Here is a 144,179-nt window from a genome sequence, read left to right on the forward strand (position 1 = left end):
AAATGCTTGCATGCAGTCCTTTCTCTATATAATGATGTGTGATTGTATTTTGTCCAGCTATAGACAATACTTTTTTTTTTTTTTTTTTTTTTTAAGGGGAAACTTTGAGTGCTGGTTTATGGGAAGCACTTCAGACTTCAGATAACTTTTCCTCTGAATGCTGTTGTGACAGATTTATACTTCTGCTGTTCCAGATATGCAGTCAAATTACCTATTTTACCCAAATGGTTTACGGCTATCATATATGGCCCAAAGTAGGAGCTGAATCCCTTTACAGCAGTTGAGAATATGTCCAATAAATCCTGACTGAAGTCGGGTACTCCCATATAGTTCCTTCCTGGTATTTGTCGGTCCTGCAGCCCTGGTAGGGGTGGAAGCAATTTCTTGTGGCTCACGACAGGGGCCTGTGAAGTGTGGGGACAGCTGGCGCCTGGGCCTGGGCCTGGGCCTGTTCTGTCATGCTGCTGCTGTTAGCTGGCAGAGCTTGAAACGATCCCTGCTTCATAATAGATTGGCTTTTCTGCCCCTTTTCCAGAATCTTTGTGGTAATTTAAAAAGTCTTCTTCCACTTCCGCTTCTTTCTCCTTGGTGTCAGAAAAGGAAAAACCTGGTGTTGAGCTGCCTCCCCCAGACTCTGTCCCTTCTACATGAATGTATACAACACAGATTGGCAGTAAAATTTTGCTCTTTTCTACCTTCTATGCATTATATCAATTTTATGTTTTTCTAAAAGGCAGGCAGTCCTCAGCACTGCCCAGGCTCTAGTAATTCTGTGGTTAGTACGTAAACAATATTTATAGCTTTATCCATGAATATGGTTATTTTTAATTGGTGTAGATGTTCTGCTGACTAACCCTTGATCTGAGTTAGAAACCTTTTGAAGTAGTTGGAGGGAATTTATTGCAATGGTATCAGTTGCTGTATCAGTGCAATGGTTACTTTCCATATCAGAACTATTAAAATTCCCTGCCAGAGTGGCCTTACATGGCTCCAGTTTCAAAATGATTTACTTCACATCGTTACAACACAGTCATTACCGTTTGAGGAAATATGCATTTCTGCCATGCCAGATGGTAATGGGTATTGACGACTTTTTCAGTGAAAAAGACAGGAAGCTTCTAAGTTCCTTTTTTTTACACAAGTCATGCCTTCCCACTCAACTTTTTCCCACCTGCCAGCGAAGAAAGATTTTTCAGAAGTTTCCCCCTATCTTTCACCAAAAGAAGTAGCCATATTTTAGTGAAAGTTTAGTATAATGGAAACTTCACCTTCCTTTTGTGTCTGAAGATTTAAAAATCTCTCTGAACATTCTTTGGAAAAAAGCCTTGGATTTTTGTTTTTATCACGAGCCCAGAGCTGGCAGCCAGCTGGTGCCTGTGGGCAGCCAGCAGGAGCGACTGTACCAGTGCAGGCTTCTGCACCAGCTGCAGCGTGGCAGAGCTATGCTGTAAGCTGTGGCTTGCTCACTGTTATGTGCAGCAGAGGAAATCGCAGGCTCTACATGCTTGGCTAGTATGTAGTAAGATTTTACAATTTACACTAGAGCTTGCTGCTGTTTCTGTAATTAAGGCAAATCCTCAGTGGGGAGAATGCCCTAGATTTGCACATACTAACTGAAGAGAATGCTCTCTCTTAGAATGTCTCTGTTAACCTTACTGCATCTTTTTCCTATTCAGTCTTTAACTTTCAGTTTTGACTATGAAATCTTACCCAAAGTGAATTAGAGGCCTGTTTTTCAGGATAGTGATGCTGTTAGTGCTGTTTATTAAACTAGATTAAAGGAAGCCTAACCATCTTTGGTGTCTAGATCAATTAATGTAATTTACAACTACAAGCACATTTCACCTATGTACCAATCAAATAGAATATTCGATTTATTATCACATGTAACTGTTGTTTAATATGAACATCTGTAGGGACTAATTTACTTTTGAAAGAGCTTAGCTGTACTACTCTTACAAATGAGTTTCAAGTGTAAAGCAGCAACAGGAGAGTTTCTACAGTATAGTTTTTATTTTGAGAGAACATAGACTTGTGTTTGCTCCCAGAAAGCACTGGATAGGAAAATGCTGCCTATTTGAGCAATAAATGATGGTGCTATATAGTGTAAGTGCTCAAAAATCCAGATATATTTGGAAAAGTGGCTATAATGCTGAAATAAGAATTCTAGGGGCTGACTGGGGTCTTCAAGCAACTTTTGAGTTCAGTGATGTACATTATCTACTTGATTTTCTTTAAAGAACAAATGTAGTCATGCTTTAGGTCTTACAGAATGTGTCAAAATCTCCTCCTTAAGGGAAATCTTACAATTGGCAGCAGAAAATAATAAATATTTTGGGTTTTACTAGAATAACCCGATGTGTTACAGTACAAAAGAGGTTTTTGTTTGTTTGTTTGGTTGGTTGGTTTGTTTAAAATTTGATTGAAAACAAAATCACTGAAAACAATTCTTGATCAGATTTTAAATAAGTTTGGAAACATATCTTATTATGTAAAGTAATCTGGAAAAAAGTCAGATGGTAAGAAAGGATCTTGAGCAAAAAGAAAACAAAAATATTTCTACCAGCCTAAGTGATCGTCAGAAATTGAAGTAATGATGACAAGTGGTATTTATTTCATATTTTAGTACTTTTCCAAAATATTCTGTATTTCCATCCTCTCATAGAAACTGAACCCTCATTCTATTGTTTTTTGTTTGTTTGTTTTATTTTGTTTTGTTTTGACAGTATAACTCAGCTGACTGACTAAGCTTCCAGTAGTTTTTTCCCCATTCTTATGAGCTGTGGTAACTCCAGAGAAATCAAAAGATCTGATTCATTTACGAGTGTAATGCTTCTAAGTTCTGTGGAGAAAGATTGATGCAAGATTGGTATCATTGGAGAGGCGAATGAGGCTATGAAAGTTAAACCACTAGGTTAATCTATTTAAAGTAAACTTTTCTAGCATGGGAAACTTTCACACTAAAACCAAACAAAATTGCCATCTCATTTGCTAGGTTCTAGCTTTTGTTTGTGAATCAATGGTCTTAACTCCTTCAATCCAGTAATCTTACAGTTGTTCATGTCAGTGTTTATCCTTTCATATCCTTCTCTACACATACAATGCAGAGGCTAAAGTATCTGTGGCACACTGTAAGAGTGGCTTTGCAGGTAATGCTTTATCTAAAGTACCTATTCGCAGTAACCACATTTGATAAACAATCAATAATGCTTGCTCTTGTACGTTATGATTATTCCATTTATTTCTGTCTATTAATTGTTCATAAGTACTTTAAATAATGTTGTCAGTGAGAGAAAGCTAAAACTTTAATGGGAATTCTCTTGTCATTATGTTATCAGTCTGGGTTATTGTTGCCATTATGTGAGACAAACATGCTTTTAAGATAGCTCTTAAACAAGGATATCACTAGCATAGTAATGCCTGCAGAAAATAGATTCTACTTCTATACTAGGGTTATATGATACTGCTAATGAGATTTATCAGGTATTGTTTGTCATGGAAAGCAGAGCAAGGTTCTTGTGTGGAGTGACTGTAAGAGCGGTGTCCTATTCATTGTGTGTATGGGCATGGGGGTTCTGCTGTTATCTGCGAGATTCATTGCAGTCTCTTGTTCAATCTCTGAACTTTCTGACCATTTCTTCATGCAAATTGACTGCAGTGATCAGTCCTCCCATAGGAACAGGAAAAAAAAAAAAAAAAAGGTTGTTTTGTAACAGCCTTCATGGTGAGGAAATTATATCTAAAGGGTTATTGAAAAGAAGAAACGAAGCTCCTAGAACTGGTGATTTTAATTTTCCACTTGTATTTCTTGTATGTTCTGATAGTATAAGGTTCTATTTCTTGTAGGAATTGAATTTTAATGTCCCAAGGGATAAAAGCTGTCAACATTCTTTAGTCCTTGAGTTAGGAAATTATGAAACCAGCAGTTGTACAACTGAATGGGCATATGACAACGTGGGTGGATCTCTGAACATACAAAGGAGCCTCACCAAAGTTAGGTGTAGGAACAGAACAATGTAATGAATGTGATCATTCCCTTTCTTAAAAGTAGCTTCTTAAAATTGTTGTGTAGTATTTTCTTTCTGCATCCTTCAATGGTATTTCAAAAATAATTAATTCTGTCTTGTTTTGTTTTGTTTTAAATAAAAATTAAGGAATCAAAGTGATTGGAATTGATTCTTGTTGTGTAAAGAGGTTTAAGTCAAATGATACTGCATCAGAAATTGCTTCAGTGTGTATTCCTTACTCACTGCTAACAGATGGCCAGCAATTTAGAATTTCCTCTTAATGAATCCTTAACCAGTTCACTCATACCGATGTATTTGCTATCAGAAGTATTTCCTACTATGTTTGAGCATTTTCTGAGTACACTGAATTTTTATCTCTTTCCATCCCTAAAAAATGGAATTAAATGATCCATTGAATTCAGCCAGCTGTTAGCCAGCCTCCTTTGAAGCCTAAATGGCATGAACTAATTCTTCTCTACTAATTGTTGAAGTTTGTGAGCCCACAAATCTCTTAACTGAACAGGAATCCCAGCAGGCAATATTTTAAGAAGTAACCAGCATGAATGCCAGCTGTGTTTCTTTTCCTGTCATTAGGAACTAGCACTGCTGCAGTTGGCATTACAGTAGAGCATCCACAAAACTGTTTGATTCTTTAGAAACATTTGCAGCTTTAACATATTTAATTAAATTCTTCACTCTCCCCAAAGAAGATCCCTAATTAGCCAATATGTGGGGAGACCTCCCCATAGCAATCCCTGAGAGAACTGTGTCTTGTGATTAAGTGCTGCAATAAAGGTTTTCAAATGGCTTGCAGAAACAAAGAGATGCTTGGCCTCCATTTAAACTGGATGGAAGATCTTGGTTATTTGTGTTGTGCATTTGTTGAAATAACCTTATTTACCTTTGAATATGATCAACAATACTGCAGTGACCATGATTAGAATAAAAGATTCAGTAGGCTTTAAATTTGAGAAGCCTCCTCACCTTAGTGGGAGAAATGTTTGTGAAACATGAGCAAGGATCTTCTCAACTTCACTTCTGCCTTCATTGTATTCTGACTGTAGTAAGCTAATTTTGTTTTGACCATATTCTTCTCTACTTGTCTGTAGGTTCCTGATATGTATTACACTTGTATTTATTCCACATTTTCCCTTTTTCTGCCTCTGCCCTGTACCATTAAATTCCCTCTACTTCTGCTAAATCTAATCCAGAGAAGTGGTTGCTTGCTTTATTTTCCTATTATTCATCCCTGTGATGTTTCAACTATTAGAGCTTTTCAACTTGGTTGCAAGAAAAATATGTTTTACCTAACCTAAGTTTGTCTCTCTGCTCCTATCCTAAAATGGCTTTTACCACTTACATTGAGGTAGTTAAGAATGTTAGGATCCCTCTGATTACAACCACAGAGATACTTCTGTGGTTGTTCTCAGGGTCTGCTCAGTTCTTTGTCATCTTGAATCCCAAGGCTTTGGCCAGAGATTACGGTGTGTTCATACAGATCTGAGTATGAGCAGAATTCTTCTCTGTGGATGAATAAGGTCTTATTTTTTTCTTAAAACAAGCTTTATAACTTCATTACTTCTTAGAACAACTCCATTTCTGCATTATCATTTTTTTTTTCTATCTTCAAGTGTAGTAAAATTAATTTATTTCTTTATCATCCGTTTTTATTATCTTTCTCATGTATTGAAATGGTCAAGAATTCCAGGACACTTTATCATGTAAATGATCATATCGGTGGTGATAAACTTGACTGAAAGAAGTTTTTTCCATTTAAGTTCTGGTATGATGGCCTTCACTATGGTACAGATTGTACCAAAGTTTGTTAGAGTTATGCTTCTAATTGCTAAGCTTCAAATGAAGCCTTCAGAAGGGTACTGAGGGAACTGGCAGAGGAGCTGGCCAAGCCGCTTTCCATCATTTATCAACAGTCCTGGCTATCAGGGGAGGTTCCAATCGACTGGCGGCTAGCAAACGTGACGCCCATCTACAAGAAGGGCCGGAGGGCAGACCCGGGAAACTACAGGCCTGTCAGTTTGACCTCAGTGCCAGGAAAGCTCATGGAGCAGATCCTCCTGAGAGTCATCATGCAGCAATTGCAGGGGAAGCAGGCGATCAGGCCCAGTCAGCATGGCTTTATGAAAGGCAGGTCATGCCTGACGAACCTGATCTCCTTCTATGACAGAGTGACGCGCTGGGTGGATGAGGGAAAGGCTGTGGATGTGGTCTACCTTGACTTCAGCAAGGCTTTTGACACCGTCTCCCACAGCATTCTCCTCAAGAAACTGTCTGCTCTTGGCTTGGACTGGCGCACGCTTCGCTGGGTTAGAAACTGGCTGGATAGCCGGGCCCAAAGAGTCGTGGTGAATGGAGCCAAGTCCAGTTGGAGGCCAGTCACTAGTGGCGTCCCCCAGGGCTCGGTGCTGGGGCCGGTCCTCTTTAATATCTTCATCGATGATCTGGACGAGGGCATCGAGTGCACCCTCAGTAAGTTCGCAGATGACACCAAGTTAGGTGCGTGTGTCGATCTGCTCGAGGGTAGGAAAGCCCTGCAGGAGGATCTGGATAGGCTGCACCGATGGGCTGAGGTCAACTGCATGAAGTTCAACAAGGCCAAGTGCCGGGTCCTGCACCTGGGGCGCAATAACCCCAAGCAGAGCTACAGACTGGGAGAGGAATGGTTGGAGAGCTGCCAGGCAGAGAAGGACCTGGGAGTGATGGTGGATAGTCAGCTGAATATGAGCCAGCAGTGTGCTCAGGTGGCCAAGAAGGCCAACGGCATCCTGGCTTGTATCAGGAACAGCGTGACCAGCAGGGCGAGGGAGGTGATCGTCCCCCTGTACTCAGCTCTGGTGAGGCCGCACCTCGAGTACTGTGTTCAGTTTTGGGCCCCTCGCTACAAGAAGGACATCGAGGTGCTTGAGCGGGTGCAGAGAAGGGCGACGAAGCTGGTGAGGGGCCTGGAGAACAAGTCCTACGAGGAGCGGCTGAGGGAGCTGGGCTTGTTCAGCCTGGAGAAGAGGAGGCTCAGGGGTGACCTTATCGCTCTTTTTAGGTACCTCAAGGGAGGCTGTAGCGAGGTGGGGGTTGGCCTGTTCTCCCACGTGCCTGGTGACAGGACGAGGGGGAATGGGCTTAAGTTGAGCCAGGGGAGTTTTAGGTTAGATGTTAGGAAGAATTTCTTCACTGAAAGGGTTGTTGGACACTGGAACAGGCTGCCCAGGGAAGTGGTGGAGTCACCATCCCTGGAAGTCTTCAAAAGACGTTTAGATGTAGAGCTTAGGGATATGGTTTAGTGGAGGGCTGTTAGCGTTAGGTTGGAGGTTGGACTCGATGACCTTGAGGTCTCTTCCAACCTAGAAATTCTGTGATTCTGTGATTCTGTGATTCTGTGAGATGGCTCAGTGAGCCTAAGGCAGCTGGAAAAAACTGAAGACCTCAAACACTGAAGAAGATCTGACATGCAATATTAGTAAGATATATTAATCTCTGGAAATGAAAAAATAACTGCAATCTTCTACAGTAAAAACAGTTTCAAGGGAAATTCAGAACAATAGAGCACTTTTTTTTAAAAAAAAAAAAAAATGGAAGAAAATTGCTTTTTGCTAAGAATATCCACTTCCAAACATGTAATAAAGCAGGATACTGTTGAGTTAAAAATGTGAAAATATGGAAATCTATCATGTTTAGATCATAGTCGTATTTTATGAGAAATGATTTTAAGCCTCCAAATTAATAACTTATTCAGTAATTGAAGGCAAATTAAATGCAAATGAAACTCCTCAAATGAACACGTAATGCTTACTACATTGAGGTTTCAGAACACATTTCTGATGCTGAGTAGAAAAAAATCAAACATGCACTGAAGGCACAGTGCATTTGCAAATGTCATCATCCATTTCTTTTTATGCTTTTCTGGTTTGTATTCTTTGTTTTGCAAATATGGTAATTGAAATGCAATTGTATTAAAATTGGAAGAAGTCATCAAAATTCAACCAGCAAGCACACACTTCTTCCAAAGTTATTTGGCTCAAAAATGTACAAGGGATTTGAAATTTTAAGCTGCTGGTTTTAAAGCTTTATTGTGTTGCTTTTATATGTTCTACTGTGGCATGAATTAAATCAGAAATATTGACACATTTGTATGGGACTGAAAAAAATGCATGTAGCTAAGTATTTTAAAGCAGGTCACCTGCTAACTTCTGTTGGTAAAACAAATGGTTTGCTGCATATACTGAGGCCTTAAACTTTGGTGAATAGTGCCCTGTTTACACATATTAATTCTTTTTCCTTTCAGTCTTCTAGTTTCAAGAGTCCTTCTCCAATATTAAGTTTGTCCCACAGACCAGCACACCTAGCTAAGCGTTTTAATGCAATGTTAGTCATGACTTAGAAATGTGAGTAATCTATGCCACCATGGTTTTTGAGTAAAGAAAATGCAAATATCACCCTGTGACTGAGAGGCTGATTAGATATTACAAGTCTACACGCAAGACACATCTTCAGTAATGTGCCATTTGATGAGTGAGGAACTGCAAAGAAAGGCCTCCTGCAGTTGCCGTGTTGCTGTATTTGTCATCAGAGCATGTGAGTAAAAGGAGATGGACTTCTTGCTGTACACTGGTACCTGAGGAAAGAAAGTTTTGTGACCAGCACAAGCTACATCGGAGGGCCTGGAATTTCTCTGAAAGAAAACAAAAAATGATGAATTTATAGGAGTTTCTGCCATTATTGTAGAGGATTTTGGAATTTCTGCTATTCTTGGCTGGATGGAGAAAGGAAGAGCAAGGTACTTCTGTGTGTATGTGTATGAGCTGGTGTTAAAATTTCAGTGCATTTCTGTGTGTATGTGTATGAGCTAGTGTTAAAATTTCAGTGCCCAGTATAAAAAGAACTATAGCATTACACTCCCCTATAATGTTTTAGTTGTATACTCTGATCTATTAGAAATTTACTCAAATGACTGACAATCTCAAATGCTAAATCTTTGTTCATCATGTGCTTTCTTCAAAAGAATCCTTATCTCAGATGACATAGGAACACAAATGCTATTGAATTTCCATGAAATTGCATGATCTCATGGATACTGGGGAGTGTATATTTTATATAAAATGTCTATGTAGTAGAAATATTGATTGCCATAATTGTTGTACTTAATCATACTTGACTATAAAGTAAAATGCCAGCAGATGTGGTCAGCCTCTCAGCTGATACAGTTGAGGAAATACTGTGAATCAGTAGAGCTGTATTGTTTTGCCCAGGAGAACTTGTCAGAAAGAACTGTAGAAGTTGATGCGATTTTTAATCTGTATTTACCAATCTGTTCAAAAGGTGGATTTTTTTTTGCTGTGTGATGTGGGTTTCAGCAGGCACCAGTGTTTTGTAAATGAGATGGTTGTTAGACACCCAATAGTACTTTAAGACTTAAAATATTTTTCATAACAAATTCCTCCATTAAGTGTGCCATCTAAATCAACATTAACCATTAAAGCTTTGTCAGGCAAACCAGGTGTCAACCACAAACCAGGAAAAAGTTCGATGCTGTGCATGCTACATGCAGGAGGAGATAAACCCTCTGCATTGGCACGTACAGTGCTTGCACAACCACAGGCTGATGGGTTTCAAGAATTTGAGTCCCTGGCTTACTGGTTGCTTTTGTTAGTGTCTTCACTTTTTTGACTGTAGTCTTTAGAGTTCGCTTTATGTACATGTACATTTATGTACATTCTTAATAAGTCTGTGTGTATGAGGCTTTTAAAAATAGCCTCTATTGCTGTGAAATTATGGAAACTAAATCCAGCTGGCCTTTCAGTTTCCATGGGTGAAAATCACTAAAATACCTAAAGGTTGCAGGTCACAGTTCTGCAGCAGGTAAAGGTTTTTCTGAGTCACCGTGGGTAAATCAGTTTTCCAGCATGGTGGGTCACAGTCTATCCATGATTCTTCTGTCTTTGGAGGTGCTCTCATTCAACTGAGATGTAAATGTGATGGGAGTTTAGTGAAATGCATGGTTATCCTTCCATTCCCTCTTCCCCCCCTTTTAATGCATATATAACAAGGCTAGAGCTGTTAATAAATACATTTATTAACATTCATGAGACTTGTTCTATCAACTTATCAACTATTAACTGGAGAAGTTGAATGCTTTCACCTATGCCTATTCTTAATATTACAGTTTTGTTTCAAAATATGTTTTAAGGGGTAAATGATATAAAATGGTCTAAATTGGGTCTGTAGATGCAATTCATTTCAGCAAAATTCCATTTCAGGTCTAGTTGAATCCATAACTTTTCCTTGTCATTGCCAGGTTAATCAATAAATTATTCATTTTTCAGCACTGAAGCCAAAGTTCAAACCAGTAGCATTTAAGATCCCCTAAATAGTCAAAAGTGTGCACCTGGCTTTATTTTTGACATTTCAAGTCCTGTTTTGCTGGTATGCTGATATTCATGAAACTGTCAAACTTTGATCAAACTGGTTAATCCAATTTAAAGATTTTAATATTCTTGTCTAACCTTCAGCTTGAGATAACCACTGGTGATGGTTTCAGAGAGAAGGAGTGATAGCATATTTGGGAGAAATGCCATATGTGAGAATTTGCAGCTATTACCATTTAAATAGCCTCTGTCAACCTAAACAATACACAAGGGTTTGGATGACAATTTTTGATTCCAAGGAACCTTATGCTGTGATAAGTACATGATCCAAACAGACATATTATGGAGATATTCTGAACTGGGGGCAAACAGGTCTAAAGCAAAGAATGATGAGCAAAACTGCATCCAACACAGAAGGAGCAAGAAATAGCAAATAACTGGAAAGCACTTAAAACTCTGTCCTTTGATATGTACAACATTGTATTGTGACATTCATCGGAGAAATCTTATCATACCAAACTTCTTCCAATTTTCTGCAGTCTATCTGAAGAGGTCCACTTCTATTAGGACAAAATATAATTGTCAAGTAACATTTTTGTTCTAGCTGCACTAGTACAAATCAAAGAATATCTGTACAGGTCCTGCACTCTAGGTTCCTTGTTCTGTAAATATCATACATTTGCTTACAGCTACATGCCAGAATAACTCATGAAGGTTGATGGTTCAAATACAATTAGTAAAGAATTTTCCAGATTGAGAATTTGAGAACATTGGATTTTTTTTTTTTCTATATTGCCAGAGCAATAAAGCCTCTCATAAAAATTCTCAGTAGAATTTTATGAGAATATCCAGAGATATACATGTACATGTTATGAATAAACCAAAATCTAGAAAAATAAAGCCCATGGAATCTCAGAGTTATAAACTCAAATTTAGGACCTTGGGCAGGAATGAAGAACACTTCCTTGCTCCTGCAGTGCTGAGGTGTGGGGAGCTGGAAGCACAGGGCTAGGGGACTGATAATTCCTAGAGAGCTGGGCAGAGGCAAACCAAGACAGAAAACACAACTTTTCCTGCCAGAATCTGCTTTCTAAGTTGATGTGATAATACTGAGTGTGTGTTAAATTATAGCTTAACTCTTTGTTGTGTAAGTGTTATGCTTCCATAATAAACACAGGCTGCCTTGGATCATTTGAAAACAGACTTACATATTTGGTGCAGTTTGTTCATGGGGACATTTTTTATATCATCTGCTGAGTGGGTTTGCTCCTCCCCCCCTTTTTTTTTTTCTTTTCCAAATCTAGCTTTGAGTACTTGTGAGGAAAAAGGAAAATAGACATCTAGAGGAACTGAAATTGTGGGAAATGTGCCTACAAAATTTGTCTTAAAACTTTGAATACTTATTTTTTTGTAACAAAATAGATCAAGGAGCATATTTTTCTAATTGTATTCCTTATCTGCTAAGCACTTTAGATTCTCTATTGCTTAAAAACATTTGTTCTCTTTTAATAAATGGACTAGAAGGGTTTGGTCAATACTAACATTTAAGATGCAGTGTCTGCAAGCTGCAAGTTTTACTTAATGTTCCAGTCACATGCAAGGTGATGCATGAAGCAGAGCAGTACAGCCAGTCATAACATTGACCTTGCCTTCAGAACGCCATAGGACAAATGATGTGAATGATAACATTGTTATGTTATTATTATGATTTTCTTTCGATATACTCTAAAATGATCTGAGAATTCCCCTCATGTAATATGTTGCCAGTTCCTTATGTAAAAAGGAACTATATACTACCTTATATACACATATGCTATGTATATACTACCAAACCACTATGTTACCTATTTAATTTTTATCTGTATACCTGTCACTCCATTATCTGTCGTTTGAAGTACTGTCAGAAAAAAGACTCCTTACCTTTACTGTTATTTTCCCATTTAATATTACTTAAGGAGGGATGATACAAGCAGAAACTTGTGTGTGTGCATACACATGGCGCATGGGCATCTCTGTGGGCCATTACAACTAGACATGGTTGTTCACACTTCAACTGCTTCCTATAAACTGACTACAACTTTAAAAACTTATTATAATATAAAATGTGCTTATGATCTTCCAACTGAAAGGTCTGACGTATGCTGATATCTTGCTAATAGATGGTGTATGGCACGTGTTCATACAAAAAAAAGTGCTGTTTAAAAAATGGCAACACACACTACTGACAATGTTAAATGATGCAACCCCATCAGTTTTGAATCAAGTTAGACTTTATCATCATTTATAATTCATCTGAATTCCTCTTAAACTCTGCTTCAAGCATCACCTAGCTGTTTTTATACTGCAGAAAGATAAAATGCATAGATGTATGTTGCTGCCTAATAAATCTCTTTCATGTTTTTCACTTGCAGAAGCAGAGTACCCTGACCTTGGGAAAAGGCTATAATCTAGTGTCTTTATAGAGATGAGGAAGCAGCTTTGACAAGTAGAAGTTAAACCCTAAATGGTCCGGGACTATCTAGCCATTGCTTAATCTTCTTAATATGGTAAGACAAATCCCATTCTTCATTTTTATATTAACATATTTCAATTTTATTACAGTTTTTAACTCTTAAGCAGAGCTGTAGGAGCTTAGATAGAAAAGCCAGGTGAGCACTCACATTAGTTAAACAGAGGAACTACTCAGCTTGGCAAGCTCACATGTTTCAAAAAGCTTGCTTTAAATGTCTGTGAGTAAGGAAAAATTAGGGCATTCAGCAAGCCCACGTAACTACTATAATAAGACAATATAATAAGGAGTATAAGATGAGAATTAATTGGTATTAAAAGTAAAGTACATTTATTCTGGGTAGGACTTGCTGTCAAGAGAGGATTCCTAAATGGGCACAGGCTTAGAAACATCCACTTCTGATTGTTACCTGCATTATCAGCAAACGTTGTATTTTTGGGAGCAGAATATGATTATACCCAGTTGTTTCAGGAAGGGAACATACAATGTCAACTCAAATCTTTGTGAGGTGACGGTATGTTATTAGTCTGTTACAGTGCACAGAGACTGACCAGAGGGATTTCATTTTTAAAACCGTTTCTGGAACTGCAGCTCTCTTTTTTCCCCCTATCTCTTTTTCCACTCCCCTCCTCTCTCTCTCTCTGAAAATTTTTATTATAGGTATTATTCTAAATTTGAAAAAATTCTCTGCCAGTTCTTGTTACATGTGCTGATAAACCTGTCAGTTAGTTTAGTCTTGGTTGAAGTTGGCCAAATTAGTTAATATAAATAAAATACAATTTATATTTTTTATAACCCATATCTTTATTGTTCAAAGAATAGTTATATGCTTAACTTCAGAATGTTGTAACTCCTTTTGCAAACATAGGGACAGAGAGCCTATGGTATCTGCTTAGTGTATATTTTAGATGTCTAAAATCTGTGATTTGAGCTCTATAGTTGTCCCTGCATTTCATCTTTTGTGATTGCTGCCATTAGGATGTGTGAGGTTTTCAAGGATGTTTGTTAACTTCTGAGTTCTTTTCTTCTGTAAAACAAAGAAAAACTGCTCAATGTACAAAATTTAACATTTGCAAAACTTTTGTGTGAAAATTCACACAATGAATAATATTCCATCAGCAGTTCAAGTTCTGCTTCAGCGAACTTGAACCAGTTTTGGAAAGATTTCCTGTGCTTCACTAGCTCTCAAGTTTAAATTCCAATGTAGAATGATGTAAGAGACCTGCAATACAGGTTGAATCATCCCAAATTGAGATTTGTATCTTCACTGTAAGGGTGTCACTGAAACTTTGGGAACCTGAAATTCAAATTAAGGGTTTTCAATCTGGTTGCTTGTATACAGATCCTATTCAGCATGCTTGTAAAGAACTTTGGAAGGTGATGATTAATCATGAGATACAGACTGCTGATTGATTAAATGTATTTAAATAGTCAAAAGTAAAGTCGAGTCTAAAGAGGTAAAACATAGTTTTGTAAAACTAAAAATGAAATGACAGATGAAATTCAATTTTGGTAAATGCAAGGGAACGCATGTAATTAAAGATGCATTTTAACCTAGTAGTTACCATTCAAGAAGGAGATTTTATGGTAGTCGTGATTAGTCCAATAAAACTGTTGTCTCAACACTAGTTGAAGAGGAAAACAGTTTTACAAAACTGTCAAGTCAAAACTGTTGAGTACCCTTCTGAAATCTAGGTGACACTGTTACCTTAAATATTAAAGGCAAGACTGGTAAAAGTCCCCAAAGTAACTAGAGCTACAAAGAGCAAGAATAATAACGAAAGAATAATAACTAAGAATAATAAATAATAACTAAGAATAATAACTAAAGACATGGAAGAATTTCTTGTTGAGGGCTAATTAAATGGTTGTATACCATCTCCTTAGAAAAGAGAGGACTACGGTTGTGGTCAAGGTCTAATAAATGATAAATGCTGTAGACAAGGCAGCATTTTTTATTTGTTAATGTAAAGCAAGGATGAAGGTATACTAAATAAAATAATCAGGCAGCAGGTTTAAAATCCAACAGAAGAAATATCTATTTCATAAATGCATAATGAAATTTTGGAATTCCCTGTCTGATGGTATGATGGAGATCTGAAATGTGAATAGGCTCAAATGGTTTTTCATTGGTTTGTGCTGTAATGAATATGCCTGTTTGTGCATTTTAAAGAACATGCAATCTTCAACTACTATAATCTCTGCCTCGGGAATTCTCTAAGCTTCTATCTGAAAGGATATACTGTTCTCATTTTTCTCATTTCTGTAGCATTTCTTAACAGTAGACCTTTGTTCAAACAATACATGGCAGTTCTTATGATCTTCAGACATTTGCAAACAGGATTAATTTTTTCACTATAAATTGTTTCTCTATGGAGTGTGATACTAAATTCTTGCATATGGTTGTACTCTGATCTTGTGAAGTGCATCTGCAAAATATCCATGCTAAAATGTGTTGTGTTTGAAAACAGCAAGTTGATGGTCTATGTCTTTCTCAGTGAGTTCATGCATATGAGCTTTGCTGCACGCAGTATTTTTGGCAGTCATGGGTGATTGTAAGGACAAAACTGCAGGTGTAATTTTATAGCCTGGGCTCTCTGCTGTTTGCTTCACTGCTGTTGTTTCTGTTCAAAAAAAATTGTTTCTGAAAATATAGTTACATCAGTGGTCATCTCGAACAACTAACTTTGGACCAGTAATTTTATGTTGATTGCTATTAAAAAAAAATCAGCCCGGTCAGAAAGAGCTGAAATTTGCCTTCTTATGTGCACGGAGGTTTTTCTTTTCCTGTAAAGAAGCAACCAAAGTTGTTTTGAAATACCTGTTCTGCTAGTGATTTTGGGGGTGTATCGTAGTCTGTGTTTCACTCTATGTACCTATTAATTTTAGGGCCAAATCATTATTTTCAGGTTGTGATTTCTTGTTTGCTTTTATTATTCATAATAGGCATTGTGTTGCTTTAGGAGTAATGCTACAAGTTTGTGGAAGTATGTCAGGTCTTTCAGTTTATAGTACTGGTTTTCCTGTTAAAAGGAGTCCCAATGAATGGAGGGAAAAAAAATAAAGGGGGGGGGGGGAGAAGAAAATAAATTCTCTGGAATTTTGAAATTGTCTTAAAAATATATTGTGAGCAAATTATACAAAGTTTTTTTTGTTTTGGTACAGAATGAGGAAGAAACATGTTTAAGAAATTCATGACTCACTTGCAGAACCATTCTTGTTCCTTAAAGTCTCTCCTTTCTCCTTTGGCCTAAATTTGACATGGCTGCCATGTCTTCCTCACAGCAAAGAGCCTGGAAAGCCAAGAGTGGTGCAGCTGGTCCCTAGCTTGCTCATTGCTGGGGGAAATCTTAATTAAAGCCTTCTTCATTATGTATTACTATGTCCTCAGAAATGATCAGATGCTACAATGAATATTCAGCAGTGGAGGAAGCTTCAGCAAACACTGGGTAGGAAATGCAAGTTCTTTGGCAAATGGGCTGTTTTTAGGGTAGATAATGGTAGTCAGAAGTAGAGTTTTGGAAAATTTGGCCTTTGCTTTGCATTTGTAATGGTCTGGGCACTCTGCCTGTCACTACACTCAGGTCCTGGAATTTCTGCCAGTCATCTGCTATTTGATGCAATGACATCCAGACACACTTCTCACCAAGTCCCACCGGCCTCCTTGTTGCTCTATGCACCAAGATTTAAACCAGATTAAAAAGCAACCATGAGAACCACATCACGAACAGAATACTTAATATCTGAGAAGCACACGCAGGGCTCTCACAAATCACAGCACATTTCATCATGATGCAAGTGATGGAAGAACCAGTGGATATCAGCTGAGAATGAGCAGATGATGCAAACATAGGACAGCTTCCCTGGAACACTGTACCTGCACTGATAGATGAAGTGAAATGTTGCATTGAGTTAAGAAGAGTATTTTGCAATATTACAATTGTGTTATTTCAATCTGTGAAAAATCTGCTTAACATTAATTTATAATTTAGATTTTTCCCAATGGGAACATGGAAAGTATTGATAAAGCTGTTCCCTAACACAGAGTACTAAAAATGCACATCTTAGTATTGTCTTAATAGAGAAATTCTTCCATGCTCAACATGGTAGCTGGTAGGTTGAGATTTTTATTTTTATTTTTATTTTTATTTTTATTTTTATTTTTATTTTTATTTTTATTTTTATTTTTATTTTTATTTTTATTTTTATTTTTATTTTTATTTTTATTTTTTTTTAAAAAGGCTCTTCATTAAAACAAAGATTTTTTCCCTCTGCATGTGCCTTGTAGGCTTCTCACTCTGAGGGCAAAGAGCTTCCAATAAAATGTTTTGTAATTTATGGGAGGAGTGGTATTGGGTTTACGTGGCAAGGGTTTTGTAGCAGGGGCCTGCAGGGATGACCACTTTGAGCAGAGCTGCCCCATGTCAGAGTGGAGCAGATTCTCGATGGCTCCAAAGGGTCCCGTTGCTGGCCAGAGCTGAGCCATGAGTGACACTGGTTGGGCCTCTGGGAGAGCAGGTGCTGTTGTGACACTGAGCTATGGATCAGCAAACTCAAGGGGGTTGGAGGGAGAAAATAGTCATATTTTTGATCTACTCAGTCCTGAATTCTCAAAGTTATGCTTTCAGTTTGGCAGTGCATTAAAATATACTTTTTCCTTTTCTTCTTGAAACTGTTTGCACTTTTTGAAAATGTATGTCTGCCCAGATCTTGCTTATTCTCAATATTTCCAAGGTCAAGCTAACAGCAACATTCAAGGACTCAAGAATCAGGTTCTGATTCAAGCCTCAGTGGTGTAAAACTATGCCATTTCAGTGGTGTCACTTCGAATGTGTTTTTGAGAACAAGACATACTTTTATTATTACACTGAATACATTTTAGTATGTTTAAGAAAAAATAGAAAAAAAGAAAAAGGGAAAAAAAAAAAGGCTCAACCTACTTTAGACCCATCATTTAAGCCAAAAATCATTAAAAAGAAAATCTGCAGAAGAAATCCTGTTGGCATTTCAGGCACAGAATGTAATTGAAAAATGCTTTTATATACAGATTCATACCACCATTTCTGTCCAGCAGGTGACTTTCTACATTAAAAGGTTTGTAGAAGTAGAGATTGTAAGAGGATGAACAACCTTGATAAAACGCTTTGATTCTTATCTTTGAAAATTTTCCCTATTACATTTGCCTTAGCTGCTGCTGCTGCAGTTAAGGGGATGTCAATGCTCCCATTGTAAACTCCTTTCACAGCGTTTTATGACTTCGTGGTAAAAAATAGCTTTTGTCTGAAATACAGCAGTGTTTTTTTTGTTGTTGTTGTTTTTGTTTTTTTAAAATAACTCTTTGTTCAGTTAAATAGGGAATGCTAACTTGAAAAAACATTTATTGTAAATGAAAGAGCAATCTTCAACTAAGTAATATCACCTCAGATTAATAAAAATGACAGTATTTAAAAAATCCAATTTTGTTTTCACAGTTAAGGTTGTTTGTTTGATTACCCTTTTTGCATTGCACTTTGCTTAGACAGGGAAAATCGATGAAGTTAGTTTCAGTGTGCTGGTAATCATTTTCACTCTCAGGTTGTTAGTACCACTATATTTAAGATGCAATAGCTGCAAGGTAGGTTTGATGAAAAACAACTGCATGTATTGGAATTTTCTGAAGAGTTCTAATGTTTTATCTGTCTCTCTCTCTCTTTTCTCTCTTTTTATTTTATTTTTATTTTTTTTTTGGTTGCGTCAGTGTGTCAGAACCCAGCAGCGTTCACCTGCTCGGTTCTGATTTCTACCCTCCTGTGAGTCTTGCTGCAGAGCCTAACCTTCGAAGATGCTATCTGCAGTTGTTTGCTTTGTCCTGGTTCTGAGGGGCTGTTTTCACAAACCAGAGCTGGAAGATAAATGACCAGGGAATTCAGAAGTGTGAGCTCCTTTCCCTGCCCTCTTTGTCTCCTTTCTTTGCAAGCCTGGCCTTTGCCCTTTCTTGTTGTGGGTTTACATGACAGCGCACCTGGCTTGTTTGTGGAGTTGTGGGTTTGGGGTTTATGTTCTAAGCAGTGGCTTTGCCTTCATGTAGGTTGGAATGGAAATGTCAGTCACTTCTGTCACAGCAGCCTCAGTGCTGTAACAAATAACCTTCTGGGCAGAGGTATGAGTTCAATGTTAACTGGTTTTATCTGGGATACTTACAAGAGACTGGTGATGCTTCCTTTTAATTCTTGAGGCTTTGAAAGAACCATGGGTGTAAGGCTAACTGAGGTATCAGGTTGTACAAGCTATTTCTCTTTTATCTGTGCTGTAAGAATTTAGGACTCAGGAAAAGACCCCAAATGAGGGGAGCAGAGGCAGTTTGGGGCAACCTGATACAGCTGTGTTTTGGAACAGGTGAGCACACAGAGGGTTTGGTCTTGCACTTAATGTGGAGAAAGTGATACTTTTTTCCTCTCCTTGGTCAAAGTACAGAAGAAGGAAGGAGCAGGTTTACTCTTTCTTTAGTAAGTACACTGTAGCTCAGGTCTTCAATTTCTTGTGCCAATGTTGGTTACCTACTTCTGTGTCCCAGTTTATGCAAGGTATATGCTGTGAAATACAAGAATAAGTGCTTAGTAATTTGTTACTAATTATTTTGTTCTTGGCTGTGTTGTTTTCCCATTGCTTACCAAACAGAAATAATGACTATTGTGCAATTCTGTGAAGATGGTTACACTGAAGTTATTGAGTACCATTCTCTTTGGAGAAGGCCCTATCGAAGGGTAACAGTGGTAGTGTAAGGAATAGCCTGCAGATACTTGCAAAGAAAGGATCTAATATAGCATGAAAATTGTGTCACTGCTGTTGTTTGCAAACAGGAACCAATAGATCTCATTGTGAAGTGTCTTTAAATGTGCAAATCCTTTAAGAAGAGATTTTCAAAATGCTTATCAGTTTATTGTAACCTACCTTCATTTGAAACATGTAGGCTGAATATATTGCTTTTGTAATTCAAAACACTAGGCAAAATTGTTTTATTTTGTATTAGGAATTATTGCATTAATTTCAGAACCATACAAAAATGATATGAAAGCTTTAACTAGAAAAGGTTTAGATTTGTGATGCAAATGAATTCATGGAAATGATCCACTCACAGCAGATGAATAATGGAGCTAAGTTATTGGAAAGTAAAGATAATAACAGTATCTCTGGGATCTCATTCTTCAAGAATTGCCTATAAATATGGTGCATTATTTTTCAAGCATTGCCAGGTCATCTCCATATTGCTCAAATTTATGTGAAAGGCTTTTCAATATCTGTGGAGAAAGCCAGCTCCTCAAAACTCTATTTTGACTTTTGATTGTCCATGTTTGCCACGTACAATGCAGATTGAAAGAAATCAGAGTTTCATTGCTAGAGTTGAGTGGCATGGTTATCTAAAACTGAGTTTGAAACTGTAGTTCTTTGTTCTTTACACTGTTCATTCCCTTCAAATGTATCATAAATAATCAGCAAATTTAATTCAACTGTGAAATGGAGTAAGAGAAAGAGAAGCCTCCTTTGTACCTAGCCTCAGCAATCCCCAACACCCTGCTGACCTCTTGGTATTACTTATGTGAAAAATCATTTACAAACCCTGCTCTGTCCCCTGTGTTTTTAAAGCAAAGGTTCAAGAGTCTATTTGGTCCTATTAAGTACAATCAGGAGGGACCGTGATAGTAGCCAGTAGTGGGAGTCTCAAAATATAAGGGTTGTCTCTCCTTGCACTCCCTCTGAAGAGGAACAGCTGGGGCACTGTCCAATGAGTGCTTTATGAAAAATATGTTATAGGAGAGGTTGAGATGATTATATGCACAGATAAATGCCCTGACCACTTTCCCTTCTTGTAGTCCATATGCTCTAAATTTCTCTTTGTTGAACAGTGGTATGACTGCAATACAGTTATTTCCAGCCAGGGCAGGATATTAGTAGGAAGCCACAACTTTTTCCTCGTAAGAGATGCAGGAGTAAATCCTTTAGCTGAGAAAAGCAAGCAAACAAAGAAAAAGAAAAAAAAAAAAAACCTTTTATTTTTCCACACTCATCTATTTGATCATTTTAACTATACAGGTATTCACCATCAGTGTGCTTGATAAATGTTTTTCTCCTCATCTGGCTGTGCTTTTAAAGAAAAACATAAGTTTGCTTAGTTTTTCAGAGATAGGCTGCCTTCACGGAGGGACTTCAGGCTGTAAGCTGTAAATGAAGCCTCTCCTCAGACATCAGTAAAGCGCAGTTGAGGACCCACATGATCGTAGCCTCTTCCTTTTGCCAGGTTTCTCATGTCAACTGCAGGCAGTGCTCTGTTCATTGTGCTGCACTGGGTGCTTTTGTGCTTGGCATAGGCCATTGTAACAAACTAGGTTTAGATTTAATGACAGGAGATGGCGCTTAGTAGTTAGTAGTTGCAGAATTCATTTTTATGGTATTCTGTTCTTTTTTAGTATCACACTGTATTGCAAGGACATTTATTCTTTCCACATATGATTAGGTGACTTCTCCATCTTTTTTTCTTTTTTTTTGAGGCTGAGACTGCAGATATTTTGGGCTGTATATGTGAGTCAGTATTCTTTAGGGAATAAAGTATAAAGGTCTGCAGAAACTCCAGCTAATGAGCGGTAAATTTATATGACAAGTTATTGTCCTTTTCCCTTGGTTTATTCTTAAGCTACAAAACTGAGTTTAGAATACGAAAGAACAGACTCCCTTGATTCTTTTGCACCCTCTGCATACCTGTGGTGCGGAAGACTTAGCACTGAAAACACTTGTCTCTGTTTCAAAATAAAATTGGCCAGTTTGTCAGCAAATCATAGATTGTGTTGAGAGTTTCTGTTGCAAATTTTGCTTTAATTCATGTCTGTGTGAGAACAAGGTTTTAAATACAGGCTGGTATTCTCCAGCTCCTGAAGACTTATTGATATCAGCCATTATTAAAATCAGTGCTTATTCAGTCTCTATTAATGCGTTAAATTCTTGTCTTGTTTCTGGGTTTTCAGGAACTTAATTGCCCTGAAACAATTTGAAGAGGCTGAAGGGGATGGATATTTTCTTTTACAAACAGCCAGAAAATAAACAATCTATTAGAGTGAAAGAGTGCCTTGGTTCACGTGAAAATATTACAGTCATGTGGATGATATGCAATAGAAAGTGAATGTATCATCATCTTACTGCTTGATTAGCTGTGCCTGACTCCCTCTAAAAGACTCTATTTTAATTGTTCATCTCCTTCACTCTTCCCTTTACCATCAAATCTGTTTCAGCAATTATTTAGAAATATTTCAGTGTTCCTGCAAAGTGTTGAATTGATTATAGTGAAAAATGAAGTATTTATCTGTAGAAGAAGTATTAAAATCACTTGAGCAGATGTTGTATGGAAAAAGTTCTGGTTTCTCAATCCATTCTGGTTTTGGCTTCCTTTTTCAGACAATTTGCCAGTTTTTTTTTTTTTTTTCTTTTAATAATGGTGCAGGCTTTATTTATTTATTTATTTTTAACATAATTGCACATATTCTGTGATATTCTGTGTTATCACACTGCATGTCATGACTCAGAGGCCATCTGATGATATTTGATTTTTAAGAGCTTAAGCATGGTTTCAAGTGGGCATCCTGAAAAACAAACATCAACTCCCAAAGTTTATGAATTCTGTCTATAAGTACTTTTTTCTCATGAAAAATCACTCACATCCCAACTATATATTACTTTTTTTTTTTTCAAGTGTGTTTTTATGAAGAGGGAGCAAAATACATTGTTTAGATGTAAATCTCTTTCTGATCATGCTTCTTCAAATCAGCAATTCTCTTCTTAAGTAGAAATATCATTTTAGCAGTCTGTGTTTCTCTAAATTATGATCACAAATGAGTAGTGGGGCTCTAGTAACCCACCAGAATACTGTAGAGTTTAATTCAAAAAGAAATCAGAAACCAAATTCTGCAAGTGCTGAATTGTTTCGCTTTATTGTTCATCCTTCCACCTCTTCATCTTAGCCTTACCACGAAGAGCTTTGTTTTGTATTTCCACATTTCCAGAGTTTAAGGCATATCAAAACTGGAATGTGAAAGGGTACGTTTAGAACCTGTGTGCTGAAATGCCTGTCTTACAGTTTTTGAGACCTGACTGAGGTGCTGTATCTATTCCAATGTCTCAGATTCATTTTTTCTCTCAACATTATAGAATATGAAATGGCCAGGACTGGTAGGTTATACCATGAACCTGATCATTCACTGGACACTGGGAAATTTAAGCGGTTTGTGTTTTGTCCCACGTTTTTACTATACATAACTAAAAATTTAATTCTGTTAAAATTCTGTAAATATCCATATTCTTAGGTATTATTAAACAGTTTAAAAATAATATAAACAGTTTAAAAATCAATGCTCTGTCATATGCTATTTAGAATAATTTGTCTCATTGAGTTGTTTACTTTTTTTTTTTTTTTTTCTATCAGTGATACAATTTGAACCTGTGTATGATAGCTCTGATTTGTGTTTTAGTGACACTGTTAATATATAGACCACAGCTGCTTACATCTTAATTCCTGCTTCTCTCTACTTACTGGGCTACTGTGTAATTAGATGTTAATGTGTCCCACACAGGTCTGGTTTATACTGTGTTTATTAAAACATTCAAGGTAGAATAAACCAGCATATAATAAACTGCATTAGCCATCTCCTTGGAATATTCAGAAAAAGCAGATAAATGACACATTATCTAGATGCATATGTAGAGAAGAAATAATTTGAAAAGTTTTTGTCACCAGTTGTGAAAGGAGAAAAATACTTTATAGTACTTTAGATAATGCAGTTCTGAAACAGACCTTGCTGCCCCACTTCAAACCTAATCCATGTAATGACTATATTGCAGTGAGGATAAGATCATCTTATAAGTACCATAAAAGTGCAATCTGCCATGATTTTGAAGTTTTTTTTTTCCTTTTCCTGTTCCTTTTTAAAGTCAGACTTAAATAGACTACCAGTAGTAGTTTATCTGTGATGCATCTGAAGATAGTTATTTTGGTTTACTGAGAACAAAATGTCTTATAGGTAGTAACTGCTGTACTCTCATGAATGGTTAACAAAGACCATCCTTTCCCCCAAAACAAACAAAAAATAACAACAACAACAAGAGGTTATTTCCAGGCAGCCCTTGCAAACAAAAATCATATTGAACTGTATGCATTTCAATGGAAAAAAATACTAGCATATATAATAAGGCATTTACTTAAATGATGAGATTAGGTAAAAAGTTAGGGGAAAAAAGACAAACCACTATTGTTGACAATGAAAGTTTTAGAAAGCTAATAATGTTCTATTTTAATATCAGTTGGGTCTTTTATTAATATTTTAGAAGCCATGGACCATGCAAGTAAAAATAGACTGCTAAAAGAAAGCAGTAGCTTACCAAATTCTTTCTAAATATAGTTGTGTTGGTTAGCTATGTATGCCCTGGCTGTGCCATTTGTTTGAAATGTACACCATGTATTTGATAGCAGTGTGTCCAGTTGCATTTAAATATATGTTAATGTAGGAAAAGTGCTTTTCAAAGAGGAGAGCTATGTATATGAGGAAGAGATCTGAAACTTTCCTGCATTTGTTCCTTAACAAAACGATTCTGAATAGTGTATCTAGAACTTTCTGTAGCTCTATGTCATATTGGTAAATTAGGGCATTGCTCCATTCCATATTTTCTAGCTGTGTTCCCTTCTGCCCCCAATTTTTGCAGAAACTTGTAGGTGGGTAATACTGGTTGTAGTTGTGTCTTAAGGATCACCAGGTTTTCTATAATTTAGGCCAGAAGGAAAGTTACTAATGGAAACTTATTTACTGTTATTGTTGTCCATAACAAGTGGTAGAGACAAGGTAAAAAGGGAGTGGGAGGCTTTGAGAGGGATGTAGGAGTGGGATTTTTTTTCCATCATGCTCTGCCAACCCAGCCAAACATGTCTTTTTCGGTGAGAAACCTAGTGTCTTTCTGCAGCCATTCCTACCTGTTCGTAGGAATCATAATCACTGTATTAGTACTTATTCTGCCTGTAAAGTGTTAAGATTTCACAAATGTAACTTTTTGTTCCAGACAGTAAAAATATAACATCAATAGAATGGAAGGAACCCAGTCATGATCCATCTTCACAAGAAGATGCATGACAAGGTGAATCCACATTTCATCCCATGGATTCCCACAATACTTTGCAAAACTCCACAAGCCAAACATATCATTACTGCAACTCTTTTGCGTATACCATTATCTACAGCCTTGAAATGCTCATGAAAACTTATTTCAAATGTGGACAGGAGACACAAAACCATAAAATAGCAGGAGGTCTTTTCAAAAAGAAAATATTACATCATAAGCTTTGGAATCAAATTGAAATTCATTTAGTTTGGATGAAAGATGTGCAGTAAACAGTACATCCTTCAGTTATTACAAGACATAACGGACAGCAAAAGACAACCAATTTCAGAGGCAACTTGCTGAAGAGCAAGTTGATGCTCCAAGTAGAAGTAACATTTTTATTTGTTATACGTGTTTTTTCTTACCTATTTGTTAGCTTGCATCAAGAAAATGTGACTTTCACACTACCTGGACCTGTACTGACTTGAAGGCACTTTTAGAGGCATTTGAGTGCATGTTAGATTTCTACACAAAATCCAAATGGAGTAAAACAGGTTAGGTTTCTAATTTTCTTTGTAAGCTCCTGGAGGACCTTCGGCATACCTGTCATCTTTCAATGTCATTTTGAGAATGTACCTACAAGGGTAAAGAAACAAGTCTAAGTAACTTCTCAACTTTCCTCACCAGGTAACAGTGGCTAGAGTTCAAATGAAGCTTACGTTGGTTGTTTTGTCTTTTCAAGTAGTGGGTTTTGGTTTTGTTTAATAAATAATAATAATAAAACAAAACAAAAACAAACAAACAAACAACAACAACAAAAAAAACACAGATGCACATGTCTCAGCTTTGTTTTGACCAGACTGATGTGAGTTATTTACAGGTGGATTGTTTGGTTAGGCATCCCTTTGTATGCATGGCTCATTTTTCTAGAAGTTCCTTCAGAACACTGATACAGTGTGACCTTAAAGAATATTCAAGATCCCAAAGCATGCCCTGAATGTGTGTGTGCTGCTTCTACAGTAAGGCAGTGTGCAGTAATGCTCGACTACATCTTGAAGGCAATGTGAAGTACTGGCAGCAGCCCAGGCTTGAGCCTAACTCCTCAGCTCTGCTGTTGGCTGGTTGTTCCTCTGTCAGCTGATAAGGTGTCAGTTGAACCAGGAATGAGTTAAGGACCCTACCAAAATTTCATAACAGACTCTCCAGCTTCATACTGGACACAAAACTCTTCATATTCATTTTCTTTTTGCATCAATAGTCAAGTGGGCAAAACAAAACAAAAAATCAGTTTACTTCTGGTTCAATTTTTACAGGAAGTGCAATTTGCTTCAGATTTCTGTCATGAAACTAAGTTCTAGTTTCTCACTGTTAACTTAAGCATTTGCCCTTAATGTACAGATTAAACATTGCCTAGCTATTATCTTCATACCCAGATATTTAACTTCTCCATTGTTCTTGTCAAAATTTTATTCGGTCATTTTATTTCCGTTACTGTGTCTTTTTCCAGCAGTCGCTAAGAGGTGGGATGTTGGATATGCTGTTTTGGTCAGGATCTGAATTCTGGCCAAAGGCTCAATATAACAAAATAATCTACTCCAAATCAGCCTGGACCAGTGACTCTGAGAGATATAGTTCCCCATCTGTGATACCATTTCTATTTCTTGTTCTCTTCCAGCTATAATGTCTCCTGAGGAAACAAATCAAAGAGGAGCTGTTACCCATTATAGACCCTAATCATCTGCCCTTTTGTGTGCTCAGTACCAAATCTCTCCTCTGGTTTGTAAAATCAAGCAAAAGGGCTTTGAATATAAATTGTTTGACATGTTAATATAGCAATGGGCCTTATTGTTTTGGCAGTTCTAAACTTCCAGTCTTTCTAATTTGATTCTCCAAATAGGAGGGCCCCTTTAAATGACAGACAAAGAGTGAGTGGGTTCCTGGCCTTGTTTCCGTCTTATAACTGTGCCTGGACAATATTTATTTTTTCTAAAGCAAGCCCTAAAGAAAGCATTTGTTGTCTTCTTTGTTTAATTCCATTTTAATCTTTTTTTCTTGGTTAGTATTATGTTCCTTTGTGGAGCTCTGTACCCCTAATGTATTTCTGTTTGCAAAGGTGAATTGAACTTATAGCTGAACACAGCTCAGCACCCATCACCCCCTGCCTTGCTAACCTGGCGTTTGACCCCAGTTCAGGCACTATGGAAAGCTACTTTCACTCCCTCTGCTCTCAAACAAATATGCAGACATTCTTTGCCCTAGACCAGTTACCTTGCAAAAGCATATTGATTTTAGTTTCTTGAAAGGCAATGTGAGCATTCCATGATCCTGAGAAGTAACAATTTTAACTATGGGAAAGATAAACCCGTTGGTGCCTGAGGCAATACAAGTAAGAACTTACCAAACTGAAATTTTTATACTTTGGGGAGTATACCATAAATACCATAATGGCATAAGATGATTCAGTTACCCCTTGGCTTATCTATAAAACGTTAAAAAATGTTAAACACAATTAGTATAAGCATCCTAATCTCTCTAGAGGCACATTGCTCATAGTATTGCTTGAAGCCTACGGAAAACAGTCTGAAACATATTGTGTTTGCTTTTATTTTTTTGAGATTAAATGGGGAAAAAAAAAAAACAACAACAAAAATACAGTATTTTCTTTCTTATTGAAGGCTACCGTACTCTGCTGGTGAAGCTGTAATAGGCTGGTTTCATTGTGGAGTGTCAGGATCCAAGCTGGGAGTCTGTAGTGTTCACTAGTAGCAATCAAGTCCTGAATAATCTTAACAATTCAAGGAAGTATTTCTCACTGCTTTTATCCAGAGTTTCTGTAACTTAGGGTGATCTGTGTGAAGAACATACTCTTGTCCTCAACAAAAAACATGTTTATCTGCGTGCTAAGAGTATGTGTGAACACAAAAGCATACAGATCCAGTAAAGAGCACAGCCATAGACCTGAAGGAAGGTTTTATCTGAGCAATTATCTCTCATAATTATTTATGTATGGTACCATTTTTTGCTGAAAAAGATTTTTGCTTCTGGGCTTCATGGAGAAAGCTTTTTTTTTTTTTAAAAAAAAAAAAAAAAAAAAAAAACAAGGAAAAAGAAGAAATTGGGGAAAATGGCAGCTGGAGAAATAAAATAAGAACTGAGATTAGTTCATTTTTCAGCTTCTCCTTAATATAGTTTTGGTACCAGTCTTTTCAGCCTAATACCTTCCAAAAGGGAAAAAGACGTAAAGATTTCTTCTGATCACGTTGAAGGGAGATAACATCTTTTTATTGAGGATGCAAGATGTGTAATATGTTGCTACACAAAACATGAAGAAATATAGTTTGATCTATCTTTGAGTTATAACGCTCCCAAAAAGTAGCAATTTGACTCTGTTGCCACTGATTTCAATAGCAATGATCATCCTTTTAGTTTGCTATTGCTAACATCTAAAATTTCTTCCACTTGTTTAGCTTAGGATTCTGCTGCTGTGCTTTATCTTCTAGCTTTTATCCTCAGATCTGCAACAAAAACATGCATCTTAAACAAGAATTTATATGAAATGACTCTGCTGATAACAACAACTAGATTGTAAATGAGATGTGACAAGGCAAAGGGTGGATATTCTGGTTTAATAACTTCAATTAATCAATCAATCAATCACTCCCTATCCCCAGGGGAAATGGTACATTATATGGATGCAGTTACCTTATTTGTTTATCTGTTTCATTGCCCTTGGGCAACTTCAGGTTCTTCTGTGTAATAATTATCCACTCAGAACTGACAGTGAACATAAACTAACACCTTTACAATCTCCCTAGGTTGGTGTATTGGACTATATAGCCATGAGTAGGTGAACTCTGCTCCACCCAAAGACATTAAAAAGTTTTTTTTGTTGTTGTTGTTTTTTTGTTTGTTTGTTTTTTTGAGGTTTTCTGGGAATTAACTCTAACAGAGCAAGATTAAAATTAGACCTTTTTAGATTTCCTTTGTGATTATATACACTTAGTTATATGAAATGGTGAATGAAGATAGAGAAATAAACGAGAAGGATAATTTAACAGAAAAATCTGTCCAAGTGTATTTTTAGACAAACTCCTGATTTAGTCTGAATTGGATATGATTACATTTTTTTTTCCCTCAGTGCTAAACATCACCTTAAATCTAATAAATTTGACTTTGATCTTGAAAAGTGATTTCTTGCTATGCAATATCAAAACACTGCATAATGAACTGAAGGATTTTTTTTATTATTTCCAGGCAGTGAATGTTTTGACCCTACTGTACTAACCCTAGACCTCATTGTTTTAACACAACCCATATATGCTCTTTTGTTTGAAAGAACCTTGTAGAAAAGTCTGATTAAAAAAAAAAATCTGTCTGTATCTACCACCTGTAGCATATTTTCTACTTTTTTTCTTTCTTTCTTTCTTTCTTTTTTTTTTTTTTTTCTGCAGCTGTTTCTCTAATAAAAGGATTTTTACCCCTTATTATGGTTTATCTATTCCCACAATTTTTTCCTCACCTGGAGTAATAATCCTCTATTTGCAGCACTGTCAGCATCTCCACAGTAACTAGCTGTGATGTCACAGACAATGGATTATGATTTCAGTTAAAGAATATATGGAACTTTAAAAACAATACATTTTCATGATCTAATGTATATATTAAATAGAAACTAGTCTTATTCTTAATCTAGATAGCAAAATTAGAATCCAGTTGTTTTAAATGTCATGGTACCTAAATAAAAAGAATTCTTTCCTTGGTATGAGCAGTATATTGTTGATGAGATGGTATCCTCAGTTATTCCAATAAGGAACAACTATTCTCTTGCTATTGCTTAGCTCTGATTTTAATAGACATAACTAGTAGATAATGAAGACAAAGTATAAACAAACGTTTTGTTTCAAAGAAGCAAAAGTAACATAGCGTATGTAAGAACTAATTCTGAACCAGTAAGCACTATTTTATTTTTGCAACAAGGCTAGTAGGTCTTGCCAAAGCAACTTGCAGTTTTTCAAAAGGTGAAACAGATCTTTTTGAGCACAGATCTGAATTATATTTTTTAGGAATTTCTTTTATCTTTTCATAATGAGTACAGTGTGATTTGAAAAATTAACCCATTCTGAATGTGTGAATTGGAAAATCTACACAGATCAACATCACAAATGGTGATGCTTTATTAGGTTAAAACACTAAGTATATTACAATATTTTATTTCTTTCCTACTTTCATGGAATTTAAGGAGTAACTGACATTTTCAACTCTCACTCTAAAGTTAAAACTGACAAAACATTACTGTCACCTGTCAGCCAGAAATGTATGCTATTATTCATGTTTTACCAGTTATTTCTCTGTAAAAGATCTTATATTGTCATCAAAAAGGAGACCTGGGAGGCACTTAATTTGCTCAGTCTTCAGTTGCTCTGGTTTGAGCAAGAATCAACCAATAATTTCTAATGTGGCTTTCTGCTGTTGGGAAGAGAGCAATAATAATCAGGGATCAAATAAAAGAAACCAGTCCAAAATAATATTTACTTTTCTGGCGCCCTTCTTAAACTTGTATATTTACTGTCCAAGAAACAGTCTGTATGAGTCATACTCCATATGAGATGGCCTGGCAGATTCAGTGCCAAATGCTGTTTCTGTTCAATCTGCACAATTTCTTCAGCCCACGAGCAATCAGATGTGTCAGCCAGATGTCAGTAGGGCCATCTTGTCTGTGTGTTTCTTTCAATATAGTGGGAGCATCCAAAGATAGGGTGCATGTTAGATTTAATGGAGGTCTATCAAGGCTTACTACTGTGTAATATGCCGGCTACAAAATTTAGGGACAGGATTAAGGAATCACAACAGTTTTACTTCTATAATTAGAGTGAGATACAGTATATTTGAAACATATACAATATGTACAATAATTTGTGTTCACATTTGAATACAAGTTATGTTGATTTACATCAGTAACAGGGTTTGATCTAGAAGATGTAGGAATAAGCAAACTAAAATGTATGGCAAACTGCTTTAAGAATGTTAAGGAAACATTCTCATGGAAATGATAACAACATACCTGTTGTGCAAAAAATCAGCTACTATATATATGGAGGTGAGATTCATAATTTCCATGTATGGAATGCACTGACTCGTGGCATATTAGAATGATTAATCACCGTCTCAAGAACAAAAACTCAATAATCTCAGGAGCAGCAAGCAAATCCTCTAACTTGCTAAACAACTTACCCATATTACCATGACATTCGCAAATATATTAAAACAAATAAAAATAAATAAACAAACCACTAGTTAGGAAAGAGAGGATAATTTGCTGAAAACAAGTTAGTGGATTGTGTTAGTCCTTGCAATACACAGAGCATAGTACTGGTTTTGTTTGCTTTGCAAGTGGAACATCTCAGTTCAGCGTTACAAAATTTTAACTCTGGAATTTTATTTCCAGCTATTCAAGGAAGAATTCTATTTGTTGTCCATATCATGTTAGCTGTAGTTGCTTGGATACCTTGTTGGGATCTTGTTTCTATTTCCTTCCCGAGTAGGCTATGCAAGTATTTTTAGTCATGAGTATTTGTAAATAGAACTCTGCAATTCTCATTCTGTAGACATTCATGAAGAAAAAATTAGTTGTATGAGTGTTTTCAGAAACTATCAACAAGACTGTTCAAAAATAAGTGAATTGTGATGGATTTTGTTATTCTTTTGTTAGTGAAGTGATTCATCCTTTTTCAGAGGAGCTAACAGTGACCAGATTTTTGACTGGAAGATATTTCAGGGCATAGAGTTCCCCTCCTTTACAAGTACAGGTTTTCTACTCTTTTTGAAATAGTGAAGTAGGTGTGCAATTTCTTCAACCTTGAAGCATTTAAGAAAAACCTCATTAGGAAATACTCAAGACTGCTGTCTCTTTTCACCGCAAGGCATGCTTTCTGCAAGAAAATATCTTCTAGCCCACAAGGAGAATTTTGGAGCTTTGACCGCATAAAGCCTAGCACTAAAATCTGTTCTTTATGTGGGTAGAAAGTGTCTTTTTCGCCCACATTTTGTTCAGAAGAAGGAAAACATGAAGTAGATTCAATAAGATATTTGTATGTTTAGAATACAGGACCACCTCTGAATTAGACTTTTTTCATTATTTTGAATATATTTCAATAACCTATTAATTTCTCTGTCTTAAGTCCCTTTAATGCTAGCTAAATGCTAGACTTGCTTTAATTACTGAGGCAATGAAGTCTTGATGTTCATACTTTTTATGTTCATACTTTTTTTTTTTTTTTTTTTTTTTAGATGAATCACTGCAGTGTCATTATTTCTATTATTTATAAACCTAAACATTCTTGGATGAACATACTGAAATTTAAACCCACTTAAACATATTTCCATTACCTCAGATACTTCACCTGGATTGTGGCATGTTTTTATTTTTTTAACAGCACTCTTTATACTCTGTGTATGTGTGTATTACACTGCTTGCAACAAAAAACTTGTAAACAGTTTGCTTCCTCAGATACAAAACTATTATTATCTGTGACCAAGTAGAGTGCACTGTGTGTGTGTATATTAAAAACAAACAAACAAAAAACTCATACACAGGAATTTACTTAATATGAGAATGGGTTAATTGATTGGTCATACAAAATTTTCATTACTTTAAACTGTCATTTACATTAACTAGGATGTGCATAAAAAACACTCCTCACAACTTTATGTTGTTTCAATTAAGTTGTTCTTAAATCAAATCAAATAATGGCAGGATTAGTTGATCTGTAGAACTGCATTCTTCATATGGATTGTATGAGATTATCCCACCAGGGGTTTACTATCTGGGAAATTAAAAAAAAAAAATAATAAATGTATCTGAGTGAATGAATGTTTTCAAAAGGAGAAAACATCTATGGTAATGAAACTGAGTCTATTTTAAAATGCAAGGTTTCCTCTTGAAAGCCGGTACTAAGCACAGTCAAAGAAAACATTGTGCACTAAGCACTGTGCATTATGATTATGAAACTAAGTCTCATTTAATCCATCAATATTTTGGTATGTTTAATATTTAAAGAGTCTTTTTAAACCATTACTCAGAAAACCCTGGGATAAAATGATTTTAGAAATAAGAAAGCATACAAGAATGGGAGATAATTTGACTTTTATCACTGTATTGTCATTATAAAAATAAAATCAACTGTAGCAGCAGTCTGCATATATGTGTAATCTGCATCTTTTCAAAACAGGAGAATACATCAGGGTGTTTTCCATAATTTTGAGAGTTTTACAAATCAAGTGCATAATAAAATGCAAGGCTATAATAAATGCAGTTATGAATCCCAAATATGTGCCAAACGTGTTTTCTTATGCAATACAAGGAAATGCAGATGGTTGAAGGAAGTTTTTCTCTGTAATCAATACAACCAATTTTAAAGAGTACATACTGAAGCTGATACAGCTAGTCATTACTTTCATTTTATCATAATATAAGAAACATTCCCTTATCAACTTGAATGACCTGAATGTTTTTTATATTCTGGACTTGGCTTGGCTAAAAGAAACTGAGAAAAACATATGTTTAAAAAAAAAAAAAAAAAAAAAAAAGGTAATATGCTTGTATTATATGATTTGAAAGAACATCTTTACATCAGAGCTTGTCTGGGACATCGTTCCACGTGGATCCTCTCTGTGTGTATTTTTGTTGCATTGGATGCCTTGCAAACTAACACGTATTCAGGAGCTACTGAGTTGTGTAAAGAAACATGGATTGAAACCACACTTCTTTTCCCCCTTTTGTGCTATACTATGTACTATTCCATACTGTGTATTTCACAGCAGTAACAACTTTCAAAAAACTGCTATATACCTTATACAGATGTTAAAAGGTGTATGTGGAAGTTACAATTTATAGGAATTCTAGTAGGAGGCCAGTGATAGTTCCCTCAAAAGAGGTCTTTACTATGCAGATATATGGCTTGGGTAGATCTTTTCAGTGACGTGCATTATCAGGTGTGTGCATGAGGGTGTGTGTGTACACACAAACAGTCCTTGTGTACACCAAGTAACATCACAGCTAAATGAATATGGAGTATGGAAATCCTCAGTTCCTTTTATTTGTGTATTGATATTATGGTATGCCCTCTATAACTTAGAGGGTCACGTAATTTCAACCCCTCCAGATATATATTTTCCTGTTTATTAGGAGGATATGTGATAAGGACATAAGTGCTTTACGCTGGTGAAGGGGAATTGCTGTAGGATAGTATCTATTTGTTGCAGAAGGTGTAGAGTGAAAAGGCAAGCCACTGCAGTCAAATTCACCTTGGAAAAACCTCTGCTCTGTCATGCAGAGATGCATGAATAATTTAGCCTGCTAATAGAAATCTGCTAAAGACAATACATACAATTAGGTAGCCAAGTGCTTGTGAATTAGGACTTCCTTATTAGGTTCTCTTTCAGTAACTTGTTTTTGTGTCCCTACTCATAGGGCTTCTACAAGCAGGGGGTAGGTCATAAAATTTTTGAATGGACTCAGGGACCTATTTTGTAGAAACACCACATATTGTGGTGTTATATCATTATCAGTTAAATCAGTCACAATATGCTACACAATGCTAAACATTCAGAAAAAGCAACGTCTTCAAAGCAGAATTCCTGAGTGACTTTATACGCTTTACATTTAAGGGAATAATGAATTACAAGGACAACTAAAATGCAGTGCACACCTATGTAACTGAGACTATTTATCCAAAACAGGATAAATGACGCAGAGTGAATTCATAGCTGTCATTTGGCTTGCTTAAATTCCTTGGATGCCTTTGTCACATTGCCGTCACTCTGGTAACAGGTTGGATGTGTGCTCTCTGTGCCTCAGTTCTCCATTGGAGATACTACTACTTTGCATTATGATGGTAAATCTGTTGGTGGCTGTGTTTGTTTAAATGTACTGAATTTCAAGAGAAAGCTTCATGGAAAAAAAAAAAAAAAAGCTTCTGTAGTAATGAAAAATGAGGTATTCGAAGCAGGCTTTTGGATTTACTTTAGAGACCTGTGACATCACACTGAATACCATGAATAGAATAAAATACTTTTTTTTATTTTATTTTATTTTTCAGTAAGTGAGCACCTTTGATCTTATTTATCAGACAAAGTGGATTCCTGGGGAAATCCTAATATATGAAGCAATGATTGCAGAATGAGTACTGTCAAATCTGCTCTTGCAATTGAGTAGAAAAGTGTCTGAGTTGTTGCTGGTCATTTTTCAGCTGAAAAACAGTAATCCTTCATTGGACCATGGCAAACCTCATAGTCCATATCAGATAAAAAAGTAAAATGGGGTTCCTTAAAGTATCTTAGGTGATAGTTGAAACCAGGAACTTTATTCTTGTGAATAGTCAAGTCACTGTGTCTCAGTGGATATGGCAGTAACCACTCAATAGCTCAGCTCCAATTGCAGAAACAAGTCTGCCTGTGCCCTCCACCCCAGTGCCGAAGCATAGGTGTAAAGGTTGTTGGGCATGTCCGCTCCGGTCAGGAGCAAGAAAAGCATGGTTGTGCCATTGGAATCAGGCAAAACAATGTCTTAGGCGTATGCATGTGGATTTTCCAGCTGTAATTAAGAACTGAAGGAGAGGAAAAGGGTTGTTTTGTCTATCTGTGCTTATTTCAGTCTGTGATTAAAATTGATTACAATAAATTCAGTTTACATATTTTTACATCTCATGTACAAATGTGTAATCATACCACTGCTGTAATGTGAATCATACCACTGCTGACAGTCTGAATTGCTCATGCTTTCAGCTGCTTGGAAGAGTTCTGCTGCCTAGGGTTTCACATGTGCTTCCTCAGAAGAGGATTATCAGAGTTAACTATGTCCAAACATAGCCTGTTCATGGAGCCAGTCCATTTTAGAGAGGTTTTTCTTTGGCAGTGTAGATACTTTGAGCAACCATTACTTTAGAAAGCTCCACCTCTCTGGTAGTTCCTTCAGTTTCTTTTATAGAATGTAAAAAATGTTTTATCCTCATTGTGAGTCTAATCCTGTTTGTCCCTTCTTATTTTGAATGATCTGTTTCCTGGGGTATAGTTGAGGAATAATGTAGTTTGTGTAATTAATATTTTAATCTTCTGGGCTGGAAGGACAAATTATAAGTGTGTGATGTCTGCCAATAACTCAATAATCTACCATATTTTGGTAACTATGAGTTTGATGTTGCAAAATACTAAAGAGCTTATTATGTAAGAGGTTAAAGCTGTTCTCTGACATTGGAGTTAGGCTCTGTATGTTTATACAATACATATCAAAGTCTTTGGTTTTTCTGACAAGTGGCAATTTGATTTTAAACCCTGCTTCCATCATTCAGAATGTGCAAGGGTCTTAGCAATTCTCATGCTTCTGCCAGCTGCAGTATGACTGCTAACAAACAGCAAACAGTGCTCTTCTGTCTGACTGCTATTAGCTGGAACAGTCTAAGCACTATCAGTGCTTGTAGCTGCTACATAGAGCCATGGCACCTGAAGCATAAATTCTTCTCAAATTTCATTAAGATTCCATATAAATATAGGGAACAAAGGAGAAAAAAAAAAAAAGCATTTTCATTTTCCCAGTAGGTCACTGGGGAGGATGACCACATGAAGCAGCATAATGCTACCAAATGATTGCTGGGGAAGACTATTACGCTGACAGTGGGTGCTCCAGTGTAATACTTGGCACAAGTATTATTCAACACACTGAGCGGGAGAGAGTTTCACAGAAGTGAGTTGCACCATTTTGCTGGCATTGTAGGAGCAGGTTGGTTGTGTGCGGTTGATCTTGTGTTTTGTTTCAGACAACAATGAAAACACCTCTTCATGTTTCTGAGCCTTGGTGCCACAGGTTTTGACATTACGCTTCAGATTTTTATTTTTATTTTTTGTTCTTAGTAAAGGAAGGGTGATTACAGATACAAGATTGGGTTTCATGAAGTGGTTTCCCACTATGTGTCAGTGTGCGAATCTACATACAATCTGTCCAGAATCACAGAAATCACAGAACTGTAGGGGTTGGAAAGGACCTCTGGAGATCATCAAATCGAACCCCCCAACCCCCCCTCCCCTCCAGGTTTCCTACAATGGGTTGAGCAAGAAAGCATCTAGGGAGGTCTTGAATATCTCTGGAGAAAGACTTCACAACCTCCCTGGGGGCATGTTTCAGTGCTCTGTTGATGCTCACTGTAAAGAAGTTCTTACGCGTCTTTGTGTGGAACTTCCTGTGTTCCAGTTTTGGGCCATTGCACCTGACCCCGTCCATTTACCTCCTGCACTTCAATGTTTATAAACATTGATCAGATCACCCCTCAGTCTTCTCCAGGCTGGATAGACACAGGTCTCTCAGCCTTTCCTCATGCAGGAGAAGCTACAAGCCCTTAATCATCTTTGTGGCACTCCTCTGAACTCTCTCTAGAAGATCTCTATCTTTTTTGAACTGGGGACCCCAGAACTGGACACAGTATTCCAGATATGACCTCACCAGGGCAGAGTAGAGGGGGAAGATCACGACCCTTGACTTGCTGGCCACACTCTGTTTAATGCACCCCAATATCCCATTGACCTTCTTGGCCACAAGAACACACTTCTGGCTCATGGCCAACCTGTTGCCCACCAGGACAACTGAACATCATCAGGTTCCTCTCTGCCCAACTCTCCAGCCTGTCCAGGTTTTGCTAAATGGCAGCACAGCCTTCTGGTGTGTCAGTCACTTCTCCCAGCTTTGTATCATCAGCAAACTTGCTGTGGGTGGACTCTATCCCTTTGTCTAGGTTATTGATGAAGATGTTGAACAAGACTGGACCTAGTACCGACCCCTGGAGAACACCGCTAGTTACAGGCCTCCAACTCTGCGCCACTGATCACTACCCTCTGAAATCATCAGGAGAAGAACCAGCAGTGCCTGTGCTGACTCTTGGCAAAATGAGTGTGCAGGTCTGGGGGTTCAGGAGCGCTGAGAAAGTTGAGGTCTCTGCATGGTAAAGTCACTGGTCAGAGGGGTTTTAATTTGGAGGTATTTCTACATTGCAGAGTAGACAAGTTCTTTGTGCCATTAAAGGACATGATTATTCAGATTTTTCTTAATTTGGGTGCAAGGCTGAAGTTGGCAGGTGGTATCATTGGAAAATATGTGTGTAGGATTTATTGGATTTTAGTTGCTGGCTGGATCCACAGTTCTCTTGCTGTTTGGTAATATGACACTTTTTTTTTTTTTTTTTTTTTTTTTTTTTCCTTGTGAGGTGCTAGATGTGGTTTGATTGTTGAATGACTTGTCTAAGTACGCTGCTGGACTTTTTTCTTCTGCAGTACAGATATCTATAAACTAGTCCACAACAATCATTATCTGCTATTATGCTAACTGATGTTCTTGCAGGAGAGAACAAGGTGAGGATGAACACAGAAAATGAATTTGTCTTTTATCTCTGTGGGAAGGTTACCCTGCTAGGTTCAGGTTTAGCTGTGTAGCTGCTCTGTGACAAGTTTTTGCTTTCTGGCGCTGACTATACTAAGCTTGCTCTGGGGAGAAAAGGCTTTTGTTTCTGCTGATGTCAATCTAATTCCTTTTCAGAAGAAATAAATTAAATAATAATAATAAAAAATCTTCATGGCATGCTTTACCTTAATCTTTACCTTTCTGATGTGATTTTCTTTTCCTTTTCCCTTTTTAATTTGATTATTCATTTTTCCTTTGATTGAATTTGACTTGATCACCTCTACGTCTCATCAAAAAGTGTTTCAGACCTGAGGACAGCTTGACTTCTCCAAGTTCTTTCTTTGAACTTTCAACTCTAAATTTTAATGAGCATCCATCTGATTCTACTCAAGCTGCAGCAGGTTATTACATCTGCTGTGGTGCTGATTTAATTGTGTGGCTACATTACAATGCTGAGATTCCTGGAATCTCTGTACCCATTTTGATTTAGTGTATGTTTAAACATTATGAAAAACAGCTCTTTTTTTTTTTTTTCCTCCATCTCAGAGCTAAGGAAACTGTGGTCTAATTGAGGATGAATTCCAGATGCACTGTTGCAAAGACATGCTTTTGGTAATACATGAAAGAATTTATCACCATCATAATCTTTGGGTTTAAACTTGATCAGGTGTTTGTATCCTTCTCCACACAAGAGTGATACTTGGAGCTATGTGTCTTGTGCTCATATATGCAAACCTAACCAAATTTTACTGTGAAGGTATTTGTATTTCAAACAACATTTTGGACCAATGTTAGTTTACCAAACTCCTGTTAGTAGGTTGACATATGAAGTCCTTTACTGTTTTACAGATTTTATTTTCTGTTGATACATAAAAGTTATGAGATTTTTCTCTTACAGAGGACTTTGTACAGTGTGTCTGGAAATAAACAAAACACTTGTATCTCCCCTGATCTGTATATTGAAATGCCAATTTATTAACTGACATTCAAACATTCAAATAGTCTTTGTTTACAAACTATTGGTGATATATGTTTTTCCTTTCACTTTCTAACCTAAAATTCAAATTTTCTATTTCAACTAAGTTTAGGATATAGTACATACAAGTGAGTTGCACACCTTTTGTCAATTAAAGGTAATTTTTGTGGTAATTTTATGTACGTGAGCTATGGTAATTTTTCAGAAGTCCTTTATTAGAAGTAAGTCCTTTACTAGAAGTCCATAGCATTGACAATTTCTTCCTCCTCAAACTCAGGCTTGCTTGGAGTTAGTGATTCACATGTTATGTGATGATCAGCACAGTCTGCTTGCTTGCTCTTGGATCCAGACAAATCTGGATGAATTTTATCATTCTTGCTCTATTACTTCAGAGAATTCAATTGCAAAGGACTTCAATTACAATTCATGAAGGATTTGTGTATGTTAGATAAAAATTCTCTAATACGTATAGAGAAAAATCTTGTCTGGAAACAATTAATATTGTAACTTAAGGGAACTGGTGTCATCAATGTTGTCATCACTCTCTCTCTCTCTTTTTTTTTTTTTTTTTTCCAAATAGATAGAACTTTATTCGGAAATATGACTTTCTTTAGAGTTAAAAAATAAAAAAAAAAAAAATTGAATTTGGGTCTCATGAGGAACAAAACAGTAAAAACATACTTATTTGTTTTCTCCTTCTACTGAGGAAAAAAAAAAAAAGATCTATTTGCCTTCTAAAGTAAGTAGTTCTGTTTGTCCCCAAATGGTTTAAGTTTGCATATATATGCAAGGGAAAAGATAAATTGGGTTATGTTAAAATAATCTGAACTTTACTTAATAAGAACATTTTTCTATGGCCAGGAGATTACTGCAGCCTAGTAGCAACGATGAATTGCATCATTTTTTTTAAGTTTAAGATAACACCTAACCATATCTGTCATCAGATCATCATCTTAACCCTAATATGGCCTGATGTGTACAGGAGACTGAGGCTTTAGTCGGTTCAGAGGGCTCTCTCAAATATTTTCATTCTTTGCACTTAAATATGGACTCTTCTTAACCTTTTCCACAAGTGCTTAATCTCCAACTTTGTACAGTCTTTAACAATGGAATGTTTGCTTAATTTAAATGCCCGTTTCTTTCAAAAGTCAAAGCTAAATATTCGGCGTTACTTTTAAAGGTAGCATGTATGTTGGAACTACATTTTAAAATCATTGTAAAGATTCTTCCAGTTGCTAACGTGCATCTGTATACATCTCACATTAAAATGCAGAGAATAAGTGTTCTGCTTTTAGCTCAAGATATCTCTTGTTACTGCATTTCTAAAGCTTTTACTTGGATTTCTACTTTACATTAACATTGATTTCACGGTTTCTCCACTTCATTTTGTTTTCACTTTATGCATTTTGATTTTAGGTTATTTAGATCAGAGGACCTTAAAAAGCTCTGGAATTGTGTTTCTTACCTATAATTTATACATCTAGACATGCTGTATTACAGAGATAAGTAGGGATTTTATTTTAGTCACTTTTAAAAATATGATCAGAAAATAAGGCAAGTTCTTGTGATTTTTCTTTCCATTACTCTAAATAATTGCTTAGACTCTTGCTGAATGATACGCCTGTTGCTGATGCTTATAATTGCATATCGATCTCTTTATTTTCCAAAGTGACTTTAAAATAGAAGTTGCTGTGGAATACTATACTATGATGATGGTCAGTAAACTCATGTTGACAACTCCCAGAAAATTCACTAATTGCCTTGATAAAAACAACTCATAAGTACTAGAAAGTACAATATTCTCCATTTGTGTTTAAACATAGAATATAAGAAAATGAATCATAATATATTTAACTGAAATGGTTGTAGTTTTAGCATTTTACCTTGAACCTGCTTTAAATGTTATAGCTCCATTGCCATATAAATATTTGTGAAATATGGCAAGCAAGTCTGGGAACAAAAGAAGAATTTATACATTTCATTGTAGAAACCAATCAAGAAAAACAAAAGTCAAATATTTGTGTCCCATTTATTATGGATATTCTTACAAAAATTGTTGTGGAAAGAGAACAGTTAACCAAGTAAGATCTTGTATTTTACATAACATCTGATGTGTTGTTTTGCATATGATGTATACAGCATAAATATATGTATTTTTTGTTTTAGCTTGAATATTTTTATTGTAGGTATTTGTAAAAAGTTTTGAACAGTTACATACCTAAAGAGGGCAGCCAAGTGTTCTTCCAATTTGAAGCACTCCTTCCTTTAAAAAAAAAAAAAAAAAAAAAAAAAAGTTTGTACCGAGCTGGTGTACTGTACCAATAAAATATGATCTCCATTATAATAACCTACTTTATGAAGATTAAATGGTTTTGCAATTCAAACAAGGTAAAATTGGTTTAAAGTAAAATCAAACACTAGTTTGCTAGTTTAGGATTTGAATAGTGGAATGAGAAATCTTTTTTTATATTGCTATTTTGCACTGGTCAGCTAAGAAGTAATTGCTTTTTATAAGGCAAATTTGCTTTTACTTTTCTAAGGTAATGAAATGAACCTGAAACATTTCCTTTGAAATCAAAGTCACTATCATTCAAATGTCACCAGCAGAATTCCATCATATAGTTTCAGCAAACACATAATGAGAAAGTTGTGCTTGAAAGTGACTGACAGAAAGCTATTGGAAAGCTTTACTACACATTCATCCATAATTACCTGTGTAATCAATAGTGATGTGTGATTTTTATTTATTTATTTATTTATTTTAATTTCTGTATGTTACTAGCATCTTTGGAAAATGACATCTGGAAGCTCTTTGGAGAGGAATAGCTTGGAAAAGTTGGAAAAGCTGTAGGTGTGTTGGGAGAAGATGCTCTGATTTTTTTCTTTTTTTTTTAAGCACCTAAAAAATTATATTCCAAAAAGTATTCCCACTGACACAAGAAGGTTCCAAACTATAGTATGCAAAATTGTTCAAGGGAAAAAAGCCTAAGACTGAATCAAATCCTTATAGTAAACAAATATGCATAAAAGTCTAACAAAGAAATTATTCCCAAGAGTAAAGATACTCAGTTGCATAAAATCAAAGCTTATTCAAAGAAAAATTATGTCCAATATAGTTAAGCTCATCTCCAGTCTAATCATGCATTCAGAAGAGGTGACTTTATCAGTGGTCTGGGAAATACTTTCTGGGGGCAGAAGGACAAGGGATGTAAATTAAAACTCAGTAGGAGGGCTGCATACTTTTAGCAAAATAGAAAGATACAGAAAGCAATGTTGCAGTAGGCTCACAAAGTAGAAGAATTTTCAAGCCCATCCCAATGATTCTGATGTGTTTTTTTGTTTGTTTTGTATTTTTTTCTTATAAACAAGTATAAAGTGAGCGGTGAGGGCCATGAAGTTGTGAATTAAACATAGTTTCATGGTAATGTAAAGCTATTATGTCATTGTCATGCAAGGCTATATTTAGAAGATATTGTAAAAGTTGCTCAGTAACTGAAGCGAAAAACTAACAAATATAATACCACTATGGTAACACTGAAGGCCTGTGGCTTGACTCTAGGTACAATATCTAGCATATTGTGGAAGACTTAAGTGGCAGAGTGGGAAAAGAACGATGCCTTACGCAAAATACAGTTTTAGCCATTTGAATTACTAATAGCTTGGGAGGCTTCCAGTGATAATGGATAAACCTTGCAAGAGCTAAAGCGCAAAATGGTAACAGTGGGTGTCTGCTTTATAATGATCAGATTCAAGAACAGAATGACAGTTCTGTAAAAGCTTGTTTATATGTAGAAAGAGAGAAATGTACTTCACTGTGAAGATCATGGAAATTTTTATATTGTTTCCCTGCTAGAACCTACATTCAAATCATTTGAAAGTAATTTTGAAATCCTAGAAGGCAATTCCTGACTCAATTGCATGCTGAATATTGTTAATCAAAAAATGTTAATTTGAACTTCATCCATACTGAAAATGAAGACTCAGTCACAGCTCTCTAGGAGTTTGATGCAATTCTGCTCGCTTAAAAGAAATGTGATCAAATTAATTAAAAGACAAAATTAAATGAAGGAAATAAGTTTAAAAAATGGGAGTTGTGTAAGATATTCAGTGATTGATATAGAAAAGCATGATATCATTAAAGATAGAAGAACCCCCTCTTAGTTATAATAACAAGCAGTTCTATTTTAGAGAGAAGTTAGATGCAACTCTATAACATATACAAAATTAACCTTAGCAAAAGGAGAACTACAGAAATAGATGGAGAAAACACAAAGTAACATTTAAGAATTGCAGAAAGCCAGATGGGAAATAAAAGAACATAATGAAAATATTTATGGCTGGAAGACTGGTTAAATGGCTAGAGTCAATTAATGTCATTGCATCAAATTAATGCACTTGAAAAAGTGAAACTAATCTATTATATTTAAATGCAATAGATGTGCACAATTGCTAAAAGTCAGCTGAGGATGTATGATCTTTATTGCACTTATGATTGTCTGATGATGCAGTTAACAATACATGGAATGAAAATATGTGTAAAAAGGATACATAAAAGCATTTTATGGCAAATATCTAGATGAACATGACAACAGGAAAAATGGAAAGGCATTCAAAAATGCCGCCTAATTTTCAAAGATTTATTTCTAAAGAGTCTTTTTGAAGACCTTAAAAGTTGGCTTTGTTTGCTTTTTTTTTTTTTTCAGAAAAAAAATAATGAAAAAATATTTTAAGAGATCAAAAGTAAATGACAATGATTCAGTTTCAGAGTTTTTACTCCAGACCATGCAAAATACTCAAATGATTGAGAAAAAGCTTTAATAATAAAGAACTGAAAGAGGGAAATATAATTAATGACTCCCAACAAGGTGTTATGGAAGATATATCAAGCCAGCTTGGCAGATCTAATTTTTAATGTGATTTAGATTGGCTGATAGAGCCATTCATGTTTGTGATAGATTCCTATAAACACTTTTTAAGATTATGGTTGAGAAGGCAGGAAGATGCTGAGTCATACTGTGCACCTTAAATTGCAAAGTGAATTCATAAGCAAGTTAGTAGCTTTACTACTACTTGGGTTAGAAGTAGTTTTTTTTAGACTGTTGTTTGGAACATGTTTCCAGTGACCAGGAAGAAAACATGATAAAACAGTAGAAGTGATGATGCAGTGACAGAGGTATGTGGGGCAATGAGGCAATGATGAATAATAAATACAAAATTATACTGGTGCCAATCCGTAGTCAGCTGAACATATACTGCCTGGGTTATGTTATGGTGAAAAGATAATATGATTTTCAGGTGTTGAAACGGAAAATTTAAATTAGAGATATTATTTTCACTGCATTTGTCACTTTTATAGTCTAATAATGTGTCCAGTTTTGGAGTCAAGAACTCCAAAAAGATGCCAATAAACTGAGATAGGTTCATAAAGCCATGACACTGATGGAAAACATGCCTCATGGTGAAAGTTATTCCACTGTGTGTGTCAGAAGAAAGAGTAAGAATCAACTTCAAGAATATGTAAGTATTCCCAAAGAAAATATATCCAAATCTTAGCAGCTGGGTACACACAAAGATAAAAAAAAAAGCTTGGGATTTAGTGTTTTTTATGGAGGGTGATTAGCCATCACAGAAATTGCTAGTCAATGCACTGTGGTTTTTTTTTTTTGTTTGTTTGTTTGTTTTTAATTTTTTTTTTTTTTCCTACCACTGGTGATTTTAGAATTAAAATTGCATTATTATTTTTCAGAAGATGATATACCACAGAAGTTAATGGTGGGACCTATGCTGTGCAAAAGACCATGCTAGAGGTTGGAAACAACTTGAAAGAATATTCTACTATTTACAGTAGAGGAAATCTGCAAAATATAACAATGATGTTATAGTATACAGTTAATAAAGTCCAATGAACTTCTGTTTGTACCTTTTTGTATTCTTTCAGAATAGCTAGTCACCTGAAGGAGAGGTAAAAGGTTTATTCCATTCTGTGCTCCTTTTGTTAGAAGTAATTTACTTGGGAAAATGTTGTATACTATTGTTCTTCTTGTCTCTGGGGTACGAAAAGTGCTTAGTTTGCAGAAGCTCTCTGTTGTCCAAACAGAATGGATGACTATTGGTGACATTGTCCTCTCTTTCTCCAGACACAAGACCAGTGTGAAGCAAGGAGCATCTAGTGCTATCATAATGAGGAAGATAAATCTTTGCAGGGGCATATTTATACAAGCAGTCTGTCTTTATCATAACATCTGTCCTTTTGGAAGAAAAGCAAATAAGTTTCCTTGGGTATTACCATGGATTTAGCTGGATCAAGTTCATTGTCGTGGGAGCTGTCATGTGGATGAACATTCAGCTGACTCTGAAGTTTGTTAGCAGTTCAACTGCTTTTTAGTCTTTCTGAAGATTGGAGAAATTCTAGAACCTTTCTTTAAATGTTCCCTTCCTTCTACACCCCCCATTCGACCCCACCCTCAAGTGTGGCCATATCTCATGAGTTAAGATTTTCTTTTGGTGCTTATCTGAGATTTATGAAAAGTAAAATGACATGCAGATCCTATAGGAATTCTCAGAGCTGTTTTCTTTCTGGAATATTCCAGTTTGCAATTAAATCTAACTCAAATTATCTATTGAGCATATTTCCATTCCTCTCACTTATATTTTACAGGAAAAGGAAGACACAAATCTGGCTCCTTTGAATAAATTTTCACTTTTTTCAATAACTCATTGAAATGATGCAGATTTAAGCCATCTGTCCTCACTGTCTGTAAGGAAAGAAACAGTCTGAAATTCACCTCCAAGACAGTTTAAAAAGTGTCTTGTGTAACATCAAACCTCCCAGATTTGTCAATAGAGTAAGGTTTTCTCTATCAGTAAGATATATATTTTTTTTCTTTCTAGCTGGTAGTTACAGCTAGAATGTTATAATCTGCCATGATAACAACTGGAGTCTTCTAGAGAGTGGATTTTTCCTTGTGAAATTTTTCTCTTGGGTACCATTAAATGTAAGTAAACAAACCTTTCCTTGTGCTGTAATGTAATTTCTAGGTAGGCATTCCTATAAGACTATGTCAATAGAACTGATAAAACTCTCCTACATCAAGAAGGCTTGATTTCTACAACAGAAGTTTTAACTGGGTTTAAAGCATCTCATATGTCATCTTCCCTTGATAAAATTCTTTCTATGTTTATTATCAAAAACCTGAAGAAAACTTGCAGGAGTTTGTGGCACTTCAGCAGCTTGTTAGTGTGTTTATATTATGGCCCATGTATTTTGGGAATCAGTGAACTGATAATACAAGTGCACTGGAGTGCTGTGTCAGGTTAGGAGGATTCATATAATGTTTCTAAACCGATCAATTTCTAACCAATCAAAGTTTGCATATCTTTAAAAATAGGACCAAAATTTTTCATTTGGAAAACTGTATTTACACACCATTTTATAAACATGAAGAGACAGATAAATATATTATTTGAAGGAGGTATCTTCAAAATAGAGGAAGTAACAGCTTCTGTTTTTAAGATATATTACAGCTGATTTTTCTAATTAGTTACATGGCATTGGTACAAGGTATAAAAGACTGACTCATTGTAAGTAGCTAATATTTTTGCTTGTTTAGTATGAAGAAAAATCTGCTATTGGAAGTAAAAAGAATCAGACTATTAGGCTCAAAATTGCACTCTTTTCACCCAAAAGTGTTTTCATTGTATAATGCTGAAATCTCAATTATTCCCTTTTTGATGGTGAAGTTTACTCTAATGTGGTTTCATGATGGAAAATACTGGCTGCTTCCAACAATATCTATTTTTGATAACTGTTCTTAGTGTGACAGGAAATTTCATTGTTAAAGGTGAAAAGGTTTTCTATTTCATCCTTTGAAATCTGTGGGCCAGCAAGTTTTAATAGATAAAAAAAAATCCCAACGAATCAAACAAACAAAAAAAAACATTTTGGAACTTGACTTGCAGTTGATAGCCATCTTTGTGAACCACACGGGGTTCCCATTTAAGTCTTTCTTTGTTGTCTAATTGACAGGCAGAACAGCTATACAGTAGGGCTCAAACCACCATGTTTTGGTACTTAGTAACTGTGCTTATGATTGGACAATTTTGTAGCTCCTTATCTTTTTTCTGGTTTAGTGATATGCAGTACATGCAGTTTCTTTACATGTAAATATAGTGGAAAGCATGAGTCAGTGACAAACTGGATCTACTACTATGGAGAAAATACACCTGGCTCACTTTCCAGGTTAATTTTTCTAAAATCAGTTGTTGTTGAAACTGTTAAAAAAAAAAAAAAAAAAGGCCTCTTTAAGTTGGCATTCAAGGAATGTGTTTCTGAAGTGAAGGAACCATGCAGGATGAGTTTCTGTAAATCCTGCTCTTTATTAAGGGGTTTATAATATAGTCAGTAAGTTTGGATAGTTTAGAAGCAGTTTGTGCCACCTTCAGTGTAAGGCTCCATCTTGTATACAGTGGGATCTGATTTAAATGATGCTATATTTTGTTTTGATCTTAAAGAAATCTGCATTGTAGGAGATACCAGTATAAAAGCATTTTAAGATGCACTGAAGATGAGTGGATCCATGGTTTTCTATGGAAACTACAGCATTAATCACAAAAGTCATGCTTTTAATATAGTATTACCTTTCCTCAGAAGAAACAGAAGATTCTCTTTTGCAACTCAATAGGCTCTTTCTACCACCCATACTAATGTACAGTGTAGCTTGGCATCAGTACCTTTCCATTCTGTTAAGTGGTTCAGTCTGCATCATTTCATTTACAAGTGAAAGAAACAATGCAGGATGTATACGTTGGGAAATTAGGCCTAGTTTTTTATTAGTTTCATTTCTTCATAATATTGGGGAGGGGAAGGAAGAGAGCAGTTGGACCTCACATAGTTGTGTATGATTTCTTACTGTTTCCAATCTCATGTGAAATTGACATGGTATTGAAGAAAATATAAAAACATTATTTTACAGTTAATTTAACACTTACATGGTCCTTTTATGATTAATGAAAGACAGCATTGTCTTTTAAAGCCTTTTAAGTTTGTTTATCTCAGGTGAGACTCCGGTCAAATTCAATTTTGATATACATTCTAGGCTCAAGTACTGCATCTTCTGTCCTTGTAAGCAGGAATATCTGGTGGCACTTCTTATCTGTGGTATACTATGTTATTCTTGTGTTGTGTTGCTATAACTATAGATTTCAGAGCATGTCTAGTCTCAAAAAAGGCAGAGTGAGAAGCAGGTGCTTGCCAAAACCTGTGAAGAAAATAAGAACCCTTTCTGTGAAAACAGCTCTTGCAAAATCCTACTATTATCAAAAGAGATAATAAAGACTTGTCCCAGATTCTTCCTCTTTGCCAGAGACAGGGATATATACTTCCCATATTGCTCTTCAGTTCTCACTGTCATGGGTGTGTCTTCACTGACCATGTTGTCTAACATAATCATGAGTTAGATGACAAAAATCTAAGGTAGGTGATGAAAATCTTTCCTGTGGTTTGTCATTCTCTGATATGCTGTTTTGAAGTCTAAGTGAATTGTTATGAAAAAAAGATGGAACTATTTTTTCTTTGTTTGATTTCTTCATTTGAGATGGTCATCTAAAAGCCATTGACTTCATTGGGCGTTTTTTTTACCTTTTTCATCAGGCTGTTAAACTATTCCTTTGTTCTAGCTAAAATACTGTGTCATTGATTAATCCAGTTAAATACCTCCTGTACTCTGTATTAACCTGATATTTACTCCAGTCTGACGATGCTATTCATGTGCTTTGTGAGAGAAAATGGAAAACACCAACTTTCAGGTAGTTCTATTTTTACTTTCCTTGCTTTATGTTACTTATTTACACACTGTATCACCATCATCCCTGCATATTTTTTTTTAAGGGAAAAGAAAATCTGGCATAAGAAGTTTGGAAGATACTTATGTATATATCTATTTTAACTTCAAATTAGGAAGTTTAGAAGGAAATCGGAAAAAAAAAAAAAAGGATACAGCTTTCTAAACAGAATACACGTTCAAGCTGTATTTGCTAAAGTGCTGCAAAGATATTTTTTTCTGTAGGTTTCTTGGCACTTAAAAACAATTCACAATTGCTGCATGACCTTGTATCTCTGAAAGTCAACACTGATTAAACCATTACTGAGAAATAAGATACCCCTTTCTGAAGGACTCTGTAATTTTGTCTGCTTTAAAATTGTGTACGTAAACCATACTTCAACAGAATATGGATAAGAATCACTGTTTTGCCCGTAAAGTGCTTATTTTGCACTTTGATGTGTATTTCATATAATAATAAATATACCATGGCATATTTCATTGCCTGTGGATTAAACTAACTTAAACCAACACTTTTACAGCTATATACAAAGGCAGAAACCTGCTGCAGTTAGAACAGTGCATGGAATAACAGTGCAAAGTACTAATAAAAAACATCTAATTCATTGTCATGCTTCCCAAATATATAATGCCCATATGTGTGTGTGTGTGTGTGTATACATAAAATGTAGTGTGGGTTTGTGTTTATATATGCACTTCTTTTTCAAAGGAAGAATGAAGACACTGGGATATGCTCCCATAAGCATGCAAGAGTCTTCACCATTCTATGTAGCCAAATGCTGCAATCAGAATCGGTTCATTTCCTGGAGTAATCCATCATTTTGATTTACAAGTGCTGCTACTGTCTGTATTGTGCTAATAGGAAGCTCATGGCATCTGTCGTTGCACTTGAAAGCAAGCCAGGAACAAAAAACCCACATGATTACTAGATGGTGTACAATCAGTGCATAGAGAGGACAGGGGGTTAGGCAAAGACACTGGACAATTTCTGAATCTTACTCAACAAGCTAGAATGGCATGATTTTTTTTTTTTTTTTTAGTCCATAAAAAGAATCTCTCATCTGGGTGAGACTATAAAATTCCTTAATGTTCAGATTGATTGCAAAGTACTGCATGTTCTTGATTGAATCACAAAACCAACAGTAGAACTGGTTGTTTGCTTTTTTCCCACTGCTGTGTCTTCTTTCTGCATGGGCTTAGCTAACACTGCTGTAGCTAGCTCTAGCCTCTTCACTAATCACAGTGAAGATGGATGAGATATGCTGTATAGACTTCTCCTTTGAATTCAACTCTACCCTACTTCCTAATAGTTTAGTGAATGGAGGATTTGATTTCTGAAATGAATAAATCATTTTTGCCATCCCAAAGGCAAATCTTTTTCAAAGATTTTGAAATTTGAGAATTTGATTTTTTTTCTTTCTTCTTTTGCTCCTCATGTGGAAATTTTTCTTTTTAAATTCAAGATCATAGATTCCTATTCATATAAAAATACTGAATTTTACTTTTGTCTGCTGTCAATTCTCCACCTTGACCTCCATACAAGCCTTTAACTCTTAGGTTGGAATTTCTTGGTTTTTCAATCTCTCTAGAAAAGCCTTGCAAAGACCACTGTGCAGAATGCAAAAGTAACATTTTACTGGACTTTCTCATTGCTCTTGTTATGAGAGCAGAGGCTTCAAAGAACAGTGAATGAAGTGAATGCATCTTTAAAAGTCTGTCCTTTCAAAACTGGACTTCATGCAGTATGACCCTTCAGTAAATAAATGGTAGGATTAAAGTATGCTTGCTTCTTCTTTTTGTAATCTGTAAATATATAGTCTGTGTTTAAAGAAAAGTCAGAAATGCTTGTACCTTTGTCAGTATCCTATTTTTTGCATTTCATATATAGACCGGCACACTTTGGATCTGAATTTTTAGATGACTACTGGTGTCAGCATCTGATTTCGGTGGCTTGAGCTTAAGTGATGTGTGTTGAGTGATCTTTGAGTCTTTTGATCTAACTCAATCATTTTAAATGTCAGTTCTCCTAGAAGGCTGTTAAAGGGAATGGTGTTAAGGAGATCTGATGGGTTGTTAGAATTTATGATTTTCTACTGTTCCTACAAGCAGTAATGAACTACTCAGGGTTACTCCTAAGGATTTGCCATTCTCAGGTTGTATTGTTTGGTGGTTGCCCTCCCCTCCCTTCCTCTCCACATACCTTTTGGTGATCATCAAGAAATGATGCAAAGAGGCATCTGGCAGTCCAAGTTGCAAAAACACTGGGTTTAATGTGACCGATACAGAGATTCCTTAATGGTATGTCATGGTTTTGTTGCAGTCTGTAACAAAAACTTAATCAATTTCATATAGTTAACAACTTGCTTAATCTAGATTCTCTTTTGGGGGAAATTCATTTGTACAGTCCCATGATGAGGAAACATCTTGTTCTGCAGAGACTTGTATGCTCAATATATCTGCAACTTCTATAGCAACAGGACAGAAACTTGAGGTGATGAGCTCTTTTCAATTTCAACTAGAAATTACTCATTACTCATTGAAGTTACAGGTGTTTTGTTCTGTAGCAAAACCTATGCTTTTAATTTCTGTCTAACATCGTGGGAATATTTGATCCTTTATGATGTAAACTAGAAAATCTGAAGACAGCAAAGTTTCTGGAAAGTAGTTGTATGCCCTGTACATAGTTGCCTGTCTTGTTAGCTCAACTTGAGAATGCTGGGACCAGTTAATTTTATGATAGGAACCAGTTAAAGCATATGTATGTTCACTGTGTAGTATTTGAAAAAAACAGCTAGAAATAGTAAAATTAAATCCAAGTGCAGAAACTCAGCAAGCAGTTCATTACATTTCGGGAAAAACTCTTGGTAAACTTCCAAAGGCCAAGATCTTTCAGTAAGATCACATTGCAGCTATCTAATTCAGTTGTCCAGCTAAACTGAGAAATTTCAAACTGCAAATAAAGAATGAAATTAAAGCATTGAAACTTTTTTTTTTTTTTAGTTCATATTTAAATAATGTACATGCTTTTCATGCAATCGTATTGATTCTTTTCATTTAAAAAAAAAAAAAACAAAACAACACAATCATTTCAATTTTCTTTTCTATGAAAACTTTTGGATTTTAAATCTTTATTTTTTCCCATGAATAAATTTGTGAAGGTAATCTTTCATCTGTCAGATGCTGTCTGACATCTGTCAGTTGCTCCTTAATAATTTTGGCAGGACAATGTATTGAAGCAGTTTAGTTAATGTTAAGATACAAGGCATGTATATAGGAAGATATGACTCCAACTGGATTCAATGGTGTAAGAATATTAAGCATCTTACCTGTGAGCTCCCTCCTCAAATACTGCACATAAAAGAGAAACTTGGAATTGTCTGGGAGTTTTGAAACTATTCCTGAAGCTCTGGCTGTCTGAAAATTATCAAAAGATTGCAAGTAACAGTCTTAGGTAAGGACGGGTATTATAAAAAATAATCATCAATCGCTAAAGGGATCTAGCACACTGGAATCATTATTGCAGGCTTAATTAATCTTCATTTCTTTCATGAACTAGGAAGAAGTTCAAAAACAAACTTGAGCAACTGCTGCTTGTGATTTAGTTTGATTTGCTAAGAGAAGGACAGGTGCTTTTGGATGAGAAACCTCCTTTTTAGATGTGTTTATTTTTAGGATCCTGAGGGTTAGATGTGAATGTGACTTGTACTCTATTTGTTATTTTTTCAGAATAAACACTTATGTGACAAAAATTAGAAAATTACATTGTCATTTCATGTAGTTTCATATTTCATATCATGTTGAAATACTTGGTGACTAAAGGTATAACCATCTGGATCCCTGTACCTATCTGCTTGGATCACAATAAATAAAGTAACTGTATTCTTTTTCTCTTTTTTTTTTTTTTTTTTCTTTTTTTTTTTTCTTTAATTTATTATACCTGCCTGTTGACACATTGCACCTTGTTAAGTAATATGTGGAATCTACAAAGCCTCAAAAGTGTTTGAAATCAGCTTGCTTGCTTTACCACTTGGATTTTGATTGAAGAGGCTGGCATTACTGTAGTTCTCTTAGGGTCAGAACATTTAAGAAGTAATGATCTATGCTGTCTATTGCCAATCTCTTGGATGTTTGTGTCTACTACCTAGCACCTCAAACCAAACTGCTCTACCTTGCATGTCGTCTACAGTCCATGTTCTGTTGCTAAAGGATAGCATTTGAAGAACACGATTTAAGAAGCTAATGTGTGGTTGGTGTTTAATGAACTTGAAAATTCTGCTTGGTGAAAGTTTTCTCTTACAAGATTCATAGATATATTTAGCAAACAGGATATTTGCTTTACAGAAGAAAAAAATTACACCTCAAAATATTTTAGGTAGATGTTTTCTTATGGGATTTGGGTATTTAAGACCATATTTTTTAAAACTGTGTAGGAACAGCCTGATGTATTTCCATAGGCATCTGTGAAAGCTCCAAACAAAAGTCCAGATTTCTGACTTAAGTGTAATTCTAATGGCATAAAAAAAAAAAAAAAAAAAGGTGTGTCATCCTTCAATGCATGATTTGGGCTTTGAGGGAGAAATTGGGGGATGGTTTGGTAAAACTTCAAATATTTCCCATAATAGGCATTCACAGAATAGCATAAGAATAAGAGACATGTAATATAATAAATCTTGTTTTCTGGAAACAAAAAATAATATATATATATATTATAAATAATTATAAAAATAATAATTATAATTATAAAAATAATATATATATATATAACATATATATATATGTTGTTTCAAGACCATAGAGTTTAAACTTTTTTTTTTTTTTTTTTTTTTTTTTAATTTGATGCACCAAGGGGCATGTGATAACAGGAGAATCCATCCATAAATAATGCTAAGGCCCTAGGCAACCTGCCAGTCTGACAGCATATTTTATAAACAACCATAAATAACACCCACTGCAGCATATCTGAGACAATTATACCATGCCATCAGCACCATTGTTGTGATTTACTGGGATCTTTGAAGAAAAGAAATACTTACCTGTCATGCCAAACTGCAAAGCTCTAATATGGTTGATTTTTTTAAATTTTTTTTTTTTTAAGGGTTCATTATGTTTGTATGCTCTTGTTATATGTTACTTTCCACTTGTTCTGTGTTTCAAAATACAGTCAGGAGTGAACCTAGACATTTTGAGTTTTTGGATCAAAATGCCTCACTGGCTGGAATATAGAGTATATGAGCAAATCCCGTAGTATTGCTAAATACAAATGCTCTTATGAAAAGAACCTCACTGTTTTTAATCTGGCTCTTCTGATGAAAAATCATCTTGTTCTTGAAGTACTTCAAGGAGCAGCATCAAAATGATACAAGATTAGAAAGACAGTAAGAAACTGGCCAGGCCTGAGGACAGAAGTATTCCCCAAAAAAAGGGTGCGCTACTATGAGGCGTTTTCACAGGGAAGTGGTATGGTACACTTAGCAGCACAGCACATTGCCTGTAGGTTCTGCAGCAACAGATTTCAAACAGCTCCTTTAGCAAAAGGGTGGCCCAGGGAAAGATCTCTAATAAAGGCTGGATTAGTTGGAAAAGCACAAAAAATTCTATTGGAAATTAATAGAGATTAGAGCAAAGTCTTGAATCTTATTATTTTTTAACCATAGTTGAAATGTGATTCAACAGACAGTATTCATGCTCTCATATTTTCTTTTGTTATGGACATGTAGGATTGATTTTATTGGCGCATGCCTGCTTTGCTATCTGTGGGAAGCTTGTGCAGGTATATCAACTACTCTGAAGCAAGGTAGTGTAGGTGCTAGAACCACATATCTTTGACAGCCTAGGTCAGCTTTTTGGCTCAGCGTGTGCTGAAGATCTTGAGGCTATCCAATCTCTGGTTTTGTTGCTTTTCTGTTTGTTTGTTTTTAATTAAAATTGTCTCTCATGCCTAATACAGAGTAAGAATAAGCCTTGGAAATTTATTTCAGAGGTCAGAACTCTTAACCGACTTGCTTAGTAACCATCCTACAGCAATTAACAAGAGAAAGCTTGACCTTATAGCCTGACTAGAACGTATAATAAACAATTTGGTCTACTTCCATTTCTACAGACTGACATAGTCTCTGAAAGATACTTTGAAAAGCTCCTTGATGTCATCCATCATTCAAAATGTGTATTTTTCAGACAAAGTAAACTGTATTCTGTAGTTCACAAACTTGTGAAGAAGGGTTTTGGGGAATTTAAGATTTTTTTTTTTATCTAATGACCCTGTATAAGAAGAAGCTATTCTTCTGAAATAACAAAAGGAAGAGTATTATTTAGCCAGTCAGCAGCATGCAAAGTTTAGCAGAATTTCATTATTTTTATGGTCTGTTTGACTATGTTACTTATAAACGCTTTTGACAAAACAAGATGATCTTCTGTCTTGAAGGAAGTATACGTAAGTCAGAAGCATAATTACTCAAAATAATTCAAATAGTTATTCTTCTCCATTTGGAGTAGAAGCAATAATGCAAGTAAAGTTTCATAAAAGGTATTCTGCGTGAAATATATGGAGGGCTACTGTAAACCAGTTTGTACAAAAGTGCCTGTGTTTTCTCAAGTTAAGCATTGTTGTGAATGCAAAACAATTATTTCACTTTGTAAACTATTTTTTTTTTGTTTCTCTTGCAAATATTCAATTTACTTGACCATTTCTGGAACACGTTGGTTTCTTTATGGTTGTTTATTTTGCATACATCTTAGATTTGTCCAGTTCTGATAAAATATTTTAAGCATAAGCCGATTAGAATAAAGTGCTGACAAAACACTATTTCAGGAATGGTGGTGCTGAAATTAATTTGGCCAGTGAAATGGGACAGATTTACACACCTTGATAAAGAGGAATCCTAGATGATTACTAAGATTTGCTTTGGGCTTAGTCTTCTGCTTTCAACTTATTACAAAAACAAACCAATCAGTTCATCTGATAAGTAAAAGTATTGAAGTATTGGTTCTTTGCAAAACAGAACAATGCAAGTTGACAAATGCATTTAAAAAAAAAAAAAAAAAAAAAAAGATTTATGAGATTGTACCTTGCTTTTTTTTTTTTTTTTTTTTTTTTCCATTTTTGCATGTTGCTGTGTGCACTTGTGAATGTATGCTTCCAATTGTGCAAGATATTCCCATAGGATTTTTTCCAGTGTACTCAATTTTTTAATCTTTTATGAGATTCTCCCAGCAGATGGCTTCTGGACTGTGTATGTTCATTGTAATTTCTATGAACACAAACTTAATCACTCGTCTCTGAAACAAATCCAGATTTCCATACCAGTTTGTATTGAAGCATCTAATTTAAGGTGGACTTTGACAATGCTTTTACTTCCCAAGTGCCTCTTTGTCTGCTGAAGTCCAAGAGCTGACCTTTTACTGAAATAAAATCCCATCTAGGTGTAACTCAGCTGAAAATTAGTTTTCAGAGGTAACCGAAGAGTCTTGCAACCCTCACTGGATTCACTAGTTCAGTGGGCTATATCTGGGTAAACTAATTCGGATTGAATAGGTACAGATTCAGTAGGTAGAAAAGAAAAAAAAAAAAAAAAAAAAAGGATTTAGGAAGACAGTTGAAATTCCCTGTAGAATTTGTGTCCAAATCTGAAACCTGTACTGATAAAAGTTATTTAATACTTCTTAAAATATATTATAAATTATGTTATAATAATATAAATACAATATTTTTAAATAAAACATATTATAATAAAGTAATTTATGTAATAAAATATAACAGGAAACCTTGGAAGAAATATTTCTCATAGGTACAAAAAGGAAACTTTTAAGTCCTCCTAATATCTTTTTTAAAAATTATTTTCCCTGATTATGACATATGATTCAGGGAAAAATTAATCTAAAAACAATCTCTTTGTTATACTGATGTGAATAATATTCTAGTGAAAATTATGTGTTAAGGTATGGTGTTGCCTAGAAAAGTGTCAGAACTGCCTGTGGGAAATGCAGATCATTAAAGAAATTTATAGGTGGTGGGTTTGGTTTTATTTTTTTGATAGATGAATTTCATATAAGAGAGGAACTATGAAAAGGGGAAAAATCAAAAAGGAGAATGAAATGTCTTTATATAGAACTGTCTGTTATTCTGACTAAGGTGTTTTTTCAAAATCAGTGTTTCTTGGCTGATGTTTAAATAGGGGATAAAAAAAATAAAAGGCTGTAATTCCAAATCAATACCAGTTAATAACAATGCCTGGAAACTAGTAATTGCTTGCATTCCATAATAGGACTTAAAAAAATTAATATGACACTGACTTTTGTTGTGTCATAACTGCTTGCGGCAATCACCAAACCTCTGCTCTGGCTGTGGGACAAAATATCATACAAGCATAGGTCTGTAAATGGCATAAATGGCACAGCACAGACACTATATTTGGAGACAAACCTAGATCCTAGAACAGTGCAGCTATATTAGAATGGGCATTTTGGCATGTTGATGCATGTGTGTTGTGACTGACAGCAGCTCAGCTAACCCCTTTTTTTTTTTTTTTTTTTTTTTTTTTCCATCATGTGATGTAGACACGCATCAGAGCTAGGTTTTTGATCGTAGCTTGTTTTGTAATTATTTCGACTCAGCTCATTGACTTTGGATCACAGGAGCATTTACATTTCTAGAACAACCTAGACTCTAAAACAATAATCCTGAATTGGCTGTGCTGGTCCAGAATTTTACATATACTTGATTCAGAGATTTGCTACCTGATTTTTGCCTTCATTTGAACTGGTCCAGACTATCTTAACATCTGCTGAGAATCTGGCTCACTAGAATGAATAAAATGAAGAAGTTGAATTCAGGAGTTTTTTGAATATGAGGAAAAAAAATGCTATTCTAAAAACTGTTCAGGGAAACTTATCAACCTATAGTTATTTTTTATTGAAAACAGGGAAGTTTAATACTGAAAATATTTCTAACTCCAGATAGGCTGTCAATCACTTTTTAATCGAAGACAGATAAAACTCCTATAAGGACAATATATTATTACCCTGCGAAGTTAGCATCACGAAATTTACTTTGTCAGAAACCTGACTGAAACTTTGGTTCAGAGGCACCTCTAATCATACTTTGCCTGGTGATAATATACAGATAAGTGGCAATTGTTTGTTTTTGCTTGTTTCAGCTATAATGTTTAAAATTTAACAGAATATTATTGTTTCAAAGATCAGAATAATACTAAATATGCTACAGTATCAAGATAATTTTTATGTGATTTAAGGTGCAATGTAGGTTCTTAGAAATACTTAAATGTAGTATGTTGACATGTTACTAATCATGTACTAATGATTAAGCAGAAGATAAAGTTCTGGTTCATAAAAGTTAATAAAAGTTCATAAAAGTTCATAAGCATGTGCTTTACTGTGTCTATTACTAGAGCCAATAAACTCTGTTGGTAGAACGGGGTAAATTTAAGCGTACAGTTTTCCTTATGCGCTCAAACTCCAAATTTAACATGTTTTAAAGTCCTTCTAAATTTTGTTGCTGTTAATATTGCAGAAGTTGAAGTATAAGCATCAAATTTTATTAATTTACCCTTGTTGATAAAACCTGAATGTATTCATGTTACAGTAGGTATGCAATAATTGCATATGCTAGAAGTAGTTTTTCCTTAATAATACTCATTTTTTGCATATGAAAGAATCAATAGACAACTTTGTTCAACATATTTTGTTCACTACAGATATTTTCCATATTCAAAACTGAATGTAGAACTGTTAAAATATTGTTATTTCAACCCAAGAAATAGGATATGAAAAACATTTTATTTTTTTTATTTTTTTACTATACTTGTGTAAGTCTAAATGCTTACTCGAATAGCAAATTAATGGTATTTACAGAATCGTATATCGGGTGAATCTTTTAAAATGTATTTCTGCTTTTGATCTAATTTTCTTTTGCTTGTCAGAATAATAGCATGAAAATTTTGCAAGAATAACATATGTAAGTTGTTAGTTAAGTGCATCACACTTTGTTCATTTTATTTTAATGACTTAAACAAGATCATGACAAACAAAGTAGGAAAGGAGTTCTGTACTCATACCCAGAGCATCATGAGTCGTTTTATTATTATTATTATTTTTAATTCTACATATATTTAGGTGACTGCAGTTGTACAGCATGCATTGCTTTTGGTCCCTTTTCAGTTTAGCTTACAGAAAAGCACCTTCAAAGTGCAGTGCACAAGGGGAGTATGTAGAAGTGGGTGAATGAGGAGAGGTGTTTCTAGGTTGTTTTTTTTTTTTTTTTTTCATTTCTTTGTTTGTTTCTCACTGCTCTAGCTTCTTAGTAGCAGGAAATAAATTTCATTTATCTCTCTATGCTGAGTCTGTTTTGCCTGTGACTATAATTATTGAGTGATCTCCTTGTCCTTATCTCAACCCTTGAGCCCTTTTCATTGTATTTTCTCCCTCTTTCCCTTTGAGGAAGGGGAGTGAGAGAGTGGTTGTGGTGGAGCTAGGCTGCCCAGCTGGGTAAATCATAACACATGTCCATCCCCTCTAACTTCTTACAAGTTCAAATTTTTAGAGGGACCAATAACACTTGAAGGTTTAAAATCCATCTACTGCTCTGTAGAGGAGTTAAAACCTGCATTGGTTTGGCCTTGGTATTTGGGAAAGCCTCTGGGGAAACTCTCTCTCATCACCTTTAATATTTTTTTATTTTTTTCTTTCTTTCTTAATTTGGGCAGGCTTTTATGTAAAGTAATGAGAATCCAAGATTGATGCAGGAAATACCTAGAAAGGGAAGATGCAGACAATTGAGTTTGTAAGGGTGAAGTTGAAGGGTTCAAAATAGCATCAGGAGTAAAGCAAGGCATGATCACAGCCCTTTCTAAAGCACCCTCCTATCGAGGGGCTGAGCCTCACGGTGGATTCTTTGACCCAGATGACAATAACTTCTCAGAAGAGTATAAAGATACAAGCCCTTATGATCCTGTTAATAAAACATTAGGAGCTTTTAAAGCAAAACCTTTAATGCTCATTGCTACTTGGGTCACTATCAAAATAAAATGTGGAGGAGTAGATCAAGGAGAAAGATGTCGAAATGTGTAGCCAAAAGTGTTGCAGTGTCTGAACACACAGGATCTCACATATACAGACATTAACTGCTTAGTTAAAGCAAATGTAGATCAGGTAGCTGTACCAGCCATGCCTTTATTAGAACTAGCAGAATGAGTCCAATAAGCAGGGATAATTCTGAGAAATGAGCGGAAGATGCAAGTAGTATCAGAAAGAAAGGGGAAAAAAGTGGTTTTTAAATAGATCAATATGTACTGCTCTCACAATGTAAGTAACTCTATCCTTGTCCTGATAGAACTAACTTTGAAACTCAGAAATTAATCCTGTAAAATGTTCTGCACCCTTAGCAGTAACACTGTGGTTTGCAACAGCTGCAGGAATTTTTCTATTAACTTCATAACCTGTAGTAGTTTCTACTAGTAGAAATAGTATTTTTGTTGATTGTGAAAATTGCATTGGCTGTAAAAATCAATCACTTGCCAGGTGAGGTAAGGGCCATACATGTTGATAAAGAAATGTGAGCCACATGTAGACCTCTGCAGGTTGTCATGAGGCAAGACAAGACAGGTAAAAGTGAGCATGCTGGGAAGATAGTGTTGCCCATTTCCAATCCAGGGTCCTTGAGTATAGTAGATTTTGCAATATCTTTGTTGCACTCCTAAGTAATATTCTGTGGTTTATTGAATATTAAAAAGAAAATTAGCAGCACAGCTTTTCTGCCATTGTTAGTGGACGGCTTTGCATTGCCCTGGCAGAGCAAGGCCCTGGGAACTGTCTGGGCTGGTGTGGGCCTGAGCTGTTTGGGGCTGATTTCTATGTGTCCAGCAGCATTGTGCCCGTGGCCTCCCTGTCTGTAGCTTCAGCTCTGCAAGCGCCATGCCTTGGAAAAGGCTGGCAGCCCCTGGGTTCTTGGTGCATCACACCCAGGGAGTTGATGCATGCCAGTCCTCAGCTCAGTAAAAAGGAAGCAGAAAGACTAAACTACAAAAAGACAAACCTAAATTGTAGCCAAGACTTGTCTTCACAGGGAAGGGATCTCCTATCCTTCCCTGCCCTTTCATGTCCTCTTTAGGCAGTTCTGCAGAAGCTCTAGTTCTAACAGTCCAGTATTGCAGATACCCCTTGGTATAATTCATTCATTTTTCATTCTTCTCTAAATACTGGCTTAAATTTACAGGAAACACTAGCAGCCTAGACTAGCAGGGTGAACATACTTACCTTGCATGTTTGGAAGGGGAAAGGTTCTGTTAGCACAGCAGAGAGTAACACAAGTCATTCTTTAGCCTGTGTGTACATTAAAAACTTTACCTAGGTCTTGAAATTGAATGTTTTGCCATTCTGGCTTACAGGGGATTAACTTTAAGTATTACTTAGATATACAATTCCCAGATGAGTTAAATATGCACATAGGGGTTCTTAGAGCTTACAGAATGCTCTTAACAGAAGTGCCTGAGACTTTAATGACATGCAAGGTACACATTATACATTTAATTGCTATTCTGCTCTACTGTGGACAGACACTTCTGTATAGTTTCTGACTAATCTTGTTAAGAACTGGCCATATTTACCCCTTGGTGTCCTTCCTCGGGTAGCTGTTCTATCTCTTCCCTGAACATGCCATTCCTTAAAGAAATATGTTGCATACAACTTTTAACCATTTAAAAGGTGATGGTGACAGCTGACAGTGGAAATGTACTACTTTTCATTGAGCATCAAAATTTAGACTCAAAAGAAAACTAAGTGATTCGCAAGAATTGATTTACTGTTTGAAGAATACATGGATGTTTTTGGGTCTGTGCTATTAGGGGAATCAAGTCTAATAACTGTTGTGCTGCTAAATGGATTTGTGTTCAAATATGACAAAGACTGTAGTCATATTTATGAAAAAAATAATTTTCAGGGTGTTATTTAAAAACACATGCTTAAAAATTAGTCTTTTCCAAGTAGGTGTGTTTTTCTAAATTACCTTGTAATTTGGTACCTCTCTGGCTGGCAGGTGTTGTTCTGGAAAGTTCTGTCATAGTGTTGACTTGGAGTGATAAGATTAAATTGAGAGTTTCATTTCAGTCTCCCTTCATAAACTTAATTATTATGTACGAGTTTTCTTCCAACTCTCTCCTCTCCTCTTTATTTTTCTTTAGGATATCACCTCAGAGCCCTGCGAGCACTAAGAGGCCTTAATAGCCATGATGGTCCCACCTGGGCGCTCCCCGCTCTCTCTGCCTCACGGCCAGCAGCCATGTTTGCACCGAGCACCTGCCTGAGGTGTGCCAGACATGCAATGCTCTCCAGCTCAGCCAGGCCTGGGGCCAGACCAGCACTCACTGCACCGTAGCCCAAGCCTGGCCTGCAGTTTGAATTCCTGTCTTGGTATTGGACCTGCCTTATCACCGTGGTATTGCCTCCTGCACTGGGCTCATGGCCAGGGCTGGCCACCTCCTCTGGCCTTGCTGTGCTGAGGGAGTGGGTGGCCCTCGCCATGCCCAATGTCAGTCAGGTATTTGTGCCCAGACCCGTGGCACCACCTGCTGCTCTCTAACTGCAAAGGTACAAATTGTTACAGATCATGGAGTTAGTCAGAATGTGGGATAGGAGAGAGGTTGGTTTGTTAACAGATTTGCTCAGCTGCAATTTAAATACTAGAGGCTACGTTAAATTTAAGTGTATTGCCAGGTAGCTATGAATTTGTCAGACCGAAGCATATTTTTACTCCTGGGCTTGTGATTGTGTGATAAATATGCTAAACAAGACCCTGACACATAGAAAATATTTTCTAGAGGATTAATTAATGTAAAGATATCATTCTTCTCAGCAGAAGAAAAAGCTGGGCTTATAGCTTCAGGAATCGGTGTTAGCAGAGGAATACGTTACCTGTTTGCAGACCTACAAGGCATATCGACCATTAGGTCAAGAGTGCCCAACTTCATTCACCCTCCCTGCCCAGAACCAAACACCTTAATTACAGGAATCTTCCTGAAATTCTTGTCATCCTGGAATTTGCTGTAGGGTAGTATGAATTTACAGCATCCTAAAACTGGGCTCTGTTTTTCTAGGAGAAAAATAAGTTTTTCAAAGGAGTGAATCACAGTTAATGAACAACCATATGACAGTTATTGATGATCCCTCCAGAATATATTACGTATTGGCTTAATACTTTCTTCTTCTAATAAGGCCTAACATGACATAAGGTTCTATCTGAAGGACCTTCTTGCTTTATTAATCTCATTATGACCACTTGAATTGCTACATTCTCAGTAATGATTAAAACATTTGACTCCCAAGTGTGATATTATAATGAAGATGGAGTTCACAGAATAAGGCATTGTATCATTCTGCAAAGGCTGGCAGCAAATTGAAATATGAATCAAACTCCCCAATGTGATTTCCCTACTACTTCCATGGAAGAAGAAATTCAAAAATTTTACATACATACGTACATGTACAGGTTTCAAAATCCAAATAAGAATGATCTCATGGAAGATATACTTTTGCATTTTTAAATCTTAGAAAATATTATGTTTTCACCATCCTTTTTAAAAGGAGCATGGCTTATGTGAATTGCCAAACTAAAATTGACCACTTGTAAATGTAGTATGTCCTCCTCTTCCCATTGCACATATGTTTTTGGGAAAAATAGTGGCCAAATTCCAGTTTGACAAGTTATATATTTTTTCTTGTTCTGTACATGTCTCCTGTAACAGAAAATGTATAAACTTTCTTCTTTACTTGAATATACCTTTTCTCAGTGGAAGAATATAATGAAACATACATTTGTAAACATGTTTGCATAAAAAACTTCAACTCTTATTTAAAAATAAAAAAAAAATCTTGTGTGAAGAAAGGATTCAAACTTATCTATAATCAAACTTGTTTGTAAATAATAAAACCAAAGAAAATAAAAGAAAGGCTTGGAAATAAATTTTAATTCCTCTACTTTTTTTCCTACAGGAGAAAAAGGAAAGACACATTGCTGTTCCTCAGTATGAAGATCTAGAATAAAAAAAAACACCAACAACAACAACAAAGACAAAAAAACACAGGATAGAAGCATAAAGTATGTTGGTCAAGCAATCCTGAGGTATGAAACAAAGTGGGAATTGAAACTGAGTGTGATCGTTTTTGTTTAAGGTTTCCCTTGCCTATTGTTTCAGCCAGGTAGAAATGTTTACTTCTCAGAGAATCAGTTAATTCAGCATTTTCTGATTTAAGAGAGATTTCCATAGGTACAATGTTTTATGGGTATGTGCTTCCTTGGGCACAATGCATAAAATTCTTCAGGCTTCTACCCAGTGTGACTATCTTCCAGCAACTCACCTGTCCCACCACCAAAAACTCAAAGACTTGAATTAGCTGTGTATTCAATTTCTTTTTCATGCTTTCCTTTTTGGTCTGATTTCTTGTCTAATGGATGCATCCACATCCCTTTTATTTCCTTATCTTGGTGAAGGCAGGAAGGGAGTATAACAGAATACTGTATCATTAGGAAAAAAAGGTTGATACTTTAATGCATTTTAAGGCAGTGGTGGAGCCTGGGTTCCATCACTTAAAAAAAAATTTGGAGAAACTTCTGTTTTTGTAAACACCTAGGAAATATCCCTCAGATGTCTAGGGAACTTAGGGTATATTTGGTTTAGGTCATATTGGTCTACAAGAGGCTTGTAGATCAAATGACAACACCTGCTGTCATTTCAAATAGACTTTTTTCTAAATTACCTTTACACTGCTGTTTTGTTTTTGAATGTGTGAAATCTTTTTCAGATTTTTGCATTTACATTGCTATTTGCAATAATTCTGCTATATAAAATACTAAGGGAGGACAAAAAAAAGTATTTTGAAGCTCTGAATAGGTAAGTGGAGTCTAATTATCAATGAGGGAGAGAAGCGGCCAAACTTTGTATTGAATTTAGTCTTGTGAGAGACAATGTGTAAGAACATTAGAAAAAACAGAAAAACAGTCAGGATGTCATTCTAAGCATTCCTGATGTTATAAATTCCGAGTCAATTTAGCTTTACAAGATTTATTTATGGGGTCAATAAAAGGCAAGTTTTATTATTATTTATTTATTTATTTACTTACTTATTTTGTTGTTTTATAGCTTTATAAGATTTATTTATGGGGTCAATAAAAGGCAAGTAAACAGCGCTGAGTGCGTGGGGAGTCTGGGCTCCTCCAACACACACACTCGTTACATCAGGTGGCTGGTTTTTATGCTCCTAGGCATAGGAGCATAAATGAACATATTCATTACTACTTCTAGAAAAGGCTACTTATTATAACTAGTTCCCGGAATCCGAACCCTCCCACTGACACATGCGTGTCAGTCTCCAGTGGTCCCTCTGGGGGTCTCTCATGCTGAAGGCTCGTAGTCTTCTTCGCAGGCTTTTTCATTGTCCTTCTCCTTTGTCCATCTTGGCCAGATGTCAGGGACTTGCGCAGCATCCCATGCAAGCTTTGTCTTTTAGTCATCCTTCATCTTTCCCCTTTTCCTTAATCTCTTAGCCAGATATCAGAGACTTGCGTAGTGTCCCGTGCAATAGTCACAATAGTTAGCAGTTATTCTGAAACCCCCACAGATATCAGAGACTCAAGGTTTACTGTTCAAGCCCTCTATTGACACGAATTGCTGAAACATTCTGTACACTGGACATTTTATATTTTATGTATTAAACAATAAGATAAAAGAAACTTCCCCTCCCTAACATAGAACCAATTGAATAGATTGTATTCAACTGTTAAAAGTAACATGAAAAAAAAATCAGAGATATAGTAAGATTTTTTTGAGTGTCATTTTTATGATTATTTGGCTTATGAGGTCACTTTCTTATGAGTCTGTTAAGAGCATTTTAAGCACTGAACTAAAAATCATTTGTTTTATTTATTGCATGGAAGGGGCTGTGAGCTTTTACGGGTTGCCTGATTTCATAATTATATTGTTGTTCAGTTGTCAAGATAATTGAATATTAACTTGGTCTAGGACAGGATAGAATTTGTTCTCATTATTCTTTATAAAAGACAGCCAACATTAGTATCAGGAGGGACCATATTTTTCTTAATGTTCTTTGAAAACATAACTGCTTCAGGTCCTTATAATATGTGTGATATATATTTACCTTATCACTGTAAGTTGGGCTAAGGCTAGATGTTTTGAATTGGGGCATGGACTCAAAAGTCAACGGTTCACCCAACTTCCATATTTTTGCGTAGTTTTAATGTTCCAATTTCATTTCATCCTTGCTATCAAAAGAAATTCTCCTTTATACTGTTATACATTCATATATGGTATGTAAGGCAGTCATACTTCTGTCAAGAAGATATGAAAATAATTTGGGTTCTATTGGAAAGAGTTCAAAAAGAAAATCTTGAATGAAATAAAGGGAATCTTTCATCTTCATATTCTGATCTCTTAGTAGACTGTTTAATCTGAAAGTGTAAGTGCATGAATGCAAAATTAGGGTGAAAACTCAACTTCTACCCCTTCTGGAGTTTGGAAAAGAAAAAAAAAAAAAAAGGTAGGAGTCTGAGTTTATAATTATTTGTACCTACAGTGGATTAATTTTCTTTCTCATGAGTTTTCTCATGACCGTATGACATTTACCCTAGAAGTTGGTGATGTACCTACTCTGTGACCAAAATACAATAAATCTGAGCAATCCAAAGTTTGTTCATTTAGTAGTGGATATATATTCAGCCTGTAAGGGTAGTATTTGCTTACTTTACTGAGACTCAAGATCTTTTATTTAAAATGTTTGGACATGTTAGGCAACATAAAATTTTAATTTATAATCTCAACAAGACAAATAAGTAAAATGTAGAAATGAAATGATTCCTTGCATTAGTTGTGCATATTAATTAAGGTCCTACATACTTCTTCCTTTATTCTATCCAGGCAGTAAATCTCTCTTCAAAAATTTGTATGTATTTCATTGCCTATAGTTAGTTCTGACCTTTGCCACAAACTGCTACGAGCCATCAGCTGCTATAGACTTTTCCATAGCATTTATTTGAAAGAAAACAGCTAACTAATACTGGCTATTTATATCTCAGTAGAGGTCTACTTTTAGTCTTTTATCCTCTCTAGTCCTTAGCAAAATACTGAAGTTATTACAAAGATCAATATGCTTGTAAGAGAAAAGAGTACCATGGAAGTATTGAAAAGGTATCACATCTATACACAGCACAGATATCTCTGCCTGTAATAAAACACAACAGAAGTATTGGTACAGTGCCATTATGAGACAGTGCCACATGCCAGATGCACACAGCTTGATTTGCTATTTAGCTAATCCTGTTATGTAAGTAAGTATCTGTGGGCTTGTAGCAAGTGTCCCATTGACACCTTGGAGTAACATCTCCAAGGCTGGAAACCACAGCTTCTGCACCTTAATTTGCTTGAAACACAAAGCTCCTAGTTGAATATCTTCTCTAACAACTGCTTTTTGTTTGTTTGTTTGTTTGTTTTTAATGGTCTAATTTATATAACTCATACTTCTCCATATCATTGTTCCAAAGACAATTCAGAAGTCCTGTGGAGACGAGATTAGCGAAGTTGATTCTGAGAAAAGAATGAGTGAAGTCCATCTGTTTTGTTTGTATTTACACAACACTTGTGTTAAGCAGAACATACACCTTTAAAAAATGCATTTCAAAAGGCTGATTCACATAAAGCAAAACCAAACAAAAACCTCAGATCCTTTCTGACAGCACTGCAAACATCAGTGCATAGGAGGCAATTCCATTTCATTTTGGAGTAGCTTTACCTGTAAGGAACAGTGTAGATTGTAAGTCTTTCATTGTACAGGAAAGTTGTATTTAAGTTCCAGGTATGTATTTGTTGGTTTCAGGCTCTGTTTTCTGTAAGTACTCTTAGGAGTAGGAAGGAACATGCAGGTGAAAGGCCTTGTTTTCCATTACTTGTTTAATGCTTGTTTTAGGTTGTTGCAAAGTTTTGCTGTTTATGAAAGGATAGAAATATATATATATATATATATATATATATATACTTTTGGCTGGAAAACAGAACATGATGATTTAACCTGTTGATTTGTTCACCTTTGGAGATATGCTTTCATCAGAGAAAGATAAGCCTTACATTGGTAATATTACAGTGCCATGTCATTCTTTGCAAGGCATGAATAAGTGGCCAGTGAAAGAAAAATCAGTGTATAGTCTGGGAAAACAGGAGAGGGTATTGTTCGTATTCTTATTGTTACTTGAAAGGTATTTTTAATATGAAGATTAATGTCTGTAGTATTTTTATCTGAGATTTTGGCAGGACTACATAATGTTTTATTCTAAAAGTTTACAGTTGCATTTATTGAAACATGTAAAGCCTTATTGTTTGCAAATGTTTTGCTTAACCTTGGGAGACTTTGCTCTGTGCGTGCTTGCTTACATGCTATTTTCTTGTTGGTAAGACAGCAAATATTCTACCTAAATATGCAGGTTGCATTTTAAAATTGCTTGGGGGAAACAGTATTTTCAAAATATTCATCTATATTTGTCTGTGTGTAAGCAGGGTGACTGTCAACTTACTAGTTTCTGTTTCCTAAATAATGATGCTTTTCAATTAAAGAATAAATGTGGGACATACATTTTTTCTAATGATGTTGATCACTCAGAAGGTAGCAAAAGACAGAAGACTGATTGTATATTTCAACATACTTGTATGTACAGTCTTGAGTAATAAAATCATAGGAATATCACCTCTAATTTCTGCCTTGGCCCCCAAAATTAAATCAACTTTACTGCGTATTCTTAATAAATAAATAAATAAAATGGCCTAGCCTTTTCTTAGATATTTTCAGTTATGGAGAGTTTACAACCTCACCTGTCAGGCTATGGTTTGATACTACTTTTTTCCTTATGTTGCTGTTTTGCTTAGTCCAAAGAGTTGCCCACTTAAAACACGACACTGATTAGCTTCTGTCTTATTGATCTATATGCGCTCTGAGTTTATTTACTCAAGCTTTACTGTCAGGACAGAATTAATTTTTGAAGTGTTCATCGATAGAAAGATGAAGTTCTGGGTTAATTTTGATGCATTTCTCCAGTCCCTCTTTCATTCAAAAAGCTGGCGATATCCATACCTTATAAATCAGGAGCTACAAAAGTCAGAAGTATCCAATAATGCTGACTGTTACATTTAAGACAGTTAGGACCTGCTTAGAGTTTGTTGTGTCATTGTCTCCAGCCTCAACGATTAGTTCTTTCACTTATTTTACTGGAAGCTGTAAGTACTCAGTTCTTCTACACGTCCCAAATGTATTTAGAAGATGAATAGACAATTAATATCTAATTTGCAGAAATTACCCCCACCTCATGATTTGGGAGGTACTGTTGGTGCCAGAGTTACACAGCTGGCTCTTAGTCTGCTACCGAAGTTGAAAGAGTATAGCCAGGAGATAATTATGACTACATATGTCATCTGGAGGCGGGAGAACCTGTTCTGCCTCCTTCTCTGTTATGGTTCCATTGTGTACATGCATGTGCAAGGTGCAATCATTTTTTGAACATGTGTAGTGCAATGCGACTTCTAGTTGAGATCAGAGCAGTTTTCTGAGAGTGCACGTGCTGGTTTTGTGGTATGTTCCAAAACATGGTCTGCCACAGTAGAAAAGTAGATAATACTGTGTCCCTCTGATTAGGCTCCTTGCAAAAATAGGGTGGGATATTCAAGCCTTTGTCTAATTTTCTGTGGAGCTTTTCGGACAGGCGAAAGATGAAACTATGAGTTCTGTCCAGGCTTTGGAAAGAACTACATTTGATACGAGGACAGTTACCCTGGCCCGTTTGCTTAGCCTGTGTCCCCCAACACAGTAAGTCTATCTCATCTGCTTTTTCATTTCTTATGAACCTCATTATATCCTCTTTTTCTGCAGCTCCTCTCTTCATTCATTCATCTCAAAATCCTCTAGTCACATGCTCCATTTACTTGACGTCAGAGGTTCTCCACGCTCACCTACAACACAGGCCTGTGTCTGCCTAGAGTTCTGCTCTTGCCCCCTTGCACCCCTGTGTTACAGAACAATCCATGTCCCTTCTAGTTCTGTTATTCTGATGTGTTTTTGTTCAAGATATAAAACAAAGAATTAAATGGCACGGCACCTGAAAGAGTTAATCATAGTGTGACATAAGTTCAGGTTACAATATAAATACAATAAGGTTATTGTTCCTCAGCGTCTCCATAAAAAGTTGCCACTAAATTTAGGTATTCACATTCTAACTTCATGAATATATAGTAGGTAGGGTTCACTTATGCTTTGCATAGAACTGCCACTGAGTTCCATGGGATTAGGAAGGACACAATCTAACTTTTAATGTAATTTGTGGTCTCTTTGGGGGCAATAAACAGATTCTTTTTAGTTAACTCCACCTGTTTTCACTTCTGTACCCTTGTGATTATTCTGAAGGAGAAGAAAGTATGATGTGTGAAATAAAATGGCTCTGTGGTAAAAGCCATGAGAACTTTAATATCTTACTGGCTTTTTTTAGTTCTATTCTCCACTTATATTCTCATGTAAATAGCTGCTAAGAGCTCTATTAAAAAGTTCCTTTATCAGGGTCAGAGAATCATCAAAGCCAGCAAACTAGAAGTTGAATTGGCAACCAGATGCTTGGAAGAAATGAGCAGCATTTGGCCGTGAACTACCTTTAACCAAGATTTAATTACAATATTCATTACTTCAGAGACTAGAATTCAATATGACAATCTTAAGGGAACAATAGTAATAAAATAATGAATGAAAAGTTCTAAAAATATTCAGCCAAGTGAGAGAGTATATCTATGTCGGTAAAACAAACTATTATAATTAAAAGTCATCTAATTTCAAATGTGATTGTTTTGTGTAGCCTTTAGAGAAAAAGGATAAAAAGAGAAACCACTGAAAAAACTGATTTATTTTTTTTTCTTGTGCTCCTGCTGGGTGCTGAAGAGCGTTATTCTCTTTGTAACGAGTGCTTTCTGCTAATATGGGTCAATCACGCATATATCTTCCTGTAATCACTCTGACCTTTTCTTCACTACTAGCCCAATTCCAGTGCTATCGCACCAATGTGGAGCCCCAGCCCATCTGGTGAGTGATGGAAGAGCCCAAAGGTCAATGGCTGCTCTTGCAGAATATACCTGATTGCTGGTCGTAATGTCCTTCCTTGCAAATTATAGATCTTTACTGTGTGATTTTGTTTTAAATCAGATAATTCACATATGACCCATTTGAATTCTGCAGCACAAGAGTATTTTGATGTTTAATTTAACTGTACTTTCTGCAAAAATTCTTTTAATCTTTGCTTCACAATAGCAAATACATTGTAATAAACCGCATATCAGCTCTGGGCACCTCTTAAAAATTATAAAACTGACCCGGGGGTTCAAGTGTCAAGCAGTTGTTTTCCAAATGTCAGAAACTGCATTTACATTGGCATTAATATTCCTATTTGCACTATGTTGTAAGATACTGATATTAATCCTTTACTGGATATTAAAGCCTCATCTTTTGTAGATAATATGTTGCATCTGAATGGTTCCAGAAATTGTTCCCAGCAGTTACCTTTATCAAGCTGCGTAAATTGCCATCACCTGGAAACATCCTAGGCCCCTCTGAAGAACTGCCATTGATCTTAGTGAGTTTTATGGTAACCTATAGAAGAGAACAAAGAATACTGCTTTTTAAAACACTATTTACAGTATCATTTTTACACCTGACTACACCATTTTCTTTTTCTCTTAGGCGGACTTTTTTTTCCCCTAAGTCATAATAGCATAAGTTTGTTTTGAAGAGTATTTAAAACACATTTTCTTCCAATCTGAAAGAAAAAAAAATCACTTCTGAAAAAACAGCCTTTTGGGTTGTTTTTGTTTTATCAGTCAGTTTGGCTAATCTACATAGGGTGCTATTTGGAAACATTGCATAAAGCATTTTGTTTTCTGTATTATATACATATATGTACAAGAATAATATTGTCCTGTCACTGCCCTCATCTTTTCCTTAATTTTTAAGCATTTCATATACTGCTATATGGCCCTAATGAGTCACACTGCTTAGTGCTTGATTTGATTGGATTTTAAAATCTATTTGATGAATTAGGTCTTTTGAGATGCACCTTTTTCTACAGAAAGTATTGAGCACATAAAAAAAAAAGTATTTAGTTAATTCTGTTTTCAAATCCTGCTCCTAAAAATGAAGTAGATGTTACCTAAACAAGTATAGAAAATGAAAATAAATAATAATAATAAAAAAAGGCAACAAACAAAGAAACATCAGAAACTAAATATATTTCCTGGAATATTTTCTTCAATGGGGGTATATATCTTCTTTTAAAATCAAGCCCATATTTTTATGTTGTTTTATAAATCTGTGTTAGTCAAAGATGGAAGAGATGTGGACAGAATATGAAGAGGGTAAACTCAAGTCATTTTTAGTGAACTATCGTTAGAGTGTTAGAGTGTGAAGAAAATATATGCAATGAAAATTCTGAATTCATATGCTGTGGGCTGTATAAAGGTCAATAGCTCCTGACTTAAGAAAAACTATAAAGCATCTGTATTTTCCCTACAGACAGATATCAATCTAGGTTATAGATAAATCGAAAGCAAAATTTGGACCCAAATATGGACAAATATGGATGGCAGTTAATCTGAACAGGAGTTGTATGTAAATAGTAGATATTGGATTAGACTTGACAGCTTGACTAAAGATTTTGTGGGTCCCTACAGAGCCTTATGTTGCAAACATTTTTCCAAATATGTTATATTAAACTTGTACATTAATCTGTATATCTGACTTAAAATGTAATAGTTTATTTGCTTTGATTTGTATTATTTTTCTTCAGTAATTTAATCTCTTAAAAATAATAATAATAAACAAACCCACTTGACTCATTTGGAGTAAAGTAGCATTTCTGTGAATAAATTCTATCAAAATGATTTACAGAAGAAACCATGGTGTATATTACTCAGAAATTAAGCTTACAGTATTTTTCAAATAATACATATATGAGATGGGAGGAAGATGAATTACAGGATGACTCCTTGAGATGGAATTTCCACAAGCAATATTATGATTCTGGTCTAATCTCCCTCTTCCTTTTATATCATCCACATGCAAATCATAGGTACATCTCAACGTATTAATAATAACATTTTTTATTGTAAGTGCTGTCAGCAGTTCCAGACAAAAGTGGAAAAAAGTGAATGAATGCTCTGACATGTTCAAAGAGGACATGTAACTAGTCAAGAGAACAGGAAACTGAAACAACAGACTTGATTTTCTTTTTGCTCATGAAATAAAAAGTGATCCTGAAAGATCATTCACAAGTTCATTAACTAGATATTTTAGAAGAAATTATAAAGAAAATAAATATTTAAATGGTTGAAATAAATTAGGGGTGTCTTTTTGGTGTAAGTTAAAAACATATATATATATATATATATATTTTTTTTTTTTCCTGGGAACTTTTAAGCATGACTGAAAAATAGGAATGAGGGCCTGGAGAAAATGGGACAAGAGTGGTCTAGGTAGGTATTTTTGTCCAGCCCCTCAGTCTTCAAAGTTTGAAGAGAACTCTCATTCACATTATGTCATACTGTGTACATGGGCACAGGATCAGCTTTCATTTGTGCTTGGCATGACTTTTACATGCAAACCCAAGTTTGAGTTAGTGTTGACTTCCATCATTATGTTATTTAAGATACATGCCAATGGTATCTCCATAATAACACAAGCAAGAGACAAAAAATCTATAAATGGCAGCTTTGAATTCTGGTACCAGAGTACAGTGATACTCTTTTATGCCCTAGTTATGTCCTTTGCACGCCCTCCCACTACACTTGATGGGACTACCTCTATGTTTGTTTAAATTCTGAAGGCCAAAACAAAGAAAATACCTTACTAAAAATACAGCTGTGAGACATACATGTGATAAAAGTCTCACTGAAGTTTAAAAACTTACAGTGACCATTGATTTCACCTTAGAATTCCTACTTACACAAATCTTTCTGTCACCCTACTGAGGAAAATTTCTTTGGACAATGCGCAAGAACCTTCTTATTCCTTTGATAGGATTTAGTTTTTTTTAAAATAAATATTTCTTGCTGCTTTGCCAAGGTCAAACCACAACAGGCATAAAAATCCCTTATGGCTATTGTATGTCATATCCTCCATTTAGAGTTGTTTTGACCACAACTTCTTCCCTTTATGTCTTTATCAACACTAAAAGCAGACATAATTACAATATTTTTTTTCTATACATCATTTCCACAGCTAGGTAATGTAATTTATAATGTTACGTATAGTGATACAAAGCTTTAAAAAAATAACAACAAACAAGTGTTTTTAAGAACTTCTGAGGGAGGCACATTTGACCAAAAGATAGATTATGTGCAAGTTGTGCTTTCCAAATTAACTCTCTCTCTGCTATGTTAAGCTTTATCTACATCACATTCCCAAATTGTGTTGATTAGTATTTTCCTTTCATTTATTATTGAAGAAGAATAAATGCTTGCTAGTAGCTACAGATTCTGGTTTTTAGTTCCTTGTAAACGAGTTGTCTAAACTGGAAATACAGATGATATCTGTTGCAAAGCTTTAGTTTGAATATATATTATGGATGTCTATTGGAAATAATATTTTAAAACCACACAGCCAAATAACTTGTTTTTATAAATTTAGATTTAAGCCTCCAAGAGCCTTAGATTAGATATATTCAGTACAGTTCATTTCAGTTATTTGGAATACCGTATTGGTATTTTAATAAAATAATAACAATAATATTATTTAAAAACAAACAAACAAACAAAAAAACAAAACAAACAAACAAAACAAAAAACAAAACAAAAGAAAAACACTTCTCAATGTGCTTTCACTTGTTGTGTATATGTTCTGACTTGTGAAGAAAGAGAGTCAGTTTCAAGGTTTATGTTACATTATGAATGAGTATTCCAAAATATATTGACTGTCATCCTTAAATTTGAGATAGGTCTATGCCATATTAACACTAATGCAGCATGTAAGAGCAAACATAATGGTGAAAAATACAGTGTGAGTTGTAAGTTGGAAAAGCTGTGAGTACAAAGCTGGAATTCTTGATTTCCTCAACAGCTTATGCTGAAGTCACGCTTTGCATAAAAGGATAAAGGGAGCCTTGGTGCTACCTGGGCTTGCCTTTATTTCTTGTTCCCCACACCCCATAATAATTGTAACTGTATTGCTGAGCCTTTTCTGGATTACATTACAGTCAGTGTAGAGTAGCATTATTGTTACCATTTCAAGCAAGGACTGATTTATGTGTTTTAATTAGATCTAAAATTTTCATTAGACTAAAATATGTTTTTCCATATATATATGTGTATATGTAGGTGGCTATCTACAAATATAGACAGAACTTAGAGTGTGTGTATATGCTGTGTTTCCTTTTGCCCATAACAAGATTTTCAGTACAACAGAATGAGTCTCTGATTTCTACTCTTTCTTTCTCATCTTGTTTTGCAGTACCAATCCGTTCCTTTGGTTCCTGAAATGAGTCTGCTCAGATGTAGTTTATACCTTAGCCTGCTTAATATTCTTTAGCAATCCTGTTATAGATCTATTCAATTCGTATGATTCCCATCTTAATCACAGAATCCTTTTTTTTTTTTTTTTTTTTTTTTTTTCTGTCTGTATATTGAATATATTGAAAGAGGATTTTTTCCACACTTCAGAGAAACTGAAATAGTGAGAGATATTTGTATTATGTGGAAAAGTAATGTTCTTCTACTTGCCAAAATGGATCCAACTTCAATAGTAAAATTATTGTAAATAACTATTTGAGTGTGGATCAAATGTGTTTATTCCATAAGGATTTTAAGGCTTGTTTTTTTTTATTATTATCATTATCATTTTTATTTTGTCCCAGTGTTGTGGTTTAACCACAGGACACCCAGTCTGCAAGGAAATTTCAAAAGGAATATTTAAATTTCAAATTTAAGGAAAAAATATATATTTTTATTTCTGAAACTGTGTCAAATTTATTTTTGTGTGCAAAATTACAAAAATGAAGATATACAAGTTTGTTTTTATATATAACAAAATGTTGCCTGTTTCTTCACCATGAAATTAGCAATAACTGAGGTTTTATGAGGAATATATGCCAAGCTCCATTCCCAAAAACATCAATATGAAAACTTTTTGAAAGTTAATAGGTGATTTAAAAGGCAGATATTATTACAAGATAGATTACTGGGAAATTCTGTAACTCTTACCTCAGATATGTTATTACTTTAATCAAATTGGTGATGACAGCTTTAATTTTACATAGAATTTACCTTTTGGAATTGCTCATTCTTAGTTTTTTTTGTAGTTATATAATGAATATATATATATATATATATGTACTTTTTAGTAATTTTTTTTAATCAGTGCAACACTACAAATTGATAGGGCTGTTGGACTTCAGCAATGAAGCTAAAATAAATAATAAATTAAGTAACTTAATTAAAATGATAATAATTACCTTCTTGGGGCTGAATAGAGCTTAATTGTAACCCCACACTACTACTGTATTTTCCTTCTAAAACTAAATATGATTTTTGATGTTTTCTTTCAATTGAGTAAGAACTGAATGATTTAGAACGTATGTAGTTTATATAAAGTAACTTCAGATGGATTAGGATAATGTGTAAATAATTTTTGTATGAGAACAACAGCAGGTTAAACAAAAAATCTAACAATCATAAAACAGAAAAATCATATATACTCTATTACAATAACTTTTTCTGAGATAGCTGTTCCATTTTTCTGTGCAGCTTTCATCTTTTTTTTTTTTATATGATGCAAAGCAGATAATACACTCATATTCTTGAGAATAATGTTCCTTACTAGTAGCAATTGTTTGAATATTGTTCATGTGATCTTTCACTAGTTGCATGAAATATCTAATGTGCATAATTCAAAACATAAATAAAAGGGAAAATCGAAGTCATTCCAGTGTAGATAAATAACAGAAATATAATAATTTACAACTGTACAAGTTATAAACATTCCTGTGTATTCCTTAAGTCTGATCAATATTTCTTTTTCTAAATAGATATATTTAGCCAGTTCAGTGGTGTTGCTGTGGGCTACTCAGTTTACACAGTTGTAAAATGAGTGTAAATCCCTTATTTTGCACTCTGAATAAGTCCAGAGTAGTTTGCGAAGTGGAAAGCAGTAAGCTTTAGGAAGCCTTGGAACAGGCTCCCCAGGGATGTAGTCACTGCACCAAGCCTGTCTGAATTTAAAAAGTAATTGGGCTATGCACTTAGTCACGTGGTCTAAACTTTTGGGCAGACCTGTGCAGTACCAGGAGTTGGACTTGATGATCCTTATGGATCCCTTCTAACTCCAGATATACTATGATTCTATGATAATTCAATATTTTGATATCAGACAATAGCAATCACAATTGTTTTGCATGTCCAGTAATGGCAAAGTTATGGCATTAATTCATATGAAATTGTTACATCAAAAAATTGTGATCCATACTGTGAAAATAATGCAAATTTAAAGGTTTTTTGACAGTGAATGTGCATGTCTGAGGCACATTTTTCAAAGTCATTTACAGAAGCAACACTCATTTAGGTCATTTAGATAAAAGAATTTGTCATACTGTTTATGTGTGTCTTATCAATATTTATACACACACACACATATATATCTATATGTATAGATATATATGTCTAATAGAGTGACCTAGGAAAGAAGCCTACTGTAAAGAATGGTAGCAGGAAAGTCGTCTCAGTATTCTTGGGCTGTATAGTATGCAGGAAATGTGGTAGATAAGGTAAAAGCACTGTTTCGCTGTCGTTTTTTTTTGTTGTTGTTGTTGGTTGGTTGGTTGGTTGGTTGTTTTTTAAGGTAGTATTTTCAAATCCATATGTTATGGAATATTTAAAGTATTATTTGAAAATTTGTTTTTTGTCAGCCCTGGAGATAACTATGACTGAATTACTAGATCCATATATTACAAATTACAAGTAATTTGGTGAAACTAATGATGAAGAACACGGATGGAGAAAAAGTAACAAAGTTATGATGATATGGGTAAATATCTGTATACTTAACGCTAGAAAGTTGCAGCTTAAGTTCTTAAGTTGCAGCTTTAGTTCTGTATGTATATAGTTACAAATGTGAACTCTAGCTGGGAAGCAAATGTATTCTGTGGAATGCACCTCTTTAATAAAACAGAAAATACTGAAAAAAATTAAAAGAATAGAGATAGTTCAGCTGGAAGGGACCTTCAGAGATCGAGTCCAACTGTGTCACCTCTTCAGGGGTTAACCAACAGTCAAAGCATGTTACTGAGAGCAATCCAAATACACTCTTGAGCACTGACAGGCATGGAGTATCAAACACCTCTCTCTCTAAGAAGCTTGTTCCAGTGTTTGACCACCCACACAGTACAGAAGCTTTTCCTCATGCCCAGTCCAAACCTCCCCAGCACAGCTTTGTACTCTTCCCTCATGTCCTGTCGTTAGTTCCCAGGGAGCAGAGTCTGGCACCTCCCTCTGGGCTTCCTCTCCACAGAACACTGCAGAGAGCAATGGGGTCACCTTTCAGCCTCCTCCTCCGGACTGGACAACCCTGGTTTCCTCAGCCTCTCTTCATAGGGCATGCCTTTCAGCCCTTTCACCAGTTCTATTGCCCTCCTCTGGATGTTCTCAATCTAAGATGGTCCTCCAGAACATGAGGTAAAGGAAATGAAAATTAATCCACATTTTAGTTATCTAATACGTAGCTACAATGTACATAATATACAGCTTCTATGTAGCTACAGAATAGTTTCATGAAGAAGGAATCAGATTTCAGTGAGACAAAGGGCATGCTTTACTAAGCAGGTTGATATAATGACCCCAGGGAAGATGAATTAGTACCTTATTTACCGTTTTATATTTTTTCATATGTACCAGGCCTCATTTGGCGTTATACATGGCATCTGTGCATCATCACTATGTGAAGACTTAGGCAATATATTGGCCTTATGTTAGCTCTCTGTCCAGGGATGGATTTTTCCTTCAGCACAGTATCATGTGTCAAAGTTTTCAAGATCCATACTTTTTTCTCGGTTAAAAAATGCTATGTTATTGGTTTTGGTAGGGGCTACGTAGGTATTCAGAGTTAAATCTTGGTATTATCTGTTGAAAAGGTAGTTTATTTAGGTAATAAGGTTTTTGTGTATAGTGCAGCATTAGAACTGTGGAGATTCAGTGATTTATCTGGCTCGAGATCTGGGTCTCGATTGCTGAAAATGTTTAAGGATCATTTCTTTTGAGCTAAGGCAAAAACAAGTTTAAAAGTGCTTGTGTGTGTGTGCACCTATATTCATGGATCTATTTCTCTATAATAAATACTGATCTCTTATGTATTGGATGAAATAGTTTTCTCACTAGAAAATAATTTGCTCAAAAGCTGAATGTTCTGCAGGAATGTTTCAGCTATTTTCACATGAAAGCATGTTTTCAACCTTCAATTTGTTTTGCTTTTCTATTTTGAATTGAATATTGCAGCAGATAATGTTTTGATAACTAAAGTGTTTCACAGTAATGTTATAGAGTGCTGTTTATCTACACAGAATATTTAACTGTCATTTCTTAATTTCTTCTAAATTAAGATTTAGCATTCTTAAGATGGAGTTCATTTGGGAAGATTACAGTTCTGTTCTCACTTGGAAAAATGGCACAATATTTAGAACACTGGAAGTACCCACGTACCTTAGCAGTGTTATGTGATCTGCATACTATGCTTTCCACAGAACACGTAGGAGCCCTGGTAATTAGCATCTCATTACTCTATCTGCTGTAGAAGCATGGAACAGAAATGGTCTGAGACCCAAAACGCTTGTCATAAGAAATATCCTACAATATGGTTACTCATCTTCTGTCTGCCCTCAGTGCTTTACTTCCAGAAGACTGTGTGTGTGAGATATAACTGTTTTAGTATTAAAATAATATTGAGAGTTGGATGGAAGGTTGAAATCACTGTCTAATTTGTGGAGAATTTGACAGTGAATTCTCTTCAGTTTTCTCAGACAGTTCCAGCATAAAACAACTGGTGCTCTTAAATGCCAGGAGAATGCATGCTGAAAAGCTGCATCCTGTGGTGTTGCACAAATAAGTATTTGCTATACTTTAATGATGTTACTCCATTTTACAGCTTGTGCTGGTTCTGTGGTTTAACCACAATACAGCTGTAATAATGCTGAGATAACACAACTTAAAGCAGTGTGGCTGTTTTGTGAATAGAGGGAGTGAATGTATTTTGTGATGTATTTTAAGTTGTTAAATTGGATTGCTCCAGTCCTGTGTATATGTTTTAAATATTTCCTTTCATATGTCATTCACTCTCAGCACACAGTGCTGCTCACAGACATCATACATCTTTTTCTGAAACACTTTGTCTATGCCATCATTTTTTCTTTTTTCCAGTTGAGAGCTGGCCAGTATATTGAAGCAATCATTTCTCACACCAGAATAGCAATGAGAATCTCAGTACTACTCATTTAGTATTGCTTCTTGCTAAACATATCCCAGGTAGTAATGGTGCCATTTCTTCAGATATCAATACGACAGCAGTTACAAATGTGCCTCAACTATATAGACTGATAAGCCTTGACTACATATAATAGATACGTAGAGTAAACACAAATGGAGAAAGAATACAAAATGTAGAGTGCATGCCCATGTGAGATGGATATGTTGTGAATGCCAATAAAAATTTAATACATTTAATGTTCTTGTATTGTCTTTTATTCCAGAATTGGTTTAGACTGTATTTTGTCTTTCTAAGAAAATAATAATAATAATAATAATAATAAAACCACCTGTATATAATTTCCCTCATTGAAACTAAGTGCCTCACTCTGTAACCAAATATACAGTTTTTCTAGCATCCAACTAAACTAAAAGAAACATCATGGAATTATTCTTTAAAAACAAATGGTGTGGTGAAGTATTCTAGGATTTTAAAATAATTTTGTCCTGTTGGAAGCTCCTTTAGATTGTACCTGAAGATTTCAGAATGTTGTTGTAACAAAAGACAAAAAATTTGGTAGGAAATATTTATATCTGCTTACCCAGAGTATTCTGTGCATGGTCCAGATGCTCACAGGTTGCAGCACATGCTAGTGTGAAGAATTCAAAGCCTTGCTTTGGTCTGAGCATTTTTTATTACCTGTGTATGCATTCAAGATTTTCTTTTCTGTATATCCTTGCAGATCGAATATTCTTTGTACCAATCATCCTATATACTTCTCATTTATAGCGTGCAGTTGACACGGCATTACTGATGCATTTTTTATTCCATCCAGGTGTCTGGCTGTGAAATATGGCATGCATATTCCCTGACTTGACTGGGTTGCCTTCCATGCCAAAGTAGTACTGTGAAATCTCAACCACTGTTAAGCAAAGATATTTGTGATTACTCAGGAAGAAAACAAACAAACACACACACACACACAAAATAAACCAAAAAAACAGCAATGCAAATATGTGTTTCTGTCACACTGGTCAATTTTAGTAAAGTGTGAGATGTATTTATTTAATTGTGCAATGACTGTGAGACCTTTGCTGGGATGTTCTGTACAGTCTGATTATCTGTGTTCAAGAAGACTTGTTCCAATTGAAATAAGTGGGCAGGCGAAGCAGGTAGAAGTTCAGCAAATTAAAGGAAAGGGATTTTATGAGAAAAGCTGAACATCTGACTTATTTAGGATGGAAGAAGTGTTTGCATGCTAATATGATTGCTTTCTGTAAATAGATTAGTAGTAAGAGGTACGAAGGAGTAAAGGGTTTTTGTGTCTGTTTGTGTGTTTAGGAAGAAGTCTAGTTTGCAGTATAATGGTGAAGAAATTTACTTTCAAATATTCATAGGTTGGAAATTACAAGACTTGATGTTAGCATGTTGTTAACATGCTTACACAGCAATATGTTCAATACTCCTCTGAGGAGTGGAGGAAGGATTAAGTTACAAGATTATCTGTCAGTAAGTACTTGTGGTCTCTAATATAGATTTATGAAATATAAAATGAGGGGTGGGGCAAATTTATAAAAAAAAAAAATATAAATAAAAAATTAATAGCACACTTGTCACCAGGAAGATGATGGCTCCTTCCATTTGTGTATAATGGCTTTTCAGTTCTGCTGATTAGTGGTAAGGGAGAGTGTTGGATTTTTTGTTTGTTTGCTTGTTTTGAGCCATTACATTTTTTATTGTATTTTAGTAATGTAGAATGTAAATTATTCACCAGGCCTTGATTTTCTGTCCTACCTAAGTCTTTTAAATTGTACTAAATGGGATAATCTCTTATACTACAGAATTATAAAAATATTCTTAAATACATTGTTTTTTAATTTCTATCATTCGCTTTCTGGAAGTGTTTCCATGTTGTTGTGATCTCTACAAAGAGTATAAGCAATGTCTTTACCTTGAGAATTTTTGTGGAGGTTATGTTCCTGAGAGCATTTCAGAAAACTCTTGACTGTTGTATGAAAGCTGCAAATACAGTGCTGCTCTGGTATTGCAGATTCTTCATTTGACAATGAAGCTGTTTCATACACTAAATTATAATGGTGTGAGGGTTTTACAGATGAGCTGAATCCTATTCACTCTAAGACTATTGGAGAATATAAATTATGTCGTTTGAAGTGACTGTTTCCTTGTTTTCTTGAAATGAAAACATTTTCTTCTTTTCTGGGTCAATGGGTATTTTGGCCCACTTGATACCACTTACTGAAAATACTTTCTCAGAGTGGTTCACTTGCCATTGAGATAGAAGGTTTGAAGAGCTGCATGAAAGCAAGCACTATTCAAGGATTCTATATTCAATTTTGAAAGTGGCTTCCCAGTAAAGAAAACAGTATATTTAAGTACAGGATGGGGAATTGGAAACTTACATCTCTTAATTCAATACACATCATACCATTCACCATTTTACATGGAACTGTGTATGTGTGGACATGTGCCTACATTTATTCATAGTGAAATGGATGGAAAAGTCACTTATTTTTCTGGGTATGTAAAGCTTAATTTTAGCATCCATTGATAACTAATTTAATTTAGCATCCATTAATAACTATTATAATAAATACAGACCCAACAAAGTACTCATTTTGAGATTTTTTCCTTTTAATATGCTGTTGAATATGTTATACCTATACAGATACAGAACATTTTGTTAACATACAAGACTGCGCACACGTGGGCACTGATCATATTTCTGGTGTTTTTGCTGTTGTGTTTTTTTTTTTTTTTTTTTTCTTTAAGATTGTCAGTCACTTTGTTCTCTCATGGTATCATATAGATGAGAACATTCTGGAAAGATGAGATTTAAAATCTATGAGTGTTTTGTTGTTGTTGCATTTGATTTTCTAAATTTGAAAGACACTTCATTCAGCAAGGTCTGAAGTCTGTTCATACAAGTTTCCAAACAAGACAGATCGCTCATTCTAAAGGCTGAGTGAACTTCAGCTAGTGGGCACCTCATAGGATGGTTTGCTGCATAGTAATGAAATTTTCATGTAGTGACAGCTGCTGATTTCATGATTCTCCATGAAAGCAGAATAAATTTACTACTACGTAGATGATTAACTTCTATTTACAAGATTTAAGAATTCCCCAAACTGATCCAGGCTAGAGACAGAATAACAAAAACAAATTGTAGTGTGAAGGATAATTCCCATCACCCTCCTAATTCTTTGTTATATATGCTTATTATGGATCAAACTAAATTATTTGATGATACTTTCCACTTTAATGTGCAAGATTCATTCTCAATGACTCTAAATAACAAGAATATTAAGAAAGACATCCAAGAGAGACACCATCAAGAGAGACACGGAGCTCCTGGAAAGAGTCCAGCAGAGGGTTATGAAGATGACTAGGGGACTGAAGCATATGTCTTTTGAGGAAAGGCTGAGAGATCTGGGCCTGTTTAGCCTAGAGAAGAGAAGGCTGAGAGGGGATCTTATCAATGTACATAAAAATCCTAGGTAAGAGTGTCAAGACCATAGGGACAAACTCTTTTTGTTGGTGCCCAGCAATAGGATGAGAAGTAACAGGCACAAACTGAAACATGGGAAGTTCCATCAAAATATGAGGAAAAAAGTCTTTACTGAGCAGGTAACAGAGCACTAGAACAGGTTGCCCAGGAAGGCTATGGAATGTCCTTCTCTAGAGGTATCCAAAACTCTCCTGGATGCAATCCTGCGCAACGTGCTCGAGGTGACTCTGCTTGGCAGGGGGTTGGACTAGATGATCTCCAGAGGTCCCTTCCAACCTTGGCCATTCTTGATTCTGTAAGATCTTACACAACTAAAGGTTTCTATAAAAGTGATACCTATGTTTTAAGACAGTTAGGAGTGTTTGCATTTAATATTCAATTTGGAAGATGTTGCTTATATCTGGATTTTACAGGTAAGGATTCTGTTAATTGACCAGAGATTTATTTCATATTCCCAGATCAGTTGAGTAACTGATTCTGAGCCAAGTTGAGCTTTGTGCAAGTTTTAACCTGCATGCATTTTTGATACATTTGGAAATTGACTTTAATTTCCAGCATGCCTATAATAATTCCATGTCTTGTTAGATTAATGTCATACTTCATACTTACCTTAAGAAAATGTCTTCAGAAATGTCTTTCTTAGAGCTAAAACTAGAATTGGGTCTTAAAGATTAATCAGATAGTTGGTAACTTACTTTAGATAAGGTGGAAATACAGGCTGGAAATAATATTTTAAACAGCATAGTTATTCATTGATATAATGTATTTTCATATGTTAATAATCTTTGATTTCAAATTTGGATAATTGCCACTGGGACTAGCAGATGAAATCTATTTTTGGTTTCTTAGGATAATATTATTGAATTTTAAACCAATTAAAAACCTCTTAATCTGTCACCTTCTGTGATTTCCTGCTCTGCCTCACAATTGTGTTAAATAAAACGTGTGTCAGTGGCAGGGATCAGGTTACTGCTTCTCCCCAAATACTTCATGCAATAATTTTCATTGTGTGTGTGTGTTTTTTTTTGTTTGTTTGTTTGTTTGTTTGCTTTCTCCAGCTGCAAATATGGGTATATTACAAAATGATACTCTCTCAAGCTGTTTCCTCATTCTTATGGGGAACAGTAAAGGAAACTGATAATTTTTCAGTGAAAGATAGCTTGTAAGATGGAGACACAGAGGGAAGTTCTGTGGAACTGAATGTAAGTTAAAGTTTGAATGTCAATTGTATATTATTTTTTGCAAAATCAACAGGCTTCAAGATGTGCTCCTATGAAATGCACAATATTAATCGCACAGAAGACAGCTGTTGGTGCATTTCATCCTATAATGGGATAGTAAGGCTTAAGAATCTCTTCCTGTAAGTTCAAATTTCAGTACAGCCTAACTCATAGTTGAAAAAGAAGAAAAAAATTGTATGTTGTTTAAGTTAAGTTTACACAAACATAAGGCCCACAGATTTAAAATATTTTGTTCAACCCTTGCCTTAGTTCCAGTTCAGATTCATAGTAGGCCGCAGAAAAGAGTTCCATGTGATTTTTGCCTGTGGGTTGTGATAACTCCTACACTTTTCTTAATGGTCAGGTGTTCATTTTCATTTAGCCTGTGGGACCCACACTGCGTTGGCAGAAGGAATTGAAAAGAGTAAACGTTTTCAATACATCTTGTAATATCACACTGTCAAAGACCATCATCAGGATTTTTGTAAGTGCAATCTGGCACACAGAATACAGTGTCCAATGTGTTTAGGTGTACGTGCTGCTGTAATGGTCGCATGTATTTAGATGCCAGATGTCCGTTACTGTATCTTCACATCTATGAAGTTTCCACTAACATGAATGGAAGTAGTCAAAAAAACCCACATCACAATGAAAAGTTCTGTACTTACAAGTGAACTCATTGATTTCATTCAGGTCAGAAATGAAATCTTGGTACATTAGATATTAACTGAAGAAAATATCCTTATTGGAGATGTTAATGAAGCGTCTAATCCCATTGACTTTATAAGTATCTGCATAAGTCTTTTTTCATGTATAAGAAGCTTGCATGAGTACTGTATTATTGAACTAATTTGTGTTAATGATCATCCCTAAAGTATATTTCTGTCAGATGCTGTCCTCGATCTGCAGGCTTTGTTTTATTGTGATAAGATTGAATGACATATATTTTCCTGTCCATTACTAACTTATGATGCTATCAGTGAGATAAATTTATCTTAACTTCCTTTGCAAACCTAGTGCATGCAGGGGGTGTTCTCCATCAGACCTGGATTTTATCTACAAGTTGAAAAGAATAAAAATTTGACACTTAAAAGTACTGTTTGCCTTCTGAAAGGTCTGTAGGAAGCCTCTCTGTAGAAACTGTAAAGCTTTTCAAACAGCTTTTTTTTTTTTTCCTTTTTTTTTTTTTTTTAAAAAAAAAAAAAAAAAAAAAAAGCAGGCTGTTTAAAATGTGGGGGAAAAAAGCTTTAAAAGATTTAGTGCAATAGATTTCTTTCCTTAGGAGCATGGAGGACTGTATTATATACCTTCTGTTTTGTTTCTTTATCTTTCACAATACATTCTCTGGTCCTTGTACTCTTTCAGAGAGAGTGGTGATGTTTCTGAGATGCATCCTGCCAATATTGGGTCAGATGGTTAATAACGTTAGACTGGGGAAACCATGCTGCCTGTTTCTCACACCTGTTTTACATTTATATGAGCCATTGTTCTGTGTGATTGAAAAAGCCCCAGCTGAAAGATACCTTAGTTACAAAGCATTTGAACAGTTTTAAACAAGCATTTGGCTGGTTTTCAGACAGTATCCTGCTGTAATTTCTGTATAATTGTAATTGTCATTTTGCATTGAGATAACTATAGGGGGGTGAAATCCTCTTTACAGAATATGTATATAAACAGAATACAGTTTGAAACAGATGCTTATAGACGCTCTCTTCTGAATTCTCTATAGAAATTTCAACATATTTTGGAAAAAAAATTAGAATAATGTAATGTATATTCATGCAATATTTCCCAATTGATCTCTGCCAAATTATATTGTTCAATTAGATTTATACATTCTACCATAAAATTTAAGAACTGGTAATTCAACAACCTCACATTAGAAATTGGTAATATATTTTCCTTATTTTATGATTACATATTTCAGATTACACGTGACAAATATTTTGCAAGGATAGCTTGACTTGCAATTATCCACAACCCTGAGCTGATGAAGGAGCTGTAGACTGCTAAAAGACAGGGAATTAAGTTCTTTTGGCAGGGAAAGAGAAATATTTCAGAATATAGAACTTACCACTGATGAAAAAATTGCATACACTATATGTAAAAAACAACCAAACCAAAACCAAAACAAAACCAAAAGAGTGATTTGCAGTGGTTTCACTGATTGAGGTACTTTCACTGGTTGAGGAATGGTCTTTGTTTCTAAAGCTGGGACCTTCCTAAGTCTTTCTCAGTCCATCTTGTTTGTTAACTAGCAATAACAAATCAGTTATTAGGAATTATTATTATTATTATTTTTAAGCCAGGTTGTAAGAAAGCAAGCTCCGACTTAGCTTAGCTGTTGCTTTTCTGTGTTTATCTTTTCAAACTTTATTTTATTTATTTATTTATTTTTCTGCCCAGCCAAGATCTCATAACCATTTGTGGACTGCTGTTGCTTAACCTTGTCATGAGGTTTTACCCCACTTATTTTTAGCTGTAAATTATGAAGAATACGTCTTTCAGAAGTATCAGTTGATGGCATATATATCTTCCATTTGGAGTACCTGTCTTAAGTATCTATGGCCATATTCGTTGGGGAAGGAAGAAGGCCCTCCTTTAAAGGATAGTTCAGAGCACTTCTGTTTGAAACATTCTTTTGAGAAGGCCTTGTTTCTAACTATGGTAGAAGTAATTAGGATTACAAATCTCCTAATCTGGTAGAATCAGTGCTCTCTGATAGTTTGCAGAAATCATTTCCAAAGCAGAGAAAATTTAAAGGAAAAGTAATTTATCAAGAAAAAATAGCCTTGCAGTCTAAATGACAGGAACAACTCAGTCATCATGCCATTGAATTTGTGTGTGACTGAATTTATTTTATTTTTTTTTCTCAATTCATCATGTTTCTTGGAATATATGTTTTAATATACACAGTAGGAATCACTTTAGCATATGATGTATATATTAAATATGCTAAAGAAAAGAATGATTGGATATGAATAATTTCAGGTGTTGTGGGGAGTGAAGCTGAAAGTAAGGGGGGATCCTGGGTATAGCAGATTATGAGAACTCCAGCAGGACAATCCTCTATTTCTGTAAGAATTTTTAAAAGGAGAAAAAGTCAATAAAAGACCAAGCGTGGAAAGACAATCATGTCTGTACCCCGTTCCGTTTTTAAAAAATATTTTCTGCAACCACATGTACATGCTGAACTGAGAATTTGGATCAACCCTTTTATGCAGTCACCACCATACAGGTGGAAATTGTTGCCCCTTAGCTGAGATGTAATGAGTTTCATACATGTTATTAGTCTGCTGCTAATGCCAGGCAGCTTTGACTTTGAAGTAGTAACTTCTAAAGGGAGGAAAGCTTGCTTGCTCAATGATAACATGAATGCTCCAATAGCTGTTGTGATAATTCTGAAGGAAGAGAAGGAAATGGCTGTTGGAATGTGAATACAATAACTGTTATAATGACTAAACTCCTAAGGGTAATCAAATGAGAGAAAAGCAATGATACAGAGAACAATATTTGGAGGAAAAAGTTTGTCCCAGCTTGTCTTTTTATTGATAAATGTTTAGTGGCTACTGCTGGCACCGAAGCTACAGTTTTCAAGTACAAATCCGTTGGTTCAAAAAAATGAAAACAGCAAAAATGATCATCCTGACAAACTTGCTTCCAAAACACTTCATGTCAGGAATGATTTATGCAGCTTTATGTTCACTTTGTACGTATGGTCAGGAACTTTATGTCCATAGAGTTTAAAATCAATATCATGCTTGTCACAGTGTACTCCTAAGGGAATAGTTGAAGAACACATACCTGCTTTTTAATTAATGGGATCAGGGTTTTGTTGATATAATTAACTACTGCAAAGTAGTCAGAGACTAAAATATTCGCTGAAAAGATGTTTTGTATTACGTATCAGTGTGGTTACATAATACAAGTGAAAAACATAAATATTAAAGAAATTAGTTTTAGTTCCACATGGTCTTTCATAAAGAAGCATTGGAGGAGCTTCAGATAAATCCTACAGATTTGTAAAATCAGTCTTTACATATTTTAAGTTTTATATGATCCTTTACTGCATGATCTTCTCCTTTTGTCATCTTCCCTTGCTTCCTTGGAAGGTGTGGAATTCAGAACAGAAGGGTTAATTGGAGGCAGCCCAAAAGTAGAGCTTATTAGTGTCCCTGCCAGAGGAGGATGGGACGGAGGAGTCCCTTCCTGCAGGAGGCTGGAAAATATTTATGGTCCCTTCCAAACCAAACCATTCTATGATTCTATATGGCTTAACTTGATATTTTTTTGAAAGGAACACTATGTTCTCTGGCCCTTGGAAGTCAGGTGTTTCTACTCTCTTAACTTCTCAAATATGGTTTGGAGAACAAATACTGTGAAGAGTGGCAGAATCCTGATAATAATCCTGATACTCTTTAATATTTTATGAAGCACTTTTTTTGTTGTTGTTTTGTTTCTGTTTTTATCAAACAATTTGTTTTAGAGTTCATTATGGAAGTATGGGGGGAAAAAAAAAACACACAACTTTCTGGAGTACAGTAATGAATTGGATATCATGTTGCATTGAGAGAACTTTTTCTTAAAGTACTTCAAAGGAATGTAAAATGCTAGTTCAGTACTTTGGGAGAGGAAACTGGGGACAAGTGTTGTTCCCCAGGGATCCATTTCAGGATCAATATGTTAGAGAGCCACTACATATCTTTACCTGAAGTATCCATCTTGTTGATAAAGGCCCTTGTGAGAACTAATCTGGACTACTGTTAACTATTCTGGTCAATCATGTCTAAGAAAGATTAATTGGAAATAGAGTAGCTTCAGACTGTATGGGGGAAAGGACAGGGAATAAGCGAGCTTGACTTATTTAGTTCTAAAAGGCAAAGGTTAAGAAGGGATGTGATTACTTTATGTAAATATATTAAGGAGGGAAAAGAACTAAGTAAATTGAAGAACAGTGCTTGCAGAAGAAAAAAAAAAAAAAAACACAACTCTGAATTCCCAAAGTGTAAAATTAGTTTGGAATTACAAAGATTTTTAATTAGAGTAGCAATCAAGTCATAAAATAGGTTATAAATGGGAATAACTGAGAGAATTCACTTCTCTCAAAGTGGAACTTCTTCAGTTCATGAAAATGTTACCTACTGCTTTCAAAATCCATTACTAGTCCTATTTCTTCTATGCACTGGAATGAAATAGTATCTGTTCATTTGGCAAATCAATTTCAAGATAGGATCAGGGATTTGTTTGCTTGTCTTGATTCTGCAGATTGACTCTTCTAAGTATTTACTTTAAAATGCTGTATTGATACCTCAAGTTAGCTTCCTTGTTTGATACTGGTGCTTCTTCTGCTAATATATTTTTTAAAATTCCAAGCTTGTTTCTCATAATTTTCTGCATGTCCTCAAATGTCAGGTAGGAGATTTTCTCTGACAGATCTAGCTAATTACCTCTGATATCAAAAGCAAAATTGCTAAATGAGCCTCTACGAGTTCTTGGCACAGGTTATCCTCAGTGGGATAAAAGATTGCATGTTAACTTTCAATAAGGATAAAAAAAAAAATAAAAAAAATAATAAAAAAAATGTGGCTAGCTACGTCTGCAACATAAGTTAGATAAAGAACTGCTGTTTTGCAGTGACAGAGTATCGGTTTCAACAAATCGTATTAAGTTAAAAATGATTCATTGTTATTTGAACACCGAGTATTTGGATAACTTAACCTGAGTGGGGAAAACAATGAGATTAATACTCCTTCCATGCAGGTCTTCTAGATGTTGTGCTTTTAAGTCTGGTCTGATTGAATATTCTTAATATGATAAGCAGTTTCTTTGTTGTATTCCATATGCAGATAATATGAGATTGGGAAGGACTATAGTCACTCAGTAGGCTAGAATTCCCAAATATCTTTGTTGACTTGAGGGAGTTATGTGATATAAATATGATGTTTGTTATACTTGCAAATGGTCAGTTGCATGAACATGAGGTGGAGAATGATATTTGAAATGAAATCTAGTAAGAACATTTTCTTTAATAAGATCTTCAAGTTATAATTAATCATAAATCGAATGTGAGGAATGTATATATTCCTCATATAGTATATACTTTCAAGAAAAATGTGGATGGCATAGAAGGAGATCCAAGGGAAATCCTAAGATGTCCATACATTTCAGAAGTATGTCTAAGAAGATAAGGGATGTGGATTTGTTAGGTCTAGGGATGAGGAGTTTGTAAAGATGAGAATGGGCATTATGATAAATACTTCACAACAGGCAAAAAGTTTCTGAAAGAGGAAGGAAATATTTTTTTTTCTTCATATTCAGGGTGGATCAAAAAACTAGGAACTGCTTTCAGATTGCTGTAAGGAGTATTTCAGTGTAGAAGCTAGGTCAGGACAAAACAGTAGACTGTTTTGTGGTGGAACACCTGTCCTAGGAAGAGATTATTTAAAGCAGGCTGTGCAAACATCTGCCAGGAATTATGTTAAGCATAATTTATGTCGTCCTATACAGAGGAACAGAATTCCCCAGCTCAGCCCTGATTTTCTTCCTATTATTTATTTTATATGTTCCTTTACGAAAGGTAAGGTATGTAGTCACTGCAAGATGTAATGAGGGTCTGGAGGATGTCATTAGCATGAATTTTCCTTATCCAGGGCTTGTCTTCTTCTCTGTGTGCTTTGAAAGGAGAACAATGCTGTAATCCTTAAATTTTGGAGAGGTGGAGTAACGCATGGATGAGTGGAATAGGAAGGAATGAAGCTATAGTAAATATAAGAATGTTACGTGTATATCACAGGAATCCCACTGCAGCCACCTTCAGGCACTTCTAGCTGCAAAGTATTCTATGGTGATACATGTTAACTATTGAGAAGAGATGTGTCTGCTGAAATCCTTTTTGACCTTAAGAAACACTGGTGGGGGCAAGGCTGTTTGGGTGATCCTATTATTAACTCTTGTCAAGGTTCAGATATCCAATTATAATAAATTGTTATGGTCTGCACATGCGAACCTCAATGTAAGCATAAGTTCATTGCTGCAATACATAATGCCAAACCAGAGCCCTTTTTATCATCTTATCACCAATAGAGTGACATATGAACAGACATGCTAAGTTTGTCATGCTGTTTCTAGGCAGATTATATCTCAGATTTAAATTGATTGTATGTCCTATAGTTACCTAAACTAGTCTGAAAAAAAAATAAAAATCAGAGGTTTGTATGAAAGGTTTTCTCCTTATGTTTTCAGTGTGGTAAGAGATGAATTTATGCTGATAAATGTTTTTGAATCTAACCATGTTGGATTTTCAAGTACTGGAAATTAATGAAGTTTCATTAATTTCATAAAGGGCTAGAAATATTTACACCAGTTGAAGGTACGTGATAAAATGAGCATATATATGACAGATTCTAGGTATTTAGTTTGAACTACAGAAAAACTATCAGTTTTATCCTGTATTCATAAAGAGTTATTATATGTTATATATTATAACATGAAGATATATAGTAACTATATATCTTATAGAAATAAGATAACTATAACTATATATATAATATATATAACTATAATAATATATCTTATCGTAACTATATATCTTATATATATTACTATAGTTATATAAATAGTTATATAGTTATATAAATATAGTTATATAGTTATATTACCATATAACTATAGTAACTTATAGTATAGTAAGATATATAATTATATAATAATATATAATATTATAAATTATTATCCAATATGAAAAACCAGTAATTACTCTATACAAATTTTATATTATTTTCTAGCCATTTAGAGCTATAAATTAGCAAATAAGTAAACAATAGACTATGAATGCATAAGTGTAGATTCTGAGATGTCCTAGAACAAATGGCCTTTTTGAAAACAAAGAAAGAACCCCTCTACCATAAGCTTAGGTTTATGGCTTTTCCAGTTGTGTCAATTCTGAGATAGGTTAACCAGTGTTTTTGTTGATGTTAAGGAACTGTGTTGTCACTTACCTTTTTTCTTTTCCTTTCTTTTACCTTCTGTATGGACGGAAAGTAAGAGAAGCATAATGTTTAAGGCAATTAAGTAAACCATGTACAGCTAGTTTGGAAACCATTCAGAAATTGATTACAAAATGAGAGAGAACTTGCTCAGAAAATGGAAGGTAAATTTCTCTCTGTATCAGAGAGGAGCTGAAGTCACACATGACAGATATAGAGCAAAACAGTGCATTAAAGTTAGAAAGAAGAAAAGATAGGTTGGAAGAAATCTGTTTGGGTCCAAATCTGGAAAACTGTTTTTACCATTTATCTTTCAGAGTATTTCTCCTCTGTGCCCTTCCCCTTGTACCGTACTAGCCTGGCAGCCCAGAATGTACTTGAAATGCCTTCCCTTGCTGCCTAAAATGATAGCTTTTATTTCAGGACTTGGCTTATTATTATTTGATCCTATAACCCCTTAAGGCCAGCATTAGCAGTTGGTGTCAGGAAATCCCAGTTCCCAGTGCCAAGGGGTTAATTGCTTTTTACCGTTTGATCTTTTTCATATCCACTTTATATGCTATATGAAAGGGAGATGACCCTTTTACCATCTCTAGGAAGTACACATACTTTCCTGTGCTGGCCAACTTCCTGAATCTTCCCAAAGCTTTCCTCCTGGGTGTCTTGCCAATTTTACATTACGTACTTCTCAGCCAAAAAATCTGGCCTGATTTTTTTTCACCTTCATACACTTTCCAATTTTCCTGGCAGAAAAGATGCAGTGTACTATCTTTTTTTTGTTGTTTTGTTTTGTTCTTTTTTTGTTTTGTTACAGATATAGATAAATCTGATGTATGACAAATAAAATACATACATATACAAGTAACATGCATACATATTAATACATACATATTTAAAGTTGCATAAGCGCAGATCTATGAATTTGGACTTCTAATGCATTAAACTCCCAAGGTACAAAGTTAGTTTGGAACTGATGCATTTAAAGTGTGTGTCAAAGGTAAGAAGGAAGCTTTGAAAACTTTTTGATTTTTTGATATATATATATATTATCTTGAAAACCTCAGTAATATTCAGGTTTGATGAAAATGTATTCCTCAGTTGGAAATTTACTTGTTAGGAGGAAGTAAGAGGCAAAAAGAAGCGTGCAAAAACCTGGCACATTCATGTTAGATTTATTTACTTTAGAAAATAGATTAAAAATAAGAGTGAAGTTTTAGATTTTGAGGATCATGATGTGTTTAAAAGCTTAGCAGTGTTGTATTAGTTCTTTGAAATACATTCAGTAAGACTGTGCAGACCTTTCAAAATGAAACTTGAAGCAGAATTTACATGGTCTTGATTTTTTGTGTGGAAAAAAAAAAAAAAAAGAGCGAGGGCAGAGGTCATTTGAAAATCCACATGGGAGTTATGAACTTCACAGACCCTTATGCAGGTGAAATTTGCCTGTTTTGTGTTCATTTATCTTCTCAGCTACAGTTTTCTTCCTCTTCAGGAAAAGGAACTAATCACCTTAGAGGAGGCAGCTGTTTTCATCCTGGCACTTGCTTTTATGAGGCCACCAGGATATAGCCTCTTTTCAGTGATGTTGTTGCCTGTCCTCTCTTCAGTTCTGACCTTTCTATAAGAAAGCTCTTGTTTAGTGGTCAGAGTAGACAGATTCTCATTCAGGTGCTGCACACCCTGATACAGCATGTATCTTTCTGTATCCTGCAGAAGGATACAGCATGATACCCTGCTAACTCTGGGACTGAATGGTGCCTTAAAGAACACGTGGCTGTCATAAGGAGTTGGGACTTTTGTTAAGCTTACATGCTGCCTACAGCACTTGGTCTTCAAAAGGTTGAAGACTCTTTAATAGGGTCCTTTCCATTTTTGGCCACTTCATAGTATGAGATTGCATGAAGAAAGGGGATCTTAGTTTATGTGGGATGTTCCTGCTTTGCAGACCAATGTTTTTTCCTATCTCTTGGGATTTTGGATCAGTAAGGTGACAACTCATTCCTCCTTAATCTAGATGATAGTTAGACTGCTGGAAGTTAAATAATAGCCTGTTATTGTTGCTGTTACTTTTGTTTTACTAAGGAAAGAAGAAATCATGAAACAAAATCAGGGATTGTTGTTAACAAGGACTCTGTGGAGATGGAAGATACGTTCGGTATTTTCTGTAGATTCTAATAGTGTCTGGAAATAAGGTCCTTCATAGTGAAATCAAAAAGAACAACAACAACAACAAAAAGAAACAAACAAAAAATGAATTCCCTCCCCCAAACACATATAGCCATTTTTGACAGTCAACAGAAAATAGCACCCACTCTATTTATAAATAAAATATATAATTTTGACAGTATAATCCCCAGCTCACAAATGTTTTCTTCTTGGCTTTCTTAACAATGGGTCAGGAATCAGGCTTCTACTACCTTTCTCATTCATTATCCGAACTTTTATCTCACTGCACAAAAATATCTAGCTTAATTTCCCTTAGTACCCATAAGTTTTTCCATTAGAGAAGTGTGATTGTTGTATCTTTGGATCTTTTCTGGATGTCAGTGTATTTTCTCCTCAAAATGCAACTGAGTTGCACACTTGGTAGAGAAAAACATGGGGAAAAAATGGAATGTTTCGTTTCAACTTCTTGATGCAATATTTAATATCTTTCATGTTGATAGCTGAAGAGAAATATTTATTTAATTATTTTTTTCTAAGGGGCAAATTTAGGACTTCATTTCCTAGAAATTATAATAAACTAGTCTTAAATATTGCAACAGTAACTATACTTGAGAGCTTTTTTTGCACTACCAAAGCCAAAACATAGAAAGAACAATGTTGAGTTAGCTGTTTATCAGACACATCTTGCTGAGTCCCTGAGTTGTTTTAGCAGTAACATTGAACTATACCCTTTCAGAAAGTTGAAAGTAGGAAGAGATTCATGAAGTAGTCAGGAAAGCTTTCTGGGAGTTCAGAGTTGTCAGGTGGATACCCATCCCACAGGGTTTCTGGCTGTTAGCTAAACCAGAGCAGCAAATAGTTTTGTGGTAAAGTATCCTCTAAATAAATGGCAACACATCTTAGCCTCTGAATTACCTGTCTTTCTCTTCTCTTTAGCATTCGTGTGAGGAAACACTATGAAAAACAATGATGTGTTGAGGGGAAAAAGGTAGGTGACATGCAGTACTCTTCCACTGCATGTTTAATCTGCTCCTCTGACTATTTCCTTGGACCTTGATAAATGCATTCTATTTATTTATTTATTTGCTGCAATAGCAGATTGCAAGTCACAAGATCAAGGTACTTACCAAAATCTCAGTGTTTCTGAGTGCTTGAAAACCAAGAGCAAACCCTAGAGGACTTTCTTAGACTTTTCTATTGTGTGCCACATTTACACTGTCAAGCTATTACCTGAAGTGTCTTGTAGCTATTCCACATTCAGACTTGACTGTGACCTTTTATTGTTTTCATTCCCATGACCAGTTTGCCCCTCTTGTCCAATTTGAAGGACATCATACCTCACTGGCACTAAATGGTTCCAGTACTCAGGAGCTTAAGTAAATGTTACAAAGTGAGAGCAGCTAATTAAAAATCTGTAGTGTTGACATCTGTTTAATATATGTTATATTTCCAGAACTTGATAGCAGACCACCTTACAGTAGCAAGGGTCTAAGTCAGACTGTTTAAATAAAGTAATAATGAAGTATAGTGATATGGTTGTAAACTTGGAGTTGTTCCAAATGGAGTCATAAAGTGTGCTAATTGGTTCTGAGAATTGGAATGCAGTAAAAGTCAAATTTTACAACAGTGACTATTATACAGCGGAATTAACTTGGCTACTCTGGAGGTTTTAAATATACCTAGTTATTAAGAGGCAAAGTCACAAGATTATAGGGATTTTACTTGAACAACTGGGAGATTGACATATCCATTTTCATAGTTGAAGATTAAGATAATAAGAACAACTTAATTAACATATTAAGTTAAATGGGGGGAATGTACAATGCTATTTGTTTGAACAAATTAGTTGTACCTACAGGCTCGATTAGGTAACATTTTGGAATATTACCAGAAATTAATGTAATGATTTGAGTCACTTGTTAATAGACCAAAATATATTTAATTAGTTATACTACCATTATTTAATCAAACTTACAGAGTGCCTTAATTTCATTAAATTCTACGTAAGTTAATAAGTATAACATTGCTGCTTTGATAATGCTGAAACATCTATAATTGTTAAGACTATGGCAATATCATTTTGCACTGAAGTAGTAATCTGAACGAAATGCATCAGAAATGAGACATCTTTTTAATATATTTCTATAAACTAGAAACTAACACAAGCTGTTAAAGAATTTCTACCTTGATGGCTATTCTTACTTGAGGCTTTCCATTTTCTGTGACAGGAATTTCACAATCCATTGAAGTCTTTTTCCACTGATTATTATTATTTTTCAATTTTATATTGCTGGGGAGTGATGAGGCTTGTTCCTGTTCCTTTTTCCTTCTATTTTCCTGTTCCTTTTCCTTTTCCCTTTTCCCTTAAAAAAAAAAAAAAAATAATAATCCCACAGCATCTATGTGATCTTTTTGGTATCTATAAAACAATGATAATTGGAATCTTAAAAAGAACAGAAGAGTCAGTAAGTCATGGTTATGCAAACCCACCATAGCAGTCTTACCATCTTAAATCACTGCCTTCCCTATCCTATGTCTTTTCTGATAATGAGAAGTGCAGACTTGAAAGGAAAACAAAATACCATTTACTGTGCAGTTGTATCTTACAGTAGTAGACAGGAAGCATTTGGTTGCTCTCCTGTTATACTCTGCGTCTGTTCTAATAATCTGAGCTAATTCTTTAATGTGGATTTTAGTATTTGTAGTTATAATTCAAGCCAACTATGTTCTGTCCAATCTGTCCTGGTGTATAATTCTGTGGTATGCAGTGGAACAAACAAACAAACAACAACAACAATAAAAAAGCACCATCACCACCAACAAAAAACTACTGCACTTTAACAGGATCTGTTTTTTTAGAGGTGTCTGTTGCTAATAACCTGTTTCTGGGTGTAGAGGGCCTGTTAAGTGTTGAGAAGGTACATGTTGGAGAAGGAACGCAAATAGCATACACAAGCAAGAGTGTCTTTTATTGTAATTCTTTGAATTAATTACATATGAAGTAAAAAAAAAATTAGAATAATGCAATTTAAAAGATGAAACAAAAGTTAAAAAGTGAAAGATAAATATACAGTTAAGAAACAATTCCCTTCTTAAGTTGTACTAACACAAATAGAAAGATAACTGTAATAGACAGTGCCATTAATAATTCAATTGGAAACAGGTGCAGCACTTGTGGTATTTAAACTGCACAAAGATTGTGTTAGTTTAGTATCAATCAACAGCTGTGGAGTAATTGCCCTTTTAAAATTCAGTTATAAAATTGTTGGCAACAGCAACATTAAATCTGCAACAGTGTTGCTAATTTGATATTTGTATCACCAAAAAATACTCAGAAAAGTAGGTCTTTCACTGATAACTGAATCAGTGGGTAGCTTTTTTGCAAGCATGTTATCACAGAAACGATCAAGTAAGTTGATCCCACCCCAAATTATCTGTATTTGTGCTTGGGATTGCTCCAGTCCAGAGACAGGACCTTGCACTTGGCCTTGTTTAACTTCTTGAGGTTTGCATGGGCCCAAATTTCAAGCCTGTCAAGGTCCTTGTGGGTGGTTTTCCTTCCCTCCAGTGTATCAACCGTGGGGGCCTTAGCCTTTCTAACCTGATCTCTGGAAGCTCAGACAATTTCTCTGTATTCCTTTCAGGTTACCTGTCCTTGCTTCCACCCTCTGTAGGCTTCCTTTTTGTGTCTGAGTGTGTCCATGGACTCCCTGTTCATCCATTCAGGACTCATCACATTTTTGCCTGGTTTCCTCTCTGCTGGGATGCATCTCTCCTGAGCTTGGAGGAGGTGATCCTTGAGAACTAACCAGCTTTCTTGGACTCCTCTTCCTTCCATGGCTTTATCCCATTGTACTCTACGAAGCAGATACCTGAAGAGGCCAAAGTCTGCTCTCCTGAAGTCCAGGAAAGTGAGCTTCTTGGTGCACCCTCTTCACTGCACTAAGGATCTTGAATTCCACCATTTCATGATCTCTGTTGCCAAGGCTGCCCTTGAGTTTCATATTCCCCACCAGGTCCTCTTTGTTGGTGAGAACAAGGTTAACAGATGCAAAACTCTTACTAACGCTGTCCTACAAAGTACTGCTAGAAGATACAATATAAAGCTGGCCAACATCTGTTTGTCTCTGTGCTTAAAAGTGTGATATACAAGTTTAGTCATTTTTTTATCAAAAAGTCTGGAAGAATTAATAAGGAAACTATAAGCTTTAGGTTGTGACTTATAGACTGTATGTGTAAAAAGGCTTCTGGAACAATTCTGCAGGATGTCAGAAGTAAGGCACTTTGTCAATACCTCGTGTGTTTTTCAGGAATGTGATAACTAGAAGATAAACACAGCTTACGAAAATGAGGTGCCAGTGACCTTTTTACAGAAAACATGCACAGTAACCAACAGTCCTTTGTCCTCTCATTAGAAAGTGAGATCTGTGCTTTCATTTGTCTGGCACTAAAATGGAAGAGAACATTGATTAATTCCAAATGCATGTGTTTATCACTGGTTTGTTAATAAATAATAGATGTATGATAAAAAAAAAAAAAAAAAAAAGTTATCAGAAGAACCATACAGTAGTTTTCTGAGAAACAAGAGTGAAGTTGTCCATCAGTTATCTAATCTGCAAATTTTTATCAAGGGTATGGTGTCTTTAGTAGGATATAGGTTGACCTATAGGTTTGACTTCAAAAATAATCTCTATAGAATAGAGATTAATAGATTTAAAGCCAGGGTTCATGGGGATTACTGTGTTGTTCTGACTGCCATTCTTCTGGGAAAACTCAGAAACCAGGTACTGCCATATTTCCATCTCGTACTGCCATATTTCCATCTCAGTGATAAGAAGTATTGATTCTTTTAATATTTTCCCTCTGATTTCATACAAAATCATAGATGAAATTTGGATTTATCTTCCTACCTATCATAAAATATATGACCAGATACTGGTCATAGAAAGTAACGAGGAGAAAAAAAAAAAAAGAGATACCTTTGCAAACTGAGTCTTTGATCCTGAGTGTAACTTATTTTAATTTGCTTGGAAAAGCTGTTCATGAACTCTTTTCTGTAACTTCATTTGTTTCTTAGTAAGAGTACTCTGCCTGGCCTAAATACCCATTTTTGTTGACTCTCTAATAAGCAACTTCCTGTGTTTGACTGGGAGGTTTACCATATCTGCATTAGATACATTAGATACATTTTTGTAATGATGAGAATTATACTTTTGGAAAAACATCCAGAGAAAGCTGTTTTTAGCACAGTTTACAGGAATTATCAGTTTCATTTCACCTTACTGTCTGCAGAGCAAAATGGTAGTGATTGCTGAAATTCATTTCTTATATCCATTTTTCTTCGTAGGGTTCCACAATACTTTATTCTTATATTTGAACAAACAGAACAGCTTTGAATATATATAAATACACACACAATATTGGAATATATTATTTGTCAATATGTGTTTTTCTGATTTTAGGTGATACCAATAGACTTTTTATGATTTATGTTTAATTTACATTGTATGGGGATCTTTCTGAAATGTATGTATGTAATTGATGCTATTTTTGCTTTAAAATATAGATAAGGTCCTTTACCTCTTTTAAAAACAGACTTCATCTGTCTCATGAACCTATCAACCCATCCCAACCTATCATTTTTACACCTTGTCTTAATAGAAATGGTAGTTTAATGACACTTACGGATTTCTTTATTTTTTTTCTTCTTTTAAAAGAACCTTTTTTTTTTTTTTTTTTTTTTTTTTTTTTTTTTTTTTTTTTAAGTGTACTTAGTGTATTTAATTTAACATATCAATATGACTACAGGAATCACAAGGGACTACATAATATTTTAAATGTTATCAAATTCTGTGACCATTTAAAATAAATGGCCATTGTACATTATTCACAGTTTTTCATTGTTCATAAAATATGGCAATATATTTTGATGTGAAAGTGCAAGCATTCATGAACCTAATCTCTGCAGAAATATTCACAGATTCATCTAGTTTCTCTGTTTGAATCATCAGGTGAATGTAGCTGTAGGAGAAAAAATGGTCAGGTAGTATTTGGGTAAATATCATTGAAGACCAGGTACACAGGGAATTAAATCTGAATTTCACATCTGAATGTTCAGTTAATTTGAAGCTGAACTTACAGGAACTTGTGTCCAAAGTGTTTTTACTAATTTACTAAAGTACAACTAATAAGGTTGTACTTTACTAATAAAAATGGTAAAACGTGTCAGTGCCAAGTCATTAGTGTACAAAAAGAGTAGGACTTGTTCCTGGTTATTGAAGGAATGCAATTTGAACAGAAATTTGATTTTTAATTACTGCCTTGATGAAAATATATACTAGTTATGAAACTGACTGGTTATCATAGAGGATTTTCAAGCTTTTAACCAAATAAGCCCTCTTTGACCAGTTGTATTTCAGCAGCTTTATTTCAGCTAATCCTCCTGAAAAATAAACTCAAAAAAAAAAAAAAAAAAAAAAGCTGAAGAGAAAAGCTTCTCTGTATTGCAAATAAATGACACCTTTTCTTCTTTCTGATCTCATTTATCTTCTATTCACCACTTTTGTTTTCTTTTTTCCTCTCAGGATACAGATAAAGTGCAGAATGGCAATGAGGCAAAATTCAGCATAAATTAAGGCAGTCATTTGCAGATAACTGCTTTGCTCTCTAATCAGCCAAAGAGTGTTTATTTTCAGTAGATGAGATTGATTGAATTCCATTCACTTTGGAGACAGTTTGAGCCAATATATGTTCTTTTTTTTTTCTTTTTTTTCTTTTTTTTTTTTTTTTAACAACATCTTGGTGTTATGTTTTCTTTCATCACTAGAGAATACGATTTCTCTCATTTCTAGTTTTCTCACTTCTCTTAAAGATATTTAGTGGAAGTTTAAAGGTTCAGGACAGCAAATAAAACTGGAATGATCATGCATAGGCCTTGCATTTGCCTTCAATCCATATTTCTGGAAATAAGAGTTCAGTTTATGAAGAGGTGTGAGTTGTTGAGCTCAGCTCTTATCTGTTATATAAGGAATTTGAGACATTTTGGAAAAGATTAGTTTTAGTGCAAAATAGCTTTAGCCAAGATAACTCAAAAAAAACATTTTTTATGATGATGAAATTCTTTCTTTAAAGAATGTGTGCTGAAATAAATAAGACAATCCATTCAAACAGTTTAATCAATCCAATATCCTGAAGAAACTGATGATTCATATGTGCCATGAAAGGATTTATTTATTTATTTATTTATTTATTTATTTATTTATTTATTTATTTATTTATTTATTCCATTCATTTCCAAGGCCCTAGGAATCTTGCATTGCTGTTGGAAAAATACCCTGATTAGTATTGGTCTCTGCCAGCCTGACGGTCTTTGTGTCCCATGACATTTCCTTTATTTATTATTTTTTTTATGTATATAGACATAAAATGAAAATCAGAAATAATTTCCCTCCCTTATCCAGCAGGTCTTTTCTATGTATTTCTACAGTGCTGAGCATAGCAGATCTCCTATCTCAGTTAAGATCCGTGTGTGTTTCACTGTCATCTCTAAGTTTTAAGTTAGCCTCTAAATGACTCACTTTCTAGTAAAGCCTGTGTCCTCTAGCAGAGTTAAAAATAGGGATAATATTTTGATATATTTACATAATATTTTTCCTGTTCAGGACACACGTTTTCATGTGAGTACTGTGAGAAGGCAAACACTTGTAAATGTCAGCCTAAAATATCAATTACATTCAAGTAAAAACAAAAACAACAACAACAACAAATGAAAAACAAACAAAAAATATGAAACAACAACAGCAAAAAAAAGCTGACTCTTTTTCATGAATCAATTCTAATTGTCACCAAAAGGAAAAAAAAAAAAAAATACATGTGAGTTCTAATGGAATGCCCCAGATCTTTCTGTTATTACTGATAGGGGAGACACAGTAACTACAGTTGACAGCTAGTTATTAAAGCAGCTTGAATGTTTTTGTGGTGTACACTGATAGGTTTACAGTTATGTGAAGAAATAAATAAAAGTAACAATCTTGACATTTAAGATTTCATTCTTCAGTCTTTAGATGCTCTACAGGTAATTACTAGATCTGTCAGTGAACGTGTGATATGACAAAGTCTAATTGGTTGTAGGGGACTTCTGAATTTCTCCAAAACATTTCTGTTTCTCTTTGGATAGTATTTACAAATTGCTACTGCTTTGCAGCTGGTATTATGACTGGAAAGCTGACACCTTTTTGAATGAGAAGTCAGAAACAGCTGGAAGTTAACATTCATTTTCAAGCGTTTTCTAGTTTATGTGATTATGTTGGTGCAAAACTACGTCTGAATCAGAAGCTTATAGATAACTTCAGATTTGAATGTGGAAAAATCCTAGTTACTTTACAGTTCTAATTTTCAAAGAGTTCTGTTTTTTGAGCAAATACATTTTGTGGTGCTCCTTTAAAGGAAGCATAGCTATAAATGGCAATGTTTGTTGTCTCCTATTCTGAGCAAATGCTCAAAAAATAAAAATACCAGGTAAATTATATATAAAGACATTTTTATTGATACATCACAATCCAATTTCAGTAATATGTTATATTACTATTTTACTATATTACTATTTCAGTTATATGTTATATAATTTATGCATGTTATCATTAAATCAGTTTGTCAGATTTTTTAATGTCTAGTTAAAACTAAGAAGTGAAAGAAGGGAAGATCATAACTGGGACAAGAAGGAAATTTATGTTTTGCTGCCCTGGGATGAAATACTGTTTCTCCTCTTCCTCTTTGTGAACTTGCTTGAGTAGCACAAAATGAAAACAAAAATTGATCTTCAAACTGTGTAGTTACATGGCTTTCTTTTCTTAGCCATACATGCTTTCCAGAACCTGTAATCTAAAGTGTTTCCTCATCCCCTTATAAATATCTGTTGTCTTCACAACTTCACATAAGACAATTGTCTCCTTCCCAAATTACCTCAGGTATTTTCATTTTTTAGCCCTGGAAAACTGACCTCCCTGACCATTTTCTGTTATTTAGAGTAATTTTCTACTATCTGATGTGTTTCCATGCAATTCATGTTCTTGGCAAACTTTCCTAAATATGCAGTTACACTGGGAGGATGTCACTTTTGCATTTTTGTGTGTATTTTGACATTGATCTCAAATTTGCTGGCATGTTGTTCTGAGTGATTTATTTTTCTTATGATGTACAATTATGCACTGTTGTTAGTAACAAAGGCATACCTAATATTTTTGTATGCAACTTTTAAGAGGGAATCAACTGTGGTAACCCTAGTTAATTTATAAAACAATCTCATCAGTTAAACTTCACAGTCATAGATTCAATTTGAAGTTCTACGTTTTTCTCTGTAGTTCTCATATGAAGAGTGATGCAGATGATTTTGGATAGCCAAATCAAAGAAATGAGTTTTAGTTAAGCTCATGCGGCAAAAGCTTATGATCATTATGGCTTCATGCATGTTATATAGTCACTTCTGTGACTAGCAGTTTTAGTGAACACAAATTTTTCTAAAGAAAAAGTGCTTATAGGAAGCTGTAAGGACACTGTGAGAGACTTGGATGAAGGCAAGCTTCTTCAAAGTTTTCCTGTTTGCCAGCAGATTTTAGAGTCTGCTGCTATCATACCCCAAACATATTGAAGCTCTGATAAACTGGTTATATTCTAGTTGTCTTCTTGCTGAACTAGATTGTGTTGCAATTTTTCTATGGTGAGAGGTGAGTGATAAATGTCCTTATAATTACCTGTCATGGGAAAAAAAATTTATAACCTTAGTTCTCCAACATAATTTTCTCTAACTTGGTTTTCAAAACTAGAACTGTATTCAGTTATGAAGTACATATTAATTTTGCACTGTAACTGGGTCAGTATATGTGTCTGAGAGGGAAATAAAGTGGTAAGTATAAAAATAAATTTATAGCACTTATCCTGCATGGTGACTGCTGCTCCATAAATATCTTCAACAAAAAATAACATTTTTTCAGGCTTGAGTGGAATTATTTTGAAAATGAAGGGAGTTGACCAAAAGCAAAAGTGGAGGAACTTGTCTAACAATAAAACACTGGAGTGGATAGAAACTGCTTGGCTTCATGATCCCACATACCAGCACAAAAATGTAAATGAAATAGGAGAGAGGTTATCACAGTGGATGACATTAATCTTAGTTAAAATATCTGTTTCTAGTGCCATGGAATGTTTTTCTATTCCAGCAACACTGGTATAATAACCAGCATAAACAACAAATGAGATCAGGCTATGAGGTGATGATGTCTGTGTGCACCTAGATGAGCAAATGTTCCAAACTTTTTCATTTACAAAGTCATTGTTTATGTCTGAATCAAGCATTTGACTTTGGAATTATTTGAGGAGGATTGCCTTTCAAGATTTCACTCTAAAAGAACCTGGAGCATCACAAGGTACAAGCATCAGAATTCTGATACTTAAGGATGTTTTATGTAAGCTCGTAAATACTCAAACAAAATTGCCCTAAAAATAACTGCTTAGGCTTGTGCCAGGTATGGCCTTGTTAATGTTTAGCACCAGAGTAGTAACAGTTAAAAAAAACAACCAACCAACCAAACAACAACAAAAAAAAAAGATAGGCAAAGAAAGAAAATGAAAGTTGTCATTTTTGTCATTGACAAAGAGACAAAACAATGTGTTTTTTTGTTTGTTTTTGTAATTGAGGAAAAGAGAAAATTAACTTCATTTCACAAGTTATTTTAGGAGTACAACATTTAGAGATGTTGCACTATTACTTACTTCACCACCATATATCAGTTATTAACAACATGCAGGTTTATGTTGTAGAATTCCTGTATATTTTGGTTAGTGTCGGATCAATTTTTATTTCAACATACATATAAAAGTAATCCTAAAATGAATCCACAGCTTTTTATTCTCAAGATGGTGATGGAGAGAGAGATTTTTGTCATCTTTGTTTTTGGAGTAAATTTCATGAGACTGAAAATATTGTGTCTGGCTCCAAGAATAGCTTTTTCTGTTTTGGCATGAGGACTAGTAATGCATGCTTGAAAAGCGTATTGGTATATAACATATTAGTTGAGATGTGGAAGTGAAATGAGAGTTACAGAATGTCAGAAATCTTTTATGACTGCTCATTTTGTGAAAATGGTTATATGATTTACATATAAAACAGATCTAGGAGATAGCCAGAGCAGCTGCTTAAAACAAGAAAGATCTGTATCTCTGTATTTATCACAAATATTTTGTTGTAATGGGTGGAATTGTTTTTCTTATGTCATAGAGAATTACAGTGTTTCAAAATATTTCCTGTAAGTCACAAAGTCACAACTATCCTTCCAAACAAATATTCTGAAATTCTAAAAAAAAAAAAAAAAAAAAGCCACCTTTAAACCATGTAAAATTGTTTTTGCATGTTATTTATTTTATAGTTACATTTGCAACATCACCTGCTGCCTATTGTCTTTTTTCTTTCTGTTTAATATGTATTTTTAACACATATTAAATAATGAATACAAATTAATGTGTATTTTCATCAAATAATATATAAAGTATTTAGGTATAACTCAGAAAATAACTTTCTCGATTAACTCATTTAGAATTGTGCTTTTCACATATATTTTTAAGTGTTTGGTCAGTAAGTTGGTGTCCTTTAACAAATGGAAAAACAAAAACAAACAAACGAAAAAAAAAAAGACTGAATTGTTCCAAAGCTTGCAGCCTAGTGCTGAGTCTGAACTATTCAGGGTGGAGGGCTCAGATAAGCTGTAGCATCTGTTAAGGTCTAACTTTGTCCTCAGGGATTCAAATAGGTAGTTTCAGTTAACCCATACAAAGAAGATGACAAAATAATATGCTGTTCTTATCCAGGAAAATGTGTTTCTTTATTACAAATCTAATAGACAGATCACACCTGAAGTACAGCTTCTACCTAAAAGAGTCTTTGAAGGCATGAATAATGAACCTGTTTCATAAAAGGATAATAATAAAGTTTTAAAGGGCAAATGATACAAATGATTTGGTTTTTCCTCAAAGCATCAAATAATTTTAGAAGTTTATTCTACTGTTACTGTCTGTTAGACATAATAAAAACCATAAACCTGAAGGCTGGAGTTTCATTGTTGGTTTTTACTATTACTTTTTTTTTTTTAGGGTGTTTTTAATTATTATTATTTGGGGAGAGCAGGTTGATGGTTTGTTGAGATTGTTTTGTTTGTTTGCTTTAAAGTGAACAACTAAAGGTCACTGTAGGAAAAATTTAGTTTGTTTCTACAGAATGATTTAAACAGCCAACTTCTTTACTCCTTCCTTTCATTCTGTATGTTCCGGTTATTCATTCAGTATTTCATCACAGCTAGAAGTCAAACAGAAAGGTCACTACCTGGGTTACTTGTGTTTTGGTCCACCATCAGTAGGTCTGCCTGCTGCATTACATTGTCAAAGTTAGCCTTTCTATTGACAAGCATATTGATTTCCTGATTAATGTACCTCTGTTTTATTGGCGTTTACTACAGGAGACATAATTTTAATGTTTGTATGATCAATAGTTCCATCAACCCCATGAATGCCTACTGTTAGCCTGCACAGCTCTAACTATGGGGAGTTGTATATTTCTTGATAAATACTACAGGGAAGTTGTAAACATTACAAAAGTGAAGAAAATTGATGTTCTCTGTAGATTCCTATTGTATTTCACCCCTAGGAGAGAATGCAAAAACCTTCAAGTAATTCTCTATAGGAAAGGAAACCAGCAGGTACTAGCTCTTTCAGCTAGAATATAAATGTATGGCAAGTAATTACTTTTAGGATTCCTATTGTGCAGTCACTTCATCTCAAATGTGTAAATACCCATAAGAGAAATTATGGCTTTTATTCAGTTTTAGATTAAGAAATGACATTTTTAAATACCTTTAGTTAACTTCATTAGAGGAATGGAATTCTGCGGCTGTCATAGATGCTTCTAGACCTGCAGCTATCCATAAATTACACAAGGTACCTGAAGGTATCTACTTAAAATGTAGCTGAAGCAGTTTTTGTTCTCTGAATTGTAATGGGCTTTACAATCACCTGTCTCTTGCCAAATAGTTTTTCTTTTTTCTGCCTGCACTGCTGCCCTGTTTCTGCCTTTTGAAACCAGAGAAAGAAAATAAGAGTTATTTCTTCCACTCAGATAAAGTAGTTAACCTAACCCATACTTTTTTTGTTAGGTTTTAAAGTTAAATGAGGACAGTGACATTAATTGCACAGTTCACCAGAAACTTTGTCTAAATATTTTTCAGATTAGACTCTTCTATTTCATTAGTTTAGATTGCCCTTTGGGTAGCTGAAAGAGGTATCTCCATGGTGTTTCTTAGTATGTGAGACCATTTTTGTGTTTGAATATTTTCATGAATAGCATAATTTTGTATGAATGCCCTGGTTAAATTCATACTGTGTTATCCTTATAGTAATGAGAAGATGATGGCTACTTTTCAGATAATTTATATAATATATAGCTTACAACCTGTTCTTTCAATTGGGAATCAGAACAAAGTCTATGTATCTAGAGAGACCAAGAACCCAACACTAATTATGGAAACAGAATGGTATAGTGAAAGCTATTGCAAATTTCCCTTCTGCTGAAAAGCAAACACTCTCCTATAAATTTGTGAATAAGGAATAAATTTGTACTAAAAAATCCAGCTGTTTTGAAGCATACAAGTGTTTTGATCTTTTGGTACAATTTTCAGTTAGTGGAGTGTTTATCACATGCCAGCATTGATGCATCTCAGTGGATGAATCTCTTAAAATGAAAAGAATATTAGCATGTTGATTAAATCCACCAAAATTAAAGCTATGACAGGCATAAGGTGCTAGAGTGAGAGGCAGTTACCTCCTCTGCTACACAAAACTAGACAGATATGATGCCAGTAATGAAGTTTTACTTAGGCATTAGATTCCTATACGTGCCAGTGGAGCTGTCTTCAAATGTGTCTGTTGTCCTCACATAATTCATTGAACTAACGTCATACACTTCTAATGATAACCATAGTTATCTAACCACAGTGCCTCTAAGTTCGTGTAGTAACAGTGAACGTTTGTGTAAAACAATAATAGAATATTAGAAGTAGGTGCTGCTCTTGGTATCTATTTCTGTGGTTGATTTTAATAACATATTAATTATTCAACTTGCAGCAAGCCAGCTAGATTTTAAGTGATTGTTTTAACTGTTGGAAACTCTTTGAAGGCACAGGATTCCCTGAGGGGTTGCTGATGCTGCCTTTTATGTTGGTGACCTGGGGCTTAGTCCCAACTTCAGCTTCTTTTTCCTCTTTCATGGAGTAGAAACTTGATGTTCTGAAGTTTCACTAATTTATTTTGAACACTGTGGGACTCTAAATTCTTCCTAAGAGGCTATCAGAGGATTGCAGTCATCTACCTCCTAGGCAGTAGTAAGGCAGATGGAGTTACAGAGAGATATGGCAGTTGATGAAGCACTATCTAGGTAATCTAAGTATTCCAATGCACATTGTATTCTTTAGTTTCACTGAGGGAAACATCTCTGTGACAATTTAAGCTTAAAACTGGGGGATTGTAAAGCCTTAAATGCTGGCTTTGATCAGGTATTGGATTTTGATTCTGTACTTCCTTTGTAAATTGTGTGAGTGTATAAATATTCATTACCTAATATACTGAAGTGTGTCTGTGTACATGCACCTTTTTGTCAAGTTAAGGAGTTTAATATATTAAATCTTTATCTGAAACAGTAATGTAGAGTGATTGAGTTCAGGTATCAGGAAGCAATGACCCTTTTTGGCCTTGGGCATATTATTTAATTTCCTTGTGATTTATATTGCTTTATGCTATGAGAGTAATTTTGTCCCACTTTGATAGATCCTGGAACAAAAAAACATGCTTAGGTAAGTACAGAATTAATATTAGATTTTTTTTTTTTTTTCCCCACTGTTTCACCTTGACCCTTTTTTATAATCCCTTCCACCATAGGTACTAATCTGGAAAAATTAATAGAAGAAAAGATCTGCCTTTTTCATAAATGAGAATATAGTCCTTCACAAACAGTCCCATCAGAACTTGAAACTTAAGTACCATTTTCCCATTTTAGATATTGGTCATTTATTCATCTCCTTCACAATTCATCTTTTTTTTTTTTTTTTTTTTTTTTTTTTCTTAAGCAATCACCATAGCAACTGGAGTTTTCTGATGAGCAATGTGCACAGAGGGCAGATACCCATACATGCAGCCTAAGATTAAGAACAAATAAACAGAGAGCCAGGTAAAACAGTGGAGGTACTATACTAGTCTGTCACACAGAAGATCTGAGCCCAAACTGCAATTTTAATAATTTGTTAGCAGAGAGAAATTTAAAGATGTCATCCACCTTAGTGGACATGTCAGCTTGGTTGGTGGTTCTCATCTAAAGAAATCTCTAACTGAAATAGTATAGCTGGTAGATTATATGATACATAAGAACCAGATGAAAAATTGGTCAGGTTTTAAACACTGTTTCTTTCTTTCTATTTGTGAGCAATGCAGTGGTGCAAGTATCATAGGGTAAAATTCAAAATGCTTCTTGAAAGCTGTGTGTAGCCAAGGAAAGATGTGTGGGGGCAAAGTGAAATGAGGAAGTGAGCTTTAAATAATTTTTAGCTAAAGGCTTCCATTTGAACTGAGCTAAAAAAGCTCCACAGACTCTGATAGACCGTGACTACCCCAGAAACTTTCACTATCATAAGTATTGTGTATTATGATAGTGATTCGGTTCTTTAGTCATTATTCTTGTTGATTAGTCCTTAATTAATAATAATTGTAATGAAAGACAGCATTGGAATGCAATAGCATCCAAAGGGCAAAGCAAGGCTATGCATCTCAGCCCCAGATCTGTGGAGTTAATGAAGCAGTTACATGCTGCTGTATGAATTAATAACTTCAAGTAAAGGTGCATCTACTTCACCTGCCGGTGCTCCTGTGTTTTCATCCATGTTCAGGGGGAATGTTGTGTGTTAATTATATGCCCTATAGTTCTATCTCTTTCTCTGCCTGCCGGACAATAGAGGCCTTTCTATCCCTGTATTTGACATGCTCTCACAACTTGGTGTTGATCAGCCTACTCCTCTCTATGTTTTGTGCCAGTGAAAGCAGCACTGTAGGAGCAGGGAAAGGTCAGTGTTCAGTTAGCCTGCACCTACACTGCAACACATAATTTTTTTTTTTTTTGACTATTCAAATAGTTTAATTTTAAGTGTCATGATATTAGTTGTGAAAGAAATACCTGAAAAATTCTATGTAATATGTTAAAAAGAAAGAGGAACTTAGTGTGCTATGTCTACTTTTTTGGTCTAATACAGATTTCATTGGTCTTTATGGTTTCAGTTGGTCTCTATGGTTCCAGTTTTCTGTGGATCTGAAAAAATGCAAAAGAGCATATTTTTCACATCTTATAATGAAAGAGGGGACATGTTTTAAATATCAGCTTACAAGAAATGCATTTTACTTGCTTTTGTGATAGATTCCAAAACTCTGCCTTTATGCATACATCTATTGAGGGTAGGGTTAACTACACCGCATCCTTCACCTTCTAATAGACATTATTTTATGCTACTTTATGCTGGTATTTTTCCTGATGGAAATCATTGTATTCTTCAGATCAGAAGTTGTCAATTTACTTTCTTCTATCCTCACTCTAGACTAAAATTGCTAGGGGAAGAACTTAGTGAAATTCTCTCTGTTTTCTGGAGTGTCAGTGCCTGCATCCATCTGGATATTGGATCTCATTATTGTGAGGGTATCTGGGTAGGTTATTTGCGGTGTGGATTATGAAATGAGAATATGCATTTGTGTTGGGTCATACAGCAGATTAGCAAGTAGAAAAGCTACAAATTTGGCAGTTGCAGGGGAAGTACCAACTTTAACTTAAAAATCATTCAAAGCTACTAACGTAGGAAAAGGAATGTTATCAAAGTATGCCCAAGCACTTAGGTACAGAGCTTATAACCTGCCAGCCCCCACTCTTCAGGAAAATCTATATACTGAAAAGCCCATCTTACTGGGAAAATGAAGGTTCTATTCCAAATGTAAGGAACTGAGTAAGACTTAATGTTCTCCTGATGCTTTTTTATCCTAAATCATTGGGGAAATTTTGACTGTTCAGAAGAGACTGATGTATTTGAAAGTAGCTTTGTTGTTTTCTACCTTACTTAAAAATAACATACAAGCTCCTCTGTCTTTCCTTTCAACCCAGTTATCGTATGCTTTTAATTGAACATATAAAATCAATATCAATTTAGCAGAGATCTAAGAATCTATGACTTGAACAGTAGGTGTCTAATGGGAACAGCAGGCATTTGCTGAATAGCCTTTTAAGGGTAGATATCCAAAGTTCAAATGTTTTTAAAGGACAATGCAACAAGCTATGAATGCTCTTATGCAAGGTAGAGAGAGAGAAAGGGGTGCTGATGTAGTGGCAGTTCAGATTTATTTTTTTTTTTTTTTTTGCTGAACTTTGGTCCCCAGTCTTTTACCCTTACAACTGAAATTGCTGTGGAAACTTGTAAGGATAAATGATATTGAAACTTTCAAGCATGATTTAGTGTTGCCAAGGTAACCAATTGTAATTAATTTTAAGCACCAGCTGGCTTGTGATGAGTATGAAACCTGACAGAGGCTCTCAGAAGGACTGTTTCCCATTTTCTTATCTTCAGTAATAAGGATATGAGAATTTTCTTTAAATATAGCATCTACGACAACAAATCAAGCCACAGCTTTGTTATTGGTCAGTTAGAAAGATCAAGAAATAGCTTCCAGACATACAAGTAGACAAGCAGAAATATACGGCAAAAGATCAGGATTTGTGAACTGTAAGTTGATGGGCCAGGAAGACTGGTTAAAACTGCTGCATGGTGTGTGTTGAGTAAGTACTCCGTGCTACTGCTAATGGGTGATTGTGGTTTAATTAAAACCATGACAATGCCTACAAATAGAGGTTATTCAAGTGTAGTGTGCTTTTTCTTTTTCCTTTGCTGTTATTAGAAAAATATATCCTTACTGTGGCAATGACTTAGATCAGCAGCATGAACTTTTGTTTCTGTATCATGCAGCACTTAGCTGTGATGGACTCTTGCAAGACAAGAGGCTGTATGCAGAGTAGAAGCCACACTCACTTCAAACACTTGAGAAAGGTTTGACCTATGCATGCAAACTGCTTTGCCCCAGGGCTTTTACTGGGAGAAGATCCTGGTAATGGAGGTAGTTGAGGAACTTGCTTAAAGACTGTCTCCTGCTTGACCTGTATTTGGCCAATATTAAGTGCCTACGGTTCCTCCCATGGGACAGTTTGCAAATGCCTTCTGAGCACATGGTGATAAAGGCCAGAGTGGATGGCACATGGAAATCTGTAATTTACCTATCTTTTAGTACCATGTTTATAGAATAGATGAGCTTTCCCTATGTCGTCTTCTGATTACTTTCATATTGCCTGTTCAGTATATGCAAATGTTGGAGATCGTGACTTTCACTGGGTGTAATTGACCAGAAATTAAGACGAATTGTTCTCATCAAAACTTGATGTATCTAAATTCTAAACAGCTGTTCAATCCATGAGGAAAGTGAAGTACAGGGATGGTAACAGTAAAAGGTTATGGAAAACAGTCCAAAATTGGGGTCATAAAATTACTTCATAAAATTATTTAATCCCCTGGATGAATATCTTATTGGAAGATCTAGGGAGAGTTGAGTCTGAGGTTTTGTATAGATGAAGGCTATTTTATTTCATTTCACAGTGTTCAGCTGTATGTGTCAAGCTCTGTTACACTGCATGCTTTAAATTACTTTTTGCTCTTTAATTATTAGATAGTAATAGACAAAATAATTATTAGACCTATTGAAATTATTATTAGCAGTAGTTATGATACTGAGATCTGAATAAAGATTTTAGAAAAAAATAGCTATTAAATACCACTGCTAAATAGACAGGTTTTCTTATTAAAAATGTTCAACTACCAATACTAAATCGAACATGACATTAATTTTTCTTTATTCAAGAACTTCCTCTTCTGGTTCATGTCTGTAAATATGGCGCTGCTAGATCTTAAGCTCTTAATTGGAAAAGTTTATGCTCAACAATTTTGTTTGCTACTTACAATATACTGATGGTTGATAGGTATGATGCTAGCATTCAGGTGCCTGCTCTTACCAATTCAAATAAGTTATGTTATGAATTTAGATGCACATTTCTATATGTCCATCTCTACAGACTCTCCTCCCCCCCAATGATTTCTTTAAGTACATGTATATCTGTAATTTTATACGTGTATATTTCTTCAACTTGTTTGTATAAGCTCTACCCCTCACAATATTTTCAAATTTTTCTTTTATCCCATGGTACAAGGAATGTTTTCTTTCATTCAGTGTTAGTTTTTCTTGAATCAATGCTATGATTATTGCATAACTCCTGGACTCTATCATATAATGACAATCACAGTGACTATCCAAACACTTAGTAATATAAATAAGTTTTCTCCAAAATAGTAAAGCAGAAAAAGAAAAAAAAAATATAGTCTTTATGTTCAGCTGCAAGCACAGAAGAATGACAGAGGGCCCAAATATTTAGAAATTGAGATAAATCACTGACGTGGCTTGATAATTTTGCTTTCTTAATGTCATCTTTGGTCTGAAAAGCTCATGTTATTCTATGTGGTGGAGTAATACATTAATGCAATCACAAGTTAGAGTGCTTTTTCCTTAATTTTTAAAAGGGAAGGTAGTCTAATCCAAAAGATTGGCTGGTTGTTGTTGCTGTTGTTTGTTTTTTAATGTGAAAATAATTATGTGATCTTAAATTATTAAGCTATTAAACTCAAGTAAGTAAAATTCCTCAAATTTCCATTTAGTTTTCATGCTGGTCTACTTAATCACAACTGAAAGCTTAACTATAGTGAAAACTAAAGCATTATTTCTGCTCAAGATGAACATCTTTGAAAAATAAATTTCTTTCCCAGTCCTACAAATCTGAGCAGTACTGTAGTAGGTATATAGGTATCTTAAAATTCAGAGTTTCAAGTCACAGAAATTGAATAAACATTGTTACGTCAGCCTTGTACAAGGCATGTCATAAACTGGAATGACCCTGATTCGGATCCTGTTTATGCTGGAGTACATCCATGAGAAACTAATGAATGACACTAATACCATGAAAGTCAGTGAAATTATTGCTGAATTATTCCAGAATAATTGAGATAAAAATCTGTCCTGTTTATTGTTCAGTGGATACAGCATTTCTCTAATGAGACACATTTCTCATGTCATTAATTTTGCTGAGTAGGACTTTCATTGAGGAAAGTTACCTTCCATGAAAAGGTGGTGGTTGTAGAATAAAGAGGCAATTGCAAACATACATTCCATGGGTAAGTTTACAGACAGGCCACTTAGGACTAGAGACAACCAGTTACTGCAAGTGCTACGGATGCTCAGTGGATCTCCTTCAGGACCAGAATCAGATGTTTCAGGCAGAGCGCCTGGACTGTGTCACAGAGTTCTGTGCAAGTCTGTCCTTCAGCTGCTGTCTCTGGCCAGTTACGTGTGGCTGCATTCAAAGCACAAGGGGAGGAATTTTGAGATCTTTTCATTCTTCTATTGTGTGTCTTCATACCATTTTAAGAAAATGAGACGCACCTGATTAAAAACATTTTATCCTCATCCCCTTGTAGGGGGAAAACCATATTTATGTCTGTCACAGTTGTTCTTTGTTCTTGGCAGCTTTTTGGAGCAGGAGCCTGGAACTGATATAATTCTTTAGGGTTTTAATGATACCAGAGAGTTCTGAATGGCTATAGTAAAATGGATCCATATTTTTAGTTTAATTCTTCTGCTATATAGAAATGTAGAAACAACAACAGAAGTGCTTGTTAATCTTCAGTATTACAGGTCCTTCTCCAAACGTGCATCAGTAATGGTATTCTGGCTTTAAACTTATTGAAGCTGGGGAATTTTCTGTTGGTGCAGACCACCAGACACCAGAATCAGTCCACCACAGTGGCACAATGACCCATACATAATTCGGAAACAGAATATGCAATAGAATGAAAAACTAACTAACTAACTAAATAAATAAATAAAAATGCAGCTTTTCTATTTGCTCAGTTAATTCTGCATGTGAGGCCCTTTTTTTTTTTTTTTTTTCTTTGTCCAGCTACAAATCAGCCTTTTATTTCATAGCTGATTTATAAATCTAAGTATTTAATGTCTGTTCCCTAATTATGTTTTCAGAGCATGAACACTCTGAAAATCAAACATTTATTTTGAAAAGTGTTGTTCTCATCAGCAGTTGATTTGCCATATAATTAATTCTTTCTGAACGTCAAACATTATATTTTTGCTGTGAATTTAGAGAAATAAGAACTACTCTATCCAAATAAAATTTTGTTTGTACAGACAGATAGCCATTGTTAGAATACTGATGATATCTGATTTGCTCTCAATAGCCAGTAAAGCTTAGATTCAAAAGCATGTTTCCTGACTTTTTTTAAACTTCTATTACATTTCTTATTCATCTTGAGGCATTCAAATGAAAGTGCAAGAACTTAATCAGGTGGAACCCTCCTATTTTATTTTATTTTTAATTGGTTTTGCCTACAGTTGTACTGAAATGGGGATAAATTCAGTGTTAAATGTCTTTATTGAAGTCAATCAAGTAATGTTTGTGCACTCATTGAGAAACTGGCCGTCAATGCCCACTAACAGAATGCACACCTCTACCCTAACAATGAAATATAATCAGCATGATAGATGTTGTTTTTTTCAGTAATGAATTATTTATAAAAGCAGATGGATTGTTAATTCTTTTAAATACTTGGTTATGTGAAACTTGTGTGTGAGAATCCCTGTGATGGCTAAACAAAGAATTGAGAAACTTCTAAAAACTTTGAAGGATAATGTTTGAGGACTTGGAGCATTTGCAGCCTCAGGCTATTCCATGAAAGAGCCACAGCATTACTCTGAAAATCAGCAGCACAGTTTTAAAGAGATGTTGTGGGAGTACTGAGGGAAGTAGGGGGGATGGCTTAAAAGTGTTCAACTTCTAGTATTTCTGCATATGTACAAGATAAAAAGCATTAGATTATTACCATATCTACATCAGTTTAATTTTTATGTTATAAGATTTCTTTGGATTTTTAGACAAGAAACAGGAACAAAAAGATTGGGGATGGGAAGTGGTGGTGGAAAGACCCCTTCTATTCTATGATTCTGTGATTTTCATGTTAAAACAATGTGAGAGTAGGATTTAAAACTGTTTAGGAATGATTTTTAGGTTCAGTAACATGTCTTCGTGTTATAATAAAGTCTCTAATAGGTTACTTGCAAAAGTCATGACTTACAATAAATTCACACACGCGTAAAACAGAACACTTGGTTTTGTTATTGATGATTTTATTTACGTCTTATTATTCCATGCGGTTGAGTTGTATTTTCTCCATATATGTCTGTTCAGTTATAAAGTGAATCTTGGCAACAAAGTCTCTGTCACCCATGAGACTTATTCTGAATGATTGTCTCTTAATAGCCCTCACGTTGAAGCTGTTTATTGCCAGCAGCTGAAATTGAGGGTAGTGCCTGGCAGCCCAAGAGATGCAAAATTTCCAAATTAGAGGTGCAGCACTTTTCATTTCTCTGGGAGCTTTTATATCAAATGCTCTCGAAAAGCCAATAGAAGCCGTTTTAGCAATTTAAATCACAGTAAATGATTTTAAGTTTTTTGTTTACTAAATCAGTTTTAGTAGTTAAGATACTGCTTAAAATCAGTTAGGATTTTGATGTGTATCTGGAATATGAGCATCAATGAGGGCTGAAATGCAAAGCTACATAGGTGGATTTTGTGCTTTTCCTCTCTCTATCATATGCTGCCAGTGGTATTCCTGCCGTTGATGTTTCTGAAATAAGATCCCTGTGCTTTTTGTACTAGCTGAAGTTAGGAATAGAGCCTGCCAGGAACTGCTGAGGTAATGAAGCATAATCTTCATTATGATGATCTTATACTGATGTAATTGACCACAATTGAAACGTGTCCTGTAACACAGTAATACCGATGGATGTGTGGGTGAAATCTGTAGGATGCAAGAGATGCTAGAAAACATGTGAGACCAAGAGAAGTGAAAATGGAGAACTGGGGGAGGAGGGGGGAAGGTGAAAAAGCACTTCTGCCTCCCTTTCACTCCTCTGAAAGACATAGCTTGGGGTGTGTTTTGTATACAAGCTGTTTACAACAACACAAAGGTGGTGGTAGTTCTTTGCCCTCTACAAGGCACATTGGCTTCATCTGATGAATGCAATGTACAGATCTGCATTAAAGAGGTGGCTTCTTGATCTCTAAGTACCTGTTCTTCCTTGCTAAAGTGGTGTACTGTGCACTAGCAGTATGTTGATAATGTATTTTAAAACTGTATGTGCTTCTGAAAAATGTCAGATCCCAGATCCTTGGTTGACTGTGTCTTCATGGTCTGCCTGTCATTTTCTTGCTACTTCCTAGCTGTTCTGTTCTGAAGAACAGAGGTAGTACGAAGATTCCCTGACATACTTCCAAATGAGCCTTCCTGTAGTAGACTCGTTCTTATATGGAATAAGAATGTTGTGTTTTCTTTTTCTTGATTGTTGTCTTGTTTTGTTGATATGCTTTAACAGACTGCTGGTCAGATTTCATAAACTCCTAAAGTCCAAATCCCCTGCAAGTCATGGGATACTACACTGTGTGTAATGCTCATCTCTTTCCAACTCAAAAGTAAAGTTTCTTGCACTTGTGACTTAAAAATAGGGCAATTCTACAATATGAGACAGCTTTAGAAATGAGAGAGTAACTGGACTTTAGAAAGAGATGATTTTTTTTTTCGTGCTTAACAACGTAATGCACCTTGAGATTTATTTCTCATCTCTAATGCAGTTTTGACAGAATAACAGTACAGAATGTACCTGCTCTTTTGCTTTTATCAGTTTCTTTGGAGCATAACATGAGCACAGGCTGAAACAAATGCAAGTGGCATAGCAGCCCTCAGAATTTTAATTCATTTTATCTCCTGTATAAAGCAGGCCTTACCAGCCACACATGCTTTAGGAGAACTCTGTATTGCAGAGAGGGATTCTTCAAAGGGCCTCAGAAGAGTTGGAAGGCAAAGATCTGTGGTAACACTTCAGAATAGGTGACCTGGGTAAATGAGGAGTTTTATGTCTTGATCCAGAATAGAGTAAGAGAGACAAAACCCCTGCTTTTTTTCCTGGCAATGATACAAAGAATGAGGCAGTGGAAGTAAGTGCAGACTTTCTCAAATTCTCTTTCCCTTTCCATCCTATTTCATTCAATACAAAGGAGAAGTGGCTATGCTGATCATTAAGAGGTTGTTGACACTTTCTCCCTCTACATTTTTGAAGAAAAATTGTCATAGACATAAGCATCACAATGTATCCCTGAAGTCCATCAGCTGAAAGGCCAAATGTTTGTTAAGAAAGAACTGGGGCTTCATGATGGTGAGAGAAAGTGGGCCTGTGTATAATGTTTTTAGAAATTCTGATGGAAACTGTTACATTGCAGAGAGCTGCAAGGTCTGCATTCGTCACAAAACTGAGAGAGGGCAACTTATTAGTGACTGAAGTGACGCATATATGTGTTTGCATATATGGTAACAGCAGAATACTACAGTGGGTCTAGATAAGGGGAAGAGCTTTCAGGGGACTAAGGGCTTCCTCATGCTGTCCAACAAGCATAAAAGCAAAGTGGAATGGGCTAGAAAAAAAAGGGAGCTACAAAAAACAGGAGGAGTAAATAGCAGAAGAGAAGGCTAAGAGTTAAAGAATGAAGTGGTAAGGAACGAGAATGGGAGAAGAGAATTTCTTTTTGGTGTCTATTTTCCCCTTAAACAAACAGGTGACATATCCATTTTAAAAGCATTAATTTATACTCCAGGGATTACTGCTAAGTGATAATATGTATACACACTGTTGCTAATCTATCTTCAGCATCTTCCTTTGTGTAGGGTGAGATCACTAATTCATTGTTTTTACTGCATTTACTTGACATTTTGGAATATATTGTAGATAATGAGTTGTGAACAAGGAATGTTAAAGACAATGTAGTTTTAGGTCAGCCACTCATCAGGAAAAGTTATATTTTGCATTTGCCATGACTATTTCTTGACATAGATAGTTGTCTACAAATAGTCTCAAAATAATGAGGAACTGATACGCTGAAAATATGCAACTGATTCAAAAGGGTTGTGTCTGAACAGTGTTTTACATATGTGTCATTGCAAGTTTTTCCCCTGAGGTCATTGTTTTGGACCTCAGAATGATTGACCTCTATTGCAGAAGACAGGTTTTAAATGTAAATCCATTATATATGCCGTTTCTGGTTTCTAGGAGTAGAAAGGGGTTATTAGTTTCTCCTGATGTGTTATAAGGTGATAGATATATGGAACTGGAAGGAACCTTTTATGTCATCAAGGTTAGTCCCCTAATCCTGCAAATTCCATCTCACGTAATTCCTTTCATTAATTTAATGAGCTTCATGTTCAAAGCAGTCAGGAAAAATATGAAAGACATCTTTGTTCTAATGCTTAGGATTTTTCTTATTCCTAGCCTAAATTTACTCATAGACAGCTCATACCTGTGTTTATTTATTTATTTTGTCAACACAGACCTTTGGCATCAAAACTCTTTAGAATAGCGTGCCCTTCGGCTCTAGTTGTAGTACTTCTAGATTGGTTTAAAAAACATCCAGTCCCCCTGCTTACCCTCTCCATCCCCAAAGGAAAAACAAAACAAAATCTTGTCAGCTCTTTTGTTTTCCTGTTCAATCTCTCAGTCCTTTTCTTTACCAATTCTAGTTTAAACAACTCTTTCCTCAAGACAGTTAATGAACATGATGAATATGGATTCAGAGAATGCCTTTTACAATTATTTAATTTTTCTTGCTTGACGTATCTTAAGGTCATATCAGGTTCTCTTGCAGCTATACCACTTTGATAAGTCACAGTCTTTCAATATCAGCTTTTCTTTCCTATACATCATTTCTTCACATGCTTTCCATATGTGAATTCCAAGTTAGCCAGATTAATGACCTGCCTTTTATACTACTGAATTTTGCTGCTTCTACTGCTGTCTTAAAGATTTCCATCTCTCTGACTGATAACTTCATCTTCCTCTTTATTAAAGGTACTATGTCATTTGCTTGCTCCTATTTATGTCCACATCATTGATGAGAGTACTAAATAAAATACTTCACAAGAATAATCCTCGAAGAGTTCTGAAGTCCCTGTCACTTGGAGTGTTCCGTTTCACTGCTGTCATTTTCTATCTCCTTCATAGTCCTTAATTTCTTACATGTTTTAAATTCTGCTGCTAATCCTCATTTTCTGTCTTTACTACTACCTCTAATGTGACACCATCTGTAATGCTGATCTGAAATCCTGTTAGATAAGCTTTTCTTTGTACTTCACTTATGTTGTATTGAAAATCTATTGAAGAAAAGCTATCAGGTTAGCCAAGTGTGATCCATATCTGGCAAAATCATACTGTGTTAGATCTTGTTTTCCAGTTTGAACCACTTTTTAATTCTTTTCTCTTGAAAAACTTGTTCCAGAGTTTTTCAATTTGTTGAAGATGATATATTGTGAAGGGGACCATGTGTGTGTGCATTTTTAACTCTCTTTGAGTGTGTGCTTTCAAAGGGGCAGTAACCTTAATGAGAGTTAGCTTCAGGAATAAATGCACTGCAGACTGCAAGGCTCCTGGGTGTTAAAGTAAATTGGTATTGGAAATTAGTTTTTAGACTACTAATAACAATGCTAAGCCTCCTAAGTATGTCTAAATAAACCTGAGATTTACTCATATTAAATAATACTGGATCAGGATTTTTTCCTGTTTATAGTACTAGAGGCTCAAATTAAATTCAGCAGATAAAATTCTGCCTTTTCAGTTATATCTGCTTAAGTTTCATGTGAACCATATAACACTACAGAGTGATCATGTCTGGGGAATTTAAAATTTTGCTAAAGGTCAAGGAGGTTTTTTTGCATCCCTAGAAAGCGTCCACCCGATATTGTGAAAGTAGTCACAGTAACACTAAGACAACCTAAAAGTCACCCTTTTTTTGTTTCAAAATCCATTCTGTTAAAAGATGATGTTGAAACTATTACTTAAAGTTTGTTTCTTCCCAATTCCCCCATCCCGCCCCCATTTCAGTTTTCTTTACACACTGTGCCAGTGCTTTTGTTACCCAATGGAAATATTTCTAGCTTAAAGTAGAGCATGAATGCCAAGGTTTTTTAATCACAACAGATTTTGATTCTGTGTAAACATTAATTTAGTAATGCAAGGCAGCTGTGAATGGTATTAATGGATGGAAAGTGGATTTTATTCTTATTTGTTAACTTTCTGGAAAAAACTATCTCTTCTCATGCAATGAGGTTTGTGGGGAGTGGATGTTCTTGCTTATAGGATCAGGGGCATCACCTTAGCATGAAAGCACCCCACCACTGATAAGGTTTTTCTTTGTTCTGCAGTTCAAGGGAACTTTGAAGACCACATATGCAAAAGACCAGAGTAAACTCTGAATGACCATTTACTAAAAGGAAACCCATTTGCTGTTTAGTATTTTACAGCACTGCTGAATAGGTATTTCAGAGATGCAAAAAGAGAACACTTGTTTCTGCAGGACCTAAGGGAATGGCATGAAGCTGTATCAGGGGAAGTTCAGACTGGATGTCAGAAAAAGTTTCTTCACCAAGAGGGTGTCTGGGCACTGGAACAGGCTCCCCAGGGAAAGTTATGGTTCCAAGCCTGACGGAGTTCAAGAAGCATTTGGACAGTGCTGTCAGCCACATGGTCTGAATTTTTGGGTGGTCCTGTGTGGAGCCAGGATTTGGACTCAATGATCTTCGTGGATCCCTTCCAACTTGGGATATTCTATGATTCTATTATGAGATACTCTTGAAAGATTTCTGCCAAGTGTTCCATTAAAATGTAACTTATATGTTCCATGAAATGGAATTTGGGAAGTGAAACAACTGTGAGTGCAGCTCATAGTTTTCTATAGTAGTTGATCAAATCATTCTCATTGACCAGATACTCAGTTCCTTAGGGAATCTACATATTCAGTGAAAGAGCAAATTGCATTGTTCTAGGTCAAAAAAATCAACAGGCTTCATTACATCTTATCCTACTTAGTATTCTATTTAACTTTTTTTTCCATGGACTTTTGAACAATTTTACAAATTTTGACTGCTGTGAGGTTTTTAATTCATTTAGAGATGCTTGTATTTAAGCCAATTAAATGTATTTATTATTATTATTATTAGTTAGAAGAAAAAGTGACATCATTAAAACTGGAGTTGTAGTTATTGTTGTATGTGCATTTTTTTCTGGTGGTCTTAGAGATGATTTGATTTTGTATTCAAGTAAATAGATTAGCAAGAAGCATTCTAATTTGTACTTTTAATTCTGACATTGCTTTTATTGCAATTTACTCTGCCACCTGATATAGTGTGGATTAATCATACTGAAAAGGTAGAATACCAGCAAACTTAATTGGTATCACTCTAAGATTAACTGAAACATTTATTTCCTGACCTAAATCCACATCTTAGGGTTTAATTAAAATAATGCCACCTGCTGTGTTTCTTGATTTTTTGGTTCATTGCCTTGAACCAAACCAAAGTCTTATGGACTTTCTAGAATAGAAACAGGTACCAATTAGTTAAAAACAGATTTTAAAAATAAATAAATAAATAAATAAAAAGCCCCAACAGAAAATGAAATTATAAATGTAGCTTATTCTTATTGAGGACAACATGCATTTATGGCATGATAAGAATGGATGCCAGTGTTTATGCCATGACATCTATGTCAATGGTAGAGAAAAAAAATAATCTTTCCAATTCATTATTTAAACTAATGAATTTTAAATCCCCAATCATCAAATTTATTGAAATATAAGGTTTTTTTTGTTTTTTTTTTTTGGATTTAATTCAGGCACTTTAGAATAGTTTTCTAAAGTATAAGGGAAAAAAGTAAAAACAAACAAAGAAACAAACAAGAAACAAGCACTTTTAAAAGTAAGCATGGCAATTGCTTTTCCTTTTATGTTTAATTACCTGACTCTTCGTTTTCCTTTGAGCTTCTACATTTTCTTCCTTCCACTTTTCATACATAGATATGTTATGTAAGAAATTAAAAAAAAATCAATTAAGCAGGAAGTTGACATGATTTACACTGTTACTGCTGTTGATTAATATCTCTGCATATTAATCTGTTTTGGAGTTTGGCCCTCATAGTTGCTATTCCCAAGAATAATGGGAAAAGGTGATAATACTCCTCAGTGATACAAACACTGTGGAAACCTGAATAGCTGTTGTTACTACTGTTGATTGGTACTGCTGTGCTTAGAGGTAGTTGGAATATTAGTTTGTCTGCTTAAAGTGATGCCATCAAGTTGGAATTACTTAGCTGCTAGTATTTTTCAGTTAATATAAAGTTTATTAACTAGGAGGAGCACCTCCTCCTAGTATTCTTTTAGAGGACGGGTGAGTCTATTCTCAGCTGAAAATAGTTAATATACAATGAATATCCATTAATTGTATGTTACTGTTACTATTCTTATATGTCATTTTTTGATACATGAGATGTGGATTGTATTTCAGCTTATATCAAATCAATGATACATTAAAATGTGTAACTTCACTTGAAATGTATTAATTGATAGTGTCATGAGAAAGAATGGAGTCACCTTGTTACAGAAAAAAAAAAAAAAAGAAAAAGGCCATTTAAAGGTAATACTGTTGTATACCGTATTAGTATCAGTCATTAAATGTATGCGTGCAACTAGAATATCACAGGGTTATGGTCACTTAGCAGTAAGCACAGCTGCTGAGCCACATGCGTATGAAAATGGATGTGGGCCTGTAGTGAACCCTATGGTCTCTCTGATGCACTTCCTTTTGTTTAGAAAGTTCTGAGTAGGATAAGCTTTGCATATTGGGTTTTGGCTTTGTTTCTGAGGGAGAGTAGGGGTTTGCAGTTGTGATGTGGTGCATGTCTCTGTTGCTTCCTGATAGTTTCTGGATCTGTTCAATGGTTTCATTCAACCTGAAGGGAATAATTGAAATCTCAAAGATGTGAAATTGTTACATATTTGCTTAAACTCTTTTTTTTTTTTTTTTTTTTTTTTTTTCCCCTCCCTTCTCCCACAGTTAGCAGGTAGTCTCTTTCAAAGAATGTATAACATTTGTGTTTTCAGTGGCTGTTGGAGAGCAGGATGCCTTTTTGTGATGTAGTGCGCCAGTTTTGCTCTTTTCGGCTGCACAGGCTCACAGTTGTGAAACTGGAAAACAGAACATGCATTAGAAAGCTTTGGTTTTGAAAATCCCTCTCATGCTTAATCTTTGGATACTATATGAAATTTCTTTACTCTTGCTGTGATGTCTGGATGCTTTAGGAAACATGGAATGATTTGTATAGCAGCAGGTCAAAGTTCCCTCATCCTTTTATGTAGTAAAAGGAAAAAAAAAAAATGCACGCTCCCTAGTGATCAGACACACAAAAATTTACCGTGAATGAATTTTGTTTTAAGTTGACGGACCTTATTTGTATTATGTACTATGCATCCTTGTGAGGCTATTTTGTGAAATACAGTATGTACCTCTGCAGGAATTAATGTCTTATTTCAGAAACAGAAGATCTGTTAGCATTTCCTAATGAAGGTAGAGTATAAGGAGTTCCTTCTTCTTGATTGTCAATGGCAAGCATTAGCACTTTAGACTCTCAGAATTGATACCCTGGAGTGCTAATTTTTATCCAGTGAATTGTAAAATAGGTTAAATAATGCAAGGTCACTGCTATGTTCTTTTTGTTTTGAGAAAGTTGATTTTAAAAGGTCATTCTGTCCTGCTTTGTGTGACAAGATGGAAGACTTATGTTTTGTAAATGGATGTGACATGTAACTTAGCCAGAAATACAAGGAATTGAAAATGTTTCTTGTGAGCACTTGTACTACATAAGTATAACTTTAAACCTGCATTCTGGTGACGTGTTTAAACAAACTGATACTAGTTGAAAACAATTTTTAGTGTCTTTTGGTGTAATGTCATTTCTGTATGTGTTTGATAGTCTTCCTTTGAAAAGGAAAACCTTTTCAAAACTTCCTGCCTTCCTGTCTACGTATTCTGTCCCAGCAGCATCTTGCTCAGGGTAAAATAGAGACTTTTTTCAGATCAAGTGTGTGGACTACATTGACAGTTTAAAGGGAAATAAAGGAAAGACCTTTTCAGCTATGCCAATGAAACTCAAATATTGGTCCATTGAAAACAAAATATACAGTGAGTATAGCTGCCAAGATCTGCAAAGAGTTGTTAAATGATAAAGCAGAATTTCTCCACCAAATATCCTGCCTTTGATTAATATTTATTCAAAATAATGATAAAATGTAATTCTTTTTTTTTTTTTTTTTTTTTTATATAGAGACAAATACACAAATTTTCTGTATTTTTTTTTAAATACATTTTGACTTAAACTCTGTTAAAATCAGTTTGAGGTAGCATTTCTATCCAAACAAATAAAAATGAACAGAATTAATAGCTGAGAATGTTTACAAGTGAAAATTGCTTCCTATCTTGACTCCAGTAAATTGTTGAAGACTGTGTTTGCAGTATTTATGTTAAAATTAACAACAACAACAAAGAAGATAATTAATACTAGTGGGTTTTATAATGAGATTTACATGCAAATCTTGTTGTAAGACCATATTGTTTTCCACCTTGGATCACAATTCCAGACTCTTTATTTAGTGGAACTTGATTTTCTGTCTTTATAAAGGCCATCGTTAACTGAACTAAATTCCATGGCTCTCAGACTATTACAGACTCTTAATATAAATTCATTCTTCCACTATAGCATAATGAGGTTCCATAATCAAAGGGTAAAGAACCTTCCTGGATTCTTGAAGAACTCTTCTTGCCCTAACTATGATGTAATTTGAAATGTTTGCCAGGACAGCCTTTTGCTGTTTTCCCTGTATTCCCAAAGAAAAATTGTCAATTGAGTATTCCTTAAAAAAATAAATAAATAAATAAAAAAAATTCTTCTTTACCTAAAATACCTTGTTAAATTTGCATCTGTATTAAATATATTTCCATTTCACCATTTTCCTTTCAAAAGTTGTTCAGTGTGCAGTATAAAGGATTTGCAAACATAATCTTTACAGGAAAGCTAAAAATATGGCAGAAATGAAGAGCTGTGTAAGTGAGAAAACACTCTCCATTGAGGCAGTCAGATTCTATCTAAAAGTCAGTTGGAAACATACCTACAGAAGAATTAAGGAGGAAAAAAATGAAACATATTAACTAGAATAAAAACTATATTAAGTCCACATTGTGGACTGATGTTCAAAGAACCATTCTAGGTGAAATTGCCAACAGTCACCATGTTCTACAGAGAATTGCCACTGTTGCTTGGGATGTCTTTTATATATAAAATGTCTCATTTTCTGATTTATTTTTTTTCTCCAGCTATTCATTCCTGGTTAGATGATCTGCCATTCCAGTTTTAGTACATAGCTGAATGACTGAAGCAAGATTAGTTTCTTAATTAAGTTGCTATGCTCAAATGTTATGGAACATATAGTTCCATATTATTGTTGGAACTATTGTTATGGAACTAAAAATGTTGTGTAAGTTGAAGATTTGTTTTTTCCCTAACACTTTGCAAATCTCAAAAATTTTTCAGGAACACAATCACTCTAAAATGCTCTGGAAGGGAAAAACAAAAACAAAAACAAAAACCTACAACAGCAAAAAGCCAACACTAGAACTATCAAAAGATTCTAAGGATCTTTGTTTTCAGCCATTTCTTCAAAACAAATACATTTCTGTGGCCCTGGGAGGGGCCACAAGAGCAAGTCTCTTTTGTACAAGCACTATGCCAAAATGGGTAGTAACCTAATGTAGTAGTCAGCCTGCTGGAGGGACACTGAGACAGATTTTGTGTTTTGTTGTTCTTTTTATACCTACTGTTGTGCTAATAGTCAGGGTAATGTGCTGTGTATGTGCTAGGTGGATTCCTGTTTCCTGCTGACTTCAAAACTTTGCAGGGCTCAAACATTCTGCCAGTGGCTCACAGGGAGTTGCAACTGGCATATTTAATCTCCAGCTGAAGCATTCCCAAGTCTGTTGGTTACCTGCTGCATTAATTTTCAGCATTCTTTTGACAAGCAGTTTATTTAGTGTGGAGTTGCACTGTTAAGATGTCAGCTCACAAACTTGTGCTCCTTAGCCAAGGCCCAAAACGGACAAAATATACTCTAGCTCCAGTGAGAGCATGTTCTTCTAAGGAAGTGCATTTTTATTGTTTGTTAAGGGAAGAGAAAAAGGAAGATCCAAGCATCAGACATAGTAAAGTTAATAGTCCTGTTTAAAAAAAAACTTTTAGACAAAAACTTTTCTGTCTCTTTGTTCTCAGCTTTACTCATCCCTATGTCTTCACCTGTGTTTTCATCACAGACAGTAACACCAACTTCTTGCTGGAGGGAATATTTGCAACATGGATGCTACTCAATGATTTTCTCCCCAGACTTGTCTGAAATTGGAATTAGCACATCAGGCTACCAAGAGAGCAAATTTTGCCACCTATTGCAAGGGCTCTTGGGCTTGCGATTTACAAGTTACCCTGTTGCCAGTATGTTGGGAAGGTTTTGGACATGGTGCAGCTCAGTCACAGCTGGTTTGCGTGGACTAACAGTCTCACTTCATTGACCATAAGTGTGAATACATATGTTAGCTAAAGCAGCGTGAAAATTATGTCATGTTTTGTAGTTGAAATCAATATAAAAATCAAATTCAACTGTTGAAGGAAATCTGTTTTTCAGTCACATGGTTGAGAGAATTCTGGTATTTTAAATTTCTGTATGTTCACAGCAGTAATTCTAAGATCAATTCTAGGAACACAAAATTTGGCATATCTTTTTTATCGGTAGCAAAATAAATAAATAAATATAGCTTCCTTTGAATTGTGTGGTTTCCTGTAAATATTGACAATGTTAAATGCTCACAGTTTTGCCTTTGCATGCATGCATGTGGTATATAATATGTGTGCCTATGGTATAAATTTATGTATAAATTCCAAGTACCCAAGGAAACTAAGTAACCGTTCCTGTGAAGAAATTGCTATGAACCACTCAGCCAGTTCCAACAAGCAGAAAGCAGAGCTCAGTGAGCAGAGCTTGGAATCACACAAACTTGAATTCCAGTGAATGCAAAAAACCTCTGCAGATCCATCTTCCAGGATTTGCATAACTTGAGCTGGAGCCAGGGCATGCCAAATCTTTTATGAATACAGCATAAACCTGCCCTTCTGACTGTAAAACTTCTGTGTTGTGGTTGATTGTGTGTAATTTTTCCATCAGTTATCAAATCTTTCTTGTCTGGATGAGAACAAGGGAAATTCTGTGCTGCTTTGCCCTCTTCTGTGTGTGGTAGTGGAGTGTGTAGCTGACCAATTCCTCAGTGAAATCCATGGACGTATCCAAGCCTGGGGCTGAAAGTTCAGCGATAGTGTTTGGACAACCTTTACCTTTGTTTTTCTCAGACTTTGGAAAGATCATTCTCACTGTCTTCTATGCTTAATGAAATGTTGGGTTAAAAGTTTAAATATATAGGGATGTGCATAGAGTTTAATCATTCTGTGTGTGTGTATACATTATGTTATGCAACAATATACACTGTAAGGTTAATCACAGAATCACAGAATTTTCTAGGTTGGAAGAGACCTCAAGATCATTGAGTCCAACCTCTGACCTAATGCTAACAGTCCCCACTAAACCATATCCCTAAGCTCTACATCTAAACGTCTTTTAAAGACGTCCAGGGATGGTGACTCCACCACTTCCCTGGGCAGCCCGTTCCAATGCCTAACAACCCTTTCGGTAAAGAAGTTCTTCCTAACATCCAACCTAAAACTCCCCTGGCGCAACTTAAGCCCATTCCCCCTCATCCTGTCACCAGGCACGTGGGAGAACAGGCCAAGCCCCACCTCACTACAGCCTCCTTTACGGTATCTGTAGAGAGCGATAAGGTCACCCCTGAGCCTCCTTTTCTCCAGGCTGAACAAGCCCAGCTCCCTCAGCCGCTCCTCGTAGGACTTGTTCTCCAGGCCCCTCACCAGCTTCGTCGCCCTTCTCTGCACCCGCTCAAGCACCGCGATGTCCTTCTTGTAGCGAGGGGCCCAAAACTGAACACAGTACTCGAGGTGCGGCCTCACCAGAGCCGAGTACAGGGGGACGATCATCTCCCTAGCCCTGCTGGTCACACTGTTTCTGATGCAAGCCAGGATGCCGTTGGCCTAACTAATAACAGATAGCCATATCACCTGAGGCTACTCATATCATCTACTGAGGTTTGGTGCAAGATTTTCTTCTTATTCAAACTTTATTTCCAAAATAAGCAACTTACGTTTTTTATTTTTATTATATTTTTGTCAATCTTTTTGTGTAACATATGAAATTTCAAATTGGGCAAAGGGGAACTTATAGAGAAATTTATGCATTTCAATGTATATACAGCCATTTATATACAACTTTTTATTTCTTATGCATTGTTTTGGAATGAGGCAGACTAGTTCTCTTTCAAATAATTTATCCTTTCTTGTACTAAAATGACTCCTGAAGCTGGTCAGGAACTGTTTTTGTAGATAGCTTTAGTAGAGTTATTTTCAGGTCTTATTATCTCTGCTGAGTGGGAAGTTAAAAGCTGAAAGATCCCTTTCTGTAGGAAAAAGGCTGCACACTAACAGTTGTTTTTCTCATTTACAGCTGTACATGTGCTGAGTGTTGTTGACTTGTTAATGTGGTGTTGCCTTCAAAGACATGTTGTAAACTAACACAGAGGTATGATTCTTTCTTGTATTAGTATGACAAAATAGTATTATGTTTCCTGGGAGAACAAATGATAGATGGAGATAATAAACCTGCAGGGTGTAATCCAGCCACTGCTATAAGAGAGCCAACAGTGGATGTACAGCTTGCTGAGACATGGAAGAATAAATATCTCAAAAGGAAACTATGTTAAACTGGGCATTTTCTTGATGCTTATGCACATCAAATGTCAATAATACAAAATAAGACTTTTTATTGAAGCTAGTTACATGTAGTTCAAATATGAAATTTGTAGTGGTCTGGGAAATATGATCAGTTGGTGCGCTTCTAAACTGTCTACAATTTAAGAAATCTATATGAAATCTGCCTTAGAAGTTAAAAAGCATCCCTTAGGAACTTGAATAATCATCTCTGAATATCCTGTGATGTTCAGCATCATTCAATTTATCTATGGTAAACTGTGGTTCAAAAATTTCAGTTAGGTAAAAATAAATGAATATATCAGTATACCATAGAAGATTTTATTAGTTCAGATTTCTAATTTATTTAGCCTTTTTGAGAAGATTGTATTTGTGGGGTTGGGAGGTGATTCAGACACTAAAAATGGTGACATTTCAAATTTAATATATTTCCCTTGTTGGTTACTCTGTGTTTACTAAACAACAGCTTGATCTTTCCTCTTGTAAAATTCTTCTCAATCTATTGGCTGTGACCTGTTCTTATGACTTAATTTTACTGTCCTATTCTCTTTACCTTAGAGATAGTGATAAATATTTCCTGAGTATTTTCTGCACTCCACTTCTGTTTAACATCTTAACTTCGGAGAGCTGCTGTTGTATTCTGAATTCTTTTATGCTGAAAAGGAATTTGCATCACTTGTTAGGTATTGCAGAGTTATTCTAAACAGTTCCTACATATTTTGATGATATGGTATTCATAGGTGACAGTTTTAGTTGCACTACAGTAATACTTAGGTCTCAGAAGACTTGATCCACAACTGTAGCAAGACTGGTGGCTGAGTAAAAGTCTGGAAAAGGTCCAAAGATAAGTTTTCTGAAATAATAATAATAATAAAAACCTATGTTTTTCTTAAATTGATTGTAGTGATGATTTACTCTTGAAAATAAACAATATCATGCTTTGGATGCTCAGTATTGCAAAAAAGGATGAAATTCAGGTCTTCTGGATGCTTGTCATGCTGTCTTTACCATGCCCAGGATTTCTCTTTGGAAAGGCAAGCCTACTAGGTCTTTGCTGCTCTAAATTCTTTGATGTCTTTAGGGTTTTTTCATAGTGATTACCTATGTATTAACAATCAAAAATGTCAGAAATCTCAGCTATCCATGCATCTTTTAGAAACAAAGCTTCTTAGAAAAAAATGTTTATACATGCCAGGCTGTGCAGGAGGAGGGGCATTATGAAAGGTAGCACACTGTTCAGTTTAGTAATGGGCTAACATCTTGATCTGGGAGAGTACTTGAAATCAGCTTTGCTGATTTCTCATTGCTAGACATATTTTACCTATATTTATTTGTTCATTAAAATCTTTATTTATTTATTTATTTATTTATTTTGGTGGCACATTTCTATTGCAATATTAACGCTGTATTAAATTAAAACTTGTCATATGTGGTATTTCTAAACTTGCTACTTGGTACCTTTTCTTTCTTGAAAAATTGTAAAATTTTACTGCCTCACACCATTTTCCATTTTAATGTTTAGGTTTACTAAAATTGTATTCTCTTGCAAGACTGTTAGACAGTAAACAGTTCTTTTTCCCAATTTTATATGTTGAATATAACATACTAAAAAGCTATATTAATTGATTAAAAAAAAAAAAAAAAAAAATCCTATCCTGAGGATTCTGTTAAGGTGAAAAATGGCTTTCTGTCATTAACTCTGAAATTTCACAAATTGCAGTTAAAGTTACTAACACTAAAACTCTCTAAAAGCTCACTGTTGAAAACGTATTCATATAATTTGAACCACATTAAGCTAATAAAAAACAAACAAACAAACAAAAGCACAACTAATACTTTTCTATGATGGATTAGAAAGTTGGAAGATTCAACTAAAACAGATCAAAGTTGAAGTTGTGGATTGATTTTTTTGCTGGACTACAGCATGCTAGAGGAAAATCCTAGCCTCCATGTACCACGTTTGCTTTTTTTCTGTAAACTTTACTCAGGAGAATTGCATGCCTTTGCTGAACTTAAAGACTTCTCAGTATTGAAGGGAGGAGATTCCTGCAACTGTCCTCATGATGTTTTAATAAAATTGTAGGCAGGATTGGCCATTCAGCTTGGTATGGTTTTGCAGCTTGGTTTTACTTTCTGTGCTACATGGCTTGGATAAATGATCAGTCTAGCCCAGTCTGTGTCAGTGGCAGCAGGCAATGCTAGTTTGCGAAATAAAGCAATTAAGTATAACTTCTTCAGAGAGAGTGCTTTCAGAGAACACATCTGAATCCTTATGCAGAAATAAGTATCAAATAAGGCCAAAATTATGAATTACAGTTACTTTTTGGTGAAGTGATTAAAAAAAAAATAAATAAATCTTTGCTAGCAGTTTTTTAATGCTTCAGTTACCCTGCTTCAATTATATTTTATAATACTAATTACACATTGAATGGGTATCCAAGACTTGCCCTTTTACTTTCTCAATGCTAAGCTGAAATCAAACATAATCCTCTCTCAAGGGCAGAGGAGTTGATGGAAAGAGCAGTAGTCTGTTGTCACTTGTATTTCTACATTTTTATAAAAGGTCATTCTACGAAGTGCACAAAATGTTTTAAGCATGTACTTCAGGTCTTGCTCACTTTGGCCCTAGATATGTCTCTTTAAGTCCCAGTAGTGTGAATGAGAAAGTAGGAAACCATGTATTTCTCTCCTGTACTTATCTTGTATGTGTTTAGTAATATGATACTTAATTGAAATCTAAGTGACTAGAGAACTTCGTAGGTGGTATCCATCTCTTTCTTTTGATAAGACTTTTAGCAAAAGCAGCTTTTTGAAGGAAAAAAAATAGAATGCATCAGGTGTTTCAACTTCAGGTCCTATTCTAGCATCTTCAACAGGTCTGTCAAAACAGACTAGTGGATAATATCAAAGCAGCCTGAAGGGAGATGCAAAGTAATACTCATAACCATCAGACAGTACTGCCTCATCAATCTCAACCAAGAAAGAAAGGGGCATTATTAAAATACTATATAAATATTTTTAATGGAAACAGATTTTATATAGCAAGATTTATTTACGAGTAACATATTGATGCATTTTAGGTAACAAAAATTTTGCTTAACAATATTCTTAGATTCCAGCCCAGAATTTATTTGATTAAATATGTGGCTTTTCAGTGACTTTGGGCTTGTTTTTCATCTAGGTTTTGTCTTAAATGGGGCCTGTGACTGATAACTAGATGTTTTTTGTTGTTGCTCATTTTTTTGTTCTGTTTCTTTCTTTTTTTTCTGTTTTTTTTTTTTTTTTTTTTTTTTTTTAAAAAAAAAGTTCAAACCAGTCTAGTAGAAACTGAGTCTTGTCTCTGAACCTTGCTAGCAAATTACCTGAGTGGTGATACATTATCTGATCTGCAAGCACAGCAAAAATGGTGTGACAATTTCAAAAACTGTTTATTACACATAATAATAATAATAATAATAATAAAATTTAGAAGTTAGACCCCTTTTTCATTACTCTTGTCTGTGCTCTTCTTCTAATGTAGGCTAAGAACTTAATTAATTAATTAATTAATTTATGAAACTAGTTCAAATGTTTTTTGCATACTGCATGGAAATGATGGGAAACATTTGTTTTAGTGAAAATGATCTGCCTGGTTTTTCAAGCAGTGCTATTTATCTGTGTCTTGTTACATGTTACCAGCAGAGATTTGTCCGCTGAATGTGCTACTGATTAGCTTTATGCTCCTGTATGCAAGATAGCTGGATCTGTAGTAACGTTTGTGTTCATTGCACCTTCGTAGTGTCTATGATTGTACTTAGCTTATATTGTTTCAAGACTTATGGAAGACTGTCTTATTTCTGAGTGCTCGCATACAAGAGAGATGGTTTTCCTTCTAAAGGAAAACCAGTCTGAGCTTTTTGTGTGTAGGAAAAGGTTGCTCAAAACCTGCATGTAAACACATGGAGATTCAAACTCCAGCACTCTCAGATGTACCTATAGCATGGATATACAGAGTCTTCATGTTATCCTTCTCAGTAGCTTACATAAAGATCAGCTGTACTGAAGGCCTGAATTCCCATGGTAGCAGGGAATCAGCTGTAACTCTAGAATACATTATACATCAAAGAAATCAAAGGAAAGACAAATCTGTTGTACCTTGCTTGGTGTCTTTGCTTTGCAGTCTGTCATCTTCTGTAGGCATTGGTGGATTTCTCTTTGTTTGTCTTTTTGGTTTAATTGAATGCATGCAAAATAACCTGTCTTGTTTTTTTGCAAATATTTAGTCATATATAATTTTCTTGAAAATTTGACTTGCAGGAGTGAATGTGTGGTAACTTCTTGGGATTTGAAGCTTCTGTTCCCATAGTTCATCCAAAGATTTATTTATTTATTTTTAATTTGTCTGTAACGTATTCTATTTTAATCTTCTTTATGAACTGAATTTTTATACAAGATCGGTCTTTGTATCATGTCAGAGACTGTAGTCAGTGGCTGGATGTTTGCAAAGAGAGTTGATTCATTTGTCTCCATCTGGGATTTTCCTGTTCTTCCAATCAAATAGATGAGTGAAATAGAGACATGTGGAATACAGGTGATAAATAGACATTTTGTTCTGATCAATATTATAATGAAAAAAACGTCATACATCATTTTGGAAAGATTCCAATTGACTGTATGTAGAACTGCCTGCAACTGAAACAGAAAATATTACTCAATTACTCAATTAGATATTAAAAAAAAAAAAAAAAAAGCTTTGCATTAATTATTCAGTGCTGTCTTGCAGAATTGGAATCTATTTGTCCAGGAGGTATCTGGAGGTGCCCCTCTATTTACATATGCCTTGTCACTGAATTCAAAATAGTTGCATTCAACAAAGATGTGGTGTATAACCATCCAGCTCTACAAGGTGTATTGTTGACAGCCTACTGTTTTCTGTATTCTTTCTGTGCACTGGACTGAGATTTTTCATTTCATGCATCATCATTCACAGCTTGCTGGAGTAATTCCATAAAGTCATACATATCCTTAATACACAGTAACAGAAGAGGGAACAATATATTTTTGTTGTTGTTGAAAGCTGGACACATTTGCCTAGATTTAATTTTCCTTTTTCATTTCCTTGGGAAAAACAAAATAAAGCAAAAAAACAATACCACTACCAAAAACTGTCTCTCCCCCTTTCCTCCTTCCCCCCCCCCGCCCCCATTTATTGACAGTAGTTGTAAGTTTTGAGTCCATTATTGTTTTGTTAGTTTTTGGTTTTCTACTTGATATTTACCACTTCAGTTAATATGCAAAACAAGCCTGATTTTAAAGGGGAAATCATGTTCACAGTGCTTCACCCATTAGAGATGAGGCATTTAAATAATAACTTGTGACACAGGAGTCCTCTTGGCTTTGATAGAGATGTGCAGATGGACTTTAATTTCATATTCTGCTATGTAACCTTGTCTGTTAATGCGTGAGTAGGGTCTCAAAACTGATCCATTGCCCCAAGAGTTTCCTAGGTTGTGGAAGTCCTCAGCTGGTGAGGGAGGACCGTAATTGAGTGTTAGGGATGTATGGTGGGAAGTTGCTGTTCTGCAGGCTTGACCTTGGTAGTCCTTTTACTGCCTGGTATACTTTAAAACATCAGAAGTACCCTAAAATGTATAAGCCAATATCCCGTTGGCTTTTTTTTTTAATCTTCTGTGTGTCTGAAGTATAATGTCTTGTTCCTATAGTCAAGGTTGGCTGCATGCTGCTCATGCCCTGGGCTGTAGCTGGAAACATTGGGCAGCAACATGGAACTGAGCAGCTTCGTTTCTGTCCCTCCCCTGTTTCTGTCTGTGTGTTTGCATCTCTGTGATACCCCATCGGCTGTGGAACCATACTGAGAACAGGGGCAAGGAACAGCTATGTTTTTGATATTGAACAACAACCAACCAACCACACAAAAAACACTGGACAGAAAAAAAGGGGTTTTTGAACACCCTTTAAGTCTCCAGTTTTGCAGTGTGGAGCACAAATCATTGGACTGGCACAAAGAAATAGTGTGCTGTGGCAGGGATGACAAAGAAAAAATTACTCCTTGGACTGACTGTGCTGCTACATGTTTCTGAAACCTCAGTAGCACTAATTAGAAGATTGGGAAATACATTGACCATTGTATCATTAGGAATAAGGAGGGGCATTTTGATCCTTTTCATTTGCTATTGGGTGCGCAAGGATATGCACACTTATGTCAAAGTTACCTGAGAACTGTAATGATTTTGTCCAGAACAGAAGGTGTCAGAGTTGAACTGAGGCTGACCTGTGTGGTCCAGAGACTGAGAAAACAAGCATGTGAGTCAGCTGTTGATGAAAAATGTATGGGCTTATGAGGGAAAGCAGCAGGGAGTTCTGGAAGGCAGATTGAGAGAGAAATGGGGAATTAACAGCAACACTGTCATGCTAGAAAAAGGAATTGAGAGAAAATTGTCTGTTTTGGGGCTGATTGCTGACTGCAGGAGACACATTAAGGAAAATTAAGAAATGATTCTTAATTAAGATTAAGAGATGGTTCATAGGTACCAAGTCTTTCTGATGGGTCATGCTAATGGCCAGGTAATGAATGGGCAATGACTGTTCACTGCAATACCTGCAAGGGTGTGACTTGCAAAAGAGGCAGGACCTTTGTCTGCCACACCATGTAAAAAAGGATCTTTCTAAGTCAAGGGACCTTATTTGTGCTTGGAGCTTTTGGAAATAATATATACTTGGCTCTACTAGTATCCTGACAGAAAAGACAGTTTCCACGTTTACAACTGAATGAGTTTAGTTTAAACGTTTTCCCTGTACAGGCAAACGTGAATACTTGTGGTGGTGTCATTTCTAACTGTATCTGTACTGCGTGTTAACTTTCTGAGCTGTCCACGGATATTTTTTCTAAGAATAAATAAAATCCCTTTTTTCTATTTTCAGCAACATTGCTTGACTAATGTGCACAGACTGTTTGGACTCTTCTTCTTGTTCAGCAATACAACACTGCAAGAATGATTATGTACTGTTAAGGATGCTTTTTATGCTGCTCAGCATTTCATGGTATAGAATAGTCTGAAGAGAACAGAGTACAGTGAAGAGAACAGAGTACGGACCAAAAGAATTGGAGGCACTTTCCCAAGCACTAACAATTCCCTCAGTCACCCCCCAGCTGAGAAGAAGCTCCTGCTGTTTGGCAGTGTGTGGCAGGGCATCTCCAGCAGAGGCGATGGTCCCAGAGAAGTAGAGAAGTGCTCTGTACTAAGGCAATATTGTGGGAAGAGACAATACATGTAGTAAGTGCACATTCAAGGCAGCAATGCATCTTTAGGAAAGATAGAGTTTGAAGATGCTGGATCTCATAATTTTTCAAAATCTGCTGGTTTGTGTGTGTTGCCAACAGTGATGTTTAGTTTAATCTTGAGTAGTAGTTGTCCTTTCTTCTTTCTTTCTCGACAAGTGAGAATCTGGGAGCTGCTACCTGCTAGGAATACTGAGTTGCAGTGTGCCTCTGAGCAGTCTACCCAGACTGTGATATTAGATGTGGGTAGGACCAAGGTCCTGATTTTTGTGACGTACTCTGTAGTTACAATCAAAAACCAGCTAACGAGCTGTCCAGAAAGTAACAACTACATTTCTTAGAGGCTGCAAATGGATAGAATTGTTTATGCTATCCTTATCTTTATTTAAGTCACTATATTTTAAGTCAGGAATACTTAATAGAACCTTGAAGTAGTTTGAAGTGAAACATGCCATGCCTATACTTTCTCAGATGATAAGCTACTTTCATGAATATTCTGGATTTTTCAGATTGATGGACAAGTGAATTTGAATTTATCCTATACCAGAAAGATCTTTCTTTTAGTGGTAGTAGAAAAATTCTACAACAACATTAATAAGATATGATTTTAAAAACTAGGTATTGCATTTCACTGATTCAAATTCTAACGTGCCAAAATTGCTTTTAAAACACTAAGTCTTAGGTAGCTAAAACTTTATTTTGTTATGTAAGCTTCAATTCACTTAGCAGTCATGACAACAATTTGATTTTTCTAAGGGGAAGGAAAAAAAAAAAAGTGAAATATTCGCGTAACATTTTTAAACATAGAAAAGATCTCATTAGTTCTACTTTCAAGGATGATCAGTTTGTGTTAGTAGGCATAGGATCAGGCTCAGGGAAATGAAACCAAGTACCCAAGCTAAATTAGAGTGAGAAATTGCCCCTCTCTAAATGTTCCTTCTCTTTTTTGGACATGCAGTTTTTCTCAAGTGTGAGCATGAATAAAATATAAAATCATCATTTAATACTTTCAGCAGAATGCAACATACTAAAATCTGTAACTAAACTCCAAGCATTTTAATCACTGCTATATAATAGAAATATTTGAATAATAGTTTTTTGCTCAGTTATAATGAAATATGTATACAAAACAAGGTAGATTAAACTTTAAAGTCCAAATTCTGATCTTAATTAACACCAACATAAATCTACAGTAAATTCTCTGCAAGCAATATTACACCAGGATCACTGAAATAGATTGCTGTGTCAAGGCACCACAAAGTACATACTCTTCTTGCTCATTTAACACAGTTCCATTCCTATAATAATGTAAAGCTAATTGTCCAGTCCTCAGTTAATACATTGTGTTGGTCTGTAGCTCTTAATTAACAGAACAGGGCTTCTGAGCCATTTGGAAGTAAGCTGTATTTTAAGTTCACATGAAGGAAATTAGGGTGTACTCAATTAAAGGTAAAATCATAGGTCAGTCATTCGAGTGACAATTTAATTCCATATTCCCAAATATTGGTAACCCAAATATTGATAACCCAAATTGGTTATCAATACAGTTTGCAATTGCCAGCTATGTAAACAGCTTTACTGTGGCTGCCAGGGCAGCTCCTGCAAGTGCCAGCAGCGTGCTTGCACCGTGGCCAGCTGAGCCCTGCCAGGTGAAACCACAGAACCAGCACTGAGCAGCTCCAGCCAATGCCAGCCCAGACAGCTCCTGGGGCCCTGCTCTGCTAGGACAAAGTAAGCCTATGGCCTTCCACTGGCAACAGAAAAAGTCATACCTACTGGGCCACAGCAGTCTTGTACTGGGTTGGAGAGAAAGGTTGACATTGGCTTTAGGGAGGACACGTTGATGATGACAGAGAAATTGTCCAGTCGAACAGTCTGAGCGTGAGAACCTGTTCCAGTGAGAAATCAAATGTAGCATCCCTTAAAACCAGGCTTAACTCTGATGCAATATTAAGGAACTGACTATAATGTGCTCCATTTGGATGTGGTCCTTTAGGAGCACTCACCTGAAAAGGAGATTCAATATGTTTTGTGGCTAATGCAGGAGAGATTCAACAGATATTTTTCACACTTGCTATGGCAGAGGATCTGTGGAGAAAAAAGGCATAGATGTATTGAGTCTTTCTCCTATTTTTCTATAATCACCCAAGCAAAACTGCAAGAACAAACTAATCCTGCATGTCAGATTGAATGTATTTCAGTATATGAATATGATTTTATATTGACTTGTCATCTTGGTTTTGGGTTCGGTAGAATAACTTTGAGTCACGGTCATGCAAATATACTAGAAAATGGGAGAATATCTCTATCTTAGAAAAACAAAGGAAGTGATTCCTGATTCTGCTATTTCTTCTGTGGGTGTTTAACTTACTAGTTATACCGTCACCTGAAATGGTTCTTCCTTCCATCTTTCAAAACGAACTCTTTTTTTTTTTTTTTTTTTTTTTTTTTTTTTTTTTTGAGGAAACCTAGGCTTGCAGAGCTAACATTGAGGGGTATTACCTCATACTTCAGAGGTGGGATGGTTCAGCTCACCCAGTCACCCAGTCTTTATTTGGTGGTTATCCAACCATACATAATGGTAAGTTAGATCAGCAGTTAAAAGTGAATACTGCCATACCCTTCCATCAGTCTCCGCTGGGAGCCTTGACACCATGTTCAGGGCCTACATATGGAAATTTAATCCCTTGTTTTATCAGAATCTTTTATTATATCTGGTGCTTATCAACCTTGTCTTACCTGAAGTCACAGTGCAAAAATAATACATTTGTACTGTAGAGCATATATGTATTGGAAGTTGTATAGCGGTAAGATGGACACTTCGAAATAGTAAGCTGAGACTGATCCTGTGGCAGCACAATTAGAACTAATAGTATTAATTTTGAAAAGGTGTGTTGGTGTCAACATTAAGTCTGGTTCAAACTGAGAAAGATAAGAAAATTATGCTTGCAAATGTGATGGATTTGGAGAGGCATAGTATTTTCTGACTGAAATAGTCCTGAAGGAACTTGATCCTGCAGTGTTTGCAACATTGATGTTTGGTATGCTACAGCTGCAATAGCATGCCCACAAATGTAATGTAAATTTAGTGTGACAGTTCTTAGGCTGGCATTAAATTGAAATTATCAATTTGTAAAAGCTCTTTCCAGAGTTTATCAAAGGTGTAGGAGATGCACAGAACAGTAAGTCAAGTTTCAGGAAGTGTGGTCCAATCACTTTTTTAGAAATCTGATTGTTTTGATTCATGTGGGACTTGCAAATAAGAGCTGCTGGAGCAAGAGGCTTACTAACAGCCTAAAAACCAAATGTTTTTTTTCTCTCCAAGTACTCAAGCATTTTAAATTTACTTTTATAGTAGTATTATATAGTAACTTTAGAAATTAATTTAAAAAATATGCTCTCTTATCCTTACATAAAAATGTCATTTGTGTTTCATGAAGGATTGTTAAAGGTCCATATGAATAGTGGTTCTAAAGTGCAAATTAGGAATATTTTTCATTTCTTTTGGAAAGATGGTTTTGTAAAATCAGTCTATTCATCTCTCTGAAACCTACACTGAATAATGTTTCTCTGTAAGTCGTATTAATATTCCTTAATATTGTTAGTAAATTGATTAGAAATCAAAATAAATATAGTGAGATGCTAATTTTTCAAATTTCTTCACTCAGTGTTTCTTCTTGTTATTCCTTGGGTGCCAAATGCTTGTTTTCACTTCATTGATTTTTTTTTTTTTTTTTTTTTTTTGTAGTTGACCTTTATTTAAACTCAGTCATTTTCGATGAAGATCAATAAAAGTTAAAAAATATTTGACATCTGTCTGTAAACTGAAAAAGTAGAAACAAATCATATATGGTTTTTGAAGAAAAAGTGCCACAAGAATAGAAATACAATTTTTTATTTTTTTCTTTTCCTTTTTTTTTCCCCCCACAGTTTATTGCTGTATCATTCTCAAATAGGTGTTCATTTAGCATATTCTAGGCTTCCATGAATTGGTGAATTAACTGAACGTTCTCTGTACATTTCTGGCCACTTTTTGTTTTCGGGGAGACATTTATTGTTGTCAATGACTGTTTCGTATTCAACAAAATTACTTGCAGCCATCTGATATTTTTTTTATCCTTTTTTTTTTTTTTTTTTTTTTCTGATGTTCCTGGGATTTTTTTTTTTCCTTTTTTTAATGTATAGATATAATGTATGGGGTGTATAGAAAATAAGTAGAACATTGGAAGCTTTTCCTTGTTTTATAATCTGATTTCCTGTACTGTCTTCAAAGACCTGTACAATATCTGTTGAATATCTGGTTGGATATAGAGAAAAGTGAGGTTAGCTCACTCCAAGATATTTCTTATAGTCATTTGAGACATGGTCATCTGAGATATGCAGATGTGCTTTGTATAAAATGTTCTAAAGAACTTTAATTTGACACATTTCATATCTTATTAGCATTAGACTAAGAGTTACTATGTATTTGTGAGAGGTGGTGACTTCCAACTGATAAGCAATAAAGTGTGAAGGTTGCCTAATACTTGGTTAAATCCATGATATTTTTTTCCAAGTGCTTGTTTTCTCTGAAAGACGAGAAATGTAGAGAGAAGCCTTGCTTTTAACAGTTCTTGAATGGTATTCAATAGTCCTTTTATGATCTATCTCTAGATCATTTCAAAGCTACAGAAGCAGAGATACTAAAAGTTACAACTATGCTATGGGCTGATTACTCTGATGAAAGGAAGTTTTGTAAGTCCTTCAGAACAGAAGTTATTTTTAATCTCTATGTAAGATTTCAAAACTTGGAAAGACCAAACTGAAACAATTTCAATGTAACTTTTTGTTTGTACAGTTTTTCTTAAGAAGAAAAGAAAAAGAAATCTAGGTTTTAAAGTTCTTCAGAAAGCTGAATGAGTTTAACTTACTCTGTTTTGTAATTCTTACTGCTCTCTGGTTTAGTTTTAAAAATAAGTATGATTTCATCCATCAGTTCCATAAATTATAATACTATTCAATCCAGTTCCTATAGTACTCAGCTTTTCCCCTTCTACACTAATTACATTCTGTTATTTCTAACTGATATATTTTATTATCCTAAATAATTAAATAATTCTTTGGTACTCTGAGAATTCAAATTCTTCTTA

Source organism: Netta rufina (assembly GCF_964035555.1).
Source record: "Netta rufina genome assembly, chromosome: 8".
In the NCBI taxonomy this organism is placed as follows: Eukaryota; Metazoa; Chordata; class Aves; order Anseriformes; family Anatidae; genus Netta; species Netta rufina.